General features: G+C 43.5%; 7 protein-coding genes and 1 pseudogene across 15 annotated transcripts; 5 read left to right on the top strand and 3 right to left on the bottom strand.

The window, feature by feature from the left end:
* Positions 1–15637: 15637 nt before the first annotated feature.
* LOC114911618 (von Willebrand factor A domain-containing protein 5A-like) lies at positions 15638–30976 on the top strand. Its single transcript, XM_029255534.1, is given in 20 exon segments — positions 15638–15753; positions 21080–21127; positions 21637–21798; positions 21801–21838; positions 21939–22161; positions 23135–23298; positions 23543–23657; positions 23803–23978; positions 24658–24746; positions 24855–25003; positions 25156–25231; positions 25312–25426; positions 26068–26226; positions 26531–26634; positions 27461–27684; positions 28021–28158; positions 28529–28564; positions 29554–29705; positions 30242–30368; positions 30680–30976. Coding segments are annotated over 19 exon segments (2355 nt in total). The 5' UTR covers positions 15638–15753; positions 21080–21084; the 3' UTR covers positions 30745–30976.
* A 4185-nt stretch (positions 30977–35161) lies between these two features.
* On the top strand, positions 35162–54420 carry LOC108927239 (von Willebrand factor A domain-containing protein 5A-like; annotated as a pseudogene).
* An 858-nt stretch (positions 54421–55278) lies between these two features.
* Positions 55279–59196, bottom strand: ftr86 (finTRIM family, member 86). The gene is made up of 7 exons (XM_018742776.2): positions 58600–59196; positions 58144–58239; positions 57685–57918; positions 57227–57386; positions 56986–57075; positions 56291–56359; positions 55279–55933 (listed from the first exon to the last, which is right to left on the bottom strand). Exons 1-7 carry the CDS (start codon positions 59098–59100, stop codon positions 55395–55397), a joined length of 1689 nt encoding a protein of 562 aa, XP_018598292.1. The 5' UTR covers positions 59101–59196; the 3' UTR covers positions 55279–55394.
* An 830-nt stretch (positions 59197–60026) lies between these two features.
* On the top strand, positions 60027–64145 carry nudt8 (nudix hydrolase 8). Of its 4 annotated transcripts, none has more exons than XM_018742727.2 (5): positions 60027–60252; positions 61159–62132; positions 63202–63334; positions 63565–63642; positions 63791–64145. In XM_018742727.2, the coding sequence occupies exons 2-5, from the start codon at positions 62038–62040 to the stop codon at positions 63974–63976; spliced, it is 492 nt and encodes a 163-aa protein (XP_018598243.1). In that variant the 5' UTR covers positions 60027–60252; positions 61159–62037; the 3' UTR covers positions 63977–64145. The 4 variants fall into 4 exon arrangements, with proteins under 4 accessions (XP_018598243.1, XP_029111515.1, XP_029111516.1 ...); XM_029255682.1 differs by having other exon boundaries at positions 61159–62142; positions 63791–64144; XM_029255683.1 differs by having other exon boundaries at positions 60027–60270; positions 61159–62142; positions 63791–64144.
* A 242-nt stretch (positions 64146–64387) lies between these two features.
* On the bottom strand, positions 64388–77244 carry mfrp (membrane frizzled-related protein). Of its 4 annotated transcripts, none has more exons than XM_018742913.2 (14): positions 77229–77244; positions 70850–71003; positions 70543–70648; positions 69727–69858; positions 69383–69523; positions 69052–69271; positions 68664–68794; positions 67821–67946; positions 67525–67601; positions 67135–67283; positions 66306–66436; positions 65832–65966; positions 65267–65394; positions 64388–65054 (listed from the first exon to the last, which is right to left on the bottom strand). In XM_018742913.2, exons 2-14 carry the CDS (start codon positions 70901–70903, stop codon positions 64827–64829), a joined length of 1758 nt encoding a protein of 585 aa, XP_018598429.2. In that variant the 5' UTR covers positions 70904–71003; positions 77229–77244; the 3' UTR covers positions 64388–64826. The 4 variants fall into 4 exon arrangements, with proteins under 4 accessions (XP_018598429.2, XP_018598427.2, XP_018598430.2 ...); XM_018742911.2 differs by lacking the exon at positions 77229–77244 and adding an exon at positions 71250–71812 and having other exon boundaries at positions 70850–71152; XM_018742914.2 differs by lacking the exon at positions 77229–77244 and adding an exon at positions 71250–71812 and having other exon boundaries at positions 64388–65051; positions 70850–71152.
* Positions 71796–84531, top strand: LOC108928780 (complement C2). 2 transcript variants are annotated; one of them, XM_018742910.2, is made up of 18 exons: positions 71796–71822; positions 71929–72072; positions 76378–76629; positions 77286–77471; positions 77660–78103; positions 78257–78387; positions 79234–79372; positions 79486–79620; positions 79886–79990; positions 80197–80334; positions 80629–80723; positions 80974–81094; positions 81884–82031; positions 82518–82594; positions 83268–83368; positions 83602–83734; positions 83963–84012; positions 84288–84531. In XM_018742910.2, exons 2-18 carry the CDS (start codon positions 71994–71996, stop codon positions 84459–84461), a joined length of 2508 nt encoding a protein of 835 aa, XP_018598426.1. In that variant the 5' UTR covers positions 71796–71822; positions 71929–71993; the 3' UTR covers positions 84462–84531. The 2 variants fall into 2 exon arrangements, with proteins under 2 accessions (XP_018598426.1, XP_018598425.1); XM_018742909.2 differs by lacking the exon at positions 71796–71822 and having other exon boundaries at positions 77695–77868; positions 78005–78103.
* Positions 84532–89819: 5288 nt separating this feature from the next.
* LOC108928768 (green-sensitive opsin-2) lies at positions 89820–93558 on the top strand. The gene is made up of 6 exons (XM_018742879.2): positions 89820–89916; positions 90981–91277; positions 91639–91807; positions 92071–92236; positions 92678–92917; positions 93466–93558. The coding sequence occupies exons 1-6, from the start codon at positions 89820–89822 to the stop codon at positions 93556–93558; spliced, it is 1062 nt and encodes a 353-aa protein (XP_018598395.2).
* A 1167-nt stretch (positions 93559–94725) lies between these two features.
* Positions 94726–103079, bottom strand: pnkp (polynucleotide kinase 3'-phosphatase). 2 transcript variants are annotated; one of them, XM_018742684.2, is made up of 18 exons: positions 103074–103079; positions 101573–101693; positions 101343–101389; positions 100917–101183; positions 100184–100444; positions 100021–100100; positions 99875–99932; positions 99630–99737; positions 99288–99359; positions 99076–99124; positions 97480–97550; positions 97094–97186; positions 96884–96980; positions 96720–96781; positions 95785–95894; positions 95587–95674; positions 95420–95484; positions 94726–95143 (listed from the first exon to the last, which is right to left on the bottom strand). In XM_018742684.2, exons 2-18 carry the CDS (start codon positions 101691–101693, stop codon positions 95023–95025), a joined length of 1770 nt encoding a protein of 589 aa, XP_018598200.1. In that variant the 5' UTR covers positions 103074–103079; the 3' UTR covers positions 94726–95022. The 2 variants fall into 2 exon arrangements, with proteins under 2 accessions (XP_018598200.1, XP_018598201.1); XM_018742685.2 differs by lacking the exons at positions 94726–95143; positions 103074–103079 and having other exon boundaries at positions 95426–95484; positions 95583–95674; positions 101573–101942.
* Between the last annotated feature and the right edge of the window lie 9835 nt (positions 103080–112914).

Raw genomic sequence — 112914 nt, 5'->3', positions numbered from 1 at the left:
GCCACACCCGCCCGCCGCCTCTCACCCTGGGCAACGCCAGAATAGTGGAGAGTCCACCCTTGGTCGAGAAGAGTGGTCCAGAACCAAAGCTTGTGAGTGAAGTGAGCCCGACTATATCCAGACGGTATCTCTCAACTTCCCGCACTAGCTCAGGCTCCTTCCCCGCCAGTGAGGTGACATTCCAAGTCCCAAAAGCCAGAGTTGGCATCCGAGGTTTGGGTCGACCGGGGCACTCGGCCCAGACCACCACCCAAATCACAACGCACCGGCCCCTTATGTCCTCTCCGGCAGGTGGTGAGCCCACCGAAGAGCGGCTCCACGTTATGGCTTCGGGCTGAGCCCAGCCAGGCCCCGTGGGCTTAGACCTGGCCACCAGGTGCTCGTATGCGAGCCCCCCCACCCTGGAGCCCAGTGACCCCATACCGGGCAGGGTGAACGAGATCCTTGATTTAATAGTCATAAAGGGATTTTGAACCGCGCTTTGTCTCGTCTGTCACCCAGGACCTGTTTGCCTTGGGAGACCCTACCAGGGGCATATAGCCCCAGGCAACATAGCTCCTGAGATCATTCAGGCACTCAAACCCCTCCACCTCGTTAAGGTGGCGGTTCGCGGAGGGGTGTTTTTGTTTTCACCTGGCTTAATTTAAGTCTGTTAGTTAAGTTTGACACTATGAAATAAAGAATGATCAATCCACTGGGCATGTGCCACAGGTCTTCCCCATGTTGTATTTGGAGTGTAATTCCTCAGATAAATAGTGATTGTTCATTTAAATGTGCAAAAAAGTTCCATTTGTATCTTGCAGAGGTCATGTTTTTTGTAGTCTTTTCACTTAGCAATTCAGTGAAAAATGTACTTTGACTAGGGGTACCTGAAATTTTGCGTACTGCTGTATTATACACATTTTTCCTTCTTTTTGTGTCTCAGAATGCCAGCAATATGTCCGGTTCAGTGAGTCCTCCATTACATTGTTGAAGATAACCTTTTGAGAACAAAATCAGCTTGAACCTGAAGCCAGATGCTGACAACAGGTAATAATCAGACTTCAGAGTTAATTTTTAAGGGCACAGATATTGGGCCTGGACAATTGATGTGTTAGTAAGGCCAAAGGCCAGGGCACCAAATGTAGTTTTTTTCCAGAGAACACTGGATTTGTATTCATTTGATTTTTGTTGTTGTGATGAACAAAAAAAATGCAGGGGTGGTGTTTCCTACAGTGTTTGGTTAAGAAATTGAGACATACTTTACATATATTACAATGTGGATATCAGTGGTGGGAAGAGTGGGGGACTGCACCCCCTCTGTTCAAAGTAAACACGTTTTCTCCCCAGTCTGGGATGTCCTCTGTCCCTCCAGTCAGTACTGATAAAATGGTCAATATTCAGAGCTTAACAAAATGGGAAATTGCTGTCCGATCCTGTTGTAATAATCAAGATACAAGGGCTCCTGTTCTGACATGTATATTTTCCATTTTATTCTTTTCCACGCTTACTTCACCACTCTCACGGAGAGCCTCAAGTTGCACCATTTCTTGGTATTTTAGTGTAAGGCAAAGTAAATTGCACAAGCATATAATCACATTCTAATTCATAATTCGAACTAGACTATTTAGTAGCACTCACTGTTGGCCTTGGAATGGCAAGATCAGGAATGAAATGCTATTTCCATGCTAGATAGTTTGCTTAACTGCAGACAACTCTAGTCTCATGTCAAGTAAGTAATGCACCAAATTTAAGTGTATCAGTGCCAAAGGGGAAATTCCTGCGTTGCACACAGACTGGCACACGCACATCTAATGGCTTCGTCTGCTGTCGTTTTGTAATCAGTTTGTTGTTTGTGTGGCCTCGTTAGCATGCTGCTGCACAGACTGGGGGGGCCGCGAAAAGCCATTGTGGACCTGGAATGGGAAGGTGAGAGAGGGAGATGACAGAAGTGCGAAAGAGGAGAGTAGTAGAGCTGAGCATCCGTCAGGAGTGAGCTCCCTCCTACACTGCGTTCATTGGAGTCAACAGGGAGAACAAGGAGCCGGTCCAGGGCCCCTACAGCGCAGACTCATGGCAGCAAGGAGTCGATTTGCAGGTAACTAAGCTTTGCAGGGAGCCTGACAACACTGAATATAGATGTTATCTTTTGATATTAACAATAGATGTTTCAGTATCTTCTAGGATACATCTCCACTAGTAAAGGGAAATGTCCAGTGTGCTGTTTGCCCTTTTTAATCTGGAATATGTCCAGCCTACGGGGGGCGTGGTGGCGCAGTGGGTTGGACTGGGTCCTGCTCTCCAGTGGGTCTGGGGTTCGAGTCCCGCTTGGGGTGCCTTGCGGCGGACTGGCGTCCCGTCCTGGGTGTGTCCCCTCCCCCTCCGGCCTTACGCCCTGTGTTGCCGGGTAGGCTCCGGTTCCCCGTGACCCCGTATGGACAAGCGGTTCTGAAAATGTGTGTGTGTGTGTGTGTGTGTGTGTGTGTGTGGTGTGTGTGTGTGTGTGTGTGTGTCCGCCTAACATCTTGTTACATTTTTTCTGGTGAAATTTACTTGTAAACCATTGAGAACGTGTTTTTTTTTTTTTTTTTTTTTTCTCCCCCCCCCAATTGTAGGAAGTTATCCTGTACCTTATATGTGTCTTCAGGCCCCTCAGATGGCCTTAAGCAGGGTGCCTTCAGCATGCAGCTGCTGCCTGTCTCGCTGCACCGTTTGCCAATTATTCTTGTGAACATTGTCGAAGCAACGTTTTTGTAAGTATCAACCGTCTTTAGGTTCCAGCCTTTCAGGTCAGAATCTTTTGGCCTAATGTTTTCTTCTTTTACAAATTTCTGCAAACTGATACGATGTGGAGTACCGTATATGCATTAACACATATCTTGGGTTGCTTTTGTATGCTGTCTTACTCATGTCAGTCATTTGTTTTTGTGGTCAGAATTTTCTTTTAAAATAAGTTTGGTGTAAACAGTAGTAAGGGGGGAGGGTGTATGAATTCTGTATAGGAACATGGAGAGTCTTACTCCTAGACCGCAGCATTTTCAAGATGTCTATCCATTTTGAGAGAGATATGTGTCATAGTATTCTGAATGAAGCACAGTTTGGTCTTTTTATAATTGCAGTTAACTGTTTTTTCTCCTCAAGCATTCGTTGATGAGGGTGAATGTGAAGATTATGCAGGTCAGAATTTTATAATAACTACTACATTTTTTTTAAGATACAAATGTTTCCTAGTTTATTTTAATTGTGTTTAATTCACCATTCCTTATAAAAACTTCTGTCTGTTGTGGAGTGAAGGTGTTTTTGCTTGCTGCTCTTAATTGGCCACAAACAGTAGTGGTGTTTACCAGCTGTGTGTACTGGTCCTGAGTATTTGTGTGCAGTTAAGTGACAAACTTTGTAAATGTTTATTAATAGTTGAAAAGTTGGCATTTAATATGGGTTTGTGGAGAGACTGTACCATTTTCAATAATTTAAATAATTGAGCAACATTTAAAATGAGAACATTTGGTTCATTTAAAAAATCTTAAGTATCTTATTGACTATAGATCCAAGAGTTTTACATGCTTGTAAATATCTTGGATCTATAGTTAATAGATACTTTTGCTTGTACAGGTTTTGCTTTTACATGCTTACCTTGTTTGTGTTCAAAAAAAAAAAAAAAGGGGGGGGGAGGGAAAGGACATGTATTTAGTTTTTATTGATTCTTGTATGTAAATACTGTATATTATTCAGCTCTTATTGATTGTGATTTAGTAATAAAAGCAACTTTGGGCGATATAAACAAATCAAGTTACAAACAGACTTCAAGTACCATTGTGTTTGTATGTTGAGGACTCAGTGTACTCATGTTAGAGAAATGAAGAATTACTCTGTCAAAGTTTTCCCAAATATAATGTATAATTTATAATATTATAAATGTAATATTTATAATAATCTGAACATTGCCAATGTTATCATTTGCTTATTGTGGTCAAAATTTATAGATTGATTCTAATTCCCATACCTGTTACATAAATTATGATTAAAACCATTTGCATGTATTATTACACGTGATCCCCGATTTACGATGAGGTTACATTCCCCAAAACCCATCATAAGTCAAAAATATCATAATTCAAAAATGCATTTAATACACCCCTTTGCATGACAACATGTGAGATGCGGATCACTGTCGCTGCGCAGTATCCGCTCCGTGTATCGTTTGCTCAGGAAAAAAATCAAATTCAGAATTCGACGTACGGTTTATACTGAAACTCTGTTGCCAGCTCACCATCATAAAGTCGAAAAAGTCGCAAGTCTAACCGTCATAATCAGGGCCCACCTATATTTTGATTGGAAAATGTTTTAAATATTTTTTCAATTAAATATATTTTAAACATTTGTTGTATATCAACCTTTTTAAAAAAACATTTTACAGAACATACATTTTATTTCTGACTGAAACAGTTGTAAATTTTTAAAGCTAACTAGCAACTAACATCATGACACATTGCTGAAAAAGAACCTGAGGATTCTATGATGGAGCTGATTGGTCTGCAGAGGGCTGATGATTCCTTGGACTTCCATCAATCTCTGGCTTAATTTATTTATTTACATTTATTCTTTTAGCAGGCGCTTTTCGCCAAAGCAACGTACAGTACATCTCATAGAAACAATTCAATATATGAACATGGGAAAGTCTTACTCCCGCACCGCAACATTTTCTTTATGTATTGCTTTTGTGCACAATATGTGTGTAGTCTGAGTGTAGTCCTAACAGATTAATGTTCATTTCAAAAGTTTCAGGTTGAAAGTTTGATATAACCGTAGCAATACGTGTCAGATTATTGTCACATACAGAGCTGAATGTGATTTGTGACAGTGAAAATATACAGGTAACTAATATAGGTGTGTAACCTTGACACACTTTCCTCATAGCTTCAGCGCTAACATTACATTTCATTTTCCATTCTGCAGATGCTTTTCCCCCAAAGTGGCTTACAGAGTAAGGTACCCACAGTTATTTCCCACTTACAATATACAAACTGTTAGATCATGTCAAGGACCACTCCTATGTGGAGCATCTGCCATCAAGAAAAATACCATATACACCATATGAAAACATGACTCCTGCCTCAGTTTCAAGATGTCTGTCCATTTGGAGGGGAATACATGTCATAATATTCTGAATGAAGCACAATATTGTCTTTTATAATTGAAGTTTAAATGTTTTATTCCTCAGTAGAGGGGCTGAGATGATGACACTTTCCAATTATGAAGGTCAGAATTTTATATTATCTACATTTGATTTTAATTTTTGTAAAGATACAAATATTTCCTAGTTTATTTTAATTGCATTTCATTCACCATTCTTTCTAATAAAACTCTGTTGTGGAGTGAAGGTGTTTTTGCTTGTTGCTCTTAGCTGGCCACAAAACAATAGTTTTGTTTCCAGGCTGTGTGTCCTGGTCCTGAGTATTGGGTGTGCAGTAAAATGACAAACATTGTAATGTTTATTAGATTAATCATTGAAAAGTTGGCATTCACTATGGGTGTGTGGAGAGAATGTACCGTTTCAATAATCAAAATACTTGAGCTACATTAAGATGAAAACAAGGTTAATTTAAAAAAAAATCCTATAAGTATTTCTATTTACTAGATCCAGATTTTTATATGACCTTGCTTGTAAAAAAAGAAAAAAAAAAAAAAAAGAAAAGGAGAGGGACATGCATTAAGTTTTTATGGATTTTTTTTTTTTAGATCTGAAAATGGTATTCATTGTTGTGCTTTGCTTATTGGTGATCAGTTTATAGATTGTGAACTTGATTTTGATTCCCATACAGGTTACATAAATTTTGATATTTTGTTTTTAAAGACATATTTTATATATAATATATTTTAATTCATTTGTATAACTACCTTTTTTTTAATTACTGTCACAAATACATTGCAGAACAAGCATATGTTTCTAAGAAAAGACCTGAAGATCCTATGATGGAGCTGATTGGTCTGCAGAGGGCTGATGGGGTCCTGGGATCTCCAACAAGCTCTGGCTTCAATCCTTGGAAAACAGGAAGAGGAAGTGGTCAAAACATCACCTGGAAAGGGTAATGGGGTCTAAGAAAGTTCACATGCAGATTGTTGCTGTAAAATTCTTACATTACCTGAATCTCTAACAAATAATATCTCACCACCTCTTCTCTTGTTGTAAACTTAACCCGAACTCTGTTCTTGATGATGCCATGGTATGTAGACTACTCTGAATATTTGGCAGAGAAACGTATTTTGTTATGGTGTACACCACATCCATAGATGACTCAAGTGTGTAAATTTCTCCCACTTGAAAGTTTGGCATTTGATTTACATGGCAATTCTAACTTCTAGAATGTCTAGACACCCTTCTGGAACTGTATTGTCTATATGTGTGCTGTTGTGACCTTATGCTGTTAGAAAAGTAATTTTTTAAAAAAATGACTTATCTGGTAATCCCAAAGGAGATACAGTTCATTGGGTGGATGTTTACTGTAATTACACCAAGAACATTTGTTGTGTTTTCCCACCCCAGCCTGAGTTTCTTCTTCAGTCTGGGCCACAGTGTTGGCAGTTCTATGGCTGCATGGATATAAGGCTGAATCCAGGGATGAGTGGCAGTTTGTGGCTACAAAAGCAATGACCTGGGTCAGAGCTCAGTCAGGTAGAAGAGACCTCTTTTATTTTTTCACTCACATTCATATACATTAGAGGATATGATAGCAGGCATTCTAAAGATACCTCTTTACTTCAACTGTATTCTTGAGAAATGTGTATAGGCTATATATATAATTTTTCAGGAGTTTTAAAATGTGTTCTATAGTGGTTGAAATACATGCAGTGAGGACAGGCTTATATGTATATCAATGGATTATGAGAACAAATATTAAGTGTGTATATAATTGTACAGAATATATGGGGAGTGCTGGATTGTTTAGGATGTGTGTTCAATGTACTGTTCTTGTGTTTCAGGGTTTGATTTAACAGAGTTTGTGGCAGCTGGAAACTCCTTCTGGGCCTCCAGGTGAAACTGTAGACCCTTGGCTTGCGAGAGTGAACCGCTTCCTAAACACTCCCATTGTTGGTGTCCAGCTACCGAAAAAGAAAGAATGACCCTAACTGAGAGTATTAATGTTCCAACATTAAATATTCTAAATGCTCAAATCCCCAAGCTTTTAGAATCAGTTTGGTGCCTTGGCATGTTTATTAACATGTGGAAAGTTTCAGCAACTAATAGCCTTTATTGTGGGAGCAAAAAAAAACATACTGTATAAACAAATGATTCTAACAGCATGGTTTGTGCATGAGTCCACTCATCACATGTGTAAATCAAAAAATATTGTAAAACTCAAATTTCAGAGAACTTATTAGTTAAAATGTTGGGACATTATTACAGCACCTGAGATTTGAGGTGAACCATTGCAATGTCACAAACTCATTGACATTAAAATACCGAAGTGAACCTCTGTTGTTGCAGTGTAGCAATGCATAGTCCTTTCTTATTTGCGGTTCTTACCCCTTTAATTGTTACTGCTACAAAAATAAATCTTGGCTCATTAAAACAACTGCTGTACTTCTGGGCATCATTCTCAGTTCTTTTGCCATGCTTCTCCACTCTCTACTTCATCCATGGGCCAGACCGTGAAGCTGAGGGTAGCGTGTGCCCCCCCTGGCCTGGCGATTTCTGTATGCCACCGCCGTTGTGTTGTCTGATCTGATCAAAACGTGGTGGTTTCTTAGGAACTGCACAAAATGTTTTCAATGCCAGAAACACTGTCAGCAGTTCCAGAAAGTTTGTGTGCGCATTCTGTAGCGAAACGGGTCATTTCCCTTTAGCTATCCTGCCCCAGTGCTGAAATGCTCTCATTCGCAACAAACCCAGTGGAATGACGGAAACTGTCGAGACCATCAACCTCAGAAGAGGGAAAAGGGATAGGACAACCGCGAACTGACCTGATTCACTCCTCTGACAGAAACGCTTGCCTTGATAGAGGACTGAGTTCAGTCTGAGACCCAGGTAGATTATCTCTACTCTTGTGGGCACCAAGCAGCTTTTCGTCTCGTTTATCTTGAAGCCGAAGCTTTCCAAATGAGACACAAGCACTTTTGTATCTATCTCCACCTGCTGCCGTGACGGAGCACAGAGGAGCAGATCGTCCAGGTAGCTGACCGCTCTGAGAGCCGCTGTCCTCGGCAGTGCGAGTGCTGCTTCGGACACACACACTTGCTGAACACTCTCGGGGCTGAAGAGAGCTGGAACGGAACTGTGAAAAACTCGTAGGCTGTGCCCTGATACAGGCAAAACTGAGGAATTTTCTGTGTGCCGGGTAGATGCTTAATAACTTATGTGAAAATACGCATCTTTCAGATTGACTTACGTACACCAGTCGTTGGGACGAATAAACTGACACAGAACTTTGAGCGTGAGCATTATTGATTATGAACTTGTACTTTCTGAGGTGTTTGTTGAGGTTCCGCAAATCCAGAATGGGTCGGAGACCTCGCCCTCGCTTCGGAATTACGAAGTACCGGGAGTAAAAGCCGTGAAGACTGTCCTCCGGCGGTACAACCCGAATCGCTCTTTCCTCAAGGAAGAGGTTGTTTCCTCCTCTAAATTCTGAGCCGACTCCCCTTCTGCTGTTGACATCAACACACTGTTGAAAAGTGGTGGCTGTACAGCAAACTGCAGACGATATCCATCCATCCACCCATCCATCCATCTTCCTCCGCTATCCGGGTCACGGGGGCAGCAGTCCGAGCAGAGTCCTCCAGACTTCCCTCTCCCCACACACCTCCTCCAGTTACTCTGGGGAACCCCAAGGTGTTCCAGGCCAGCCGGGAGACATAGTCTCTCCAATGTGTCCTGGGTCTGCCCCGAGGCCTCCTCCCAATGGGACAAGCCCGGAACACCTCCCCAGGGAGGCGTCCAGGAGGCATCCGGAACAGATGCCCGAGCCACCTCAACTGGCTCCTCTCGATGCGGAGGAGCAGTGGCTCTACTCCGAGCTCCTCCTGGGTGACTGAGCTCCTCACCCTATCCCTAAGGGTGCGCCCAGCCACTCTGCGGAGGAAACTCATTTCTGCAGCTTGTATCCGCGATCTCATTCTTTCGGTCATGATCCAGAGTTCATGACCATAGGTGAGGGTAGAAACGTAGATCGACCGGTAAATTGAGAGCTTCGCCTTACGGCTCGCTCCCTCTTCACCACAACAGACCGATACAATGACCACATTACTGCGGACGCCGCACCGATCCGTCTGTCAACCTGCCGCTCCATTTTTCCCTCACTCGTGAGCAAGACCCCGAGATACTTAAACTCCTCCACTTGAGGGAGCAACTCCCCCCTAACCCGGAGGGGGCAATCCACCTTTTTTCCGACTGAGAACCATGGCCTCGGATTTGGAGGTGCTGATTCTCATCCCCCGCCGCTTCGCACTCGGCTGCAAACCTCCCCAGTGCACGCTGCAAGTCTTGATTCGATGAAGCCAACAGGACCACATCGTCCGCAAAAGCAGAGACGAGATCTCGCGGCCACCAAAACAGACACCCTCCGTTCCCTGGCTGCGCCTAGAAATTCTGTCCATGAAGATAATGAACAGAATCGGTGACAAAGGGCAGCCCTGGCGGAGTCCAACATGCACCGGGAACAGGTCTGACTTACTGCCGGCAATGCGAACCAAGCTCCTGCTCCGGTCATACAGGGAACGAACAGCCCATAGCAGCGAGCCCCAAACCCCATAATCCCGAAGTACCTCCCACAGGATGCCACGAGGGACACGGTTGAATGTCTTCTCCAGGTCCATAAAACACATATGGACTGGTTGGGCAAACTCCCACGAACCCTCCAACACCCTAGTGAGGGTATAGAGCTGGTCCAGTGTTCCACGGCCAGGGCGAAAACCGCATTGCTCCTCCTGGATCCGAGGTTCGACTATCGGTCGGATTCTCCTTTCCAGTACCCCGGCATAGACTTTCCCAGGGAGGCTAAGGAGTGTGATCCCCCTGTAGTTGGAACACAATCTCCGGTCCCCCTTCTTAAAAAGAGGGACCACCACCCCGGTCTGCCAGTCCAGAGGCACCGTTCCTGAACTCCATGTGATGCTGCAGAGGCGTGTCAGCCAAGACAGCCCCACAACATCCAGAGACTTGAGAAACTCGGGGCGGATCTCATCCACCCCCGGAGCCTTGCCACCGAGGAGTTTTTTGACTACCTCAGCAACTTCAGCCAGGGTAATGGACGAGTCCCCCTCCGAATCCCTAGCCTCAGCTTCCTCTACGGAAGGCGTGTCGGAGGGATTGAGGAGATCCTCAAAGTACTCCTTCCACCCGCCCGAGGACATCCTCAGCTGAGGTCAGCAGCGCACCACTTCCACTGTAAACAGTGTTTGTGGAACACCGCTTCCTCCCTCTGAGTCGCCGGATGGTTTGCCAGAATCTCTGTGAGGCCGACCGAAAGTCTTCCTCCATGGCCTCACCGAACTCCTCCCAAGCCCGAGTTTTTGCCGCGGCGACTGCCAGAGCCGCGCTCCGTTTGGCTCGTCAGCTGCTTCAGGAGTCCCATGAGCCAGCCAGGCCCGATAGAACTCCTTCTTCAGCTTGACGGCATCCCTTACTTCCGGTGTCCACCACCGTGTTCGGGATTGCCGCCGCGACAGGCGCCGGAGACCTTATGGCCGCAGCTCCGAACAGCCGCCCCGACAATGGAGGCGCGGAACATAGTCCATTCAGACTCGATGTCCCCCACCTCCCTCGGGACCTGGTTGAAGCTCTGTCGGAGGTGGGAGTTGAAGACCTCTCTGACAGGGGCCTCCGCCAAACGTTCCCAACAGACCCTCACTATGCGTTTGGGCCTGCCAGGTCTGTCCAGCTTTTCCCCCCGCCATCGAATCCAACTCACCACCAGGTGGTGATCAGTTGACAGCTCAGCCCCTCTCTTCACCCGAGTGTCCAAGACATATGGCCGAAGGTCAGAAGAAACGACTACAAAGTCGATCATCGACCTCCGACCTAGGGTGTCCTAGTGCCAAGTGCACTGATGGACACCCTTATGCATGAACATGGTGTTCGTTATGGATAAACTGTGACTAGCACAGAAATCCAATAACAACTCACCACTCGGGTTCAGATCAGGGAGGCCGTTCCCTCCAATCACGCCCCTCCAGGTGTCACTGTTGCTACCCACGTGGGCGTTAAAGTCCCCCAGTAGAACGACAGAATCCCTAGTGGGAGCGCTTTCCAGCACGCCCTCCAGGGACTCCAAGAAGGCCGGGTAGCTCTACACTGCCACTAGGCGCATAAGCACAAACGACAGTGAGAGACCGTTCCCTGACCCGAAGGCGCAGGGAGATGACCCTCTCATTCCACGGGGTAGACTCCAACACATGGCGGCTAAACTGGGGGGCTATTAATAAGCCCACACCCGCCCGCCACCTCTCACCCTGGGCAACGCCAGAATAGTGGAGAGTCCACCCTTGGTCGAGAAGAGTGGTTCCAGAACCCAAGCTGTGAGTGGAAGTGAGCCCGACTATATCCAGACGGTATCTCTCAACTTCCCGCACCAGCTCAGGCTCCTTCCCCGCCAGTGAGGTGACATTCCAAACTGCAGACGATAACCCCAGCTAATTGTAGATAAAACCCAGGGGTGTACCGCACATGCGCGCCAGATCTCGCTCACTAGTGACGCGGCGGGCCCATCTAGTGGCAGAGCTGGGGGCTGCAGCTCTGGTCTGGACAATTTTGTTTTTGCGTGTTTCTATTCGCAGACCACACATGTTCTCGTGCAAACTGCCCTCTGCTGTAACCTCGTGGGTGGAGGGGCGAGAATTTCTCTGTGGGGCACTGGGGGAACTGGTGCCAATGTCACAACTGAACTGGTCATAAGAGAACTTTTTCCTCTGAGCAATGCTCATGTCCCACGCCTTCTCTTGGCGGGAGGGGGAGAAAATGACTGCTGTCTTTGAGGGAGGATAACAGCAGATACTCCACGAGTGTTGTTGCTCATCCCTTCAACCTAAACAAAAGGAGGGATGAGGTTGCCGCCGTTTCTTCTCTCCCTGAGGATTTGCCGGCCGGTGTCTAGCTGCAGCCACTGCAAAGGAAGGTTTTCCACTCAGCTGAGCTGGTTTGGGAAAGTCTGGGGCCCCTGCTGGCTGACCACTCCTCTGGGGGCCTCCAAACCCCTGACAGTCCCAGCCAGAGATCTTGCTCACCTACCACTGCCAGGCCCAAGCTATGACCACAGCTCTGGAAGGCACCCCTGGAAGTTCTCAGGTTGAGATCTGCAATAACACAGAACTCTTCCCAGAGAGCTGGGTTTGGTGCCCCAGCATCCATTTGCTTCCCCATAAGCCCTGCCTGATAAGCAGTGAGGAGAGAGGTGGCATTAAGAGCCCTCACTGCCAGGGCAGAAGAGCGATAGATCTTCTGAAAAACTGAGGCTGCGAAGTGCTCAGTGTGTCCTGATAGAGGAAAAGGCCGCTCTGTGGTTAGGGTTGAGGTGAGGTGCCACGGACAGCTCAACAGGAGGAGGATTGACATGCCTAACTCCTGCATGTTGCTAACATCCATCCTTGAAGACCCTTTTACAGGGACCCTGTGTGAAAAGGGCTTCTCCCCAAAAACATTTCATTTCTGAACGCACGCGGGACAGCTGGAATGAGCTGTTTAATGGCTGGAGCACGTGACGGGAGTCTTTTTCCGTCATAAAGACCCCTCTCCGTTTTTTGGTCCGCCTGCTGCGACGGCCAGTCAATAGAAAGTTTTGCCGCTGCCCTCCGGCACATATCAAGCAGGTCGAACTCCGCCTGAGCTGGGGAGGGGGACCCTTCGCTTAATCATTAATGCACGGCCTGGCTGGGAGGGATTCAGCAGGAGGATCACGTCGTCTTCATCCTCCTCTCCTTCCTCCAATAGACGAGCGATAACTTCGTCATCGTCATCCTCTCTGTCATCCGTTAAGGATCCAAAGAGGGGAGGCAGGTCGGGGGAGACTTCATCCATAAAGTCGCCCCAGCTGCATGACGCAGGGGGTTGCTTAGTCTCCTCTGCGGGCGGCGGAGAAAGGCAGAGGTCTCCTTTATTAGCGGCCGCCGCCCGCACCCTTCTCTCTAGACTCTAGCACCCCTTGACGAGAAGAGAGAACAGTGTGGACAGCACTCGGGGTTCGCGAGTGCCGCCTGAGCCTGTTTCACCCCAGGCATATGATGCACAAAGGATGAGAATCCTTGCCTGAGATCACAGACCCATGGACGGACGCAAAGTTACTGCTTTCGCTCCGCCGCTTGCTGAACTGGCAGTTGCCATGATAGAAAATAATTTAAACTCACCACAACGTGCCGCCTAGCAAAGAAAATATATAGAAGAGAATTTGCCGTAGCACGTCGTAACTCTCCCAGTATATCGCAGGCAAACAATTCACCGTGACAGTGAATAGACCCGCTAGCAAAACATCTGCGTTCAGTGATGTACCTTGACGGCTCGTCTTAGAACAGTTAAACAGCTAGTTCCAAAAACGGGGCCTGCCAAAGGATGGCTTGTAATCCTTATCTTCACAGGGAAAGATCGCGAATGAAGAAGGGACCACCAGAAGTGGTATATGTATTATGGAGGTGGGACTCCCGCATCACTGTCCGCGATTGGTCTGTCAACTGACAGACGTGGTGTTATTGGTGCTTCCAGGATCTGTCACGCCAGAGGTGTTTCCCATAGTGAGATACCGAGCGAATGTTTGAAAGACAACTGACATTTTCACTTATTGAAATGCTCATTTATCTGTACTTTTGATTTCATGGTGTTTTAGCATGATATATTAATACGTGTCTAATGTAATACATGTCTACCAAGTGTTTCATTCACGTCTTTTCGTTGTACTGAAGGATTTATTGTATCTTGAATGTTAAACACATCGGCATAATGTCTAAACAGTGTTATTGACAAATACTGATTTCATCACCACAGATACATGTTTTACAGCACTAATGTCTGTAATCAGTGCATAAGTAATCATGTTAAATCCATGTATACATTATACAGCAACTAGTCTAAATTGTTCCCCAAATAAACATTTACATGTAATGCCTTGTTATTTATCAGTACAATATAAAAATCATCTTCACAGGTGAGTCATTAAATTCAAAACCAATTGCCAATGTGTAGATATGTAGATGTGTAGACATTACAACGTCTTTAACGTGAATTTCTATTGTAACACGATAAAAAAACACAGCCGTAATAAGGAGTGATAGAACAGTACAGCAGAGTGTTAGGACAATTTTCTTTTCCTACATCCACATGGACTTAAGCTGGAGAAAGTTATACAAGCCTTCAACTTATCCTTCATTGCCAGTTGTTAAATAAGGTGCTGTATCCCATATGGTGTAGACAGGCATTCTGTGTTATTTACACTGATGCTTCTGTCATAAATCAGGCAGTTAACCTGAATCTGTTTTAGGTGACCAGGAGCATTTAGGCCTTTCCCAAACCTCAAGATGCTTTATATTATTGAAAACAGAAAATGAATATGACATGGTTCGCTCTGGAAGGATCTGTCGGACTCAATTGCAGAGCGAACAGGAGTTTATTACAAGGCGGAACAGAAAGCGCGGTCAGGGGCAGACTCAGGTTTTCGATCGGCAAACGTCCTACACAAGGACAATCCGGAAACGTGGTCGATGAAACAGGCAGACGGTCAAAACACAAGGAGACTGATCTGGGTTCAGGAAGGGGACGAGAACAAGAGCAGAGGTTGACTCAAGGTGAGTCAGTGGTTTAGCAAACAAGGTTCCACATCAGACTTTGTTCTGCCTCTGCCTTTTATGCCTCCATCTCCATTGAGCCCCAGGTATGCCCTGTTATGCTGACGATGTGGGCGTGGCAGAATAGGGTCCCCAGTGAGATGTACACATCACTGAAACACTACAAGCAGAATTTATCACTGTAAAGTATGGAGTACATTTTTTCCCCTCTTTCATCCCTGAAATAACAACCCAATGTCACCTACTCATAAATCAGGATGACAGCATTACAGACAGAACAAAGCTTTAAGATACACTAGTTCACGTCTACTGATGTAGCAGATGCCTTTCTCCAAATCAAAGTACAATGATTACTATACTATTGTGCACTAAATACTAGTCCTAATACCCACTGCTCCACCGTGCAGTTACTGCGTGTTGCTCTTTGCCTGTGGGCGGAGCTATTTGCGTGTGGGCGGGGCTATTTGCGTGTAGGCAGGGCTATTCGGGTGAGGGCGGAGCTATTGGTGCTACGAACAAAAGACACGTACAGAACAGAAGTACGAGTTCCTCCCAACATTTACATTGATGCATTAGCTGACGAGACCAAGACGAAAGCAAAGGCTGCTCTTACACTGATAATCACATATTTGCCACTTCCTGAGCTCTGTTCCCTGACCGTGTAAGAAAACCTGCGCTTTCAAGATGTTTGAAAGCAAAGCCAAGGCACGAGGTGGGACCTTTAAATGCAAATCTGAGCGCTGAACGGACACGTTGAACAGCCAACGTGTGATTCGGAGCGCTTCCGTTGCCGCCCAGACTGACATATCAGAGCCTGGAGGACCGAGTAACAAAAGCATGAAACACACCTCCGCTCACTTAGCTCGTCTTTCCACCCAGTACCGAGCGTTTTTTAGTGCTGTTTTAATTCTGCACACCCGAGTTCAAGCGTTAGAAGCGAAACTGCTCCGGCTTGAATACTGACGGGAACGAATTGGAGGAACTACAGAAATTCCGCTAACAGCCAGGCAGGTAAGTTAAAGTTAGTATTTGTACACTTTTCCCTAGGCTAATCGTGAGTATATTCTTTAGTTAATTCTTATATCTTCTTTCTTTCTTTTTTTTTATTTTTTATTTTTCATTTTATTCTTGTCCATGAGCTGAAGACTCGCAGCTGTATGTGGAGAAATGATCTTTATTGCATTTCGCAGCAGTATCGTACGTGTTACTGCTGAAGAAGAAGTGGGCGGAGGTTTATCATAACACCGAGAAAAAGTTACTTTAAACAGTGAGTGACACGTAGTGAAACCCCAGATTAACACAGTGGAATGTAACACAATGTTAATAAATATAGACTTATAATCCCGTGTTTTTATAAGGTGATGATGGCCGTAACTGTGAGTTACAGAATCATCCCGGAAAGTATGAAGCTGAAGCGACTGCGTGTAACTGATCTGCGCCTGACGTAACGGTCAGTCTTTTTTTCGAATTCCAGGCAGAAGTGGCCAATTATAGAAGCGATTATGCTTTCGTAGATTCCAGGAACATTTACTGCTGGTCAAAATATAAGGCATAATCATCATGAGCCAAGAATCAGTGAAATTGTTCTTTTATTAAATGTGACTAAACGAGTGTGATGATTATCTGCGATGTTCCGGCGATCCAAGCACCCAGTCACAAACATAACTTGTACAACATCATTCATAGTCAATTATACTGTACATAGTTCAAACATTGTATGTGTTATATATAATTAGTCCACCCTATAATTTTTCTTGGTTTCATCATCTAAAGGGTTAAATATACTGCTAAATAAGCTGAGAACATTATTATATATCGAAGAGAGAGTGGTGGCCTGACGACACTTGACTTTTCAGGTCGCTTCTGAGGCTCGTCACGGTAAGTCATAAAACGAGGACTGCCGTCTTTTGCGTTGAATATTAGCTGTACTACGTTTATTAATAAGCAGAGGTGCTTATGAAATACTGTCTACAGTAACATTTGAAGAAAATGCAATGAAATGGGACCCGGAGCGAAGTTGTGCCGTTGATACGCTGACTGTCAGTCACGTGGTATTGTCAAAGGCAGGAAAACTTAAAAGTGCCTTTTCAACTCCAAGCCTTAAGAAAGTCGCTGCCTAGTTTCTTTTTCTTTAAATTTTAATGGTGCACGGAATAAAAAATATTTAATCTGTGCTGCTGTTTGTATATTCTGTTCAGTACATATACTGTATAGGCTCACACACTACTTTCTCACAGTGGCACTTTCTCTCTTTGCCTCAGTAACAGCCATGAGCTCAGGGACTGTGGAAATAGTGTGGAGTTTCGAGAAATTTCTATACACTGACTGCCTGGCCAAAAAAAAAAGTCAAACACTAATATTTTGTTGGACCGCCTTTTGCTTTGATTATGGCATGCATTTGCCGTGGCATCGTTTCGATAAGCTTATGCAGTGTCACAACATTTATTTCTGTCCAGAGTTGCATTAATTTCTCGCCTAGATCTTGTATTGATGATGGGAAAGTCGGACCCCTGCGTAAAGTCTTCTCTAGCACATCCCAAAGATTCTCAATGGGGCTAAGATCTGGACTCTGTGGTGGCCAGTCCATGTGATAAAATGATGCCTCATGCTCCCTGAACCACTCTTTCACAATTTGAGCCCGATGAGTCCTGGCATTGTTATCTTGGAATATGCCCGTGCCATCAGGGAAGAAGAAATCCTTTGATGGAAAAACTGGTCATTCAGTATATTCAGGCAGTCAGCTGACCTCATCTTTTGGGCACATAACCTTGTTGAATCTAGACCTGACCAACTGAAGCAACCCCAGATCATAACACTTCGCCCACAGGCTTGTGCGGTAGGCACTAGACATGATGGGTGCATCACTTCATCCGCTTCTCTTCTTACCCTGATGCTCCCATCACTCTGGAACAGGGTAAATCTGGACTCGGACCACATGACCGTTTTCCGTTGCTCCAGAGGCCAGTCTTTATGCTCCTTAGCAAATTGAAGCCTTTTTTTCTGATCAGCCTCACTGACAAGAGGTTTTCTTAAGACTACACAGCTGTTTAGTCCCAATCCCTTGAATTCTCTTCACATTGTGTGTGTGTGGAAATGCTCTTACTTTTGCTGTTAAGCATAGCTGGGAGTTCTGCTGTTTTTTTACGATTTGATTTCACCAACGTTTAAGTGATCTCTGATCATGATCATTCAAAATTTTTTTCCGACCACATTTCTTCCTCGACGATGATGGTTCAGCACTATCCTTCCAGGTTTTAATAATGTTTTGGACAGTTCTTAACCCAATTTTAGTAGTTTCAGCAATCTCCTTAGTTGTTTTCTTTGCTTGATGCAGGCCAATAATTTGACCCTTCTGAAACAGAGTAACAGCTTTTCCACGACCACAGGATATGTCTTCCGACATGGTTGTTTAAGAAATAAGAAGCTACTCACTGCATCAGTTAGAGTTAAATAACTTGTTGCCAGCTGAAACAAATTAATCAGTGCAGTAATTATCCAATGGAAGGCTCTTTGCTATTTGCTTAGTTAAATCCAGGTGGTGACTTTTTTTGGCCAGGCAGTGTATATACTTTAACTTCATGAATTAAAGGTTTAAGGTATTTTATATAATGAGTGTAATTCTAGATAATGGAAAATAAAATTTTAAGTGGCATTAAGAATCAGTGAAATTGTTCTTTTTATTAAATATACTCACATACTCACTAAATATACTCACATACTCTATCTTCTCACCTGTCTTGTCACTGTCATTCTGTCTGTGCTGTGGTAGTTCCTGTCACCAAGACAAATTCCTTGTATGTGCGAACATACTTGGCAATAAAGCTCATTCTGATTCTGATTCTGATATGACTAAACGAGTGTGATTGTCCTTCGATGTTCCGGCGATCCTCGTGTCCGCGAATTAGACAAGCACCCAGTGACAATACATTGGATAAGTAATACAGTGATTTGAAAAAGTATTTGCTCCATCCTTGTGTTTCTTACCTGGGTGCATGTTTGCAGGGAGGCATGGTAAGTAGGTGCATATTTTGCTTGTTATTTTGCCTCGCAATATAGTTAATGTTCCCAAGGCCTTGTTTTACCCAGGGCATTTAGTGGAGTAACTGAGCAGAAGCACCTTTTTCAAGGGCACTACAGCACGAATGGGATTTGAATAGACAACCTGGGGATTAAAAGGCAATGAAACAGACATTCTACATTTACATTTATTCATTTAGTAGATGCTTTTCTCTAAAGCGACATACATCTCAGCAAAAATACAATTTGTGAATTACATTAAGAGACATGGCTGCAGACATGTGATTAAGTAAACCTAGTTTGTTACTTCCACTTGATGTACCAATATTCATCGCTCAGGTAGGTGCATAAAACGCAGGATAGATGAATCCTGATAACCTCCTTGTGAATTTTTCTTTTTTTAAAAAAAATTTTTATAATAAGCTACACAATCGCATACAGTGCCGGAGTAGCGGCTGTGCAAAGGCGTATTCTAATACATGTTGCCATTAGGAACACACAGATCTTCTAAAAATGCAGTGTTTTATAGATCATTTACTTAGTTTTATCTTCCATATTGCACTTCACTGTCCATGGCTATGACGCGATTATTGAAGTCACAAATTTCCCTGAAACATATATGTTAGGACTGTGGGAAGAAACAGTGAGAACACTGAGATCATGCAAACTCCTCACAAATTTAGCAGGGTGTGAACCTACAAACTCTCACACCATCCAGGTGCTGTGAGCTAACAGTGCTATTCACTGCATTACCATACCATCCATACCTGTACCTTCCCTCACCTTCCCTTACCAAGAAAACTATCCAGGTGATCATTATTACCTGCAACCAACACAGTCTGAGTGCGCAAATGTTTTAGCATGAAAACCGCAGTTCTACTGAGAACTGGCTGCAAGTTAGTACATGACAATAAGTGTTGACACCTCCTGCAGTTCTGCTTTCTGCTCCGTCCGATGTCAACGCTTTGCAAAATATCCTTCCCTTTCCTCCGCAAAAAAATCCTTAACTTCTATATGGTAGTGTAGTGGTTAGAGCCTCACCTGTGGCTGTAGTATCCTTGAGCAATGTACTTACCCTAAATTGCTCCAGCAAAATTACTCAGATGTATAAATACTTGTAACCTCAACACTGCAAGTTGCTTTGGAGAAAAGCATCTGTTAAATGTAAATGGTAAGTTCAATGGTACTTGAACCACCTTGAAACTGTTTTGACAGTAAAATATTTTCATGTTGTGTAACCCTTAACCCTTTCTCTCAAGCTGTCTGGATCCTGAACACTCTTAACCACGCTTAACATACCTGACTTCTGAACTCTGACCTCTACACCCACACACCCCCATCCAGAATGACACTGCAAAGATCGTCCTACCACTTCAAAATCTGTTAACATTGCTGTTTATTGAACCAACCACGCCGCTGCACTTTATCCCATAGTGTTTTTAGTTGGTAGTTAGTTATGGTAAATGGCTGTAGTTGTAATAGTATATGCTGTTGTAGTAATAGTACATGTTGTCTCCAATGTCACATCCTTGGTCCAAGAGAAACGCTGTATCACTCCTATGTATGTTCGAAACATATTGTGGGAATGACAAAGTTGACTTTGACTTAACAAGTCCAAGTTGTTTTTATTGTCATTCCTCTATATAGCTTGTATACAGTGGAACGAAATGTCGTTTCTCTGGAGACCATGGTACAACACAGAACAGGAGTACAGGACTAAAAAAATGGGCTGTAAACTGAAGGTAGTTTATAGAGTATGGAGTTGTGATGGGTTAACTGTTTGAATGTGCCAGGTGAGCGTTGGGAGGCAGCAGGGTGATCTTTACAGTAATTAGTTTCCAAGAAGTATTACATCACCAGAGTTTTATGGTTGTAGTCAGCAATCCACAGCCATTTCTCTGTTTCCAGTCCCTTGGGTCAGAAACCAGATCAGTAAAGTGTCCTTAATACCATGCACACTACGAATTGTGTCATATTATTATTTACCAGGAGTTTACCATGTAACTTTCATGACAGAGCTGAATATGTTTTGTCCACTGCTGTAATGTCTGAGTCCAACCACACCAGAGAACATGTGTAAAGATATTTAAAATATTACCATATATAACACACACATTTTGTAATACAATAGTAAGTATATACTAATGTTACGATGTATAAAATGCCAACAAAACTGAACCTTTTTTTCAGCTCTATCTTGAAACCTTTCATAAATTAAAGGTTTAAGGTATTTTTATATAATGAGTGTAATTCTTGAATATGGAAAACAAAATTTTAAGTGCCAGTAAGTGTTTCATAATGTGATGTGTCTTTACTCCAGACAGAATGGCAACCACCTGTGGATTGAGAACTCTGAAGAATGAGCCAGGTACGAGTTCCTCAAACGCTTACATTTATGTGCTCAGCTGACACTTGTCTTGAAAGCAATTTCCAGTTTTAAAACAACACCTGCATTTATTTCGCCATTTATACAGCTGGGTAATTTTGGCAATGTAGGGCAAAGACTTTGCTCAAGGGTACTACAGCTGGAGGTGGGATTTAAACCTCCAAAGGCAGCTGCTCTAACCACTGTTACCAGTTGCTTGAAACAGAAGAATGATAATGAATAAGAGTCAAAATACTATGAGTTTGTCACAGTTGTAAACAGACCTCTGGAATGTGATTTCTAAGCAATACGTATTGATGTGTATTGATTCAAAGGCTACATAGTGTAGCATAACCTGGAATCACAGAAACATGTGTTGGAAGAAAGAGGAACACAGTGAGAAGTCGTAGATCTGACAGAGACAATTTTTAGACTTGTAGAAGTTAGCTTATATCATTGCATTAAAACAGGTTTCTCTTTATCATGTTCCCTTTCTTCCTTCGGTCACTCAGTGCCCCTGAAGTCTGTGTCAGTGGAGGTAGACGTCCAGGGTCACGTGGCATCGGTCAACTCCACCCTTCAGTATGAGAACCAGGAGTCCAATCCCGTGGAGGCCATCTTCATCTTCCCCATGGACAGCAATGCTGCCGTTTACCGGTTCCTGGCCCGTATCGGGACGTCGAGATTGAAGCCCAAGTCAGAGAGAAGGAGAAGGTGATTCCTGAGTGTTTCGATTTCATGACAGGCCCTCTAGCTGTAATGAAGGGTATCTTTGTATGTGTGTGTGATGTTTCCATCATTTGCTCTCAATCAGGCAAAGGAAGAGTATGACGATGCCATAAGCTCTGGGCAGGAGGCCTTCCTGCTGGAGGAGAGCGACGAGAGCTCTGACGTGTTTCGACTGAGTGTGGGGAGTCTTCCTCCTGGACAGACTGCCTCTGTTACCGTGGGATATGTCAGTGAACTGGCTGTGCAGGCTGACCACGCCCTGAGGTTCTGTTTGCCTGCTGTGCTCAATCCTCGCTACACCCCTGCAGGTACACAGGAATGGTTGCCTGTTACCAGCTACATGTTTTGAATCCATACAGCAAGCTAAATATTAGCTAGTGTTGTTGACTTCTTTGACTTTTTGGGTGAGCAAATGCAATTCGTTTTATCAAAGACATATTTCATATAAGTAGTAAGTACTGAAATGTGCTGAAAGTCATTTGATTAGGAAAATTCAATTAACATGGCTGAAATAATTTACTAGTTGTTACTAACGAGCAATGGGGTGCGCGGTGGCGCAGTGGGTTGGACCGCAGTCTTGCTCTCCGGTGGGTCTGGGGTTCGAGTCCCGCTTGGGGTGCCTTGCGACGGACTGGCGTCCCGTCCTGGGTGTGTCCCCTCCCCCTCCGGCCTTACGCCCTGTGTTGCCGGGTTAGGCTCCGGTTCCCTGTGACCCTGTATGGGACAAGTGGTTCTGAAAATGTGTGTGTGTGTGTATTAGCAAGCATTCTTAATCATCCAGTGCTCTCATTGTGTACATATAGTATGTGTATTTGTGTTATTATAATTAATTTATTTGATTTGACAGGACACAGGTTAAAGTGAGAAAGGTGTAAATACATTTGTAAATATGTAGTGAAGGTGCTGAAGTGTTGACAAATGTCACGGTTTGGTTGACCACAGAGATGGTAAGAATATTAAGCAATCTGGTGAATACATTCATATTTCATATGCTCTTACAAAGTGACTTAAAAGGGGAATCCTAAATGTCTTTATCGTTATTGTACTCAAAATGTTAAATCTTGACAATTACAATATTAGAATTTCTTTTAACGTTCTGTTGTAGCTGCATGTTGTAGATACTGTTGTGAAGATTAATCACGTTAACTGTGATTTTTCCCATACAAGTGTGTTAAGTATACCTCAACATGGTTACATTCTTGGTATCTGAAAACAACCACTGTTGTTGAATTGTTTTTTTTTTTTTTTTGTCTTTTGATTGTTTTATTAACACTTTTCCAGGCAGCAGCAGCATGACAACAGAGGCTTCTCCACAGGCTGGTGATGTGCCATACACTCTATCGCTCACTATGAACATCTACACCCCCAGCTTTGTCCAGAGTGTGGAGTCTAATTGCCCCCTCACCCCACTGGCGTTCCTCTCCCAGGACAAAACTCAGGCCAAAGTAGGCCATCTGTTCATGTTTGTCCCTTTCTTTATACATCCCTTCTTTCTGTCCCAATTCATAGTGCTTCATTTCTATATTTTCTTCAGTACAAAATAAAATTCCAGGCTACATCGGTGACCTAATCCTTCCAATTTAGGAAAATGGTCACATAAATGGAAGACATGGTGAATAAAAGGTTTTTTTCATTGTCTTCGGTGGTCAGAAATGACATTGTCTTACCAAGAGTACCTGTACGCTGTAGGTGAGTCTGGCCCCAGGACACCGATTTGACCGTGATGTGGAACTCCTGCTGTACTACAGTGAGCCTCACCAGCCCATGGCCATATTGGAGGCAGGACAGCTAGGTGTTCAGTCCGGTGAGTTTGTGTTTGTATTGCCGGAAGTTAGAAATGATTATGCTTTTGCTGTACTTCACTTTTTTTGGTTGATCATTAGATTTATAGAAGCGTTTAAAATGTACTGCCAAGTTTAGCTCCTGATGATCTTTTCTGTTTTCTCTAGGTTCATTGATGGGTGATACTGTAGCCATGCTGAGTTTCTACCCAGTAATTGAGGCTGAAAAATCATCTCACGTTGCTTCCAGTGGAGAGTTTATATTCCTGGTGGATCGCTCTGGAAGTATGGAATGTCCAATGAACCAAAACAGTGGGGATAAGAGCCGCATCAGCAGCGCCAGGGTATCCTCACTAAAACAAAACCGTAATAAGAGTACAGTCATTCTGTGTTATTCAGTCTCCTGATATCTGGTTTTCATGTATCTTGTCTGAAATTAATATCACTTCTTGTTAAATTATTTAATTATTTTATTCACATTAGAACCTTGACAAATTAAATTTCAGTGAATAGTTCATTGTTATTCTGTAAATTTAGAATATCTGCACTATAGAGGGTCCTGAAACCATCAGCAGCAGCGGTGACCAAGAAGATGAAACAGCATGTTTAAAGTTGCAAATCTTTAACTAATTTCTACCTATAATTGTGAGGAAACATGAAATAGTATGAAATCAAAATTCATTGCTTTTATCTGTTTTCCCAATGTTGATTGAAAGAAAAAACCTCAAGGGTAAAATGATGAGGAAGGCTTCTGGATACAGGCCTATGTTTGCTGGAACGTAGGACATGGCACATGCGTGACGTGGAGGTCATTGGGAACTGGAATTTTTTCACAATAGAAATAATGGCATAATTTTCCACTTTTTTGAAATCTGTCGGTTTGCAGGAACTAATTAAGACTGGCTAACAGGGATAAGTGACGCTGATACACACTGATATCCACTGATATACAGAAACACAATAGATACCAAGTAGAGTCATCCTCTTACTGTTGTTCTCTTCTCTCACGTCTTCTCTATGTAGGACACTTTACTTCTGTTGTTGAAGAGTCTTCCACTGGGCTGTTACTTCAACATCTATGGATTTGGTTCGGAGTACGAGTCTTTCTTCCCGTGAGTACCCAGTGAAAATATTATACTCTTTGAGAAAGAAGAAAGAACATTACCAGTATTTCTGTGTATTTGCTGATTAAAAGGTTCTTCTGTGTCTCTGTGGGTCAGTGAGAGTGTGGAATATACTCAGGCCACCATGGAATCTGCTGTAGAGATGGTGAAGTCAATGGAGGCTGACTTGGGAGGAACAGAAATCCTGCCACCCCTCCAGAACATCTACAGCAAGCCCTGCCTTCCCTCACATCCACGACAGGTATCATTTGTTCCACATGTAGCTGCATTCTAGCAAATTAGGAATGTATCACATTATTATGCTTTAATTTTGCTGAAGCAGACTGATAGCTACATAATGTACTTGTAATTTCCTGGACAATATGATTGATTGTTACTTCTTTGCCCCCCCCAGTTGTTGTGTTCACAGATGGAGAAGTAGGAAATACGAAAGAAGTAATTAATCTGGTGAAAAGCCATGCTCACTCCCACAGGTGAACTGTATGTCTGGATACCTTGGTGTGTGTGAATTTGTCTGTGTGTGTACACATTCTCATAGTATCACTGCATCTAGGTGCTTCACCTTTGGCATTGGGGAGGGGGCCAGCAGTGCACTGGTGAATGGCATGGCTGAGGGAGGCTCTGGACACCCACAGTTCATCACTGGATCGGAGAGAATGCAGCCCAAGGTGAGAGAGGGATGAAAAGATGAACTAAGTAATGGAAAGAACATCTTAGAATTAAAAAAAAAAAAAAAAAAATCCAAATTGCACTGCAGTCATGTTTGTATAGATTTCCAAACAGAGCTTGTTTGAGCCCTGTGAATGGGTATGCCAGGCCATGACCGCTCCCACACCTTCACGGCCAACTGCACCTGGTGGGGGGTTCGTTGGAACAAAACGGGCACTACATAGAGCCCATCTGAAAGTTCTTGTAGTGTTGTTGACACCTTAATAGTTCTGTGTGTTTTGTACAGTACTTGAAACTGAAAAGATATTTCAGTTGTGTTTCATTGTTTGTTGCTGATTTAGAGCTATGGGAAAGAAATAAGTTCCCGCAAGTCCTTCTCCCACCATTCATTTTATTTTTATCAACTGCTCATTCCCTGTAAAGCACCAGCACTCTCTGCTGCACCATCATGTTTCTGATTGAAATTCTTGTTTTATGAAGAGTTTGAATATTCTAATTAATACTGCTAGAAAAGACAAGTCAACACTAAGTTATTTGCAAGTCATTAGCTGCAGAATTGTTACTTTTTTCCCCTTTTTACTGCACTATGGATTGGAAAAGTAATCCTTTGCACTAACACTGCTGTTCTTCTCTGATTCAGGTTATGCAGTCCCTACAGTATGCGTTGAATCCTGTGGCAAAGGACATTGCAATGAAGTGGAACATTCCAGCAGAAGTTTCAGTCACCCCTCTCTCGCCTCCTGTTAATGTGCTCTTCAACCTGAAGCGAGTCATACAGTATTTCCAGCTCACAGGACAGGTCTGGAGTGTAACTTTTCTTCTCTCCAGTAATATAACTGATATATATGAATGCCAGGCAGCATCAGTTTGTTTACTGACTTGGGGGACATTAGTTTCTTGGATTTGTTTAATCCATCTTGGTTTAGTCTCTTTCTGACAGAAAGTACAGTACTGGAAACATTGTATTTTACAGAGGTCTTTTTTTTTTTTTTTTTGTGGTCTTTTCACTTAGCAATTCAGTGAAAAATGCACTTTGACTAGGGGTACCTGAAGTTTTGCATACTGCTGTATTATATTCATTTTTCCTTCTTTTTGTGTCTCAGAATGCCAGCAATATGTCTGGTTCAGTGAGTCTCCATTACATTGTTGAAGATAAACCTTTTGAGAACAAAATCAGCTTTAACCTGAAGCCAGATGCTGACAACAGGTAATAATCAGACTTCAGAGTTAATTTTTAAGGGCACAGATATTGGGCCTGGACAATTGATGTGTTAGTAAGGCCAAAGGCCAGGGCACCAAATGTAGTTTTTTCCAGAGAACACTGGATTTGTATTCATTTGATTTTTGTTGTTGTGATGAACAAAAAAATGCAGGGGTGGTGTTTCCTACAGTGTTTGGTTAAGAAATTGAGACATACTTTACATATATTACAATGTGGATATCAGTGGTGGGAAGAGTGGGGGACTGCACCCCCTCTGTTCAAAGTAAACACTTTTTCTCCCCAGTCTGGGATGTCCTCTGTCCCTCCAGTCAGTACTGATAAAATGGTCAATATTCAGAGCTTCATAACAATATGAGAAATTCCTGTCCTATCCTGTTTGTAATATTCAAGATACAAGGGCTCCTGTTCCGACATGTATAATTTTCCATTTTATTCTTTGCCACGCTTACTCCACCACTCTCACGGAGAGCCTCAAAGTTGCACCAGTTCTTGGTATTTTAGTATAAGACAAAGTAAATTTACACAAGCATATAATCACATTCTACTTCATAATTCTAACTAGACTATTTAATAGCACCCACTGTTTAGCCCTGGAATGGCAAGCTCATGAATGAAATGATATTTTCCACGCTAGGTAGTTTGCTTAACTGCAGACAACTATGGTCTCATGTCAAGTAAGTAATGCACCAAATTTAAGTGCATCAGGGCCAAGGGGGAAATTCCTGCGTTGCACACAGACTGGCACACGCACATCTAAGGCTTCGTCTGCTGTCGTTTTGTAATCAGTTTGTTTGTTTGTGTGGCCTTGTAGCATGCTGCTGCACAGACTGGGGGCCCGAAAAGCCATTGTGGACCTGGAAGGGAAGGTGAGAGAGGGAGATGACAAGAGTGCGAAAGAGAGAGTAGTAGAGCTGAGCATCCAGTCAGGAGTGAGCTCCTCCTACACTGCGTTCATTGGAGTCAACAGGGAGAACAAGGAGCCGGTCCAGGGGCCCCTACAGCGCAGACTTATGGCAGCAAGGAGTCTATTTGCAGGTAACAGCTTTGCAGGGAGCCTGACAACACTGAATATAGATGTTATCTTTTGATATTAACAATAGATGTTCAGTATCTTCTAGGATACATTCCACTAGTAAAGGCAAATGTCCAGTGTGCTGTTTGCCCTTTTTTAATTTGAAAATATGTCCAGCCTAACCTCTTGTTACATTTTCTCTGGTGAAAATTTACTTTGTGAACCTCTGAGATCTCTATAACCTGTATAACAGCCGCATTTATTATAGTTCTTATTATTCAAATAACCAAGGTAATGGTTGTTTTATTGACAGTCGAGTATTAGAATCTGTTTTTTTTTTTTTTTTATTTTTATTCTAGGAAGTTATCCTGTAAATTCTATTTGTGGTAAGGCCCCTTCTATGGGCTTAATCGACTGTGGCCTCTACGTACAGTCCCCTGAATGTTGCGCCGCACCGTCTTCTGATCATTCTTGTGACACTGATGAGCAGCGTTCTTGTAAGTATCAACCCTCTTTAGGTCCAGCCTTTCAGGTCAGAAACCTCTGGCCTAATCTTTTGTAAAGATTTGATTTTACAAATTTCTGTAAGCTGACACAATGTGGAGTACAGTATATGCATTAACACATATCTTGGGTTGCTTTTGTATGCTGTCTTATTCATGTCAGTCATTTGTTCTTATGTTCAGAATTTTATTAAAAAAAAAAAAGTTTGGTGTAAACAATAGTGAGGAGGGTGTATGAATTCAGTATATGAACATGGGAGAGTCTTACTCCTGGGCTAAAGCATTTCAAGATGTCTATCCATTTTGAGAGAGATGTGTGTCATAATATTCTGAATGAAGCACAGTTTAATGTTTTTCTCCTCAGCATCCAGTGAGGAGGGTGAATGTGAAGATTATGCAGGTCAGAATTTTATAATAACTACTTTTTTAAAAATTTTTTTTAAAGATACAAACATTTCCTAGTTCAGTTGCGTTTCATTCACCATTCCTTATAAAACTTGTCTGTTGTGGAGTGAAGGTGTTTTTGCTTTGCTGATATTAATTGTCCACAAAACAGTAGTGGTGTTTACAGGCTGTGTGTACTGGTCTTGAGCAGTAAAATGACAAACATTGTAAATGTTTATTAGATTAATCATTGAAAAGTTGGCATATATTATGGGTTTGTGGAGAGAATATACTGTTTTCAATAATTAAAATATTTGAGTTACATTAAAATGAGAACATTTGGTTAATTTATTGATTGTTACTGAGTGGTTGGGGGGTGCGGTGGGGCAGTGGGTTGGACCGGGTCCTGCTCTCCAGTGGGCCTGGGGTTTGAGTCCTACTTGGGGTGCCTTGCGGCGGCTGGCATCCCATCCTGGGTGTGTCCCCTTCCCCTCCGGCCTTACGCCCTGTGTTGCCGGGTAAGCTCCGGTTCCCTGCAACCCCGTATGGGACAAGCGGTTCAGAAAATGTGTGTGTGTGTGTGTGTGTGTGTGTGTGTGTGTGTGTGTGTGTGTGTGTGTGTGTGTGTGTGTGTATACTTACTGGTAAAAGCAACTTTGGAGATACAAACAAATCAAGTTACAAACAGACTTCCGGTACCAATTGTGTTCGTAGGTTTAGGACTCAGTGTGTTCATGTTGGAGAAAAGTGAAACTTTTCCCAAACATGTAATTTTTGTACACGGCAATAATCTGATAACGTTTCCATTGATGGCATTTGCTTATTGTGGTCAAAGTTTATAGATTTTGGATTTTATTCTGATTCCCATACCAATTACATAAATTACAGATATAACCATTTATGTTATTTTGTTGGTAAAAATATATTTTATAATATATATAAAATTTATTTTAAATTTGCTTGTATAATTACCTTTTTTTAATCACTTTCACAAAAACATTATAGAACAAGCAAATATTTCTGTGGAAGAACCTGAAGATCCAATGGTAGACCTGATTGGTCTGCAGAGGGCTGATGGGTCCTGGGATCTCCAACAATCTCTGGCTTCAATCCTTGGAAAACAGGAAGAGGAAGTGGTCAAAGCATCACCTGGAAAGGTAATAGGGTCTAAGAGGGTTCACATGCAGATTCTTTGCTGTAAAATTCCTTACATTAGTGAATCAGTAGTTGATAAATTTATTCTGGGAATGTGATAAGATACACACTTCCTGGACCGGGGTGCACGCAACTATCAAAGAAATCTCTAACAAATAATATCTCACCACCTCTTCTCTTGTTAAAACTCAACCCGAACTCCGTTCTTGATGATGCCATGGTATGTAGGCCAACTACTCTTGAATATTTGGCAGAGAAACGTATTTTGTTGTGGTGTACACCACATCCATGGATGACTCAAGTGTGTAAATTTTTCCCAACCCATTTGCTTTACATGGCAGTTCTAACTTCTAGAATGTCTAGACACCCTTCTGGAACTGTATTGTCTTTGTCTGTGTGTTGCTGTGACCTTGTGCTGGTCAGAAAACTAATTTTTAAAAAAATGACTGTATCTGGTAATCCCAAAGGAGATGCAGTTCATTTAGTGGATGCTTACTGTTAATTACACCAAGAACATATGTTGTGTTTCCCTCCCCAGCCTGAGTTTTCTTCAGTCTGGGCCACAGTGTTGGCAGTTCTATGGCTGCATGGATATAAGGCTGAATCCAGGGATGAGTGGCAGTTTGTGGCTAAAAAAGCAATGACCTGGGTCAGAGCTCAGTCAGGTATAGAAGAACTCTTTCGTTCTTTCACTTATATTCATATACATTAAAGAATATGATAGCAGGCATTCTAAAGATACCTCTTTACTTCGAACTGTATTCTTGAGAAATGTGTATAGGCTATATATATAATTTTTCAAGGAGTTTTAAAATGTGTTCTATAGTGGTTGAAATACATGCAGTGAGGACAGGCTTATATGTATATCAATGGATTATGAGAACAAATATTAAGTGTGTATATAATTGTACAGAATATATGGGGAGTGCTGGATTTGTTTAGGATGTGTGTTCAGTGTACTGTTCTTGTGTTTCAGGGTTTGATTTAACAGAGTTTGTGGCAGCTGGAAACTCCTTCCTGGGCCTCCAGGTGAAACTGTAGACCCTTGGCTTGCGAGAGTGAACCGCTTCCTAAACACTCCCATTGTTGGTGTCCAGCTACCGAAAAAGAAAGAATGACCCTAGCTGTGAGAGTATTAATGTTTCAACATTAAATATTCCAACTGCTCAAATCCCCAAGCTTTTAGAATCAGTTTGATGCCTTGGCATGTTCATTAACGATAGCCTTTATTGCAGGGGCAAAAAAAAAAAACAATAAATACTGTATAATCAAATGATTCTAACCTCATGGTTTGTGCATGACTCCACTCATCACATGTGTTAAATCAAAAAATATTGTAAAGAGTGTAACTGTCAAATATGTGAAGTATTTCATCACCACAGATACATGTTTTACAAGCGTAGTTGGCGGTAGGCCATGTTGGGGTCCAACGTTGATACAAAGCGTACTGAAAGGGAATGACGAGCATCGCCTAATTCAGTCATTCTCTTAGTAAATTACTTAACTGAAACAGGAGCAGTCTTTTAATCACTGCAATCTTAAATTTGTTAAAGTCCCATTTTATTAGCAGTTAGTAGCATAGTAATCTTTAAAAGCAACCACAGCACTTCAACAGCAATAAAGCCAACTAGGTTGGTTATACTGGCTTGACACACCCAAAGGAGAATGGAAGAATGCAGGAGATTTTTTACTTTTGCAGTGTAATAGGTTTCTAAGTTGAGGTATTGCTTGACTAACATTCAAGTGGGTTCTCTTTCCTTTAACTCATTCCTGGGTCTTCAGCTGAACCTGTGGAACCTTGATCTGCAAGAGTGATCACTTCCTCATTCCATCAATTTCCATTAACTGCTTGTCGTGATCAGTGTAGCAGGGGTCCACAGCCTATCCCAGAATCACTGGGCCCAAGGCAGAGGGGGTGTACACCCTGGATGGGACACCAGTTCATAACAGGCTAGCCACAAATTCTCACCCATTTCAGGCAATTTACTGTCATCAGTTGACCGTGAACTGCATATCTTTTGGCTGTGGGAGGAAACCGGAGCACCCAAAGGAAACTCATGCACAAGAGGAGAGAAAATACAAACTCGATGCAGACTGAACTAGATTCAAACCAATGCCCAAACATCTCAGGTGCTTTACTACTCACTGCACTGCCATGCTGCTCCAGTATTTAATTCCTCTCATTATTAATCTCCAACTTCTGGAAAAGAGTAAGTAACATTTTCACATATTGAAATACCTATTTATCGATACTTTTGATTTCATGGTGTTTTAACATGATATATTGATTAATACATGTCTAATACCAAGAATTTCATTTACGTCCTTTAGTTGTACTGAAAGATTTATTGTGTCTTGAACGTTAAAAACACACACACACATTTTCTGAACCGCTTGTACCATACGGGGTCGCGGGGAACCGGAGCTTACCCGGCAACACAGGGTGGAAGGCCGGAGGGGGAGGGGACACACCCAGGATGAGACGCCGGTCCGTCGCAAGGCACCCCAAGCGGGACTCGAACCCCAGACCCACCGGAGAGCAAGATCTGGTCAACCCACTGCGCCCCCTCTTGAATGTTAAAGACATCGCCATAATGGATAAAAGAATGTAACTGTCAAATATGTGAAGTATTTCATCACCACATAAACATGTTTTACAGCACTAATATCTGTAAGCAGTGCATAAGTAATCATGTTAACTCTATGTATACATTACAAAGCATGCAGTGAGCAACTGGCTACTGTCTTCACGGACATATTTAACACCTCCTTAAAAAGCTCAACTGTACCCACTTGTTTCAGAAACACCACCATCATCCCCGTTCCCAAGAAAAACAGAGCTGCCTTAATGACTATCGCCCGGTGGCACTGACTCCCATTGCAATGAAATGCTTTGAGAGGCTGGTGCTGGGACACATTAAGGACACCATCCCAGACACTCTGGACCTGCTGCAGTTTGCCTACCGCCACAACAGATCCACTGAAGATGCAATATCACACACACTTCACACCATTCTGTCTCACCAGGATAATAAAAACTGCTATGCAACGCTATTGTTTGTAGACTATAGCTCAGCATTTAACACTGTCATCCCAACCAAGCTGATCCAGAAACTACTAGGGCAGGGACTGAGTGCCGCATTGTGCAATTGAATCCTGGATTTCCTCACCAACAGACCCCCACGTGTGCAGATTGGCAGTAATACCTCCTCCCAACTGATCCTCAACACTGGCACTCCACAGGGAAGCGTCCTGAGCCCAGTGCTATACTCCCTATTCACGCATGACTGTGTGGCCAGTCACGGCTCCAACACCATCATGAAGTTTGCTGACGATACCACCATTGTGGGTCTGATCACCAGCAACAATGAGACGGCTACAGAGAGGAGGTGAGGCTCCTGGCAAAGTGGTGCCAGGACAACAACCTGTCTCTCAATGTCAGTAAAACTAAAGAGCTGGTGATTGACTTCAGGAAACAGGATACGGTTCAGGCACCCATCTACATAGGAGGGGACATTGTAGAGAGGGTCAACATCTTCAAATTCCTCGGGGTCACCCTCACTGCCAAACTCACATGGACTGAGCGCACAGCATCATCCATCAAAAACGCCCATCAACGTCTCCACTTCCTCAGGCATCTGAAGAAAGCCAGGATGTCCACTACAGTCCTCACCACTTTCTACGGGTGCGCTGTGGAGTCCGTCCTCACAGGGTGTATTACATCCTGCGGTGGCAGCTGCTCCATACAGGACAAAAATGCCCTACAGAGGGTAGTCAAAACATCCCAGGGAATCATCGGCACACAGCTACCAGCAGTCAAGGACACCTAAACCACACGCTGCCTCAGAAAGATGCGCATCATGAGAGACCATAGTCACCCCGCACAGGCACTTGTCTCTTCCCTATCATCTGCAAAACGGCTTAGGTCTATTCGGACCCGCAGCTAGGTACAGGAAGAGCTTTTACCCCACTGCTGTAAGAGTATACAACACTAACCAATGTGCCACCTTTAGTAACTAGAGTTGGACTGCTCCACCCAAGCGCATTGGTAAATTACACTGCCACTTGAAGCATTCTCATTCTCTCGTTCTGAGTTCTTATTGTTACTACTGTTACCATTATTTATTGCTATTGCTGTTGCACTCCTCACCGTCATTGTCATTGTTTTGTTTGTGCAGCATTTCTATTGTCTTTGTCCATAGTCTGTGGAGAAGCATTCAGGAAGATTTTCATGACACATGTACATGGTAATTGTACCTATGACAATAACCTTGAAACTTGAAATATTATACAGCACAACACACACACACACACACCATCTGAAACTGCATGTCCCATACGGGGTCATGGGGAGCAGGAGCCTAACCCAGCAACACAGGGCATAAGGCTAGGGGGGGAGGGGACACACCCAGGACGGGACGCCGGTCTGTCGCAAGGCACCCCAAATAGGACTTGAACCCCAGACCCACTGGAGAGCAGGCCCTGGCCAAACCCACTGCACCACCACACCCCTTCATTAAACAGTAACTATTTAAAAATGTTCCCCAAATAAACATTTACATGTATTTCCTTGTTATTTATCAGTACAATATGAAAAATCATCTTCACAGGTGAGTCATTAAATTCAAAACCAGTTACCACTGTGTCTTAGATATTAGAAAGTCTTTAACATGTGAATTTCCATTGTAACACTATTAAAAAAACACAGCAGTAATAAGGAGTGATAGAGCAGCACAGCAGAGTGTTAGGACAACATTCTTTTTCCTACATCCACATGGACTTTAGTTTGGAGAAGGTTATATAGGCCTTCAACTTATCCTTCATTGCCAGTTGTTAAATAAGGTGCTGTATCCCCTATGGTGTAGACAGGCATTCTGTGTTATTTACACTGATTTTTCTGTCATAAATCAGGCAGTTAACCTGAATCAGTTTTAGGTGACCAGGAGCATTTAGGCCTTTCCCAAACCTCAAGATGCTTCATATTATTTAAAACATAAAATGAATAGAGTTCCTAGTGAGATGTACACATCACTGAAACACTACAAGCTGAATTTATCACTGTAAAGTATGGAGTACATTTTTTCCCCCTCTTTCATCCCTGAAATAACAACCCAATGTCACCTACTCATAGTTCAGGATGACATCATTACAGACAGAACAAAGCTTTAAGATACACTAGTTCACGTCTACTGATGTAGCAGATGCCTTTCTCCAAATCAAAGTACAATGATTATTACTACACTACTGTGTACTAGTCTTAATACCCACTGCTCCACCGTACAGTTACTGCGTGTTGCGATTTTCGTGTGGGCGGGACCATTTTGTTGTGGGCGGGGCTATTTACATGTAGGCGTGGCTATTCACGTATAAGCGGATCTATTGGTGCAACGAAAAAAAGACACGTAACGAGGTACGAGTTCCTCCAAATATTTATATTAATACATTTAGCGGACGCGACCAAGACAAAAGCAAAAGCTGCTCTTACACTGATAATCACATATTTGCCACTTCCTGAGCTCTGTTCCCTGACCGTGTAAGAAAACCTGCGCTTTCAAGATGTTTGAAAGCAAAGCCAAGGCACGAGGTGGGACCTTTAAATGCAAATCTAAGCGCTGAACGGACACGTTCAACAGCCAACGTGTGACTCGGTTCGCTTCCGTTGCCGCCCAGACATGTCAGAGCCTGGAGAGGACGAGTAACAAAAACATAAAACACACCTCCGCTCACTTAGCTCGTCTTTCAACTTGATACCGATCGTTTTTGGTGCTGTTTTAACTCTGCACACCCGAGTTCAAGCGTTAGAAGCGAAACTGCTCCGGCTTGAATACTGACGGGAACGAATTGGAGGAACTACAGAAATTCCGCTAACAGCCAGGCAGGTAAGTTAAAGTTAGTATTTACACTTTTCCCTAGGCTAATATTAAATATGCGTGAGTATATTCTTAATTCTTATATCTTTCTTTCTTTTTTTATTTTTTTTTATTTTTCATTTTATTCTTGGCCATGAGACTCGCAGCTGTAGATCACCACAGTGGATGTAACACAATGTTAATAAATATAGACTTATAATCCCGTGTTTTTATAAGGTGATGATGGCCGTAACTGTGAGTTACGGAATCATCCCGGAAAGTATGGTAGTTGATGCAGGAACCCTCATCATTTCCGGAGGTTCACACACTACTTTCTCACAGCGGCGCTTTCTCTCTTTGCCTCAGTAACAGCCAGAGAAGAGCTCAGGGACTGTGGCAATAGTGTGGAGTTGGGAGCAATTTCTTATATATTTTATAAGCATAAAATATATACTTTAATTTCATGAATTGAAGGTTTAAGGTATTTTTATGTAATGAGTGTAATTCTAGATTATGGAAAACAAAATTTTAAGTGCCAGTAAGTGTTTCATAATGTGATGTGTCTTTACTCCAGACAGAATGGCAACCACCTGTGGATTGAGAACTCTGAAGAATGAGCCAGGTACGAGTTCCTCAAACGCTTACATTTATGTGCTCAGCTGACACTTGTCTTGAAAGCAATTTCCAGTTTTAAAACAACACCTGCATTTATTTCGCCATTTATACAGCTGGGTAATTTTGGCAATGTAGGGCAAAGACTTTGCTCAAGGGTACTACAGCTGGAGGTGGGATTTAAACCTCCAAAGGCAGCTGCTCTAACCACTGTTACCAGTTGCTTGAAACAGAAGAATGATAATGAATAAGAGTCAAAATACTATGAGTTTGTCACAGTTGTAAACAGACCTCTGGAATGTGATTTCTAAGCAATACGTATTGATGTGTATTGATTCAAAGGCTACATAGTGTAGCATAACCTGGAATCACAGAAACATGTGTTGGAAGAAAGAGGAACACAGTGAGAAGTCGTAGATCTGACAGAGACAATTTTTAGACTTGTAGAAGTTAGCTTATATCATTGCATTAAAACAGGTTTCTCTTTATCATGTTCCCTTTCTTCCTTCGGTCACTCAGTGCCCCTGAAGTCTGTGTCAGTGGAGGTAGACGTCCAGGGTCACGTGGCATCGGTCAACTCCACCCTTCAGTATGAGAACCAGGAGTCCAATCCCGTGGAGGCCATCTTCATCTTCCCCATGGACAGCAATGCTGCCGTTTACCGGTTCCTGGCCCGTATCGGGGACGTCGAGATTGAAGCCCAAGTCAGAGAGAAGGAGAAGGTGATTCCTGAGTGTATCCATTTCATGACAGGCCCTCTAGCTGTAATGAAGGGTATCTTTGTGTGTGTGTGTGATGTTTCCATCATTTGCTCTCAATCAGGCAAAGGAAGAGTATGACGATGCCATAAGCTCTGGGCAGGAGGCCTTCCTGCTGGAGGAGAGCGACGAGAGCTCTGACGTGTTTCGACTGAGTGTGGGGAGTCTTCCTCCTGGACAGACTGCCTCTGTTACCGTGGGATATGTCAGTGAACTGGCTGTGCAGGCTGACCACGCCCTGAGGTTCTGTTTGCCTGCTGTGCTCAATCCTCGCTACACCCCTCCAGGTACACAGGAATGGTTGCCTGTTACCAGCTACATGTTTTGAATGCATACAGCAAGCTAAATATTAGCTAGTGTTATTGACTTCTTTGACTTTTTGGGTGAGCAAATGCAATTCCTTTTATCAAAGACATATTTCATATAAGTAGTAAGTATTGATATGTGCTGAAAGTAATTTGATTAGGAAAATTCAATTAGCATGGCTGAAATAATTTACTAGTTTTTATTAGCAAGCATTCTTCATCATCCAGTGCTCTCATTGTGTACATATAGTATGTGTATTTGTGTTATTATAATTGTTATTTGATTTGGCAGGACACAGGTTAAAGTGAGAAAGGTGTAAATACATTTGTAAATATGTAGTGAAGGTGCTGAAGTGTTGACAAATGTCACGGTTTGGTTGACCACAGAGATGGTAAGAATATTAAGCAATCTGGTGAATACATTCATATTTCATATGCTCTTACAAAGTGACTTAAAAGGGGAATCCTAAATGTCTTTATCGTTATTGTACTCAAAATGTTAAATCTTGACAACTACAATATTAGAATTTCTTTTAACGTTCTGTTGTAGCTGCATGTTGTAGATACTGTTGTGAAGATTAATCACGTTAACTGTGATTTTTCCCATACAAGTGTGTTAAGTATACCTCAACATGGTTACATTCTTGGTATCTGAAAACAACCACTGTTGTTGAATTGTTTTTTTTTTTTTTTTTTGTCTTTTGATTGTTTTATTAACACTTTTCCAGGCAGCAGCAGCATGACAACAGAGGCTTCTCCGCAGGCTGGTGATGTGCCATACACCCTGTCGCTCACTATGAACATCTACACCCCCAGCTTTGTCCAGACTGTGGAGTCTAATTGCCCCCTCACCCCACTGGCGTTCCTCTCCCAGGACAAAACTCAGGCCAAAGTAGGCCATCTGTTCATGTTTGTCCCTTTCTTTATACATCCCTTCTTTCTGTCCCAATTCATAGTGCTTCATTTCTATATTTTCTTCAGTACAAAATAAAATTCCAGGCTACATCGGTGACCTAATCCTTCCAATTTAGGAAAATGGTCACATAAATGGAAGACATGGTGAATAAAAGGTTTTTTTCATTGTCTTCGGTGGTCAGAAATGACATTGTCTTACCAAGAGTACCTGTACGCTGTAGGTGAGTCTGGCCCCAGGACACCGATTTGACCGTGATGTGGAACTCCTGCTGTACTACAGTGAGCCTCACCAGCCCATGGCCATATTGGAGGCAGGACAGCCAGGTGTTCAGTCCGGTGAGTTTGTGTTCGTATGCCGGAAGTTAGAAATGATTATGCTTTTGCTGTACTTCACTTTTTTTGGTTGATCATTAGATTTATAGAAGCGTTTAAAATGTACTGCCAAGTTTAGCTCCTGATGATCTTTTCTGTTTTCTCTAGGTTCATTGATGGGTGATACTGTAGCCATGCTGAGTTTCTACCCAGTAATTGAGGCTGAAAAATCATCTCACGTTGCTTCCAGTGGAGAGTTTATATTCCTGGTGGATCGCTCTGGAAGTATGGAATGTCCAATGAACCAAAACAGTGGGGATAAGAGCCGCATCAGCAGCGCCAGGGTATCCTCACTAAAACAAAACCCTAATAAGAGTACAGTCATTCTGTGTTATTCAGTCTCCTGATATCTGGTTTTCTGTAGATTTAGAGTATCTGCACTATAGAGGGTTCTAAAACCATAAACAGCAGTGGCAGCTAAGAAGAAAAAACAGCAACTATAAAGTTGCAAATCTTTAATTTCTACCTATAATTGTGAGGAAACATGAAATAGTATGAAATCAAAATTCATTGCTTTTATCTGTTTTCCCAATGTTGATTGAAAGAAAAAACCTCAAGGGTAAAATGATGAGGAAGGCTTTTGGATACAGGCCTATGTTTGCTAGAACGTATGATTTGTGCGTGTGATTCAGCAAAACTCTGAAACTAAAAATTTTAAAAATTAAATTTTTTAAAAATTTCATTTTCTAAGAACAAACTGAAAAAGTAAACCTGCATACAATTTTAATATGTGACAGTAATTTTTACTCTTTAGGACTTTGATTGGATGTTTTGTTCGCTTTCCATATGGGTTTAAAGTTTGCTGGAGGCCTCGTACTTGTGAGATTGTTGAGCCCCTTGTTTGGGTCACCGCTATACAAAATGAGAAGTGGTGGTGGGGTGATCGTAGGTTTGTAGGACATGGCACACGTGTGACATGAAGGTCATTGGGATTTGGAATTTTTTCACAATAAAATAATGGCGTAATTTTCCACTTTTTTTAAAAAAAATTTTCAGTTTGCAGGCAATAATTAAGACTGGCTAACAGGGATAAGTGACACTGATACACAGTGATACACACTGATATCCACTAATATACAGAAACACAGTAGAGTTCATTTACACATAGATAGCAAGTAGAATCATCCTCTTACTTTTGTTCTGTCCTCTATGTAGGACACTTTACTCTTATTGTTGAAGAGTCTTCCACTGGGCTGTTACTTCAACATCTATGGATTTGGTTCGAAGTACGAGTCTTTCTTCCCGTGAGTACCCAGTGAAAAATTAGACTTTTTGAGAAAGAAGAAAGAACATTACCAGTGTTTCTGTGTATTTGCTGATTAAATGGTTCTTCTGTGTCTCTGTGGGTCAGTGAGAGTGTGGAATATACTCAGGCCACCATGGAATCTGCTGTAGAGATGGTGAAGTCAATGGAGGCTGACTTGGGAGGAACAGTAATCCTGCCACCCCTCAAAAACATCTACAGCAAGCCCTGCCTTCCCTCACATCCACGACAGGTATCATTTGTTCCACATGTAGCTGCATTCTAGCAAATTAGGAATGTATCACATTATTATGCTTTAATTTTGCTGAAGCAGACTGATAGCTACAAAATGTACTTGTAATTTCCCGGACAATATGATTGATTGTTACTTCTTTGCCCCCCCCAGTTGTTTGTGTTCACAGATGGAGAAGTAGGAAATACGAAAGAAGTAATTAATCTGGTGAAAAGCCATGCTCACTCCCACAGGTGAACTGTATGTCTGGATACCTTGGTGTGTGTGAATGTGTCTGTGTGTGTACACATTCTCATAGTATCACTGCATCTAGGTGCTTCACCTTTGGCATTGGGGAGGGGGCCAGCAGTGCACTGGTGAATGGCATGGCTGAGGGAGGCTCTGGACACCCACAGTTCATCACTGGATCGGAGAGAATGCAGCCCAAGGTGAGAGAGGGATGAAAAGATGAACTAAGTAATGGAAAGAACATCTTAGAATTTAAAAAAAAAAAAAAAAAAAAAAAAAATCCAAATTGCACTGCAGTCATGTTTGTATAGACTTCCAAACAGAGCTTGTTTGAGGCCTGTGAATGGGTATGCCAGGCCATGCCCGCTCCCCACCTTCACGCCCAACTGCACCTGGTGGGGGGGGTTTGTTGAAACAAAACAGGCACTACATAGAGCCCATCTGAAAGTTCTTGTAGTGTTGTTGACACCTTAATAGTTCTGTGTGTTTTGTACAGTACTTGAAACTGAAAAGATATTTCAGTTGTGTTTCATTGTTTTTGCTGGTTAACAACTATGGGAAAGAAATAAAAGTTCCCGCAAGTCCTTCTCCCACCATTCATTTTATTTTTATCAACTGCTCATTCCCTGTAAAGCACCAGCACTCTCTGCTGCACCATCATGTTTCTGATTGAAATTCTTGTTTTATGAAGAGTTCGAATATTCTAATTAATACTGCTAGAAAAGACAAGTCAACACTAAGTCATTAGCTGCAGAATTGTTACTTTTTTCCCCTTTTTACTGCACTATGGATTGGAAAAGTAATCCTTTGCACTAACACTGCTGTTCTTCTCTGATTCAGGTTATGCAGTCCCTACAGTATGCGTTGAATCCTGTGGCAAAGGACATTGCAATGAAGTGGAACATTCCAGCAGAAGTTTCAGTCACCCCTCTCTCGCCTCCTGTTAATGTGCTCTTCAACCTGAAGCGAGTCATACAGTATTTCCAGCTCACAGGACAGGTCTGGAGTGTAACTTTTCTTTTCTCCAGTAATATAACTGATATATATGAATGCCAGGCAGCATCAGTTTGTTTACTGACTTGGGGGACATTAGTTTCTCGGATTTGTTTAATCCATCTTGGTTTAGTCTCTTTCTGACAGAAAGTACAATATTGGAAACACACACACACACATTTTCGTAACCGCTTGTCCCATACGGGGTCGCGGGGGACCGGAGCCTACCCGGCAACACAGGGCGTAAGGCCAGAGGGGGAGGGGACACACCCAGGACGGGACGCCAGTCCGTCGCAAGGCACCCCAAGCGGGACTCAAACCCCAGACCCACCGGAGAGCAGGACTGCGGTCCAACCCACTGCGCCACCGCACCCCCCTTCAATATTGGAAACATTATATTGTATATTATAGCATTCCTATGTACTTTGACTAGGGGTACACAAAGTTTTGCATCCTGTTTTTGTTTTCACCTGGCTTAATTTAAGTCTCAGTTAAGTTTTGACACTTTGAAATAAATATGCCACAGGTTTTGCCCATGTCTTATTGACTGATTTATTTTGGAGGGTAAGTTCCTCAGATAAATAGTGATTGTTCATTTAAATGTGCAAAAAAGTTCCATTTGTATCTTGCAGAGGTCATATTTTTTTGTGGTCTTTTCACTTAGCAATTCAGTGAAAAATGTACTTTGACTAGGGGTCCCCAAAGTTTTGCATACTGCTGTATTATACACATTTTTTCCTACTTTTTGTGTCTCAGAATGCCAGCAATATGTCCAGTTCAGTGAGTCTCCATTACATTGTTGAAGATAAACCTTTTGAGAACAAAATCAGCTTGAACCTGAAGCCAGATGCTGACAACAGGTAATAATCAGACTTCAGAGTTAATTTTTAAGGGCACAGATATTGGGCCTGGACAATTGATGTGTTAGTAAGGCCAAAGGCCAGGGCACCAAATGTAGTTTTTTCCAGAGAACACTGGATTTGTATTCATTTGATTTTTGTTGTTGTGATGAACAAAAAAAATGCAGGGGTGGTGTTTCCTACAGTGTTTGGTTAAGAAATTGAGACATACTTTACATATATTACAGTGTGGATATCAGTGGTGGGAAGAGTGGGGGACTGCACCCCCTCTGTTCAAAGTAAACACTTTTTCTCCCCAGTCTGGGATGTCCTCTGTCCCTCCAGTCAGTACTGATAAAATGGTCAATATTCAGAGCTTAACAAAATGGGAAATTGCTGTCCTATCCTGTTTGTAATAATCAAGATACAAGGGCTCCTGTTCCGACATGTATAATTTTCCATTTTATTCTTTTCCACGCTTACTCCACCACTCTCACGGAGAGCCTCAAAGTTGGACCAGTTCTTGGTATTTTAGTGTAAGGCAAAGTAAATTTGCACAAGCATATAATCACATTCTAATTCATAATTCGAACTAGACTATTTAGTAGCACTCACTGTTGGCCTTGGAATGGCAAGATCATGAATGAAATGATATTTTCCATGCTAGATAGTTTGCTTAACTGCAGACAACTATGGTCTCATGTCAGGTAAGTAATGCACCAAATTTAAGTGTATCAGGGCCAAGGGGGAAATTCCTGCGTTGCACACAGACTGGCACACGCACATCTAAGGCTTCGTCTCCTGTCGTTTTGTAATCAGTTGTTTGTTTGTGTGGCCTCGTAGCATGCTGCTGCACAGACTGGGGGCCCGAAAAGCCATTGTGGACCTGGAAGGGAAGGTGAGAGAGGAAGATGACAAGAGTGCGAGAGAGAGCAGTAGAGCTGAGCATCCAGTCAGGAGTGAGCTCCTCCTACACTGCGTTCATTGGAGTCAACAGGGAGAACAAGGAGCCGGTCCAGGGGCCCCTACAGCGCAGACTCATGGCAGCAAGAAGACTATTTACATTTGGTAAATGTTACATTTAAGGTCTAACTTTTTTTTTTTTTTTTTTTTTTAAACACATTGACATTACATGAATGGTGGCGCGGTGGCGCAGTGGGTTGGACCGGGTCCTGCTCTTCAGTGGGTCTGCGGTTCGAGTCCCGCTTGGGGTGCCTTGCGACGGACTGGCGTCCCGTTCTGGGTGTGTCCCCTCCCCCTCCGGCCTTACGCCCTGTGTTGCCGGGTTAGGCTCCGGTTCCCCGTGACCCCGTATGGGACAAGCGGTTCTGAAAATGTGTGTGTGTGACATTACATGAGTAGCTGCATGAAGGCTTATCCATTGTTTAACAGGCATGATCTTGAATTTATAGAGCATGAACATTTACACATTACATTAACTTAAGAGATCATGGGCAAAGTGAGTCTAGAAGAGGTGAGTTTTGAGACCCTTTTTAAATGTGGGCAGAGATTCAGCAGTTCTGAGTGAGAGGGGGAGTTCAGTCCACCACATCAGAGCTAGAACTGAAAGCCCTCATGCTTTTGGACCTTTTGTGTGTGGGACCACCAAGCAGGGAGAGGTGGAGGAGCATAGCAGTCTGGTTGGGGTGTAGCCAATGAATAACACACACACACACACACACACACACACACACACACACACAGTTTCTGAACCGCTTGTCCCATACAGGGTCGCGGGGAACCAGAGCCTACCCGGCAACACAGGACGTAAGGCCGGAGGGGGAGGGGACACACCCAGGACGGAATGCCAGTCTGTCATAAGGCACCCCAAGCGGGACTCGAACCCCAGACCCACTGGAGAGCAGGACGCGGTCCAACCCACTGCGCCATTGCGCCACCGCACCCCCTTCCAATGAGTAATACTATTTTTGTAAATCATTAGAAATATTGGTTACTCAAATAAGTAAGCAACTGTCTTTGCAGAATATATCATTATTTACCAATTTATAAAGCATGAGAAATGTAGCAGTTGGGCTGTTTGCCTTCTAATCTGGAGTAATTGCCATAATGTGATTTTGGAAAGAAGTGGTCAGACTCAGGTGCAGAGCAAGCAGGACTTTTATTTTGACAATCCAAACTTGTAGTCGGTGGACAGGCGAGGGTCTCCGATGGGCAAATGTCGATAACAAGGGAATCAAAAAGACAAGGTCAGTAAACAGGCGAGAGGTCGATTATCCAAAGGTGGTCACGGGGAACAAAGAGAGGGATAAGGGAACTGGGCATCGGACAGAGAGGTAAGGAAGATGAAAAAGGTAGAGCAAGGAGTTGGCTAGCAGGTAGGCTGAACAACACTGAATATATATGTTATTTTTTGTTATTACCTATGATTTTCAGTAACTTCTAGGATACATTCCACTAGTAAAGGCAAATGTTCAGTGTGCCGTTTACCCTTTTTCAATCTGAAAATATGTCTAGCCTAACCTCTTGTTACATTTTCTCTGGTGAGAATTTACTTTGTGAACCATTGAGAACTGTATAACCTGTATAACAGCTGCATTTATGATAGTTCTTATTATTCAGATAACAAAGGTTATGGTTGTTTTATTGACAGACATTAGCATTTGTGGATTTTTTTTTATTATTTAATTCTAGGATATGTACCTGTTCAGCATGGTGTGGGCTTTGGAAGCTGTCGCTTCAGCATACAGTCCGCTGCATGTCTCGCCGCACCGTCTGCCGAGTATCAACCCTTTTTAGGTTCCAGCCTTTCAGGTAAGAAACTTCTGGCCTAATCTTTTGCTCTTTCACAAATTCCTACAAACTGACATAATGTGGAGTACCGTATATGCATTAACACATATCTTGGGTTGCTTTTGTATGCTGTCTTACTCATGTCAGTCATTTGTTTTTGTGGTCAGAATTTTCTTTTAAAAATAAGTTTGGTGTAAACAGTAGTAAGGGGGGAGGGTGTATGAATTCTGTATATGAACATGGGAGAGTCTTACTCCTAGACCGCAGCATTTTCAAGATGTCTATCCATTCTGAGAGAGATATGTGTCATAGTATTCTGAATGAAGCACAGTTTTCTTTTTATAATTGCAGTTTAACTGTTTTTCTCCTCAGCATTCGTTGATGAGGGTGAATGTGAAGATTATGCAGGTCAGAATTTTATAATAACTACATTTTTTTTAAGATACAAATGTTTCCTAGTTTATTTTAATTGTGTTTAATTCACCATTCCTTATAAAACTTCTGTCTGTTGTGGAGTGAAGGTGTTTTTGCTTGCTGCTCTTAATTGGCCACAAAACAGTAGTGGTGTTTACAGGCTGTGTGTACTGGTCCTGAGTATTTGTGTGCAGTTAAGTGACAAACTTTGTAAATGTTTATTTACAAACATGATGGCCTGTGGGTAAAACTGTTTTTCAGCCTTGAAGTTTTGGCTTTAACACTCCTGTAGCATCTGCCTGATGGTAAGGGTGTGAAGAGGCTGTGCTGGGGATGACTATTGTCCTTGATGATGTTAATGCCACTCCTGATGGTTCTGGCCTTGTATAGGCTCTCCAGTGATAAGGACATTCCAGAGATGGTTTGAGCAGCTTTCACCACTTGCTGTAGTGCCTTACGATCCTGTACTATGCAGCCTGCAAACCACACTGTGGTAGAGCTGGTGAGGATGCTCTCTATTGCACACCTATAGAAGCTTCTGAGGATTCGGCTTAGCATGCCAAATTTCCTCAGCCTTCTCAAGAAGTGCAGACGCTGACGTGATTTATTCACCAGATGTGTAGTGTTGTGAGACCGGGTGAGATCTTCAGTAATGTGAACACCCAGGAATCTGAAGCTGCTCACTCTCTCCACCACTGTCTCACCAATATGCAGTGATGAGTGTTGTTCCCTCCTTCTCCGTGGATCGACTAACTCCTTTGTTTTGTTGACATTGAGGGAGAGATTGTTGTCGTGGCACCACTTCACTAGGTCAGCCACTTCCCTCCTGTATGCCGACTCATCGCCTCCTGTTATCAGTCCAGTGACTGTCCTGTCATTTGCAAATTTGATGATGCTGGTGTTCTTCTGAGAGGCCACACAATCATGGGCGAAGAGTGCGTAGAGCATGGGGCTCAGCATGCAGCCCTGCGAAGTTCCTATGTTTATGGTAATTGACCTGGATGTGCGGTTCCCAATTCTAATGGACTGGGGTCTGCCCGTTATGAAAATGTACCATTTTCAATAATTAAAATAATTAAGCAACATTAAAATGAGAACATTTGGTTAATTTAAAAACTCTTAAGTATCTTTGACTGTAGATCTAAGATTTTTACATAGCCTTGCTTGTAAGAAAAAAAAGAGGGGAAGGACATGTACGTACACACACATTTGCTTAAACCGCTTGTCCCAAGTGGGGTCGCGGTGATCTGGAGCCTAACCGGCAACACAGGGCGTAAGGCTGGAGGGGAGGGGACACACCTAGGATGGGACACCAGTCCACCACAAGGCACCTCAAGCGTGACTCGAACCCCAGACCCACCAGAGAGCAGGACCCGGCCAAACCCACCTCAGAAGGACATGTATTAAGTTTTAATAGATTTTTTTTGTTTGTAAAATACTGTATATCATTCAGCTTTTATTGATTGTGATTTAGTAGTAAAAGCAACTTTAGAGATACAAACAAATCAAGTTACCAACGACTTCAGGTATCACTTGTGTTCCTATTTTGAGGACTCAGTGTACTCGTGTTGGAGAAATGAAGAATTACTTTGTGAAAGTTTTCCCAAATATGTCATTTCTGTACATGGTAATAATCTGATAACATTTCCAATGTTGTCATTTGCTTATTGTGATCAAAGTTTATAGATTTTGAGATTGATTCTAATTCCCATACCAATTACAGTTAAAACCATTTGCATGTATTATTTACAGGTGATCCCCGATTTACGATGGGGTTACATTCCCTGAAACCCATCATAAGTCAAAAATATCATAATTCAAAAATGCATTTAATACACCTAATACACCCCTTTGCGTGACAACATGTGAGATACAGATCACTGTCGCTGCCCAGCATTGCATGAGAGTATTGCTCCGTGAGAGAGTTTGCCCGGGAAAAAAATCAAAATTCAAAATTTGATGTACGGTTTATACCGAATGTCTGTTGCCAGCTCACCATCATAAAGTTGAAAAGGTCACAAGTTGAACCATCGTAAATTGGGGCCCACCTGTATTTTGATTGGAAAATCTATTTTAAATATTTTTTTCAATTAAATATATTTTAAACACACACACACACACACACACACACACACACACACTTTCAGAACCGCTTGTCCCTTACGGGGTCACGGGGAACCGGAGCCTACCCGGCAACACAGGGCGTAAGGCCAGAGAGGGAGGGGACACACCCAGGACGGGACGCCAGTCCGCCGCAAGGCACCCCAAGCAGGACTCGAACCCCAGACCCATGGGAGAGCAGGACTGTGGTCCAACCCACTGCGCCACCACGCCCCATATATTTTAAACATTTGTTTGTATATCACACACACACACACACACACACACACACACACACACACACACACACACACACACACACACACACACACACACACACACACACACACACACACACACACACACACACACACACACACACACACACACACACACACACACACACACACACACACACACACACACACACACCACACACACACACACACACACACACACACACCCCATACGGGGTCGCGGGGAACCGGAGCCTACCCGGTGACACAGGGCGTGAGGGGGAGGAGACACACAACCTTTTTAAAAAAACATTTTACAGAATGTACATTTTATTTCTGACTGAAACTGCTGTAAATGTTTACAGCAAACTAGCAAACTAACATCATAACATACATTGCTGAAAAAGAACCTGAGGATTCTATGATGGAGCTGATTGGTCTGCAGAGGGCTGATGATTCCTTGGACTTCCACCAATCTCTGGCTTAATTTATTTACATTTATTCATTTAGTATATTTTCCTTTTTCACCTATTAGGACCACCCTCTACGACTTCCGACCCCGTTCCCACCCATAAATACACCCACCCTCATCAAACACTCCATTTCACGTTTAACCTCTACAAGAGGTGGTCACACCTTGACGATGCTTCCAACAAGAGAGGCGAAACGTTGAAATGTCCCATATGTGGTTTAATCCAGAAGAACAAAACCTCTAATCAGTTGACACCAACTGCGGAAGCCTACAGATTTTGAAACATTACATTTCATTTTTCCATTTAGCAGATGCTTTTCTCCAAACTGGCTTATAGAGTAAAGGCACCCACAGTGATTTTCCCCACTTAGAATATACAAACTACTAGGTCATGTGAAAGACTACTCTGTGGAGCATCTGCCATCAGTATAATCTGGGTCCCTTCCTCTAGTACAATTTTAATTTGAAATAAGGTCATTCAAGCCACATTTTACAAGAAAAATACCACATACAACATATGAAAACATGACTCTGTCATTAGTTTCAAGATGTCTGTCCATTTTGAGAGAGCTATGTATCGTTTCTGAATGAAGCACAGTTTTGTCTTTTTATAATTGAAGTTTAACTGTTTTCCTCAGCATTTGTTGAGGAGGGTGACTGTGAAGATTATGCAGGTCAGAATTTTATATTAAATACTTTTTTTTTTTAAAGATACAAACATTTTCTAGTTTAATTGTGTTTCATTCACCATTCCTTAAATTTCTGCTGTGGAGTGAAGGTGTTTTTGCTTTGCTACTATTAATTAGCCAAAAAACAGGAAGGGTGTTTACAAGCTGTGTGTAGTGGTCTTGAGTATTTGTGTTCAGTAATATGACCAACATTGTAAATGTTTATTACATTAATCATTGAAAAGTTGGCATTTAACATGGGTTTGTGGAGAGAATCTACTGTTTTCAATAATTAAAATAATTTCTCTCCCTTAAAATGAAAGCATAAGGTTAATTTAAATAATCTTAAATCTCTTTATTGATTTGCTTGTTAAAAAAATGAGGGGAGGGACATGTATTAAGTTTTTATTGATTTTTGTATATCAAATACATTATCCATCCATCCATCCATCCCTCTTCCTCCGCTTTTATCCGGGGCCGGGTCGCGGGGGCAGCAGTCCGAGCAGAGTCCTCCAGACTTCCCTCTCCCCGCACACCTCCTCCAGTTCCTCTGGGGGAACCCCAAGGCGTTCCCAGGCCAGCCGGGAGACATAGTCTCTCCAACGTGTCCTGGGTCTGCCCCGAGGCCTCTTCCCAGTGGGACAAGCCCGGAACACCTCAGGGAGGTGTCCAGGAGGCATCCGGAACAGATGCCCGAGCCACCTCAACTGGCTCCTCTCGATGCGGAGGAGCAGCGGCTTTATCCGAGCTCCTCCCGGGTGACTGAGCTCCTCACCCTATCCCTAAGGGTGCGCCCAGCCACTCTGCGGAGGAAACTCATTTCTGCCGCTTGTATCCACGATCTCATTCTTTCGGTCATGATCCAGAGTTCATGACCATAGGTGAGGGTAGGAACGTAGATCGACCGGTAAATTGAGAGCTTCGCCTTACGACTCAGCTCCCTCTTCACCACAACAGATCGGTACAATGACCGCATTACTGCGGACGCCGCATCAATCCGTCTGTCAACCTGCCGCTCCATTTTTCCCTCACTCGTGAACAAGACCCCGAGATACTTAAACTCCTCCACTTGAGGGAGCAACTCCCCCCTAACCCGGAAGGGGCAATCCACCTTTTTCCGACTGAGAACCATGGCCTCGGATTTGGAGGTGCTGATTCTCATCCCCGCCGCTTCACACTCGGCTGCAAACCTCCCCAGTGCACGCTGCAAGTCTTGATTCGATGAAGCCAACAGGACCACATCGTCCGCAAAAAGCAGAGACGAGATCTCGCGGCCACCAAAGCAGACACCCTCCGTTCCCTGGCTGCGCCTAGAAATTCTGTCCATGAAGATAATGAACAGAATCGGTGACAAAGGGCAGCCCTGGCGGAGTCCAACATGCACCGGGAACAGGTCTGACTTACTGCCGGCAATGCGAACCAAGCTCCTGCTCCGGTCATACAGGGAACGAACAGCCCGTAGCAACGAACCCCGAACCCCATAATCCCGGAGTACCCCCCATAGGATGCCACGAGGGACACGGTCGAATGCCTTCTCCAGGTCCACAAAACACATATGGACTGGTTGGGCAAACTCCCACGAACCCTCCAACACCCTAGTGAGGGTATAGAGCTGGTCCAGTGTTCCACGGCCAGGGCGAAAACCGCATTGCTCCTCCTGAATCCGAGGTTCGACTATCGGTCGGATTCTCCTTTCCAGTACCCCGGCATAGACTTTCCCAGGGAGGCTAAGGAGTGTGATCCCCCTGTAGTTGGAACACAATCTCCGGTCCCCCTTCTTAAAAAGAGGGACCACCACCCCGGTCTGCCAGTCCAGAGGCACCGTCCCCGAACTCCACGCGATGCTGCAGAGGCGTGTCAGCCAAGACAGCCCCACAACATCCAGAGACTTGAGAAACTCGGGGTGGATCTCATCCACCCCCGGAGCCTTGCCACCGAGGAGTTTTTTGACTACCTCAGCAACTTCAGCCAGGGTAATGGACGAGTCCCCCTCCGAATCCCCAGCCTCAGCTTCCTCTACGGAAGGCGTGTCGGAGGGATCGAGGAGATCCTCAAAGTACTCCTTCCACCGCCCGAGGACATCCTCAGCTGAGGTCAGCAGCGCACCACTTCCACTGTAAACAGTGTTCGTGGAACACCGCTTCCCCCCTCTGAGTCGCCGGATGGTTTACCAGAATCTCTTTGAGGCCGACCGAAAGTCTTCCTCCATGGCCTCACCGAACTCCTCCCAAGCCCGAGTTTTTGCCGCGGCGACTGCCAGAGCCGCGCTCCGTTTGGCCCGTCGGTACCTGTCAGCTGCTTCAGGAGTCCCATGAGCCAGCCAGGCCCGATAGAACTCCTTCTTCAGCTTGACGGCATCCCTTACTTCCGGTGTCCACCACCGTGTTCGGGGATTGCCGCCGCGACAGGCGCCGGAGACCTTATGGCCGCAGCTCTGAACAGCCGCCCCGACAATAGAGGCGCGGAACATAGTCCATTCAGACTCGATGTCCCCCACCTCCCTCGGGACCTGGTTGAAGCTCTGTCGGAGGTGGGAGTTGAAGACCTCTCTGACAGGGGCCTCCGTCAAACGTTCCCAGCAGACCCTCACTATGCGTTTGGGCCTGCCAGGTCTGTCCAGCTTTTTCCCCCGCCATCGAATCCAACTCACCACCAGGTGGTGATCAGTTGACAGCTCAGCCCCTCTCTTCACCCGAGTGTCCAAGACATATGGCCGAAGGTCAGAGGAAACGACTACAAAGTCGATCATCGACCTCCGACCTAGGGTGTCCTGGTGCCAAGTGCACTGATGGACACCCTTATGCATGAACATGGTGTTCGTTATGGATAAACTGTGACTAGCACAGAAATCCAATAACAACTCACCGCTCGGGTTCAGATCAGGGAGGCCGTTCCTCCCAATCACGCCCCTCCAGGTATCACTGTCGCTGCCCACGTGGGCATTAAAGTCCCCCAGTAGAACGACAGAGTCCCCAGTGGGAGCGCTTTCCAGCACGCCCCCCAGGGACTCTAAAAAGGCCAGGTACTCTACACTGCCACTAGGCACATAAGCACAAACGACAGTGAGAGACCGTTCCCTGACCCGAAGGCGTAGGGAGACGACCCTCTCATTCACCGGGGTAGACTCCAACACATGGCGGCTGAACTGGGGGGCTATTAATAAGCCCACACCCGCCCGCCGCCTCTCACCTTGGGCAACGCCAGAATAGTGGAGAGTCCACCCTTGATCGAGAATGGTGGTTCCAGAACCCAAGCTGTGAGTGGAAGTGAGCCCGACTATATCTAGACGGTATCTCTCAACCTCCTGCACCAGCTCAGGCTCCTTCCCCGCCAGTGAGGTGACATTCCAAGTCCCAAAAACCAGAGTTGGCGCCCGAGGTTTGGGTCGGCCGGGCACTCGGCCCCGACCACCGTCCAAATCACAATGCACCGGCCCCTTACAGTTTCTCCGGCAGGTGGTGAGCCCACCGAAGAGCGGCTCCACGTCATGGCTTCGGGCTGAGCCTGGCCAGGCCCCGTGGGCATAGACCTGGCCACCAGGAGCTCGCATGCGAGCCCCCCTCCCAGGCCTGGCTCCAGGGTGGGGCCCCGGTGACCCCATACCGGGCGGGGTAAATGGAAGCCTTGATTTTTTCTTCATAAGGGGTTTTTGAACCGCGCTTTGTCTCGTCTGTCATCCAGGACCTGTCTGCCATGCGAGACCCTACCAGGGGCGTATAGCCCCAGACAACATAGCTCCTGGACTCATTCAGGCACTCAAACCCCTCCACCACGGTAAGGTGGCGGTTCACGGAGGGGTCAAATATATTATTCAACTTTTATTGATTGTGACTTAGTGGTAAAAGCAACTTTGAAGATGCAAACATACTAAGTTACAAACAGACTTCCAGTTCCAATTGTGTTCGTATTTTGTGGACTCTGTGTAGTCATATTGGAGAAAAGTTAAACTTTTCCCAAACGTATAATTTCTGGAAACGGTAATAATCTGTTAACGTTTCCATTGTTCTCATTTGCTTATTGTGGTCGAAGTTTATAGATTTTGGATTTGATTTCTGATTCCCATACCATTTACATAAATTACAGTTACAGCCATTTACATTGTTTTAAATTATTTATTTTGGTAAAAATATATTTCATAAATATGAAATATATTTTACATTTGTTTCTGTAACTACCTTTTTTAATCACTGTCACAAACACTTTATAGAACAACCATATGTTTCTAAGAAAGAACCTGAGGATCCTATGATGGAGCTGATTGGTCTGCAGAGGGCTGATGGGTCCTGGGATCTCCAACAATCTCTGGCTTCAATCCTTGGAAAACAGGAAGAGGAAGTGGTCAAAGCATCACCTGGAAAGGTGATGGGGTCTAAGAGGGTTCACATGCAGATTGTTTGCTGTAAAATTCCTTATGTACTTGTTAAATCTAAACCTTTCTTGATGCCATGGTATGTAGACTACTCTTGAATGTTTGGCAGAGAAATGTATTTTATTGTGCTGTACACCACATCCATGGATGACTCAAGTGTTTAAATTTTTCCCAACCCATTTGATTTATGTGGCAATTCTAATTTCTGGAATGTCTAGACACCCTTCTGGAGCTGTATTGTCTTTGTGTGTTGTTGTAACCTTGTGCTGTTCAGAAAACTAATTTAAAAAAAAATGACTGTATCTGGTAATCCCAAAGCAGATGCAGTTCATTGGGTGGATGTTTACTGTAATTACACCAAGAACATATGTTGTGTTTCCCTCCCCAGCCTGAGTTTTCTTCAGTCTGGGCCACAGTGTTGGCAGTTCTATGGCTGTATGGACATAAGGCTGAATCTAGGGATGAGTGGCAGTTTGTGGCTACAAAAGCAATGACCTGGGTCAGAGCTCAGTCAGGTATAGAACTCTTTCATTCTTTCACTCATATTCATATACATTAAAGAATATGATAGCAGGCATTCTAAAGATATCTCTTTACTTCAAACTGTATTCTCTAGAAATGTGTATAGGCTCCTTATATAATTTTTAAAGCTGTTTTGAATGTGTGTATGTAATTGTACAGAATATATGGGGAGTGCTGGATTTGTTTAGGATGTGTGTTCAATGTATTGTTTTTGTGTTTCAGGGTTTGATTTAACAGATTTTGTGGCAGCTGGAAACTCCTTTCTGGGTCTCCAGGTGAAGCTGTAGAACCTTGGCTTGCGAGAGTGAACCGCTTCCTAAACACTCCCATTGTTAGTGTCCAGCTACCGGAAAAGAAAGAATGACCTTAACTGAGAGTATTAATGTTCCAACATTAAATATTCCAACTGCACAAATCCCCAAGCTTTTATAATCATTTTGGTGCCTTGGCATGTTTATTAACATGTTGAAAGCTCCAGCAACTAATAGCCTTTACTGCAGGGGCAAAAAACAACAAATACCATATAAACAAATGATTCTAACAGCATGATTAGTGCATGAGTCCACTCATCACATGTGTTAAATCAAAAAATATTGTAAAACTCAAATTTCAGAGAACTTATTAGTTAAAATGTTGGGACATTAATTATAGCAACCTGAGATTTCAGATGAACCATTGCAATGTCACAAACTTATCGACATTAAAATACCCAAAGTGAACCTCTGTTGTGGCAGTGTAGCAATGCATAGTCCTTTATTATTTGTGGTTCTTACCCTTTTTGTTTCTGCTGCAAAAATAAATCTTGGCTCATTAAACAACTGCTGTACTCCTGTGCATCATTCTCAGCTCTTTTGTCATGCTTTTCCACTCTCTGCTTTATCCATGAATATCCTCCAGAAATAACTATCTCCTGTTTGATTTTTAACCATAGATCACCTAGTTATAAATCAAAAAAGTAGGAGTTGCTAGCCTAGGGGGTTAGAGCTGCTGCATTTGGAGCAAAAGGGTTGTTCCCCTCCCCCTGTAGTACCTTTAAGTAAGGTACTTATCCTAAAATTGCTCTTGTCAATTTATCCAGCTCTGTAAACAAGTGTGAATTGTTTTGGAGAGAAGTGTAAACTAAATGAAAGCCAGTCATCACAGCAAGTCCCATTACACAAGCTGAACTTCTTACCATGTATACAAGTAAGGTGTTTTCCAAGACTAAGCATAATTTTGATGGTGCTCAGGAGAAAAAGGGTGACAGGTGTACAACACACACCAGGGAATAGACACTAGATGTCTCAGCTGACTTTAAGGGATGGTTTGTGTTTAACATTTCCTAACTGCCAGAAGTTCACCCCTGTCAAAATGATTTTGTCATTAGTATGCATAACAGGTGGACTTGGTCAAAGATTAAGCCCTTCAGAAAATAATATTTGTTCCTCTAAATCAAAAGTAGCCTGTCACATACTTATATATATATATATATATATATATATTCTGACCAGACATCCAATAATACGTACTTATAGTAGCCATTAACCAGGATACAGAAGACAATAAATGGCTTTATTAGATGTGATCACTGCTGCATGTTGATAAGTGTATACCGAAGAGAAGGTGAACTTCCAAAAGTCCAAAATGAATGTTTTTTCCACACATCTGTGAAAGATGAAAATATATGCATAAAAAAAAAAAAAAAAAAAAAAAAAAAAAAAAAAAAGACAGTGCACAAAAGTCAAGGTTTCTCTTTGCCCTCAGAGAAACATTAAAAGGGTCTCCCTAACTACCACCTTCACTCCAGCACCATTTAATCAAGTTCACAAAGTGTTACACTAGCACCTATTCCTGACCCAAATCTGAACCCCGGATACAGGGGCCCTAAGAAACTTTCTTGGACTCTGTGAAGAAGGTGGGCCTGATTTTTGGAGATTCTGTAGAAAGCTAAGACCCCAGCCTGCTGGTCAAGGTACATTCCAAGCCGCCGGGCCTTGGGTCCAGCCACTGCTATCTCTTTCCCCAAGTGCCAGAAGGAGAAACTGGTTCCAGACCAGTAGAGGCCCCAGGACTGGTCATTGTAGCCCAAACGGCAGTTGTCATCTGCCCCCTTTCTGCCCATCGCTCTGTAGGCCACTCCAATGGTGACCTTCTGGCCACTCCACTCCACCTCCCAATAATAGGGGCTCCCAGCTAAAGGCTCCTGGCAGAGGATCTGTCTCCAGTACTGAAAGCGTTCAGGATGTTCTGGGTAGGCCTGGCTTTCAGCTCGCAGGGATGCCTTCCTGTTCCCTTCGGTCAAGCGCAGGTGGCGGTAGGCCGTGTTGTGGTCCAGTGTTGGTACAAAGCGAACTGAAAGGGAATGAAGAGCATCAGCTAATTTAATAATTCTCTTAGTAAATAACTTAAGCTGAACAAGAGCAGGCCTTTAATCACTGCAATCGTAAGTTTGTTAAGTCCCATTTTATTAGCAGTTAATAGCATCGTAATCTTTAAAAGCAACCCCAGCACTTTAACAGCAATAAAGCCAACTAGGTTGGTTACACTGGCTTGACACACCCAAAGGAGAATGCAGAAGACTTTGCTTTTGCAGTGTAATAGTCAAACAATCCTTGAAGTTAACCCACTTGAGTTTTAGGTTAACTCTTAAAATTATATTTCATGATTAAAAGAATGCCCAAGAATAGTGTTGGTTGAAGGAGGTCTTACATTTTAAAAATTCTTCTCTTGTCTTGGGCTCTGTGTATTGGAGGCTGAAGGCTGGCACTTGATTTGATTCTGAGGAAAAAGAGAGGGGGGGGGGGGGGACAAGGTTTAAAGAAATCAGTAACACTTTCATGATAATTTTCTTACACACAGCCTTTCAAAAAAAAAAAAAAAAATATTTTAAGTTGCTTGTGAGAAGTTTTACATGTATTCATTTAGCACAGTTTTCTCCAAAGTGACTTACATTTATTCATTTAGCTGACAGGTGTCACCAAAGCAACTTACTACCCATTTGTACAGCTCACTAATTTTTAGTTGAACAAGACTTTTACTTTAAATTGCCCAAGAGTACTACAGCTGGATGTGCAATTCAAACCAGTAACCTTTGGGTCCAGAGGGAGCAGCTCTAATCACTACACTCCCAATGACCCTACCACCACACTTATAATGAATGGTATGTAGAATTTACCTGACACCTTTCTATGTAATCACTTGCAGTGCTCGATACACTGCCTATAATCAATGATTTTTTTTAATGTCCATGGAGTGATACATCAGGATGACCAAAGAAATCCAAACAGTTTGCACGCTTCCAGTGATTCTGATATTACAGGGTCAAAACAGACATGGCCAGTACAATTCACTCCAGTCTATTAAAAGGTATATTGAACCACAGCTTGTTCTAAAGACCATTTTACCTGAGATATGTAGAGGGTCCACAGCATCTTTCTCAAGTCCCACAATACCGACCCCTGAATTACTGGACATCGGAACTGCAGCATCATTTACTGAACAAAGCAGATGCAAGTTTTAAAGATGTGGGAAAAGCTGTAACATGGCAACAATGAGTCTTCCTGTGACAGATCTGTTACTTTAAGGAGAGGTCATTGACATGAACCAAACCCAGGTCTCATGCCAAAGGCCACCACCCAGACTTACTTGTGTGGATGATCTGGGGTAGGCTAGCTTTGCACAATGTCTGCACCCTGTCCCTGAACTCCCCTAAAGCAGTCCTCACGCTCATGATGGTGGCTTCAGAGTTTCCTCTCACCCCTGCTTCCCCACCATCATGAAGTGGTGCCTCCAGTGTTAAGAAATTCTGTACATGAGAAACATGGCATTATACAGCTGAGTAGGCCTATGACAATCCTGCTGTGCTCCATACTCTAGTATCTGCTGTACAAGAACTAGAATTAATTTTTAGTCTTTCCGTATAATTTTGGACCATTCTTCTATGCAGAACTTTTCCAGATCCTTGGTCAAAGCAATCATTCTGGAGGCCACTGTATATGAAATAACTTGGGGGGAATTGTTTAAACCGAACAAATGACCAAAGGGAGCAGATAAATAACACATATTGGAGGTTGATTACATGTTCCACTAGTTAGGGCCAATACCTTTAGGAAGCAGATACTGTTCTGCATGTGTGTCAGTCTGCTCAGCTCTTCGCCTCTGCTGCGCAGCTGTGCCATCTCCTGCTCCAGCCTTTGGATTTGCACTTCTGTCCAGCTGCTGCTTACAGCTTCCTTATTGCAAAGAAGCTCAGTGACCTGACGGCTCATCTGCTCTAAGCTACACACCAACTCTGCAAAGATCTGACTGCTCTCTCGCTGGAGAACCTGGAAGGAGTCCTGAAACACAAACAAGGTTAGAATAAAAGTGCCACATGGCAGGGGGGTACTTTTATATAATCCTTTAATACATCTGCTGACATTTTCCCCTTCTGAGTCAGTTTCAGATTTAATTTGCTGTATAGTTTTTAAAAAGTCTTGTACTATTCACAACTACCACCAGAAAGAAACTGGCAGTAGGTTTTATGATGATGTAATGCAGATCCCTATGACTATTTCTCCTACCTTGTGAGCTCGGGCTTCCAGTGGAAGGATCTGCAACTGCTTTTCCTTCTCCAGGATCTTCCTCTGTGTGTCTGCCTGCATCTGGGCCAACTCCCGCTGCCACACAGAGATACACAGGTAAATTCCCACTTTTGTGAAGTGCATGACACACAGACATGTACGAGCAGACAAATTTAAGTCTAATAGAAAAATCTTCTCACTTTATCACCATACATTTTGCAGCAAGTTAATTACCTACTCAATGGTACAATGACTCAACCCTGTCCAAGACAGGTGAAACAGTTGTGTCCTTATTATACCATCTGCTCCTTAAATCCCATCAAGAAATCCTCAAGTCTTTACTTTCAGTGATGTTTGTTTAAAAGGAAAACAATTCTTTAATGGAATACAAGAGGCTGTTGACACAAGACACAAACAAGACATTATACTTCATGTAATCCAGTGTTGGACTCTTACCACTTTCTCCTTTTTTTCTGTCTCAGGGCTGACCACTTGATGGTCCTTATGTTCATGGTCCCGACAGGCAGAGCAAATACACTGCTGCTCATTGCGGCAGAACAGTTCAAGCGGGCGTCCGTGGTCTGCACATAGCCACTCCGTCACAGGGAGCTTGGGGTATATTCCACCCTGGCATAGCCCAGCATCCTGTTCTCCACCAACAAGAGGACAGGGAAGGGATGGTGGTGCTGAGCAAACAGAGACCTGGGTGCAATCTGTACTCCTCAGCTTCAGCTTCTCCATGGCTTCCACCAGCAAGGTGCTTTTGGATAGCACTGGCCGCGGATTGAAGGTCTGGCGGCACTGGGGGCAGCTGTACGTCTTCCTCGCCTCTCCCCTGTCCCAGTGTTTCTGAATGCACGGCAGGCAGAAGGTATGTCCGCAGGGCAGCGTGGCAGGGTCATGCAGGGTCTCCAGACACACAGGGCAGCTGAACTCCTCAGACCACTCAGAAGCCATGCTGATAATAGAAGGTGGTGCAGGTACTGCGTCGGAAAAGACAAGTAAAAACCTGGCTGTAAGCGTGAGAGCAAGTCAAAAAGACTCCCAGTGAGAACACTGCTGGAGAAATATGTACAGCTTCAGGAAATAAAGCACAGTCATACAGCCAGGCGGAGATTCCAGGTGGGACAAGAAAAACAAGAAGACCGTAGGCTTTTCAGGTCTGTCTGGATTCCTGCTGGACTGGTCATTGGAAGAACCATTTTAAAAGGATGTCAGCAGTGATACAACCAGTGGAAATTTTACAACAATGTCCTCTTGGAAAACATGTTGCGGGCCACTTTAAAGGGAATTAAATTGCAACACAAAAAAGCTACTAAATCATCAACAGTCATGTTTTTGACCTATTCTCTTCTGCATTCAAACCTTCTTCAGGTCATACTTTTGTTCAAAGCAATTTACAGAACTGGATCCGTACAGCAGAGTTATTTACAGTTGCCGGTAAGTACCATACTCAGTCTGGGGTAGTACAGCAGTAACAGCAAGTGGGCTTTAAATTGGCAGCCTTCAGGTTACAGATCCACATCCTGAACCACTATGCTGCCTGCTGCCAAAAAAAAGACCTTTTCAGTGAAAACACCATTGCACTTTGTTGTTTAGGGCCTCTAGAAACATTATTCTTGTTTGAAGAAGGAACGTCATGGCAATTAATAGGCAGAGAAATTATTGTTTTAAAAAAACAATAATACACTGTGTATGAATTTTTGTCCAATCACTGGATAAGAAGCACAAAAAGTGCTATAATGTAAAGTAATAGTAATACAATGACAAGGTTTATACTGTATGTACAGTTGAAGAAGAAAAAAGTACTGAAGAAACGTCTGTTTCCGGCGCGTTTCCCTCCTATTATAAGGAGCCCCGAGTTCCCGGATGACAACACGGAAGTCCCGCACTGCGCCGACCGTCCGCTGTGAGAAACGGTCAGAGGCGCCACCAGGTTGGACCCGTGACGCGGAACCCGACACCGCAGCGGGAGCACAGCGGCTTCAGCTAGAGCGAACTGTCATTTTTAAGGTCACAGCGGCGAAATGAACCCTTTCTCTCGCCATATTGGGGTTTGTTTGGTAAAGAACCGCAGCTCGCTGGGGTCAAAGTGACCCTCTCTCTCAGGTGGGACACTGCTGTACTGTGAGTGTTTGTTCACCTCCTTTCGAAAACCTGCACGAGGCCTTTTTTCATGCTGGACTAATCATGCGTTCTAAACACATCGTGACATCATCATGGACGTAGAGAGGGCAGATCGGATCGACTATCAAGTGAAGTTTAGAGGCCTGTTTTTAATCACTCACACACGCCGGTGTTATTTGAGATCCACTTTAGACCGTCTACTAGACGCATTTGGGGCTTTTAATAGGAATTGCGATTCGTACTTGACGCATCTGAGGGGATGCCGAAGCTATAAGTATAACGCCTCCCTCCGTTATACAAATATTCTCTTCGCATCATCATGGGCAGGAGTTCAGTGCTGGTGTTCATTCTGTAGGAGTGGAACAGCTTCGTAAGATAACCAGACTTACCCGGCTCTCTGCCTGAGTTTTGCGCAGGTCCTCAGTTCTTGTGTTCCTCTTTTTAAGTCAGTTGGGCCATTTCCATTGTATTTAATTAGGCAAACCTGACTAAACGGCCAATAGGGTTCAATAAAGCGCTTAATTAGTTATTAGCATGCATAGGCTAAAACATAATTTTTAGTAAAGTAGTCAGGATCTGGGTGATTTGTCATTTAATTTAGGTAAAGTAAGAGATGAGCAGACCTGGAGGAGGTGACATTGGTGAAGCATTTTTGTGTGTCCCCCTGTGTTGTGGATGTTACATTTATTTATTTACTAGCAGATGCTTTTCTCCAAAGAAGTGCCTTCCAGTGAACACTATGTAGTGTTATCAATGTCATATTGGCTCCACTATTTACTGTTTAAATATGTGTTTATGTGTCTTTAGAAACAATTTTTATGGACTATAATGACAACATATTTCTCTTAATATTGGTTGTTGACACAATAAAAATCTTCTACTTTCCAGGATGTTTGGGTGCCAGCGTTTACAGACCTCTTCGTGCTGCTTCAGGTGGAGAACATCACTGCTGCTGCTCAACAGGGTCCTGTCTGAATTGTGGCTGAAGCAGGTTTGGGGAAAAAGTGGAAAGTCTTTCAACTCAGTCCACTTTTTGGTCTCTAATCCACCTCAGCAAGGAGAAGATAGAAAAAATGGCAAAGAGACAGAGTTACACCACTATCGAAAAGAGAACTCTGTATCCAAGAAAGGACAAGATGTGACCAGGTTTTCTGCTGACAGTTTCAGATGTCTTGCATACAGGACACCTTTTTCCTTACCTCAGTCCTCTGGAGGTAGTTCAGGCTGTGAGGGTTTTTTGCAAGCCTGCTCACGGGAGAAGACAGTTCAGAGAGCTGTCCGCTCAAGCTCGCTTCATCCTTCTGCCGAAGAGTTAAGTGGACAACACGGCAACACATTTGTGTCCTCTGAGCCTTGGAAAGCTTCTTTCTGTAAACGCCTCATGTGGAAAAACTCCAGTTATCCCCGGCGTACTGTTCTGAACAAGCACTTATTACAAAAAACACATCGGGAAGAAGTGCGCAGGTCAACGACATACTCAAAACAGACCCATATGTGCAGTATTAAAAGTGGTCGTAAGAAGACCTGGAGTCATAGGCAATGTAAATCATTTCACGGGAACTCTCCTCCATGCTGGTGTATGACCCTGCCAAAGGTCGGTGCCATGCGGGCCCAAAGTTGTTGGCTGCACCAGGGTGCTGCTGTGCCCGTAGGGACGACTCCTGGCAAGAATGCCCTGAGAGACAGCCTGTCAGCAGAGAATGAAATGAGGTGTCGTCATATCCTGAAGCCCAACTTGAGCTTGTACCGCATGGAGGGTCAGGGGAGATGGGCAGCAGTGCTGGTCTCCCTGTGCTTGGAGAATGGGGAACCAGCCTTCCTGTTCACCCTCAGGTCCAGCATGCTCAAAGGCAGACACAAAGGTGATGTCAGGTAAACTTCCTGCAGTACCGGCCCGTAGTTTCATTCTCATGTGAAGACTTTTCCTACTGTTATGTAGGATCTGGCTTTCAAATGAATAATGTTCAGGCATTTTTCAAATAGATCAGGACTAACACATGTTCTACTGAAGTCGCACTTTTCAGAATGCAGATTTTGATCTAAATTCAAGTTTATCAAAGTTTAATGGTATTCAACACTTTTGAGTTCCAGAATTGTGTCATTGGACTTCTGTAGAAGGAAAACTTGTGACTTGTTCTCGGCTGTAATAAAATACCTGTTTTGCATGAAGCTATGGTAGGAGTCAGGTGAGCGTTTGCTGCTGTTTTCATTTTCATTTCGGGAAGATACAACTGTGTAATGAGTACTGCTGTTGTCACAGAGCCTGGGTAGTGCAAGAGAACATGGATTTGATCCCTGCTCAGTCCATGTGGTGTTTCTATGTTCTCCCTCTAGATACTCTGCTCTCCTCCCACTGCTCAGAATCGTATGTTTCAGATGAACTGGTGACACTAAATTGCCACATAGCACCAGCCACTGTTAGTAAGTGCTGGTCCAAAGCCCAGGTAAATGGTGAGGCTTGACGTCAAGAAGAGCATGCAGTCGTATAATCTTTGCTCCAGACACACACGCCTCCAAATTCTGCGGCACTTAAGGTAAAAACAGCCAGCCAGGTCGTTTTGAGTTTTAGCATTCTGTCCTGCATTATGACTCAAAAAACTTTTGATATTCATCTCCCCCCTCAGTTTGTTTTTACAGTTACATTTATTTATTTAGCAGATGCTTTTCTCCAAAGTGACTTCTAATGGATACTATGTAGTGTTATGAGCCCACACACCTTATTCACCAAGTTGACTTACACTGCTAGATGCACTACTTACAATGGGTCACTCATCTATACATCATTTTACACAGTCACATAGTTTAAAAGACATTTGCTTCTTGCATTCCAGCTGTTTAAGTATTTCAGCCATACAGGCAATATAACGGGGCTTTCCACTGTTGGATACCTCCTGAGCGCATGCTCCACCGTGAAATGTACTTTACCTTCAGCTTTGCAGGGGGGAAGTGTGATCCATCGGATCAGAACGTCATTGACACTGCGCTGCGGGAAGCACGCGAGGAGCTGGGCGTCACCGTGGCACCAGGCAGTGTATGGGGTGTACTGAAGCCTCGCAAGGATATGGTGAGGGGAGATGTGAGGTTCAGCTTAGATATGCACCACACCATCACCCCCTTTTAGTGGTGGTTTTCTTCTACTTTCTTCAGTGCTGCTTGCATAGGTTGCTGTTACATTAATATGCAATTGTTCACATTCTGAGAGCACACAGGTGGAATTTTGCTTTAAAAAATTCCTTTACGTAAAAGTGGCTCAAGATGTTCTGTTTATGGCTTAACTTTCTGTTTTTTTTTTAGTCTGGAATGATTATAGCCCCTGTAATAGCAAACCTGGGTCCCCTGGAGGCGCTGTCATTTTGTCCAAATCCTGCAGAGGTAAATGCACCTTCCTCTCATTCAGTGCACATTTTTTAAACACCAGTGACATCAGACATGCAACTTTGGTAAATTGGTGAAATGTTTCCCAGCTTGATGTGCATGTTTAACATCCTCTGTCTCATCCTAACTCTCCATCCCCCCCCAGGTCGAGGAAATCTTCACTATCTCACTCAGTCACCTGTGTTGTCCGGAGAACCGTAGTTACACAAACTTCCGCACTGGTGACCGTTATGGGTACACCTTACCTGTGTTCCGCAATGGGAAGCACCGGGTGTGGGGGCTCACAGCTATAGCCCTGGACCACACCCTCAAACTCATTGTAAACCCATAGCAGTCAGAGCTGGTGGAGCTTTCAATCATGACTGCCATCAAAACTATTATGATGACTGTGTGTGTGAGATCTGTTTTAATACTTACACTGACTGAAACACAACTAATTGATACAGTCATCATCTGTGATTATATATCTTCGGATTCAGGCTTCTGTATCTATATAACATATATACAACTTGCTGCTTTTGGTTGAATTATGATCTCAAAGCAATAAAAATTAAAATTCTTTGTATTTTGTGTGATTTAAGGAAAAAATGACAAAGTAAGTAAATGTCAGTTACATTTATAAAAAGAACTATAACACTCATATAAACAGATTACACGGAAGACCAGGTTTAATAATTCAAATGCAGGGAGTTTACTGTGGTCATATCCATTTACATTTTATGTGTTTTTGGCACTAGGTGGCAAAAATTTCCCTACCAAATGATAAAAAACACCTCTCAATTCCAATAGGTATAATAAATATTCATTTCAAATGGGTAATAAAGCACCAACATCACAAGTGCAGAGAATTTTACGTCCAAAAAGACGTGCAATTTGTAAACAATATGGTTCGTTGCAATGGAATTGCACAGGTTATGAAACATTTAATTGAAATGACTTGCCAAACCATTTAGAATACAGATGTATGTGGTAAAGTACTGTAGTGTTCTATAACTAGTAAGGGCAGCTTTTAGGGTCAGCAACATAAAATCTCTTTAATAAATATTTTTCACTTAAGTGGGTTTTGCTGGGCAGTGTTTTATTGTCAGATATGTGTGAGAGGAGGGGCACATGTTTTTATCCTTGGTCGCCTGTGAACTAGAGAAAAAGGCTTTATGGGCATGCAGCCAGCTGAGGCCCAGCTAGGGAAGTGAGCACTCCACCAGGTCCTGGGAGTCCGGGAAGAGGTGGCAGTTGGAAGGCCACCCGAGGGAAAGCAGATCCAAAGCCTGACCGCACTGCTGTTGGGCGGCAATGCAGACGGAGCGGCAGGGTTGGAGCACGCCACCCTGTGGGCTGCACTGGGGCACCACCATCCCACACACCATTCTGCGCAGGGACTGGAAACAGGCCAGCTCCATCAGCACCTGCTGGGGTTGTGTGTGTGTTGGGGGAGGGGTCAGATGGCAATTAAACTTTAACCAGTCTTGAAAAGAGGAATGGGCTTCCACTGATGACATTTAGTTGGGACCAAAATGAAACAGACTGATAATCAGAGTACAAAATGAAAAAGAAGCTGCGCTGCCTTTATGAAATATGATGTCTTATGTCTGACAGCAATGAGACCCACACTGTGTCTCACCTTGTGCTGCTGGAGAACCATAGCTGCCTCCCTCTGGTCAGCAATGGAAAGCCAGATGTTGGGGAATGCGGTCAAGTTGTAGCTCAAGCCTTGGCACATCTCGACCTGGATTGGCTCACATGAGGAACCTGGAGTATGACATAGAACTGCTGGGAAATAACCACTTCGGACAGCTAGAGATTTATTTTCCCAGGTAGTTCACAAATAATCAGAACTACTGAAGAAAGTATGGAGTGTCTGCATTCAGAACAAATACGGGAGGACACAGCTGTAGTGAAGTAAAATAACAGTAAAGTTACTTTCACCACAGTTTTTTTCATTTTTATCATTTTTCATCATCATCGTTACTTTCATTGAAAAATATTGCCGCTTCCCAGTGTCCTATATACAGTATGTCAGTCATTTTTTCTAAAACTTTAGTTTCCACTGAAATATTTTTACTGTACATCTTATAAAACGCAAACTACAATATACAGTATGTATTCTCACTATAATAAAAAAATAAGCATTAATGGTTGAAACTGTCAGGGGAACCATGATGTTTAGGGATCATGTGTGGATTTACTGAACGAGGGGTAGGTGGTGTTGGCGCAGCCCTGCTCATCTGCGCTGTCTGCACAGTCGCTCCAGCCATCACACAGCAACTCGCGGTTCACGCACTCCCCGGTGCTGCAGGCGAACTGAGCAGTGCTGCAGGTTCCTGGGAGGTGGGGAGCAGACATCTGAGAGATCCACCCCCTTACAATATTAAGCAAAGTTGTGAAACATCTGCGAAAAGCAGCATCAACACCTAGGGGATACTCAGATATGGAGTGATCAGAAATAGGGGAAAGAAGATAGTTATTATAAATATTATCAGCACTGGCTAACCAGAGCATATGTCTTGCTCTTTACTGAATGGATTTTTTTCATTTGTCAGGCTATTCATGCTTCACTTTACCTTTAATAATCCCTCTCCACCGCTGTACTTGCTAGTAATGTACAAAATACAATATGAAAGTGATAACATGAGAGCACCGCCGCAGGCGGCAGAGCTCACTGTGGGAGACAGCGATGGCTTGGTATGACGCGAAGAAGCCACTATCCGCAACACCTTCATCTGCCACAAACAGGACGGTCATCACGGGCCCCGTGGATGTCAGTTCAGGCGGCAAACCTGTGCCGCAGAACCTGGAACAAAGCAAGGGCACCTTCAGCTTGATACGTACCCATCACGCACTTATAGGAGAATATATTGTTGCATGATACTATACACACATCACGTATTTCAGCACTACATCTCTGAGTTACATTACATTTATTCAGCAGATGCTTTTCTCCAAAGCAACTTCCAACAAACTGTATGTAGTGTTATCAGCACACACACCTTATTTACCAAGGTGACTTACACTGCTAGATACACTGCTTACACTGCGTCACTCATCCATACATCAGTGGAACACACTCTCTCTGTCACTCACACTATGGGGGAACCTGAATAGCCTGTCTTTGGGAAGAAACCAGAGCACCCAGAGGAAACACACACAGACACAGGGAGAACATGCAAACTCCACACAGACTGAGTGGGGATCAAACCCACATCCTCTCACACCACCAAGGCGCTGTGAGACAGCAGCGCTACTTGCTATGCCACCCCATGTAACTGCAAATCACACCTCTTTTTGACACGGTTGCACATACAGTCTTCTACAATTTTGCATCACATAATTTCACGTCATACAGCCGCACATGCGGCACCTGCTTCACAAATGTACACACTACACGGTAAATCGCTGTTACCCACAACACACACCTGCATCGCATCATTCCACACTTCACGCATGGTAAAAACATGCAAACTAAAAGAAGCAAGAAGGTTGGCATCTGACCTGCCCAGAACTCTGTCCCCAGCTGTGTCAGCGCTGTCATGAACTTCCACATAGTCAAACTCACACGTTTCCTTGGTCTCCAGGCTGAAGTTGCGGAAGCTCAGCCTGATCACATGGCCTTCTGCCACAGATATGTGCCACGTGCACAGCTGATTGAGAGAAATTTACAGTTAACTGAACAGGAATCCTACACAGAGCTGCGGTGGTTTACGAAACCTTAAGCATAAAGATACTAAGAAAGGTGTGCAGTAATTTACCTGTTGGTGATGTTAGGGTGGGTTAGTCAGTAAGAAAGAATCAACCTGCTGATGAAAATTTAGTTTGGTTAGAAGGTGAGGAAAGATTTATGTGAAAGTAAGGTAAGGGTTCGAAAGGTTTGCTCGGATTTACCTGCAGGGGAGGGTAAGGCTTAGGATGGTTGGGACTGGATAGGGACCCCTCTGGTCCAGTCTTCTGGCCACCACACTCTGCAGCAAAACAGCACAAATGTCTGCAATGAAGCAAATACTCCTGAGTGCTAAAATTTTCACTGGATGCTATACGATGGGAAATTCTTCAATATTCATGTACTTGAGACAACCAATTTCATGCTGTCTTGTTTTTTTTTTTTTATATATGGGCAACAAGCAAGTCTTTTGTATCCGTGACAGGAATGATCTTCATCCTGGCGCTCCGGGGAGCTCAACCTTTGTGTTTGTGGCTGCAGTTGCCTTCGTCGCTGCGATCTCGGCAGTCGGGCTTGCCGTCGCACACCGACACGGGAAGCACGCAATGTCCATCGTCGCACAGGAACTCATCCTGGGAGCAGCTCTCTGAGGAAGCCCACGTACATGCATACACACACAGACACGTACACATGAACGTGAAGATTTCTGGAGACCCGGTGAACGTACTGCGCAAACAATTTCCACAAATACCTCGGACTAGTCTGTACTCACGGCAATGTTTACTGGTGAAACAGAATATTAACGATAACAATAATAATGATGATGAGGATGAAACAGAAATATTCCTATTAATTCACAACCACTATAACACATAATCTTTGACTGGCACAAGATATACTACTTAACGATGACAGTTACTAAGAAAATGACTGAGAATAGTTAGAATGCTTCATCCCCAGTCCCCCCCCCCTCCCAAAGCTCCCCTTCCACATCCTAGCTTTTTGTTCTCCTGTGTCATGCTTTGTGACCACCCTCATCTTCCTACCAGTGCTTAGAAAATTATCCTCAAACCTCCCACACCGACCTCGGTTTTTTGCAGTTTCTCTCACATTTGCGTCGGCATTCATTCATTTAGCAGATGCTCTTCTGCAAAGCGACGTACATCTCACGGAACGTACAATGTGTGCGTTACATTAGCCGAAAGAGACACTTAGATGCGGACGCGAGATTCTAAAGTGCAGTTACTCTCCACCATATGAACCTTTCCATCGCGTTCGTATTTCCCTCAGATTCTCCAGTGTAGCTCCGTCGCCCTGTTTCCTGCACTTTCGTTTCCCGCTCTCCCGCACGGTAAGCACTCACTTTGTTGGGGCAAAATGGCCTGGTACTGTGCGGCGAAGCCGTTGCCGCCGATGCTGCTGTCTGAGCGGAAGGTCACCCACACCGTGCTGCTGTTGGTATTTACAGTAGGGGGCGCCACATTGCCACAAAATCTGTGAGGTGAGAAAGAGCCTGATTGTTACTACCAGTGCGCTGGGCGGTTCGCGGGAACGGTGCCCTTCTGCACCCTGTTACGCATACGCCCCATGATCCAGGTTACTGTACCCAGAAAGAGGTGGCGATCATCACTGTTAAGGTCATTTTTTCAAGGTGTGCACCAAAAACTCCTGTGCAAACGAGGCTCATTAAAACAACACTCAGTAATAGAAAGCAGGCCTAAATATCGAGGTAAAAGAACCGCAGAGTGGACCTGGTGATGAAGGACGTCTCCTCTGCGACCTCGCGGAGCTCCAGCCAATCGAAGAGACAAGGTGAGGGTCCCTCCACGCTGAGAGAGGACACACGCAGCTGGACCAGGGCGGGTGGACGCACCTGGATCACCCAGAGGCACAGGGAGTCTGGAGGATAAGGACCAGGATGGTTTGGAGAGCTGAAAGTTCCGTCCGGGTCAGTCAGGATGCCACCACACTCTGGAGAAGGGGAATTGGAAAAAGGACAGTTTGGGGTAATCTTTCGACATTCAGTTATAAAAACACTCTGTATGATGGGATTTTTTTTAATGCTTTTGTTCTTAGACTCACTGGAAGAAGATGTGGCCTCTGGATGTGTAGCCACAGTAATGTGGGACTGAGTATTATTGACTGGTCTTGAGGGAAAGACATCATTCCATGAATCTAAGGGGGTCACGGTCACCCCTTGCTGAGTTTTCTGGTCTTTCAGCTCTGGAAGTTATAGACATATTAATAAGACCCCTTAAGGCACACGATTGAGCGCTTACATCTAAAAACAAAAAATCGACACCATGGCTGCAATTTACACGTCTTTATTTGCAGTAGAGGAGCTCCAACAGTGGCACTGCGACCATACCAACGATGGCATGTTCTTGAGCGCGACTCCACTCACAGCCACAGCACAACAGACTCACGCATGAAGATGAGAACCAGCGCCAGGCCCAGGGCGGCAATTAGGAGCAGGAGGCAGGCAGCCAGCACAAGAGCGGAGCAGCCGCACCAGGGTCTGCCCACAGGCGTCGGGTCGAGGCTGCGCCCGCCGTCACCTTGAGAGAGTCAGTGGATGGAAAGTAAGAGCGAATAATAAAGTGCACAACAAGCTGCAGGTCACACAGATTTAGCGGTCCAACTCGTATGATTCTGCACTTCGGTTATCTCGGATTTACCAAAACAGCTTGTTTCATGGGTTAAAAGAATGACATTTTTTTTCTAGGAGCAAAAAAGGAAAATCACTAATCCTTTCCTTCATATTTTAATACTATTCCCTCACTCATTCACCTTAACTGCTTCTCCAAGTCAGGAGTTAAACCTAGAATCAATGGGCTAGACAGGGTCCACCCTGAACAGAACATCAGTCCATCAGAGGGGAGCCACACACGCACACACACACACACTAGAGGTCATTTAGAGCCACAGTCTTTGGACTGTGGGAGGAAACCCACGCAGGGAGAGCACGCAAAAAGCACACAGACTAAGCTGATTCGAACCCGGGCCCGAACAGCCCAGGCACTGAAGCACCAGCGCTACCCCCTGCGTCGCCGCACGCCTTTCTTCACTCATAACTATCTTAATTCCAGGAATATTTAAAAAAAATCTTAGACACTGCATATCTTCAAGAAAAAAACAGACTTACAACCCCTAAATTCACTTGATCTCAACATTCATGGAAAGCGAGAGTACAGTTAGTGCAACGAGGAAGGTATTAATACTGTGATCAGAGTAAGACTCACTCGCCGGGGGGCTCTGCTGCTTCGAGCCCGAGTCTCCGGTTCCGATGTCATCCTTGTTGCCCTCCAACTCGTTTTCGGCCTCAAAAGCGGGGTTGCAAAACACCGTCTAGATTACGTCGAATTAAACGAACCACTTAATTCATTAGAGCCATGACGTCATGTAAATACGGCGAAATACAGTTTAAGATTTTGCACTGGAGTAAAAATGTTTCACCTGCAAGTTTCACAGTGTCGCTCTAATAATTGGGATCATTTAAATTCTGGACAAGTGGCGCGCACACACACACACACACACACACACATATACCTTATAGGTGTCTGGCGGCGGTGTTTCCACTGTCACCGCGATCTGCTCCCCCATTGCGGAGGTTCGGGGCTTCAGCTCAGCATCCGCACTGACACATTTATTGTACAGGTCCGCCGTCTGCTCCTCTCGGGGCCAAAAAACCTCTTTAGGGCAACTTTCCACATTAACATTGACAACGACAAAAAAAAAAAAATTTAAAAAAATAATAACACTGAAAACAAGAGTTACCGAAAATGGGTCACTTTTGCGTTTCCCCCACAAATCCGTCACTCAGTGTTATCAATAACACTTGGCACGAAAACCCTGTTACAGAGAAGTTCAGCTCAAACACAAGAAGCACCGACTAAGTTCCTTAATAATAATAATAATAATAATAATAATAATAATGGGAGGCACCGACCTGTAACTCTTCAAACATTCAGTAAAAGGAATAAAATTAAAGTTACAAAACAAATCCGGTTTTTGGGGTGAGTTTATTTCCGCCAGAGAAACTTAAGTTAAGGTCTTCGGCGTCTTTTAAGTTTTCCGCGTGGATATTTATTATTTCTGGGTACGCGGACGGACGGAGCCGTTGGGCGAACGGATCAGACCCCGTGGCGCGGCGTGGGCCCCGCAAAGCCGAGTCACCTGAGAGGACTGAGCGGCTCTAAATAAGTAAGTAAGTCCCGCGATCGGCTCCTAATCCCACACAGCCGCTCGAGATCGCAGGCCCGGCGTCGCAGCCCCTCGCAGCCCCTCATCTACTACTGTTCGCAGCCCCTCGCCCCCCCCTCCTCAGCGCTGACAGTGACTCAGTGACACGAGCTCCGAACAACATGATGATGAATAAAGTAAGCAAAAAGGCACAAAGCTGTAAGTGACTCTTGGGACGCTTCGTGTCAGTGCGGCCGCGAGTCGCCTACATATTATTAGTGCAGAAGCAGAAAAAAGGGAAAAGGGGGGAAAAGAAAAAAGGAGGGAAAACCCGGCGTAGGTGAGCGAGCGGTGAGCAAACACGAGCACAGAATAATTCCCGTCAGGACCGTCAGCGATCATCGCGCCTCTCGAAGTTAATGGGTAATCTGTGCTCAAATATGCAGTAGTGTTGCTGGACACGGACGGCAAACAGACGCCGCCGAGAGCTCGGGTCCGACCTGGAGAAAGAATGAAGTGCGAAGCGCTCGTCGTGGCGGCGATGCTGTGCGTAGCGCTCCTGGACCCCCTGGGCCGCCCTGCTGCTCGAGGTGGGTGAGTCAGTGAAGTACCCTGCTCTACCTTACTGTACCTGGCTGTACCCTGCTCTACCCGGCTGCTGTACGCTACTGTACCTGGCTGTACCCTGCTGTGCTCCGCTGTACTAACCCAGCAAAGGAAATGCTCCAGTTTTACTTTCTCTCCTGCCAAAAGTGCTCTCTGTGCACATTATCCATAATCTTTCATATTTTTTACAAAAATAAAAAAAAAAATATGTTCAAATGTTCAGGGGTCCTCCTCCGTGAACCGCCACCTTATCGTGGTGGAGGGGTTTGAGTGCCTGAATGAGTCCAGGAGCTATGTTGTCTGGGGCTACATGCCCCTGGTAGGGTCTCCCATGGCAGACAGGTCCTGGATGACAGACGAGACAAAGCGCGGTTCAAAAACCCCTTATGACAAAAAAATCAAGGCGTCCGTTTACCCCGCCCGGTATGGGGTCACCGGGGCCCCACCCTGGAGCCAGGCCTGGGGGGGGGGCTCGCATGCGAGCGCCTGGTGGCCAGGTCTATGCCCACGGGGCCTGGCCGGGCTCAGCCCGAAGCCACAACGTGGAGCCGCTCTTCGGTGGGCTCACCACCTGCCGGAGAAACCATAAGGGGCCGGTGCGTTGTGATTTGGGCGGTGGTCGGGGCCGAGTGCCCGGCCGACCCAAACCTCGGGCGCCAACTCTGGTTTTTGGGACTTGGAATGTCACCTCACTGGCGGGGAAGGAGCCTGAGCTGGTGCGGGAAGTTGAGAGATACCGTCTAGATATAGTCGGGCTCACTTCCACTCACAGCTTGGGTTCTGGAACCACTCTACTCGATCGAGGGTGGACTCTCCACTATTCTGGCGTTGCCCAAGGTGAGAGGCGGCGGGCTGGTGTGGGCTTATTAATAGCCCCCCAGTTCAGCCGCCATGTGTTGGAGTCTACCCCGGTGAATGAGAGGGTCATCTCCCTACGCCTTCGGGTCAGGGAACGGTCTCTCACTGTCGTTTGTGCTTATGCGCCTAGCGGCAGTGTAGAGTACCCGGCCTTTTTAGAGTCCCTGGGGGGCGTGCTGGAAAGCGCTCCCACTGGGGACTCTGTCGTTCTACTGGGGGACTTTAACGCCCACGTGGGCGGCGACAGTGATACCTGGAGGGGCGTGATTGGGAGGAACGGCCTCCCTGATCTGAACCCGAGCGGTGAGTTGTTATTGGATTTCTGTGCTAGTCGCGGTTTATCCATAACGAACACCATGTTCATGCATAAGGGTGTCCACCAGTGCACTTGGCACCAGGACACCCTAGGTCGGAGGTCGATGATCGACTTTGTAGTCGTTTCTTCTGACCTTCGGCCATATGTCTTGGACACTCGGGTGAAGAGAGGGGCTGAGCTGTCAACTGATCACCACCTGGTGGTGAGTTGGATTCGATGGCGGGGAAAAAGCTGGACAGACCTGGCAGGCCCAAACGCATAGTGAGGGTCTGTTGGGAACGTTTGGCGGAAGCCCCTGTCAGAGAGGTCTTCAACTCCCACCTCCGACAGAGCTTCAACCAGGTCCCGAGGGAGGTGGGGGACATTGAGTCTGAATGGACTATGTTCCGCTCCTCCATTGTCGGTGCGGCTGTTCGGAGCTGCGGCCATAAGGTCTCCGGTGCCTGTCGCGGCGGCAATCCCCGAACACGGTGGTGGACACCGGAAGTAAGGGATGCCGTCAAGCTGAAGAAGGAGTTCTATCGGGCCTGGCTGGCTCATGGGACTCCTGAAGCAGCTGACAGGTACCGACGGGCCAAACGGAGCGCGGCTCTGGCAGTCGCCGCGGCAAAAACTCGGGCTTGGGAGGAGTTCGGTGAGGCCATGGAGGAAGACTTTCGGTCGGCCTCAAAGAGATTCTGGCAAACCGTCCGGCGACTCAGAGGGGGGAAGCGGTGTTCCACGAACACTGTTTACAGTGGAAGTGGTGCGCTGCTGACCTCAGCTGAGGATGTTCTCGGGCGGTGGAAGGAGTACTTTGAGGATCTCCTCAATCCCTCCGACACGCCTTCCGTAGAGGAAGCTGAGGCTGGGGACTCGGAGGGGGACTCGTCCATTACCCTGGCTGAAGTTGCTGAGGTAGTCAAAAAACTCCTCGGTGGCAAGGCTCCGGGGGTGGATGAGATCCGCCCCGAGTTTCTCAAGTCTCTGGATGTTGTGGGGCTGTCTTGGCTGACACGCCTCTGCAGCATCGCGTGGAGTTCGGGAACGGTGCCTCTGGACTGGCAGACCGGGGTGGTGGTCCCTCTTTTTAAGAAGGGGGACCGGAGATTGTGTTCCAACTACAGGGGGATCACACTCCTTAGCCTCCCTGGGAAAGTCTATGCCAGGGTACTGGAAAGGAGAATCCGACCGATAGTCGAACCTCGGATCCAGGAGGAGCAATGCGGTTTTCGCCCTGGCCGTGGAACACTGGACCAGCTCTATACCCTCACTAGGGTGTTGGAGGGTTCGTGGGAGTTTGCCCAACCAGTCCATATGTGTTTTGTGGACCTGGAGAAGGCATTCGACCGTGTCCCTCGTGGCATCCTGTGGGGGGTGCTTCGGGATTATGGGGTTCGGGGCTCGTTGCTACGGGCTGTTCGTTCCCTGTATGACCGGAGCAGGAGCTTGGTTCGCATTGCCGGCAGTAAGTCAGACCTGTTCCCGGTGCATGTTGGACTCCGCCAGGGCTGCCCTTTGTCACCGATTCTGTTCATTATTTTTATGGACAGAATTTCTAGGCGCAGTCAGGGAACGGAGGGTGTCTGTTTTGGTGGCCGCGAGATCTCGTCTCTGCTTTTTGCGGACGATGTGGTCCTGTTGGCTTCATCAAGTCAAGACTTGCAGCGTGCACTGGGGAGGTTTGCAGCCGAGTGCGAAGCGGCGGGGATGAGAATCAGCACCTCCAAATCCGAGGCCATGGTTCTCAGTCGGAAAAAGGTGGATTGCTCCCTCCGGGTTAGGGGGGAGTTGCTCCCTCAAGTGGAGGAGTTTAAGTATCTTGGGGTCTTGTTCACGAGTGAGGGAAAAATGGAGCGGCAGGTCGACAGACGGATCGGTGCGGCGTCTGCAGTAATGCGGTCATTGTACCGGTCTGTTGTGGTGAAGAGGGAGCTGAGTCGTAAGGCGAAGCTCTCAATTTACCGGTCGATCTACGTTCCTACCCTCACCTATGGTCATGAACTCTGGATCATGACCGAAAGAATGAGATCGCGGATACAAGCGGCAGAAATGAGTTTCCTCCGCAGAGTGGCTGGGCGCACCCTTAGGGATAGGGTGAGGAGCTCAGTCACCCGGGAGGAGCTCGGAGTAGAGCCGCTGCTCCTCCGCATCGAGAGGAGCCAGTTGAGGTGGCTCGGGCATCTGTTCCGGATGCCTCCTGGACGCCTCCCTGGGGAGGTGCTCCGGGCTTGTCCCACTGGGAGGAGGCCTCGGGGCAGACCCAGGACACGTTGGAGAGACTATGTCTCCCGGCTGTCCTGGGAACGCCTTGGGGTTCCCCCAGAGGAACTGGAGGAGGTGTGCGGGGAGAGGGAGGTCTGGAGTACTCTGCTCGGACTGCTGCCCCCGCGACCCGGCCCCGGATAAAAGCGGAGGAAGATGGATGGATGGATGGATGTTCAGGGGTCATTTTTACACGTCATTCTTCAGTTTAGCAGGATTCCCCGTACCCAATTATATGAATAATACTTTAGTTCCGTGCAAAGTTTTTAAAGGAATTCAGATTAATTTTGACCTCCTTTCTTGTTACAAAGTAATTATGAATAGCAGTTATTAGGTTGAAATAAGCTTTTAAAAGTTGATTTTGACTGCTAATGAAGCTGTTTTCAGCTTTTGTTTTCTGTTTTAGGCACTAGGCTGTCATCTGGACAGTTTTGACAAAGCAATAAAAATATATTTTGAATGTAGAGTATAACATGGCACATCCATGTACATAATGCAGTAAGGGGGAAAACTTATAAAGCACACAAATGGTAAAATACATTTTTATCGCTTTCTCAAAATTGCTTCAGTGCTTTTTATAGTGCTTTTAGGAGATGGCTTTGTTTCTGCTTGCTTGCGAAATGCAAACATTAAAAAGAAAATTAAAAAAAACAATCCAGACAGATTGTCTAAAAATGAATGTTTTGCTGGCTAAACCATAACATGCAAACATGTTATTTACTGCATCTATATTCTGATGGACCATCTTATTATTCGAACCTTCTGTAATAATTAATAAAAAAATAAATTCTCCGGAGGCCCTAATAAAACTTATTACAAACTACGAGTCGAAATCAGAACAAGCATTTCTGTCTTTTTCTGTCTATTTCAGTCCAAGCCCAGGAGAACGCCTATGAGGGGTCCGATTACTATGAGCAGCAGCAGAACTGCTCTGCGGAGGAGACCATCGCAAGAGGATCTGTGTCCTACTCACTAGGGGGCGCCCCTGGCAGCGTGCTCACCTACCACTGCGGCACAGGGTACTACCCATTTCCTGTTAGCCAGAGGGTGTGCGACACGGATGGGGAGTGGGCCACCATGAGACTAGCGAGCGGAAGAAGGGTTACCCAAGCAACGTGCAAAGGTAAGGCCGACACTTCCTACAGGAGGACCCAAAACCAGATGGGCTTCGAGGGTGAATTTCATCCATCTATAAATAACCGCTTATCCAGTGTTGGGTCGTGGTGGTTCGGAGCCTGTCCCAGAAGCATAGGGTGTGAGACAGGGTACACTCTGGACAGGACGCCAGTCCATCGCAATCATACGCACGCAATCATTCACCGACATATACACACGCTACAGGTAATTTGGGGTCACCATTTCACCGGAAACCCATATCTTTGGACTGTGGGAGGAAACCAGAGCACCCAGAGGCAAGCTTTGTGAACAGAGATGGTGTATGCAAAATCCACACAGACTGAATCAGGTTTGAAGCCCTGTGTGAACCCAGAGCCCAGGAACAATGGGGCTCCAGCGCTACCTGCTCCGCCACTGTGGGTGAATCCCTGCTCTTCAGTGTTAGTCGGTCTTGTGCTGTTTCTTAATTCTGAGATCGTGCTTACAGAGCCGCGATGTAGCTATGCAGGGCGTATGAAATGTCTAAACACCTTCGTGTTCTATATGTCACAGATTCCCTGTCTTGTCTTCAAAAGTATTTTTCACTTCCTGCGAAGGTATACTTACGCGTTGGAAACCCTGTCACGTGTGAAGGTGAGAGATCTTTGTCTCTTTTGTTGCCAGAGGTTCTGTGTCCGGCTCAGATTCAGCTGGATAATGGTGAGTTTTGGCCCCGGCAACAGTGGTTTCAACCAGGGGAGACGCAGCACTTCTCCTGCCATGACGGGTTCACCCTGTACGGATCGGCTCTGCGAAACTGCACGGTCTCGGGGGTGTGGACTGGTACGACCCCTGCGTGTGATGACCAAGGTGAGGGAATTGTAGTGGCTGCCACTGTTCCGTGCAACACAGAGCACTGCATCAGCAGTACAAAAACATGTACATACATAGTACTCTGGTGCATATACACAGTTGCATGTGAAACGTGGTATTCAAATGTTTAAGTTAGCTGGATCTGTTTCAATGATTTACAATAGTGGTTTTGTTGGACATTTCAGTGTTTGAAGCCCGATTCTGTCTCTGCCTTATCCAGTGGATGACTGCGCAAACCCAGGAACCCCTCCGGGAGCCCTGCGTTCCGGAAGCCGTTTCCGAATTGGTGAAAAGGTCCAGTACCGCTGTCAGACAGGCTTGGACCTCCTGGGTTCGGCAGAGAGGGTTTGTCTGGACACACGGGTATGGAGTGGGTCCGAGGCTCGCTGCATGGGTAAGAGTGCCAATGTGTCGGTTCTTGCCGCAATCTCAGCTCAGCGCCAGTGTCCATCGGGAAAGAAGTTCATCCACCTCGGGCAAGCAAACAAACCTCGGCTCCAAACAATTCCCCCTCACCATTTTCTCTGCAGCTCAGTTCACCTTTGACTCCCCGGAGATGGTGTCCCAGGCAATGGCAGGCTCGCTCTCCAGCATATTTGAGGTCTCCTCCTCCAGCTTAAAAAGAAAAGGTGACAAAGGCTGTAAGGTTGCGCAGACTAAGAGCGACTGTTAATAAAGTGAACACACTAGCTCTGTTCTGTTGCTCTGACCTGCCTTGTACACAGTGTGGAAAATGTGTGTCTCCAAAACCTGTAGTTGTATTTTTTTTGTGGTGTGGACAGTCTCCTTCGGCAGGACTATCCAGGTTGCCGATGGCCGTCTAAATATTTACATCCTACTGGACACCTCGGGTAGCATCAACAAGGAAAACTTTGACAGTGCCAAGAGTGCCACGATCAGCCTTATCCAAAAGGTCAGTGACTGCTAGGCAGATGAAAATGAAAGAGAAACGTGTCCTAAATAATAGTAATGATAAGAGGAAGAATAATTCAGTGGATTTTTTGTTCAGCTGACAGTTTCACTCTAAGCCATTGTAAATTTTACTCATTAATACAACTAGAAACGGTATTTAATTGGGTTGGCACCGTGGTGCAGTGGGCAGCACTGGTGCTTTACATATCCTGGGCTGTATATTCAGACTTAGTTTAAAATTGGGTTAGGTCTGTGCAGGCTTTGCATGTTCCCTTTGTTCGCGTAGGTATCCTCTGGGTGCTCTGGTTCCCTCCCACAATCCACAGACGTGCATTTCAGATGTATTAGTGACTCTAAATTGTCCATACTGTGTGCGTCTAAGTGACAACGCGTGACTGCATGTGATGGACTGGCACCCTGTCCGTGGTGTACCCTCCCTCACGCCCTGTGTTTCCGGGCAGTCCGCACGATCCCGCATTGGACAATCGGTTCTTAAAAATGAACGAGTGGACATTTAACTGAAGCTATTTAGGTTAAGTACTATTGTCAGTTGTACAGTATTACGGCAAAGTCCATTTTTGCACTTCAGGCTGGAAGTGCTAATGCAGTACACTACCTGCTGCACTGCAGTGCGAAGCCCACATAGTGTAAACTTACCGTGTATACCCTAGTTTTCTTCTCCACATTCATCTTCTATACCACTTGCTGAGGATTCACCTTCGGCCTGATGTTCAGTACGTCTCCTCTACTCAGTGAGGACTGCTCTCAATAACAACATACTGCAACTGCAACATGTCCAGAATGTCCAACACACCTGCTCAGCACTGGGGGACACTTTATGTTGCAGCTCGACAGCTACGAAGTTGATATGAAGTTTCACGTCATCTCCTATGCCACCGACGTCAAAGTAATTTTGTCCATACGGGATAATTTCTTCAGCCCAGCAGACCAGGCTGTGGCCGAGCTGCAGAAATTTCAATATAAAGGTAAACCAATGCTAATGCACAAGTCTTGACGCTGTCTTCTTCATGCATCGTAAAAGGCGCTTGTCTCTTGTTGCAGCAATGAGTGTAACAGTAGAACAACACGTCTCTTGCAGTTGCTCAGGAGATAGGACTGAGCACGAACATGTACAAAGCCCTGCACAATGTGTACGAGAACATGGCCTTCCTTAAAGAAAATTCCAGGAACAGATTCAACGAGACGCAACACGTCATACTCATCATAACAGACGGTACATTTTCCTTACTGTCAACCATAGTTTTTTTTTTTTTCTGATTTGCTCTCATAATTCCCGATAACCATCACTTAGATGTTGTAACTGAAAATCAGTCCAAGTTTGGTTTCCTCCGTCTTTGCTACAGCTATCAAACTTGTGTGAGAAACCCTTCTACCAAATAACAGATGTGCTCAATGATTTCCCGTATTAACTTATTAATGTCCAGTTTCCGTAACTTACGCCTCATATTTGCTCGTTTCCTCTCTTTCTGGATATGCAGGTTATGTCAACATGGGACTCGACCCTATGAAAGCCGTGGTCAAGATTCGTTCCCTGTTGGGCTTCCGCGTAGACAGCCTGGACCACACATCTGAGAACCTCCTCGGTCGGTACTTGTGGGAAGAAACAGGGCAGGTCAAAGTGTTCGTGATGGATTGTGTATTCCGTACATTTGCCGCAAAAATATGTTTACACTCTGCATTTAACTGATTCAGCTTGTGTCTGCATCCCAAGTCCATGATGAACATCCACACTTCTGTAAGCGGTGGCTACTCTTGCAGCACCCGTCACAGCGTTTGCTTTTGTCCATAGACATCTACGTGTTTGGAGTCGGGGACTCTGTAAACAAGAAGCAGCTTAATGCCATTGCATCCAAGAAGATGAAGGAGGAGCATGTTTTTATTCTGAAAAAATACAAGGACTTGGGAAAGGTGTTTGACAGCATGATCAGTGGGTGTCCCTGCTTATATTACTTCTCAGTTTTCTTATACAGACATCAATCATAGTTTGGAAAACCTTGAAACCTTCAAAAATCCTTTTGGCCCTGCACTGCATACATAGGGTTTTAGTGATATGTAACTGGTGCAGACAATCACACTTAAAAGGTAGAGGGAAAAAAAATGTTCCACTGAAAAATAAGCTTTCCACAAGGTTCAATTTATTAGACTTTTGACAATGAGTAATCATTGTTTATCTTTATGTAATGAGCAAACAGATTCTCACCATAACTGAATCTCTGATCAGGTGACTCTGGGGTGACCACATGCGGTGTGGCAAAGGAGCTTGCCAAGTCACAGGTGGAGGACTACACCAGACCTTGGCATGTGGATGTCTTGATGGTAAACATGCAGCACTGTACGCAAGAGGCACTGGATGAAATCACACAGCATATTAAAAAAAAATCAATATAAAAAGGCATTTCACCGCTGAGTCATTAGTCTGCCTATGGCTGGATAACTGCCGTGACGTTCGTGTTCATTTATTCCTCAAAACATTATGCTGCTTTGCAATAAAACAAAGTTGGATTTTTTTCTGACTGATCAACACTTCGTTTAGTATGGTTAAAATCTGATTTCCTCTCCTATGCAGAGTAGTAAGAAGTTGGAGAACTGCAAGGGCTCCATACTGACTCCAGACTGGATCCTGACTGCAGCTCATTGCTTCACTAAAAGCATCGTGAATAATCCTGAGAAAGTGGAAATTCAGCATGGTCTGAGCCTGCCGAGCATTCGTATCAAATCTGTGCCCGAATTCATCAAATGAAGTGTCTGCCAGTTTGTCTACATCAGGGCTCCAGCTCTTGTATCCCTCTTACAGACCTCCACCTACTATACAACTAAATGATAGCTGAACTAGAGTTCATTTACACTATAGGTCTTTGCTCCTCCCTGTAGTAGCACATTACAATGTCCTTAAATATCTTGATGGCCCCTTACTCATGTACAGTAATTATGTCTTTGTTTAACATTCACTAACAAATAGAGGGACCTTATTCTCCTTATTCTGAAATCATATGGACCACCCTTGCTGCACACTGACACACTGAAGCCATTCAGCTGAGGTTATGATTCATATAAAGGCAATTTTGTGCACTAGTGTATGCAGGGATTTTAGGCTGCAAACATATACAGGTGGTCCCGGGTTTACAATGAGGTTACGTTCTGCGAAACCCATCATAAGTCGAAAATGTTGTAAGTAGAAAATGCATTTTATACACCTAATACACACCTCTGCGTGACAGACTGGGAGATTCGGATCGCTGTCGCTGCCCGGCATCACGAAAGAGTATTGCTCCTCATATCACTTGCCCGGGATAAAATCTAAATTCAAAATTTGAAGTGCGGTTTCTACTGAATGTCTACCGCCAGCTCAGCATCGTAAAGTCAAAAAGTCGGAAGTCGAACCATCGTAAATCGGGGACCACCTGTATTAAATAATTATGCATATTACAACTAATGTATTTTAATTGTCCTCACATTATAAATCATTTTGGTCTAAGGCAATGGGAAGGTGAAAGCCAGTTCTGTGATTCTTCACCCGCAATATGACCTTCGCCGTCTCACCAACAAGAATGTGAGGGAGTTTTACGACTACGATATTGCACTTGTCAAGGTCAATGAGAGCATCAAGCTGTCAGAGAGAGCAAGGTGAGCTCGGAGAAGATTTTCTGTAGTACGCTTTCGGCTCGCAACACGGCAAAGCGGTGTAAACGCAACGGAGGGCAACATGCACGATATGTGTCTTTGCTGATTATGAAATGACACAGTGTGTGTTGGTTTCACACACCTGCGGTATTTTGCTGCCTCTTCAGTTGTTGTACAGCCAGGAGTCTCCGGAGAGCCCCGGCGTGACTGAATTTTCAGTTCAACCAATTTACTTACGTTTATTCCTCCTCTTAGTTCCCTATTTAATCACAGCCTCTTCTTTGCATTGTCAAAACCTTTACATATTTACATAATGTTTTGTTCTTTATGGCAAAAAAATGACCATTGAAACAGTGTTGCATAGCTATTATTCTTTGTTAATGTAGCAGTTTAAAAACCCAACGTGTTCATTGCCCTCCCGCAAAGTTTAAGATGTCTGCATTACACCCGAATTACAAGCTGTTTCTGAGACATGCGTCTATCTCACAGGCCTATCTGTCTTCCCTGTACAAAATCATCGAATCGAGCTTTGAAAATGAGTCCCAATGCAACATGTGAAGAGCACGGTAAGGGAATTTAAAAGGTACTGAAAGTATTACTTAAACAGATACCTGTGCAATAGCCTGTAGTTGAAAAAGGCAAACATTTATAAGGTTTATTAAACATTTCTGCTGTCATTTTAATATCTGGGAGAGACTGGGAGTTATGAATGGTTTCTAATCTTTAAGACACAACACACAAACAGGTTGCTCTTGTAAAAAATGTAATTGAAACGACTTGTTTTTTTATAGCACTCCATGTATACGTATGATGCAGAGACCCAGGGATCGGCAGTTGAGCCTTACAGTGCCTGGGCTGCGCCATCAGATATGGGTTCAAATTCAGCTCAGTCTGTGAGGGGTTTGCGTGTTCTTCACGTTTGTGTGGGTTTTCTCCAGGTGCTCCGAGTACATGATTGAGTGACTTATAGTGGTGTGTGTGATTGCCCTGCAATGGACAGTTGTCCCATCTAGGATGTACTATGCCTTGTGTTCTGCTTCTTTCACAGGCTACAGACCACTGGAACCCTACACTGGGCAAGTGGTTATTGGGCATGTATTGTCTATTGTGTGTGTCATACGCCTTTAGCGGGCAGCATTTTGCGTGTTTCTTTATCAGACTGCAGGCAAGAAAACACTGTATGCTGTACCGCTGCACAATGACAAGTCATAAAAGACGTTATGTTGTGTGCATTTGCAGAGAAAGCCCTGCTCGCTCTCGAAGAGACCCCCGCCTACTTTCTCACCCCTAAGAATGCTGGGCACCAACGGAAGCTAACACACATTCATCTGAAGAGTAAGGTGAGAGCTGCACCCATCTTAGGTATACTTTTTAACCCCAGATAGGCCCTTCTGTCTCTTCTGCTGTTCTTTTAGCTATTCAGACTAAATTTTTCCATACTCGACTCATTGGCTGAGCTTCATGCAGAAGACATGGCTGAATAGTTAATTAGAAAATGAGAAATGAGCAGTGACCAACAACAAACGTGACCAATGGGATCACTAAAGCGTGTTGATTTTTCTCTCCGTGGCAGAGGCCGGACTGCATTAAGCATGCAGCCATCACCTTGTCGCCAAACAGCACAGCGTCCGTGCAGGACGTTGTAACAGACAGGTTCATGTGCACAGGAGGATCAACGCAATACAAAGACAGCCTGACCTGCAAAGGTGAGTAACATATACACACCAGCCCTTGTGTGTCACCTTAAACCACTGGAAATCAGCGTGATGATTGAACACGTGGGCTTGTAACATGAACGTTTTCAGTTAAAGTCCCTGGAAGACTTCCTCTGTATTACCTCTGAACAAGGTACAGTGCAGGAATTGCTACAGGAAAGCATAACCCAAAGCAATAGTTCATGAAATATTAACTGAATATGGTTTGCTTTTACTTAGGCGACTCTGGAGGAGCATTGTTCCTCCAGGAAAGGAAACGATATTTCCAAGTAAGCATTTCTCCGTTGTGTTTCAAATCAGCTTCAAATCCCTGTACGTAAGAATGCATGTCTCAACCTGAATTAAAATAATCAAAGAAATGGCTGAAGATAAAACATTTCAACAAAACTGCTGAGTATTGAAGGTAATTTTGAATAGCCTGTTATGGGTGACGAGTATTTTTTTTTAACGAAACACTCCATTCAATTGCATATTAATAAAGAGCCTGAAGATGCAGAAAACATGCATGTTCCTCATACACACCGCTGATTTTCTTCCCCGGCAGGTGGGCGTGGTGAGCTGGGGCACCAAAGACATGTGCAAATACACAGACCACACATATTCAAGAGACTCCCCTCCCGAAGATGCCCGTGATTTCCACCTCAGCGTCTTCTCTGTGTTGCCATGGTTACAAAACCACCTAGGCCAGGCGCTCGAGTTCCTGGCACCAAACAACTAAGATGACACATACATTTACAGTTATATTTACATTTATTTACTTAGCAGACGCTTTTCTTCAAAGTGACTTCCAACTGATACTATGTGTGTTATCAGCCCACACACCAAGATGACTTACACTGCTAGATACACTACTCACAATGGGTCATTTATCCATACATCAGTGGAACACACACTCTATGTGTCATTCACACACTATGGGGGAACCTGAATATACAGATGACCACATTCAGTGACTTGGTGTTTTGCAAATTACAAGATTAAATATGCTATGTAAACCACAACGTATTCGTAGTCTTGTCTTTGTTGATGTACGTGCAGGAATTTTATTAATTTGAGCTTCACCTTTAGTAAGGAACTGCTTTCCGTACGCATCAAGTTCATACTTATCAGTCAGTTCCTAATTCGTTTTGTGGTTTTCGGAAAATGCTTTCTTTCTAATCCAAAAAGTCATGTGCACTGAATTTTTGTATTTTACTGTGAGTTTAAACGTAGTATTCCGAAACCATTTGCTGATTAAGATAAGTCCTTCTACACAAGAACTCAGCAAGCAACCAAAGAAATGTGACCTTGCAGAGTCCAGCTTTATGTGTCATTCTGTCTTTTCCAAAGTGGCTGAACTCATGTGCAAGTGCAGGATGAGCTTTATGGCTCAGATTACAGCTCTGAGCTATGATGTCTACCAGATGAAAGCAGGAGGTTCATGAAGGCAGAAAACAATTGTTGTTTTTGAACTGAGATGGGAAGTGCTATGAGCTATCATATCAGTTATGGATCCCCTTGGGGACTGGCATTTCACGTTGGCAGTATGGTCCTCCGGTCGATAGCAGTTCTGTAATTCGACCTGCAGAATGACAACAGCCGTTGGTAGGCAGGAGTGTGTATGGGAAGAGTGTGTGCACTTTCTGCCCTAAATGCTTACTGCCCACACAGGGAGGCATCACAGACAGTGTGGGGTTTGTACACTGAAGAGGAATAAAGCTGAGGGAATTCTGTAAAATATGGTAAAGTGAGGTGCAGGGCTCTGGGCGGATGAGTACGTATGACAGAATGCAATGGGCAGAAAAAGGTCAATGCTGGAAGCCAAGACAAGGCTGATGGCCCCATAATGCCAGCTTCAAGAAGTCCAAACAGATATGCTGTTTGTCAAACATACAATATTTTAACAGATTCCTGCAAAAAAGTATCCTTCAGTATAAGCATTCAGGAAATGTGGATTATAATGGATAATACCTCAGGGAGTGGTCAGTTTCCAACACAGCTAGGATTTAAGCGTTTCAAGCATTTATTTTTGTCTGATTCAGGCTTTTTTCAACAAATAACCAGAATTTGTATTTTTTTACTTTTTATTTACCTCCTCGCAGGCGAGACACATTATCCAGACAAGTAAAAATAAAGTGTTATCTTGCCAAACGCAGTTTCGTGAAACAGAAATTCATTGGCTGACATTTAAAATAAATGTCAAAAAGACAGACCCAAATTCTGCAGGACTGAACCAAACATCTCAGTCTCAGACTGGCAATACTGATGGTGTTATAAAGTTATAAACCGGTTTTTTTCACCATAAAGAAACATTGTGAGATTCTTCTCTAACAATCTAGACACTAAACATGAAAGGTGGACAACAGCTAATAGGCAAATTTTCAGGAAGAACTCAAAGGGATTATAAATCATTATCATTATATGTAGCATCCCTTTATTATAAAGAGTATTTTCTTATACAGTACATATACATAAATGTATATATGTTCCCATGTATTTTGCACATTTCATATATATGTTCAGGCATATTTTATATATAAATTTATACTCTTGGACAAGTAAGGATACTATGTATTAGAACAGAAATGTCATTGTAGAATCAGTATGTATGAGTGAAGTTTCTTCAATACACTGTTCTCATAACAGTTTTTCAATTATACCTTTAATGTAGTTTTAAACATATTGAAGAAAACTGAATATAGCATTTCAGTATGTAAGAATGTTTTAATACCAGATTTTATTTCATAGTACACACGGTCCCCGACTTACGATGGGGTTACGTTCCGATAAACCCATCGTAAGTCGAAAATGCATTTAATACGCCTAACCTACAGAACATCATCGCTTCTTATCCTTTAAGATGGTTGAGACTGTTGACTGCGAAAGTCCAAGTTCACGTGCGATGCCCATTACGGGCTTTCTGCCTTCATGATGGGAAATTATCTTGAGCTTCTACTCAAGAGTAATTCCCCACCTCTTCTTCTTCCCACCAGTAGCAGGAGACACAGATGGGTGTTTCGTAGAGATGAAGGCACAAAATATAACATAGATACGGGGAGGAGGGTATCCAAAAAAACACTGGAAACACAGAACGCTGTAGAGTATCGGTTGTATACCCTAGCAACCTTGTGGCAGACTGGGATATGCGGATTGCTGCCCAGCTGCCCAGCATCACAAGAGAGTGTTGAAAATTCGAAGTACGGTTTCTACTGAAGGCGTATCGCTGTCGCCCCATCGTGAAGTCGAAAAATCGTAAGTCAAACCATCGTAACTCAGGGACCATCTGTACATGTGACAGAAAATGTGTAAAATGACAGTAAATATCTGAAACATCACTGGAAATGTCAGTGCTTATGCAAAATGTGGTTGTGAAGCTGAACTTAAACTTTACTTATCAAAGGTCTCACCGGATCCAGCGGCCACAGAAACTGGGATTGTGGTTTCTTGGAACAAAACCTAATGAACTCCCTGTGGCTGTGAGAATCGTCACAGAGTATTAAACGTACTGGTACTCTTCTATTTATTTACATTCACTCGTTCCTGCCTTCAGTGACATTTTTCGTGGGAGTATGTTGAACTATTTTTAAAAATAAGTATAATAAAATGTAGTGTCTCAACCAGCAGTTATTTACCTGATCATTGAACCTATCGATGTGCGTCCACATTGGCTGGTTAGTCCCTTAGTGATTTCCATGTAAATAAGTCGCTTGTGACCCTATTTGATTTTGGCGATTATTATTCACGGGTTCTGTAACAGTATTTAACTATAATTAGGCAGGAATCCCTCATGGTCAAGGTTTTGAAAGGATTGTTAAGCACATCAGAATTACAGTCTGCTGTATCCACTGCTTGTGTGAAGCGTCATTGACATGCCAAGTATCACTGCCAAACAATGTCACCTTCATTTACACCAGGATGGAAAAGGGGGGAGGGAGCGCTAGCTAAGAAAGCAACCGGGACCTTCTGCAGTTTGACAGGCTGCCACATGGTTACTTTCCGGTACATTCAGAAAACAGAATAAAATCGGAAAGAACTATATATGTCATTTCCAGACAATAATCTGAGGTGAGGTCAGTACGGACATTATTTAACGAATTCATATTAATGTAACTGCGCGACACGTTTTCAGGAAGAATAGTTTAACATCAGTGTAATGTTTTCAGTTGTAATGTCTTTCATTCAGTAATGTCTTTGTCCAAGGCAACATATATACTGTATTCTGCATTACAGTACAAATGGTCCAGGAAAATAGAACATGTAAGCACAAATAACCTTATCTCAAACTTAATACATGTGATCCGTTATGCTAAGAATCAAATTGTAGACTTTAAAGTTCAAAGGCTTTTCTTTTCAGTTCTTTTCCAAATCGCAGTGCTTTTATTCTTTCTCTGTTTTTACGTTATCTCTTTTTGAATATTTTTAATAAACTTCCAGTTTCTATTGTCTTTTAACAATTGCTCGAATTTCTTAGACAATTCAAACTTGAGAAAATGACCTATTGATATTTAAAAAAATTTCTCTGCATTAGTGAAAAGGAAATGGAGCAGGGCACCAGGGTACGAGGTGTTGTGCATGTCTCAAATGCTATCCTTCCCCAGATGACTTAATTGGATTAATTCCCCAGATCAAATCAGTGCACGTGTGCCTCTTAATTCTCAGGGAAAATCTGCAGGATTGCGACAGTTGTCCAGTCCTGTCACAGATTACCTAAATAGATAATTTAATTGACTGTAGGATTAATTAAATCACTTTAATTACTCTTCCCAGTTCTGAGTAGGGATTGGAGAAGGGTTGGGAAATCTGAAGTGTCAGGACAGCCCAGATACAGGATTAGTGCTAATAATCCAAAGGCTCATGACACCTTGTGCAAGTCTTTGGTTCGAGTCATAAAATGTAAAAAAAAAAAAAAAAAAAAGTTTGCAGGCAGTCGCCACGTGTACCTGTGTATGTACATGTGTAATGTACCACTCCAAAATCCCACATAACCTATCCGACAGGCCTGCCTGATAACGTGATTCAGGTCCATTGATTGGTCAGTGCAGAAAGTCCATAGAACTCCCATGACAGCTGACAGCAGTTCAAAATATGAGGGCAAATCAAGTGTCCATGTCACATGAATGTTGGGCCAGTGGGGTCAGTGAGGTCAGTGAGAGGGGGGTGTGGTGGCGCAGTGGGTTGGACCGGGTCCTGCTCTCCGGTGGGTCTGGGGTTCGAGTCCTGCTTGGGGTGCCTTGCGACAGACTGGCATCCCGTCCTAGGTGTGTCCCCTCCCCCTCCAGCCTTTCGCCTTGTGTTGCCGGGTTAGGTTTCGGCTCCCTGGGACCCCCTATGGGACGAGTGGTTTCAGATGGTGTGTGTGTATATGGGTCAGTGAGACCAGCTGAAAACCTTGCTGCTGCTGCTGCCGCCACCACCACCAGCAGCAATCTCACACACGGAAGGGCATCACACCGCACTGCAAAAGTGCGCCGCACACCTTTTAAAGCTCTGTGAGCTGTGCACATCAGAAGTGATCATTTGACAAGCGATATCCTCTGCTGACCCACGGAAGACTCGGCACCGGGTTCACTAGATATCGACTATCCAAGTCCTCCTGACAGGCCTCCTGAGATGAGGAGCACCGGAACTACACAAAATAATCTGACACTTTAGGAGGATTACATCAATGTCAGTGCCAATGGGCTTCTCCGATCATTTAATTGCAATTAGTAGACGATTAATTAAAAAGTTTTTAAAGGGATAAGCCCGAAAAAAAGAACAGCACATCCTGCATCGGCTGGCATTTCCTGACAGAGGCTTCGTTGCAGGTTAATTACACAGGTGTTGGTGCTAATCCTGCCAGCGCTCCCCGGGCCACTATAAGAGCGGTCTTTCCTGGGACGGTGTCTCGGCAAACTGTGAGAGTGAGGCGCAGCAGGAAGACACGTACTGGAAAATCAGTTGCAAAAAAGAGAGTGACGTTAGGCTTACTGGTGGGTACAGGGGCAGAAGAGGAACCCTACATTATTCTAATAGAGTATCTCTGGCAGAACTAGGCCAGAGAAGAGGGAACTCAACATCCTTACTCGATCTGTGGAAGGTCCGCGGGCACTTCGACATGGAAGACGGCGCTGTGTTCTCGGCGAGGCGGCATAGTCACGAGGACACCACGAGAGAATCAGCCTTTGTCTACACCAACAGCAACAACACCAGAGGTGAGAGAGCAGACAGACAAGTCAAATGTATCCAGGCGTGTGAGGAAGTTGCAAATGTCTATAGCATGGCTACATTATGCACAATATAGTGGTGCCTTGTTAATATACACCCGCACACTGCTTATATTACAAATTTTTGCCATACCCTATTCATAGACACGAGCTTTGAAATATATAGTACTGCATATTTCTCTGTGACATTTTTATTTTAGGAAATCTGTTTTTCCTGCTGAAAGAATATTACTAAAACAAATGTGTATTTCACAAAAAATCTCATTTGGACAAAAATCAAAGCAGCAGAAATGTTGAGTCTATTTAACACCTCATATCCCTGCAGAATTTCACATAAAAGCGTTTCCGATGCAGATACACAGTTGTTAACAGATAGATGGACACAGGAAGGGACATCATAATTTCTCTGGTAGCTTTCAGATTATTAAGACTAACACACTCTCTGTTGCTCAGGCTACTGTAGGAACACGCTGTTAACGAACAAACTAATTTTTCTAGCTTCTCCCATGATGACCTTTACTTTCTGAAACAAAACATAAAGCACGCCACAAATGAAGTTCTGGTAGAACATGCAACATATAAGTGAGACAAATTTTCTTCTGAACTTTCCTTTCCTCTTGGAGAATAAGTCATAATATCTGCACTGAATTTTCAGGTACTTCTCCTCTCTCAGTGATACCAGAAGTGGCACTGGTTAATAAACATGGGTTCTGTCTAACGAAATCCACAGGCACTTAATTGTATCATCTGACCCAGCTAAATTTATTACAATTTCAGGCCTCATTTCATAGTATGATCTGGACAGCTTGTTCATGCATTATACTGGAAAACATAGTGAGTAACAAAACAATGATTCAATCGGGGCTTTTGCTGGACACAGACTAGGCTAGTTGTTGATTTACTTACACTGTCAATGGGGAATCTCAGTTGAAAATCCTTTTCAGTCTAGTCTTATTCTGTTTCTGTGGAGAAAACTTCTTTTTTTACATAAAGTCCTAGCAGCATCATTTCTAACCAGCAATTTACTTGCTCTTCTAAAATATTCCTCTCAGACCCCTTTGAGGGCCCCAATTATCACATTGCTCCCCGATGGGTCTACAACATCTGCACCTTGTGGATGCTCTTCGTGGTTTTTGCCTCTGTCTTCACCAATGGCCTGGTGCTGGTGGCCACAGCTAAGTTCAAGAAGCTACGGCACCCACTCAACTGGATCCTGGTGAATCTGGCTATAGCTGATCTGGGGGAGACGGTCTTGGCCAGCACTATCAGCGTCACCAACCAGTTCTTTGGCTACTTCATCCTGGGACACCCCATGTGTGTATTTGAGGGATATACCGTCTCAGTTTGTGGTACGTAGCTCTTGGTTTGATTGTCAAAGTGGATAGAAGTCTTAGCTGTATGAAAATAGCCTATTTAAGTTTAAGAAAGGTCTTTGAGTCATTTTCTCTCTAGATTGTTATATTGAGTAGTAGCTGAGGACAGGGCGTCGATGAATCAGAACATAACTAAAAGGTCTGATTAGAGTCTTGACTGAGTAGAGCTGACATCATTCAGCATAGGTCATGAGTGCATGAATCAAAACAGTCCAAAGGGACTTTCTGAAGCTGGATGCTAAAGCTGTTATGATGTGTTCAAAGCTCTCTTTCATCTTCTCAATCTCTCAGATTAAATTTTGTAAACCTAATTTCTCCTCAATCTTCCCTGATACAGGCATTGCAGGTCTGTGGTCTCTAACAGTCATTTCCTGGGAGAGGTGGGTAGTGGTGTGCAAACCTTTTGGCAACGTGCGATTTGACGGCAAATGGGCGATAGGAGGCATCATCTTCTCCTGGATCTGGTCTATCATATGGTGCACCCCTCCGATCTTTGGCTGGAGCAGGTATTGCAGAACTGTGGAGAGAGTACACAAACACATTGTTCACATAGATCACAACCACAGAGTTTGGTATATAGCAAGAAATGTTTGTGGGAGTGAACTTGATCTCCAGTCATGGTACATGCTTCACAAATCCTGGAAGACTTCTTTGCCACATAATTCAAAATCAGTAGTCAGCAGAGGTTAAAATTAACTGGAATAACTGGATTTGTTGGCTGTTGGTTGATTCAGATGCAGGTGTAACCTCTTGCTGTTTTCTTTGTCAGGTATTGGCCCCATGGCCTGAAGACTTCCTGCGGCCCAGATGTGTTCAGTGGCAGTGAAGACCCAGGAGTAAAATCCTACATGATCACGCTGATGATGACCTGCTGTGCTCTGCCGCTGTCCATCATCATCATCTGCTACATCTTTGTATGGTCCGCCATCCACAGTGTAAGTACTACACAGTCGCTCAAACCCTTTTGCCCACAGTATTCGACACTTTTACACATCTCCTTACTTTTACAAAAGAATTTACCTTACCCAAAGGTAGCACAGCACTAGCAAAGCATGGAGCAACTTGAATGAGCAACTTTGAAGTTACGTGTTTTTGACTGCTACTTGCAATGTTGCTCATTCACAACGCTGCCAAGAGGATTACTCCACGACAGTGGTCTCCTTCCATGTGTTAAAATTTGGTTTTTACACCTCCAAGATATTATTCTTTTAAAATAATATTTTTGTCCTGGGTAACTATGTTGTCCGGTAGCACTAAAATAGCTATTTCATAGTTGTGGACATGAACATAAAAGCTATTTAAGCACCAACAAATCAAGGTATGCTTGTCGTGCTCACAGTGTGAGGCCTTACCTTGTGTGCTGTGCTGTCCTACAGGTGGCCCAGCAGCAGAAGGACTCAGAGTCCACACAGAAGGCTGAGAAGGAGGTGTCGCGCATGGTGATCGTCATGGTCTTTGCTTTTGTCCTGTGCTGGGGCCCCTATACCTCCTTCGCCACCTTCTCTGCCATCAACCCAGGCTATGCCTGGCACCCCCTAGCAGCAGCCGTACCTGCCTACTTTGCCAAGAGCGCCACCATTTACAATCCCGTCATTTACGTCTTCATGAACAGACAGGTCAGTTTACCAACAATTTTTAATGAAGGCATGTGGAAAAATATTTTAATGTTTCTGAAAGCAACATAAGAGAGGGGCACGATGATGCAGCCGGTTTGGCTGGGGCCTGCTCTCTGTTGGGTCTGTGGTTCGAGTCCTGCTTGGGGTGCCTTGCGATGGACTGGTCTCCCATCCTGGGTGTATCCCCTCCCCCTCCGGCCTTGCGCCCTGCGTTGCCATGTTAGGCTCCAGTTCGGCTCCGGTTCACCATGATCCCACTTGGGACAAGCAGTTTCAGTCTGTCTGTGTGTGTGAAAGCAACACACATGAATAGCTTAATATTATGCTTCCAGATCAAAATATACTTGATTTAAATGTTTAACAATATCTTTAAAGCAACAACGGATTCTCCTTGAACGTGAACAAAAATCTGCATTACTTGCACTATTATCACATTTCACAGAATCTGAGATTAAAGAACACTTTAGATATAGTATATTAGCTATTTCTTGTCATATGCAGGACACAAGGACTGTATGTAACGCCTTGATCATTCATTTCTCCTCCAGTTTCGGACCTGCATCCTGCAGCTCTTTGGCAAGAAAGTGGAAGACGGCTCCGAGGTGTCTGGCAGCACCACAGAGGTCTCCACTGCCTCATAGTCTCCTGCAACTCAGCCTCACTGACCCGCCGCCAGGTTTCACAGCTTGGGATTCGAGCTCGGCAAACGATGAAGGAACTCAGAACTTGTACTTCAGATGTATTTCAGAATTTTTGAACTTTTTGAATGTATCACTTTTCTTTCTATTTTTGTTTTTCCTAACACTGAGCTGTGTTATCTTATTCAGGTTAATGGCCATTACTGGGGTGGGTCAAACGGATTACAAACTGATGCTGAATCAGTCCAGGGTTTTTTTTTTGTGACAGTAAGCAGCAGTATAAAGGGGTTTCGGAAACATGTTTTTTATTTCCACCTATCCTGCAATGCTGAGGAACTCATGTAGTTAGGCTCTTTCAAAGCATTGTATCGCTAGCTATGAGACTCTTCCTGGAGTTCTCTGGAGCTTGAGTTAGGGAGTGAAAAGGCCAAATATGGTCCTCTATAAAAATTGGGTCATAGCTGTGTGGATGTTTTCATTTGTGAGCAAGGCAAAATGGCAGTTTTCAACTGAAATGCTGCCACAGAACGAGAGGTTCATCCTGTCATGACAAGAAACAACATCCATGGATAGCCATATGTCCATGTGAATCAACTGCTTTCTCCTGCCAAGTGAAAAGAATGGATGTGCTTACTTTTATTTTTAATTCAAGATCAATCTCAGATTTAGGTAGATACACAGGCAAATAAAAAACAAAAAAAAAAATCTATGCATTAGATGCCAATTTATATATATGTTCTATTATTTCTGAAGCTAATAAAATGAGCATACTATTAAAAATGTCGTAATGTGATTTGTTTTTGTGTCTCTCTCTAGCAAACATTTCTATCTGAAATAACCAACAGACTTATAGATTAACATTTCACCAAAATAATACAGGTTAAAACAACTTTCTGAAAGTTTCAATAAAAGATAATAAATTCAGAATAATGGCCAATACAAGAGTGAATTTAAACACTGAAACTTCACTCTAAATGGATGGATACATAAAAATGATCCTGATGAAAACTGCATGACGGTACAGAAAAGAAGTGCCACATCCCAAAATTTTGGAAAAAAAAATTGTTTATTCTACAATAACCCAGTAAAATAGAGGACAAATAGTACTAACCTGAGATAAGTGTTAAATCTAGAATGGACATTCACACTAAATCATGACAATTTCTTACTATTTGGGACACTTATCCACACAAATACCAAGATTATGAACCTATGAAATTTATAATTTGAGGCAATGTATGTTACATCATTAGCGTGATAAAAGGTATAACAATGTATCCTGATTTGCTACTGCGAAGAAGGTCACTGTAAAAGTGTGTCATTATCTTTGTAAACACAAACCAGAATCGTTAGCATTCTTCATAAGGAGGGAATTTATTTAAGGAGATACAAATGGATGAGGACCTAACGACCAAAGTCAAAGGTAAAGCATTCGCCGAAAGCGACAAGGGTCAGAACATCCACTAATCAGCCTTCGGAAAACTGCTTATAGAGAGCCTCACTCTGGGTGTCTGGGAAGCTGGGGACAAAACGTATTTTCAGGATCTCGGAGAAACCCTCAGAGAGAGACGGCTCAATAAATTTGTTCCTGTGAGAAGACAGAGGTGTAGAGGGGGTCAGCTGAACCCAAGGGATTCTAGGAATACTCTAAAGAAACAGTTAGTTTAGTACAGAGGATGAAGATTAAGAAAACAATAAGGGCATTGAACTTACATGCTGCCACCTTTTCTTGAAGTAAACAACATTTGAATGTCACAGGTTTCAATACATAAAATATCGGTGAAATTCTTCCTTAAATTAAATACCAGTGGGAAGACTAGCCAGAGCACTACTGACTCCAGCACAAGAAAACAGGGCAACTCACTTATAACTGTGGAAGATCATGTCATTGACCGTGGCGTGTTTGTTTGCCGGCATCATCTCACGGAACTGCAACAGGACAAAGCGGGTTTAAAGTAAGCTCAAAATGCACTGGCACCACACAAAAAGCTTAAGCTGGGTTTGGCCCCCGGGCTGCGTGAGGGTACCAACGCGGTTATTGTGTTTGGCCTGCTCCAAGGATGTTGTGAAAAGGAAGCAGCGACAAGGCACTCCCATTTTCTGAGACACATCCAGATACCTGCAGGCATGAAGATGGAGAGCGACTAGTGAGAAAGGGTGGTAGGAAAATGGTACTACAGGAAAAAAATGCACATGAACACATACATTTAACATGGAAATATGGGATACCGTTTACGAGACTCTGGGTCAGGGTTGGTATTGTCCACAGCAACGCTACGGCCCTCTTTGAGGCCACGCTCACAAGCTGACACACAGTTCTGCCAGGATCCTAGAGTGTCCTGAAAAAAGTGTGCATTTAATCATTTCTATTTCTTAACCATTCCTAGGTACTACCTTCAAACCATTACAATACTGTTTACCGATACTTATAAGGCCCAAAGTCACAGGCAATGTTAATTTGCAGACCAGAGGGTGCAGCCTTCAAGAAGGATTATGAAACACTTTGCTTAAATTACATACAGTATACTATAACTACAAAATAATGTATCATCCTTTCGTGCCTATTTTCTACAATGTACCTAACTAGCAAAAAATGCAAGTTTTTTTCTTTACATGAATTCAGTATAAGTAGGAGTTGTAGAGAGGTGAGGAAAGCCAATTGTTTGGATCACCATGAGTAAAAATCGTATTATAGACAAAAAAAAATTATGTACAAGTCAACGGTATCATGCACACTTTAAAAAAAAAAAAAAAAGAGTAAAATAAGATTACATCACTTCAAATACACTACAGTTCAGAAGAGACACTGATACTGGACTGGAGAGATCAAGACCTCTGTTGAAACTATATAAAAAACCTTTCTTTTGCTTACAGCACATACAGCTATAGATAGTTATAGATAACATGTGTAATCAGAAATATCAAATGATATGTCTGGTGGTGAAAAATAACACACTTACAGAATCTTAATAATCACACTAATCTGAGTTACAGATATCCATCTTTCAAAGTTTCTGCTCCTTCAACATGGCAACACCAGCAGCAACTTGGCAAAACCTCATCAAAATGTCAGTTGCTAAAATGCTCTCTAAGATACTGTGATGGAATTGGGGTAGAGATTAAATCAATCTGCACATGAGTGTGTATGCTGTATATTCACTCACCCTGTTCACATATACATATCCCTTTGGAACAATATGCTTGTGGAAGAAAGTGGATTTCCCAGCTGTGAAGGACCAGAAAGTAAGAAAAGTTAATAAAGCTTAACAATACAAGGTAACATGGTTTTGGAGTGAATTAATAATACAAAAAAAAAAAAAAAACTTACAGGCAGGATAACCCACAGCAACAACCACTTCCTGTTGTGAGCAGGTGAGAGAGGCATCAGGTGGGTCATACAGTCTAGCATTTGGGTCACATGTCCTCTGTGCAGGATGAAGAGACACAGCACACTCAGTTGGTAAACACACCCAACAATGACAGAGTATTTCTTTCACTGTAGTATGCGCTGCACGGTGACGCAAAAGTCGGGACTCACGGGATTAAAGGTCGGCAGGACGAAGGGGGCTGGCTTCCAGCCCAGGAAGAATTCCTCCGGAGTGTGGAACTGCAGCCCAATGTTCAGAGCAAACTAAAAGAAAAACAACAGTAGGATAGTAGTAATTTTTACACCATTACAAGATATCTATAAAACCAGGTAGCATATGCAGCAGACACCACAGAAGTGACAACTGAGAGAAAGAGAACAAACTGGGGTAGAGTGCGCCGAGACTGCTGCTTTACATCCAAACTAAGGAAGCACTGCTTTTATTTGTCAAAGTCAAACATTAAAGTCAATTTTATTGTCATTCCACCTATAGGTGAGTTGCAAGCGGCTCTCAACAGATTCTGACACGCAGAGATTCTAGCCTATGGATCTCTCACCAATCTGTCGCTGCAGGAGAAATCCTTCTTCTTTTTTCCAGGGGCCCAGTTCACAGGTCGACCGGCTGCATCTGCAATAGACACAGCGGTATGTAAGGACTGAAAGAGGTCCTTCTACATCAAGTGTTTTGGAAAGGTCCTTCCAGGTAAAACCGTTCTTGTGCTGTGCTTCAGTATGCCTCAGAAAGCAGCATAAACCAAAGGATAAAGAAGCTTATTACATATTCTTATCATCTACTTTATGCACATTGTTATCACTGCTTTGGGAAAACGAAGGTCAGATTTGTTTTCTTTATTGTAAGCATCCATCCATCCATCTTCCTCCGCTTATCCGGGACTGGGTCGCGGGGGCAGTAGTCCGAGCAGAGCCCCCCAGACTTCCCTCTCCCCCGCACACCTCCTCCAGCTCCTCTGGGGGAACCCCAAGGCGTTCCCAGGCCAGCTGGGAGACGTAGTCTCTCCAACGTGTCCTGGGTCTGCCCCGAGGCCTGCTCCCAGTGGGACATACCCGGAACACCTCCCCAGGGAGGCGTCCAGGAGGCATCCGGAACAGATGCCCGAGCCACCTCAACTGGCTCCTCTCGATGCGGAGGAGCAGCGGCTCTACTCCGAGCTCCTCCCGGGTGACTGAGCTCCTCACCCTATCCCTAAGGGTGCGCCCAGCCACTCTGCGGAGGAAACTCATTTCTGCTGCTTGTATCCGCGATCTCATTCTTTCGGTCATGATCCAGAGTTCATGACCATAGGTGAGGGTAGGAACATAGATCGACCGGTAAATTGAGAGCTTCGCTTTACGACTCAGCTCCTTTTTCACCACAACAGATCGGTACAATGACCGCATTACTGCGGACGCCGCACCGATCCGTCTGTCAACCTGCCGCTCCATTTTTCCCTCACTCGTGAGCAAGACCCCGAGATACTTAAACTCCTCCACTTGAGGGAGCAACTCCCCCCTAACCCGGAGAGGGCAATCCACCTTTTTCCGACTGAGAACCATGGCCTTGGATTTGAAGGTGCTGATTCTCATCCCCGCCGCTTTGCACTCGGCTGCAAACCTCTCCAGTGCACGCTGTAAGTCTTGATTCGATGAAGCCAACAGGACCACATCGTCCGCAAAAAGCAGAGACGAGATCCTGCGGCCACCAAAACAGACACCCTCCGTTCCCTGGCTGCGCCTAGAAATTCTGTCCATGAAGATAATGAACAGAATCGGTGACAAAGGGCAGCCCTGGCGGAGTCCAACATGCACCGGGAACAGGTCTGACTTACTGCCAGTCCAGAGGCACCGTTCCCGAGCTCCACGCAATGCTGCAGAGGCGTGTCAGCCAAGACAGCCCCACAACATCCAGAGACTTGAGAAACTCGGGGCGGATCTCATCCAACCCCGGAGCCTTGCCACCGAGGAGTTTTTTGACTACCTCAGCAACTTCAGCCAGGGTAATGAACAAGTCCCCCTCCGAGTCCCCGGCCTCAGCTTCCTCTTCGGAGGGATTGAGGAGATCCTCAAAGTACTCCTACTCCTTCTTATTGTAAGCAGAAACAGAAAATGCTCACGTGAAAAACAGACATGGAGACATGAGACATTCACCACCTTACCTCCAACATAAAAACTCTGAAGCTTGTCCACCGTAATGCTATCATTGGCCTGGTGAAAACAAAGCAGGAAGGTAGAAGGTCAGCTTTGTGGACTGTAGTCATTATGAGGTCAAACATCCTGTAGTTGAGCAGAACGATGGCCCAACTTCCCCTACAATGGAAGCATGAGCAGTGGAACATTTAACTGCAGTTTACTTTTAGGTCTCCCTCACCTTCTGACATAGATGTTCCCACATTCCTATCACTGGCTTTCTGTAGATCCCAGAGGCAGTTGCTGCAAAGACCTATAGTGTTCACAGGGATGATCTTTTTGAGTCTAATGCCCTTTAACCGCAACAAACAACAGTGGTAAACCTCGCTATTCACTTAATTCCTTCAAGGTTACCCCAGCTTATTATACTTCCAGGCCAATAAACTTACAAAACAATGGCAGTAATTTTATTGAAAAAATAATTAAACAAAGAGTGCTGCCAGAAATTGACAATGGTCTTAAATTGTCTTAAATGGTTTTAAATTTTCTTGAGGAAACCCTGAACTCTAAATGTGAGTATAACCTGGATAGGCAGTTTCAGCGTCGCCAGGACATCTTCCACTTTAGACTTGAACACCTCTGGCCTCAGTTTCCCCCGAGAAATCCCCATCTGGTTGGTAAAAAAAACCACCTGAGAGAAAGACATACACATGAGTACTTAGCACCCTTCAGGACTAAACACCACAGTGAGCATGTTTCTGATGCCTTAGCATTTTCAGAACTTTCTGTTTCGCTGTGCTGGAGCGTAGAAATTAGGCAAGTATTGACCTTAAATCCTTTCTTTAAAAGACTGGCCAACTTTGGCTGAATCTCAGGGTACAAAATCCTGCGAATGGGAAACAAACAGAAAGAAAGACTGTCAACAGGGAAGACTGTCAACTGATGCCGATATAGAAAGGATCGGACAGGCTAACCTCCAGTCATCTGGACTTGTAGGAAACACTTTGCCTGATTTGGTGGTGATGATGCACCCATCAAGATCAAACCCTGCAATCTGAACAAAGAAGATGGCACTAATGTAAGTAATCTTAACTGCAAGATGCATTTTATGCTTACCAAGCCAGCTTTTGTCCTCACCTTCTCCCTGGCCACAACTCCAGCTGCAGTGAAGATCATTAGGCTTCCTCTCTGTTCCCAGCAGTTCTTGGTACAGGGGGCAGATCCCATGGCTGCACTTGGCACTGACTCACACTTGCTCGCACTTTCTGCAAACTCCTGCAGCCGCTTGAGCTTCTCCTCAATGACACTTTCCGCATCAGCCTCCCCACCAGAAGACCCAGGTGGGCAGAAACGCTTTGCAGAGAGTTCATTGTCCTGGCTGGATGGTCTCTTCACAGACTATAATTGTCCATAAATATCAAATGAATTACTACATTTGCTTTTTCTGCAAGGTAATTATCATGGCATCATCTAAAATATTAATTTTAGAAGTTTCTTTACACAGATGTGTTTGGCAAAGTTCGTAAATATGTGTCTTCAGAGGATAACCTCAGAGCATGCAGTGGCCAGCACAGAGCTCTAAATGAAGAGGAAGACTAACACTGCTCTCTGCAGTAGTTTACCTGACTAATGCTTCACAGGTGGAGTAAAATGCAAAGAATTTTCCACTCAAAATCAGTAGAAAGTCTTAACAGAAATCAGTCTTACTGAATCAATATAAAAAGAGGCAATACAAAGCTAATTCCTTAACATAAAGCCACATTTATGCACTTTTGCATAGGATACTATACACTATAACATCATACGCATACTAGTCACATGCCATTTCCTCCAGATGTAGCAGTGAGGCTAAAAAAAAAAAAAAACCTACTAGCCAAACCTTTTTGGGTGAAGCAGGAAAGAAATCCTGGATACTGCGCTTGGGCTTCTCTCTCTGCTCCTCTTTTTTTGTCTCCTTTGGATCAATTTCATTTGCCTTTGGAAGTGTAGGTGAGGAGGCCCCATTGGAGTCCCCAGAAAACTGCACTGTGAAGGGGTATTTCTGGTTCACCAGATACAGAGTACTCCCCTCAGTAAGCCGCCCAGATTGGCCTCTGCCCAGAGCCCGGTCACCCAGAAAGGAAGGATTTGCACCGAGCTGCAATTCAAAGAAATTATTATTTATCACACTATGGTTGGGAATGAGGCACTATGCTCAATTTTCATGCGATAAAATGCATTTTCATATACATTCACACATGAGTTTCTTCCTGTGACAGTATTTCAAAAAATGAATAAATCTGCTGGAAATAAGTACCTGTGTCACAAGCACTGTCCGGTCCTCATAATTGGCCACCAGTTTAACTGAATAAGGAGAAAACAGTGGCACAATTCATAATAATGATTAGGGTGATGGGCATCAACACAAGGGCAGATCCATAAATTATAAATCAGACACCTAATGTAACCCCTACAGGCTGTATGAACCTCAGCTATTCAAAAGGAGGGAATCTTCATTGTTGTTGTCCTCTTCACCCACTGACTCACCCTGGTGTCTTGAGCACTTCTTGTCTGATACCCGAGATTCCGGACCACGGCCAAAAATCACCGCCCGGCCATCAGCCAGAGGCAAACTGGCTCCAGCTGTGCTTAGAAGCATACACTGCATCTACATGTTTTGGACCACAATTTTCACATTATTTAGTTCTTAAAAAAAAAACCTTGTTTATTTGCAACAATTTACACGGCCTACTGTCAGCTAGTCACACAGATTTTTTTTGTCACTAAAGGAAAATTAGGAGGCCCCCACTAAGATTTAAAGAAACTTCTGGTGAGAAATACAGTTCAACTACTTCTACTGATACATTATGCATAATCAATTTTAGCAAGAAATTATACTGTACATGATTAAAACAATAAAATTAAATGTATGCATCCTGTCCCATTTGTAAATTTAAGTAATTTCACATTATTAACATTATTTCTTTGGCCAGTTTAACAGATATTGGCTATGCTCATCTGTTAAATGTGGTGGTACTGTTTTCAAGTATGATCTTCTCTTAACCAAAACGCAACATTAAATGTACCACCAATACAAACCTTTATGCAGCTACTCATATGATCTACATTGGTTCATGTGGAGGAATGTGACAAATTAACTGTGCTTTAGAATCACGTGTCTGCATCCAAGTCTCATTTTGTTAGTGTAATGCACTCATTGTGCTTTTCTGTGAGATGTATGTCGCTTTGGAGAAAAGCTTCTGCTAAATGAATAAATGTCAATGTAAGGAGAACACTGATTATGATCATGTATACATTAGTGTTATTTAATGAGGAGAGTATGACTCGAAGTCGACACAAAAGTAACAACAGCACTTGTGTTCACATAAATGGAACACTAAGACACATGAAATTAGTAACTTTTCATTTGTTAGCAAATAATATAAACTGGCTACATCTGTATAGTAACATCGAAGGTGTCACTTAACGAGTTTTATTGAAATTATTAAAGATTACCAGGCAACCTAAGCCTAAGGCTTAGCTGCTTTGAACCGAGTTAGGTCGGACTCAAGTAGCTGTGTTTGCAAAGACATTTTACAGCTTTTTTGCATTAAACGTTATATAATATACATAATGCATTACATATGATACAATACCACAACAATACCACCACATTATTTTAACAGATGAGCATAGCCAATATCTGATAACTGGCCAAAGAAATATAATGTTAATAATGTGAAACTACTTAAATTTACAAATGGGAAAGGATGCATACATTTATCAGACAGTAAACACGAATAACACGCAGAATTTTCTCTGTCCAGTCAGTCACATCATCATGTCATGATGATCAATTCATCATGTTTTCTCATCTACTACTAGTCAGACATTCCAAATGCAAATGCTATCTTCGAATACTAGTGTCCATTTAAATAACACTGGACAAATAAGACAACATGTTATGCCTATTTTACTTTAAAAAAGTATGACTTTACAAACAGAACAACTCCTTTGTCTTTTGCGGGTATTAAACCCTACTACTCACCCTTGAGGTACGTCACCGAAATACTTCCGACGTAACCATTTGATGTACGTCACCAAAATACTTCCCGCTAGACCATTATGGTTCCTACCTCGAATCCGTGCGGAAGTTAACTAACGGTTACAAAAACGGTTATTATTTACCGTTAGATTTAATAGTATTAACATTTACCAAGACAGAGTGTGGCAAAAAATTTGATTTCACTTTCTTCACGTTTTAAAAAAATCCTTTGTTATTTGACTTCTCACATAGGCCTAATTATGATTACCAACTAATTTAGTAATGACTTCTTCATTTTTCTTTTTTCTTTTTTTATGGGTTCCTTAAAATAACGTTGTTTCTTATTTTACAAACATATGTGGGTCAGTTTTTATTTATACATTTTCTGGAAGCCCTTGTGATTGTTGCCTTACATTTATCAAAGAAAATAAGATCTTTCTTATTAGAGTATTTGGTTGCCAAGCAAATACTTTTATCCAGTAAGTGCTCTAAGCCAATAATTACAGTTAAAGCAGGGATGAAGTAAGCAACCACTTTCCAAGGAAGGCCTCCTCCTCTTCTGCCTCATAGCCCACACTGCACTGCACATTGGGTTGCACTGTCCCCTTGCATCCAACTCCCTACACCTACCAAAACAATAGAACTGTTGGCATCTGTCCTTTATGTCCCTCACACATTTCTCCATGAGCCATGATATATTACATTTAGTCATGTAGCTGATGCTTTTCTCCAAAGCGATTTACAATGTCAAGCTACTTACAGCTATTTACCCTTTTATACAGCAATTTAAAGCAATTTAGAGTAGGTGGCTGGTACTGTACAGTACTGTGGCTGGAGGTGGGGTTTAAACCTGCAACTTTTGGGTTCAAAGGCAGCGCCAACCACAGCCACCTTGCCCACTAAGTCACTTAGCTTTGAGTTGTAATAATAGCAACAGCAGTAATCTTCTCTTGGCAAGACAGAACACATGATAGTCATTGCTGTTTGCTCATGGATTCCAGCCAGTCTCACCTTGCATCACCTTTTCCTCCAGTAAAATAAAAGCTTATGAATCCAGTCGGATTTCTTATACCTATCCGCAACCCTGGCCCCCAGAATCCTTATCCAATCAGACTAAGCATGTTACAGCAGTAACTGTGACCAACAAGGAGCACTGAAAAAAGTTTGTTGGATTTACTCAAATGAATTATGGACATTGGTTCCACATAATTAGTTTGGGTTCACAGTATCCTATACATTCACATGGTTTCAGTATAATAATTTTATGTTAATCAGCTGTCTTTTAATAAAGCGTACATGCTCTAATTAAGTTATCCTAACATAATTCAGTCATGTTGACTTCTTTTATATTCAGATACGTGTTTGAATCATGTTATTTTTATGTAATCTAATCACGTCATCTTTACATCATTATCTTTGTCCAGTTTTAATGGTTTATGTTGTTACTCAAGAGCTTTAGATTCAAAGGCTTTATTTCATTAAGTGATCCATCTGTCCTTTAATTGCAATATGAACAATACTCTTAAATGCATTGCAATGTGAAATACAGAGATTAGCTCTTAAAGGATCATGCTTATCAAAACTTAGTTTAAATTACATCTCTTTAACAGGTCAACTGGCAACAGTGTCACTTAAAAGCAACTTGTATCTGAAAATACATTAAAAAAAAATGTGCTGATGTTTACACACACAGCCATTTTAGAGCTTGAAATATTAAGTATTCCATCATGAAGGCCACAAACATCATAACAAACATTGTGTTAACAAGACCATAAGCAACATAAGTTACACCTCACATTTCTGCATAAACATTAAACTGCATGTCTCTATAAACAATCAGAACACACACACACATTTTCAGAACCGCTTGTCCCATACGGGGTCACGGGGAACTAGAGCCTAACCCAGCAACTCAGGGCGTAGGGCTGGAGGGGGAGGGGACACACCCAGGACGGGACGCCAGTCCGTCGCAAGGCACCCCAAGCAGGACTCGAACCCCAGACCCACCGGAGAGCAGGGCAGTGGTCCAACCCACTGCGCCACCGCACCCCCTACACAATCAGAACATAACAGCACTAATTATTTTACTTAATAAAATAACTTTGTCCTCTCAGACTCTTCTATACAACTTGAAACCTCAAAAGTGTCAAACAACTTTGTGGGGAACTTCAGGTTGAGAGCATAAATGAGACCAAACAACACTGCAGTTGCAAAGGCAAATTCTTCTTGAGGTCCTGAAGCACAATCACACCCTCAAAGAAAAGAGAGAAAGAGCAGCGATTAGTCATGAATAAAATAACATGAACAACAATAAATACGTTTAAGTATTACTAATAATTTGCATCGCAGTTACATTAACTTGTGTCATTATTGACAGTGAAACAAGTGAAGTAATCCAGCTATGGACAGAGTGGGTGAAACTGTACTCAATGGAAGCTCTTAGCTATCGCGACAGTTGCTCGTGGTTGCGCGGGCACTGTCGCGACTATCGCACAACTATCGCGACCGACTGTCGCGACTATCACGATCGCGATACGATGATCACGACACAACGGTCATGCTTTGCAAAGCGCATGCGCGCTCGCTCCCTTTGAAGTTGCTCCCGCGCAAACGAAAAAAAAAAACTCGCAGAAGGCAGGTATATATATATATATATATATATATATATATATATATATACACACACACACACACACACACACACCAAGCTAAATACACGGGCAGCGTTTCAGCAGGAGTCCATCAAATTTTTTTTTCCCATAGAATGAAGTTGTGATACCTAAAGGCTTAGTGGAAACACGCATTCGCAAACAGCTGAGACTCGAAACATGATAATGAAGCGAACATTTCTGTCTTGTTTTTATCATCTCGAGAAGAAACTTGAGGTTTTCTCCTTTTTTTGAGAAAACAAGACAGAAAAAAACATGTATCTCTATGTCATCTGCATAACATTATTAGTTATATTAATATTTATTATTAATTACGTTAATTCAGGGGGCGTGGTGGCGCAGTGGGTTGGACCGGGTCCTCCTTTCTGGTGGGTCTGGGGTTCGAGTCCCGCTTGGGGTGCCTTGCGGCGGACTGGCGTCCCGTCCCGGGTGTGTCCTCTCCCCCTCCGGCCTTACGCCCTGTGTTACCGGGTAGGCTCCGGTTCCCCGTGACCCCCTATGGGACAAGCAGTTCAGAAAATGTTTGTGTGTGTACGTGTAATTCATATATATTTAATAAAGTGATAGAATGAGAAACTATATAATAAATTATAACTATATATAGTACAATATAATATATAAATACACACACACACACACACACACATTTTCAGAACCGCTCGTCCCATACGGGGTCACGGGGAACCGGAGCCTACCCAGCAACACAGGGTGTAAGGCCGGAGGGGGAAGGGGACACACCCAGGACGGGACGCCAGTCCACCACAAGGCACCCCAAGCGGGACTCGAACCCCAGACCCACCGGAGAGCAGGACTGCGGTCCAACCCACTGCGCCACCGCACCCCCTTACTATATAAATAGATATATATTTTTAATAGAGCCTCCCTTTTTCAGTTCAGTTTCAGCAATACACTGACCCAACAAATATTATTCCCATAGTTCCAACACAACTGGATTAAGTAAACGTAGATGGATGGTACACAATGAAACTGAGACAAAATGCAAAAGAATTGTGCTGCATTAACTAATGTTAATTAAGTAAATTGAACAACCAGTAAAAATCATGTTGAGTGAACACCGTCTGTTAAAAGTCTAAATATTGGAACATTTTATTGCAGCGTGATCATATCACTTTTTGATGATTGTGTTGAATTTCACTTGGACTACGCAATATAATTATGTTTTCATCTCAAACATACATGTATTAAGTTGATTGTAAATGTATTGTTTTACATTTTCAGTAGAGCTACTTTCCATTTTTTTTCAATGAGGATGGATAACAGATCTAGAAGTAACCCAATTTGCGAACACCTTCTGCTATGTTCTAAATTAGACTTTGGGCATTGGTGTATTACTGTGAAATGTAAATACATTACATTTATCGATTTAGCAAACACATTTCTCCAAAGCGACTTCCAATGGATACTACGTAGTGTTATCAGCCCCCACACCTTATTCACCAAAGTGACTTAGACTGCTAGATACACTACTTACAATGGGTCACTCATCCATACATCAGTAAAACACACTCTCTCTATCCCTCACACACCATGGGTGAGCCTGAACACTGTGGGAGGAAACCAGAGCACTTGGTGGAAATCCATGCAGACGCAGGGAGAACATGCAGACTCCACACAGACTGAGCGGGGATCAAACCCACTCTCTCTCACAACCCCCTGGTACTGTAAGACAGCAGCACTACTTGCTGTGCCACCATGCCACCCTATTGGAATTAAAATTATTATTTGAATGAAGTTCTGTTAAAAAACACTGATGTTTTTATTACTATCCATAAAAATTTCACTTCTATTGTTTGTATCTTGATGTAGACTGCTTAAATTATTTATAAATATCCTTAGGATCCTCAATGACATGAAAAAAAATTATTTTCTCAGAGGAAGCCATTAATCCTTTAGATATATAACCAAACTATCTATCCATCCAATTTCAATAATCACTTGTTCTGAGCAGGTTAAGCAGTGGGTGTAAAGTGGGGGTCCCCCTGGATGGGATGCCAGTCTATCACATATAATCAAACCCATAATTCTGAAATATCTCTCCCAAATATCTGCAGTCCCAGAAATAAAGGTTACAAGCACTGCAGTCTATTAAATCATTTAATGTAAATGTTTTACTGGTAGTCTCCTGCCATTATCATAATTCTTCATTTCTTATCAAGCACACAGTAGCTCTATCAATCAGATTAATCTATTAGACTTTGTGCTGTGATCTGCAAAAATCCGAGCAGCCGGTCATTTCGGAGATGCTGGAACCAGTACAGCTGGAACCAACAGTCATGCTTAGACGCTGATAGATTTTGTTCATTCTAACTTTTATTTGCACAGTAACGGGACCTCTAAACCCTGTTTACATACTGCACGTATTAAAAGCCAACTGTACCTAATAAAGTGGCCACGGAGTATCTACAGTCCATTTATATATTTGCGTGCCCCTGTAAAAGAACTGACACAGTTCACCAATCCTAGATATATTCAACCAGGTTTTGTTCAAGGATTTAAGGGAATAACTTTCCTTTAAAGTTGACTCAAACCCTTCAGCCTCCTGTTAGGCTCCTCAAGCATATACATGATCTGCGGATCATTAGTATTGCAGTCATTTGATTGTACAGTATCCCTTCGCTAAACAGAGCATGGGTACGATAACAGCTGTTAGAGCTGCATCTTTGGTAGCATCATATGTCTTGAAAACCACCAGCAGGGTGAGCCAATATCCCATTTTATATTTCTCTTTATCCATGCATGCAGAACTCCTGACACATCACACTGTTCCTCAAACATGTTGTTTTTCAAGACAGAAATTTCTAAACTTCAGGGATGATCAAAGTAATGACTCCCCCATTCTCTATATTTGTATTTGACAGTATTGTGTTACATTTTTCCATTTAGTTGACACTTAGTGACCCATAATTATTGACAGACATATACTTGAGTAAGTTTACTGGAGCAATCAAGTGTAAGTACCTTGCACAACTTGAACCACTGACCTTCAGAGCCTAAAACAGCAGCTGTACCCATTGCACTATCAGTTGTCCTGGTATGTATAATCACTTATTTAAGCAATGTGCTTAAAGGTGCTACGTATATACAAACATTGTACAATATATAACCTTTTAAGGTTGTATACTGGGGTTTGTACTTACATCTACCTTATACTTTTTCTCCAAAGCAACCTACAGTTATTTACCCATTTATACAGCTGAGTATTTTTTTAAACTGGAGCAAGTAAGGATAAGTACCTTACACAAGAGTACTATAGCTGGGGGGGGTTCAAACTAGCATCCTTTGGATCGAAAAGTAGCTGCAGTAACTGCTATGATGCTTGCCACTTACAACTGTTGGTGGATTGCTTAGCTGATTTTTATCCAACACAACATAGTGGATGCGACCCATGTATAGAGTTGGGTATTTTATGCTGGCACTAGACAGGATAAGTATCTTGCTCAAGGACAATTCTGCAGAAGCAGGGAGGAGAAGATGAACTGGCAACCATTACAATACTTGCTGTGCTCACGTTCTTTAAATTAATTACAAGTGACATCATTGCCCTTATTAACAGCATAAGAGCACAGTTTATTTGAACTTATGTCTTCTCTTCTCCTTTAGGGGACAAGTCTACAAGTCTGCAAATACTCAGTAAGAAAGCAAACCATCACCCTTCATCAAATCTTTGCAGAATTGGATACCGGAGCCATTCTGCTATTTGAAATGTATACAGTTACATTTGTAGGGTTTAAAATAGAGAGTGCTCAATTATTAATCCCACTGTCATCCACTTGCTCACAGAAAGAACACCAAAAATTCAATGAACTGCACAGTGACTTTAGATGCACTTCAGCTTTTCCGTAACTTAAATGGCAAAATAAAGAGTGACAACATGGCCCAGGTTTGCATCTACCTTTGTCTTGCTGCTTGTTTAATGATGATTATTGTCTGTATGCTGAATATATATAATAAAAACAAGAAGTTTAAGTATATTCTACAATTTTAGATTTTTATATTTATATTTTGCTTGAAGCCTGCACATAGTACATAAAATACCCTACATTTTTGTGGTTTATCGTTTAAAACTAAAGGAGCAGCACGAAAGACCTGAAGAACAACACAGAGCAATTTGTGTTGGGTGTAACACTTCAACTAAAACATTCCTATTAAGACTGAATTCCATCTTCATTTACCTACCTCACCGTACACACACGTTTTTCTAAGAACAGCGGTAGAAGATGAAGTCACCTCCTAACAATTTGTCAATACACCATCTTAATGGAGACACTCAATGCTTCTCAGAATAACCACATATTGATAATTACCTTATCACCAGTCATTTTTCAGCAGGAATAATATAACCTTAAACAGTGAATATAATTTGTGAAATAGTATTATTATTATTATCAGAAATCAGTCATTGAATTAAGGCATGGCTGACGAAGAGGTAAAAAAAAATTGAGGTTCAATGTATTGGGGCCCAGAAAAACAGGTCTCTCACACTTTGTCACTTATTATTTAATCTTTTGCAGCAACATAAACCCAAAACACACAAAAATATAGGCGCTTTTAAACTAAAGTCTTTCAGTGTGGGTTTTTTCCTAAAATCATTTTCTTCACCAGAATAGAAACATTATACAATGCCCAGACATACAGTATATGCAATCCTTAACACAACATTTTCATTTTGCTGCAAAATACAAATTGAACAATAAATAGCAATACAAAGGCTTGCTCACTCATTTAAAAAAACTGACGGGTACTGGACCATTCAGGATTTTATGCAATTTGTTCCATCCACTGCGGATTTAGAACTACTCCTAGTGATTGTTTAACCTCATAAAGTTCACCTCTCATGGACCACCACCTTGTAGCATTGCCTTCCCATGAATCAGTGAGGCACTGACACATCCTAACTCTGTTTTTCCTGGTCCTCTGCATCCCTCAGTTGTGTCCATTTGCCTTCTCACTGAGGTGCGGAGGAAGAGGTTGACATAACTGCTGGAATTTTCACCACCTGCTGGATATGAAACTGTGTGCTGAAATTCATAAAGACTTCTCTGCGATAGGAGGGAAACAATTAGCTCTGCAAACACCTGCTGTGCCCTGTGAATAGCTCACACAAAGCCGACGGCCCGGGTCTCGTGCCCCCTTGACCGGGTCTGAACTCAGACAGCAGGAACTCATGTCTTTTACAAGCAAGTCGCAGCACTGAGCAGGGAGTCCCTGGCAGCTGGTCTTCGATGAGACACTGAGTGAACTTTGACTCCGATAGCATGTGTGAGACATATGCTCCTCTCTGCCCTGGGAACAGTAAGCAGCCTGATCATAATGTGTGTAAACTGACAGCTGGCTTTTCTAAACAAATTCTAACCTTTTAACTTCTGCTATGTATGAACATTTTAATCTGTTTCATATTGTTCATTCCGTAACCCCGTAGTTACAGGTACCCAGGTGATTTTACAGTAAATTTTACATATAGAACTGAAGGAATGTACTGCTTGATTACCATTAGTATAATCTGCATTTCAAAAACCATGCTAGGGGTTTTTTTTTTTTTTTTAACGGAAACTTTAACGAAGTCCATGTTAAAAAGTATGAGATACTCAGAAGTTCATCAGGAAGTGTCTGAAATCTGGTCAAACAGGACTGTGCAACACTCCAAAATTGTAAACACCTAGAATTCAGCAAGTAATTTTGTAAGTTGTAAATTTAACAATACTAAACAGCTTTATTGAAGTTGGCTGAAAGAAAACAGCTGTTAAAGTAACAAAAATTATGGCCAGAAGTATTTGGCAATGGGTGGAACACTTGAACAAATATCACAATATAATAATCTAACAAATTTTCAGAAAGTGTTTGGTCATTTTGACAAAGCAAACAGAACTGTCACATAGAGTTAAATATCAGTAGTCTTTTGTATAGTAAGTTTATATTATTAGTTTCCATAAAAGGTTTAAATTTCATAATTCTTCTTCAAAATGTTTAGCTAGACAGTTGAAAGTACCTGCTTCTTTGGGCCAAGCAATGCTTAAAATTTCCGATAACTTGTTCATTAACTATCTTGTTACATTGCCACACATTTTAGCTACCACGTCTGTCTTTTTTTTCCTAGCCAGCTGAGAAAACATTTACCAGAGTGAAAGAAATGCTCTCTGTGGCTTTAAACACATGGTCAACCAAGTGCCCCGGAGTAACAGGCTCATCCTGATAATTACCAACCTGTTTACCACATGATTGTTTGGTGAGCAATTAAATATCACAGGACAAGCCTGTTGGGAACAATTTAGAGAATAAGGTGGATGTAAATCACATTACAAGAGCTTGTCAAAGAAATATATGAGTCAGACAAGTAAAACAAGGTGAAACTACAAAAATAGCACATCAAATTATTTTTTGTCATTTATGAATCATGTGTGTTTGTGCTTTATGAAATATCACCAATGCAGTTACACTGTAATAATAAAGGGGTCACATTTAGCTAACACTTTACTCCAAAGCAACTTACAATGTTGGCCAACCTACAGGTATTTACCCATTTATACAGCTGGGTAATAATATTACTAGAGCAATTGAGGGTAAGTACCTTGTCAAGGGTACTACTATCAAACCTGTGCCATTTGAGTCCAAAGGCAGCAGCTCTAACCACTATGTTACCATCACAATTTACTTAAAATAATGGTGACCCTAAATCATAATACTCACTCATTTTTATTAACCACTTGTCCTTGTCAGGGTCCTGGTGGTCTGGAACCTATCCTGGAATCACAGGGCAGTAGGCTAGGAGGGATACACCCTGGATGGGACACTAGAACGTTGCAGTAAACCACAATATGTAATTCTCATTTTTGGATACTGACACATTGATTAACAAGCGTTAACAAATATAGTGTTAAATGAAAAATCAAGACTGCTGAATTGGAAATGATGAGATTGTTGAAAACCAGAGTGAGTTAAAACCATAGCACTACTCTATCATGGTACATAACAATGAATGAGTAATAACTTATATTTAAAATACTAAAACTTTTGTAGTCTAATAAAGACAGTACTCTGTGTTTCCTTTATCAGTAGTTCGTCTCCAAGTCTCAAGAAACGTTTCTACAAACAATTGTCTCAGACAAGTCTCCGTAGTTCTAAAATTCAGTGTAGCGGAGGAGGCAGAGTTTAAAGGC

This window comes from Scleropages formosus, chromosome 10 (assembly GCF_900964775.1).
Source record: "Scleropages formosus chromosome 10, fSclFor1.1, whole genome shotgun sequence".
Classification (NCBI taxonomy): domain Eukaryota; kingdom Metazoa; phylum Chordata; class Actinopteri; order Osteoglossiformes; family Osteoglossidae; genus Scleropages; species Scleropages formosus.
This window is presented reverse-complemented; position numbering and strand designations above follow the sequence as displayed.

What these genes read in the sequence shown, in the direction of transcription:
- ftr86 (XM_018742776.2), bottom strand. Translation starts at nt 59,100, where the DNA reads ATGGCTTCTGAGTGGTCTGAGGAGTTCAGCTGCCCTGTGTGTCTGGAG. An exon ending in ACCCCAGATCATCCACACAA is followed by an intron (nt 57,076 to 57,226) that starts GTAAGTCTGGGT and finishes TGCTTTGTTCAG; the next exon opens with TAAATGATGCTGCAGTTCCG. An exon ending in GGACCCTCTACATATCTCAG is followed by an intron (nt 56,360 to 56,985) that starts GTAAAATGGTCT and finishes CTTTTTCCTCAG; the next exon opens with AATCAAATCAAGTGCCAGCC.
- nudt8 (XM_029255682.1), top strand. Translation starts at nt 61,160, where the DNA reads ATGTTTGGGTGCCAGCGTTTACAGACCTCTTCGTGCTGCTTCAGGTGG. An exon ending in AGACACAAAGGTGATGTCAG is followed by an intron (nt 62,143 to 63,201) that starts GTAAACTTCCTG and finishes CTTTACCTTCAG; the next exon opens with CTTTGCAGGGGGGAAGTGTG. An exon ending in TGAAGCCTCGCAAGGATATG is followed by an intron (nt 63,335 to 63,564) that starts GTGAGGGGAGAT and finishes TTTTTTTTTTAG; the next exon opens with TCTGGAATGATTATAGCCCC.
- mfrp (XM_018742913.2), bottom strand. Translation starts at nt 70,903, where the DNA reads ATGGGGGAGCAGATCGCGGTGACAGTGGAAACACCGCCGCCAGACACC. An exon ending in GCAGCAGAGCCCCCCGGCGA is followed by an intron (nt 69,859 to 70,542) that starts GTGAGTCTTACT and finishes GACTCTCTCAAG; the next exon opens with GTGACGGCGGGCGCAGCCTC. An exon ending in GGGGACAGAGTTCTGGGCAG is followed by an intron (nt 66,437 to 67,134) that starts GTCAGATGCCAA and finishes GCTTTGTTCCAG; the next exon opens with GTTCTGCGGCACAGGTTTGC.
- LOC108928780 (XM_018742910.2), top strand. Translation starts at nt 71,994, where the DNA reads ATGAAGTGCGAAGCGCTCGTCGTGGCGGCGATGCTGTGCGTAGCGCTC. An exon ending in TACCCAAGCAACGTGCAAAG is followed by an intron (nt 76,630 to 77,285) that starts GTAAGGCCGACA and finishes TTTTGTTGCCAG; the next exon opens with AGGTTCTGTGTCCGGCTCAG. An exon ending in TGCAACATGTGAAGAGCACG is followed by an intron (nt 82,595 to 83,267) that starts GTAAGGGAATTT and finishes GTGCATTTGCAG; the next exon opens with AGAAAGCCCTGCTCGCTCTC.
- LOC108928768 (XM_018742879.2), top strand. Translation starts at nt 89,820, where the DNA reads ATGGAAGACGGCGCTGTGTTCTCGGCGAGGCGGCATAGTCACGAGGAC. An exon ending in ATATACCGTCTCAGTTTGTG is followed by an intron (nt 91,278 to 91,638) that starts GTACGTAGCTCT and finishes TCCCTGATACAG; the next exon opens with GCATTGCAGGTCTGTGGTCT. An exon ending in CCGATCTTTGGCTGGAGCAG is followed by an intron (nt 91,808 to 92,070) that starts GTATTGCAGAAC and finishes TTTCTTTGTCAG; the next exon opens with GTATTGGCCCCATGGCCTGA.
- pnkp (XM_018742684.2), bottom strand. Translation starts at nt 101,693, where the DNA reads ATGCAGTGTATGCTTCTAAGCACAGCTGGAGCCAGTTTGCCTCTGGCT. An exon ending in GAAGTGCTCAAGACACCAGG is followed by an intron (nt 101,390 to 101,572) that starts GTGAGTCAGTGG and finishes CTCCTTATTCAG; the next exon opens with TTAAACTGGTGGCCAATTAT. An exon ending in GATATGTATATGTGAACAGG is followed by an intron (nt 95,895 to 96,719) that starts GTGAGTGAATAT and finishes CACTTTTTTCAG; the next exon opens with GACACTCTAGGATCCTGGCA.